The sequence below is a fragment of the Eleutherodactylus coqui genome, chromosome 9, assembly GCF_035609145.1.
Source record: "Eleutherodactylus coqui strain aEleCoq1 chromosome 9, aEleCoq1.hap1, whole genome shotgun sequence".
Taxonomy (NCBI): Eukaryota; Metazoa; Chordata; class Amphibia; order Anura; family Eleutherodactylidae; genus Eleutherodactylus; species Eleutherodactylus coqui.
In genome coordinates, this window is record NC_089845.1 from 98,954,313 (window position 1) to 99,093,272 (window position 138,960).

Below are 138,960 nucleotides of genomic sequence, written 5' to 3' on the forward strand. Positions count from 1 at the left end.
CCAGCACTTGCTGGTGGCGTGAAGATACACTAATACTGCCACTGTGACCCCCCCCCCCCCCCCCCCCACCGATCCAGGGAATGGCGGTCCCAACTTAAATTAAGTGGAGGTCAAACAAGCATGCCACTGGTTCATTCATTTCATTAAAAGTGCCAGAAACGGATGGAGCAGCACTGCACCCACTTCATTCATGCAGAGACCTTCAGTTCCCCCATTCTCTTGATTGGTGGGAATCCCAGTGGCTGGACGAACAGCGTTCATAAAGTTATGCCCTAGCCTATGAATAGGGGATAACTTAATAACTTGCCATAACCTTTAAGGAGCTCCAAGCTGTTTCTGTGTAAAAGTATGGAAGTTGAACAAAATTTTCTTTTGCCTTGCTTTATCTTTTACATATTTCGTTTCCTGCTTAAAACAATCCAAAAAATAATTACTGAATTTATATATATTTTTTTATTTTAAGGAAAGAAAAAATGTGAACGGAACAGATTTCGCTGCGACAACGGAAAATGTATTTCCGAAACCTTAAAGTGTAATCACATGGATGACTGCGGTGATGGTTCCGATGAAAAACTATGTGCCAAACTCAATCACCCGACAGAGACGGCCTTCCAGCCCTGTGCTTTCAATCTGTTTCAGTGCCTGTCGCGTTTCACTAAAGCCTACACTTGCTTGCCGAACTCCCTGAAATGTGATGGGAACATCGACTGCCTGGACTTGGGAGATGAGATTGATTGCGAACTACCTACCTGCGGGCAGTCACTAAAATACTTCTACGGCGCATTCAGCTCCCCTAACTATCCTGATTTTTACCCTCCAGGGAGCAACTGCACATGGCTTATCGACACGGGAGATCGGCGCAAAGTTATCCTTCGGTTTACAGACTTTAAGCTGGATGGAACCGGCTACGGGGATTACGTAAAAATTTACGATGGGTTGGAAGAAAACTCGCGTAAACTCTTGCGAGTTCTGACCGCTTTCGACTCCCATGCTCCCCTAACAGTAGTCTCGTCTTCTGGTCAGATCCGGGTCCACTTTTGTGCCGATAAGGTGAATGCAGCCAGAGGATTTAATGCAACATACCAAGTGGATGGCTTTTGTCTCCCATGGGAGATACCCTGCGGGGGTAACTGGGGCTGTTACACTGAGCAGCAGCGATGCGACGGCTACTGGCACTGCCCCAATGGGAGGGACGAGTTGAACTGTTCAATGTGCCAAAAAGATGAATTTCCCTGTTCCAGAAATGGGGTCTGCTATCCACGATCTGACCGCTGCAATTACCAAAATCACTGCCCCAATGGCTCAGACGAGAAAAACTGTTTCTTTTGCCAACCTGGAAATTTTCACTGCAAAAATAACCGATGCGTCTTTGAAAGTTGGGTGTGCGATTCGCAAGACGATTGTGGCGACGGGAGCGATGAGGAGAATTGTCCTGTTATTGTGCCCACACGTGTTATTACTGCAGCGGTGATCGGAAGCCTCATATGTGGGCTACTGCTGGTCATCGCATTAGGGTGTACCTGCAAGCTCTACTCTTTGCGCATGTTTGAACGCAGGTAAATGAAAATATTTAAAGATTTTTTTTTGTGTATGTATGTATGTGTGTGTATATAATTTTTTCATTTTTCTGAATGAATGTTTTTGAGATTAACCCTTTATCCCCGCAGGATATATATGGATATCTTGGGTGTGCGGGATTTGTATAAAGCGGGATCAGGAGCCAAACCCACTCCATACTTGACAGGTGTCACTCGGCTGGCATCAGTGTTCATGTTAATCACAGTTTTAACCCTTTAAGTTCCACTGTCAATTCTGACAGCGGCATTTAACTCCCTGGATTGGCATTTGGTGATCCCAAACAGCCCCCCCCCCCCCCTCGCGCACAATGAGGTGTCATGGCAAACAAAGGCCTGCAAAAATAGCATACACTGCAATAGTGAAGAATTACAACAGGTCAGGATCTCCTCAGTATTGCACGGTGATGTAATTATTAGCGCCTCAGACATTGCCGCAGGTGTTCTTACTGGAGGATATCTAGAAAACATGACCTGTTGGTGGTCCCTGAGGACTGAAGTTTGGGAAAAATCAGTATAAGTGATCAAACGATCACAAGTGCCCTATGGGATTCCACAACTGCACTTTTTTCATCTTTGATCACCCCATCTCTAATGAAAAAGAAAAGCTGTGGAATGCGAGAACCAATCACAGTTAAATGGCTCTGATTGGCTGAGCCGCCGTGCCCGATAACCAATATCATCCAGCACTTCCTGGGGAAGGGAAATTTTAACCCCTGACCAGGAAGTGCTTAGAGAAAACTTCAAAAAAGTGCCGGGGACCTGCAGAGAAGACGCGGCGGAGTGAACAGCGGCTATTAGGTGATGTTTTGTTTTTGTGGTTTTTCATGCGGCTAGGGCTTATTTTTGGGGTAGGGTGTATATTTCAAGCCCAACTTGCAAGAAAACGCAGCGTTATCGAACGATGCGATATCGCTTCACCCGTGTGAACGAGGCCTAATGGATGAGTGATGAGTTTTTAGATTGTATTTTATAATGAATGGGCAACCATTGTGGTGACTGGCACAGGGGGGAGGCATTAGTGTAGTGACTGGCAAAGGGGAGAGGCACCACTGCAGTAACTGGTACCGGGTGGAGCCTTGGAGCAGTGACTGACACAGGCTGGTGGCATCCGTATAGCGGCTGGACAATAAGTTGATCCTGGCTGCTGCGTTCAGGATGGATTAGAGGGAAGAGTTTGAGGGGAAGACCGATCAGTATCAACTTGCAATAATGAAGCCGAGAATGGATCAGGGCAACCACGCCGCCACCTTCTGTTTTCCCCTCACTGCACCAAAAAAAAGACGTTCAAAAGAAAAGAAACTCCTTTCTGCCATTTGTGTTTTTTGGGCTTCATTTCTACATCCTGCACTGTGCTGTAAGAACGACATGTTTGCTTTATTCTGCAATTACGGCAATTATCAAACTTATATAGTTTTCATTTTGCCTTCCGAATTCTTGTGTTCCTATGTACAAATCAGACTATTTGGCGTCGTGCCCCATCATGAAGATTTTAGGAGTTGGTTCCTCCGGTCTTTGTATATCTGCACAGGGCGTTACTAGAAGTAGGACTGTGTGTTCTCACAATACAAAAACTGTTGAATCCTTTTGTTTGTCTCCTTAAAGGTCCTTCGAAACCCAACTTTCACGAGTGGAAGCAGATTTGTTGAGACGGGAAGCTCCGCCCTCTTATGGGCAGTTGATTGCTCAAGGTTTAATTCCGCCAGTGGAGGACTTCCCGGTGTGTTCTCCAAACCAGGTAACCGGTCTGCTGCTTTTAAGACTTCTATACAAAGGGTTGTACACGATTAGGAAAAAAGGGCCTGTTGTCGCCCTCAAAACTGTGTTACCTTGTCTGTTGATTGGGTCTAGTGGTCAGCACAGAGCTGTTACCTTGAATGAGGCTGAACTGCAATACCAGTGTTGAACCACCTTCACGAATGGCGCTGTTTCTATGGGTGGGGGGTCCTAATATCTAGTGTGTACTAATGTATGTATTATGACATGTTTAGGGAAAGGGGGACTAATAGACCAGTGCCACACGGGCATAAACACATTTACACGCGTTGGTGCTGTGTATTTGCGCAATGGCCATTGTATATTCACGTACACATCTCCATGTTCTAGTGTATTTTTGCACGTGCAAATCATGCGCGCAAAAAAAAAACATACAACCGTGCTCCCTTTCATTTAAATGGGCAATTAGTGTAATTGGTTCAATATCTGTGGAAATGCACACAAAAGTAGAGCATGCTGCATATTTGTGTGCAAACTAAATGCGCGCACAAAATCTGTTCATGTGTACGAACCTATTGAAATCAATCGGTTCTATTCACTGCGTATTGCACGCACCAAACGCTGCACAAATACTTGCATGTGACACAGGCCTTGGGGTGCTTTTATACGGGACTCGAAGGGGCAAGTTGTCGACCATCGCTTGTTTGCCGGTATCGCTCAGTTTTCGCTCGCCTAAAAACCAAGCGACTGTTGAGTCTCTGTAAACGGGCAGCTGTTCGTCTATGACAACGGCCTATTTACTGTGAATGGTGGCGGGCGGCTGGAAGAGATCTCTGATTTACTTGTTTCCATTCACTGAGCGATCGGGACTCTGTGTGAAGACAGAGGGAGGGACGAGTGCTGAAGCGCCTAACAGTCGTTCCATGTAAAAGTACCCTTGAGGGAAAGTGTGTCAGATCATTGGTCCACACCGGAGATAAGCCGCTACTGAAGGTGTCTGGCCGGACCTGCATGGTTTTATAGACTGAATGAATAGCCGTTGGCCGAAAGCATTTTAGACAAACCTAAGCCTTACGGTTAAGCCCAATGTACACAAGCCGATAATTAGCCAAACAAGCTTTTATAAGAGCGCTCATTCCCAGTTTTATTGTGTGAACAGGACCGCATTCGGTTTGGCGACTGACATTTTTGTGCATCTGTAGAAATGCTCTTGGGCAGCACATCTGCTCTGGTGGACGGGATGTGCTGCTGGCAAGAATAGTCGTTTGCATCGGCCTGTGTGAAGCACCAATATCGGCGCTCCTTTTAAAGGGTGTGTAAAAGGATTGTAGGATTTTAAAGCAGTATGAAAGGGTCATTATTTAGAAATTATGCAAAATATCTTCAATTTCGAGAACTTTGCTTGATGCTAACCTTAAACTGGTTGTAGAGGACAAAACTGCTTGATGGACGATCTCCAGGATAGGTTATCAATAGTTGATCAGCGGGGGTTCACCCTCTGAATCCCTCAATGACAGGTTGTGGTGACTCGGTGAGTGCAATGGCCTTTTCTCAGGCATGTGATGTCACGTTCATCAGTACACATGGCCTAAAAGCGGTTCGGTCCCTTTCAGGTGAATGGGACTCTGCTGCAGTACAAGATGCAGCTGCTATACAGTGTACAGCACTGTGCCTGGTATGAACTGAACGCTATTGTCACTTTACTCAGCTGATGGTGAGGATCCCGAATGGTGGACCCCTGGTGGTCAAGTACTGATGGCCTATCCTGAAGATGGGTCATCAGTGTAGTCCCAGAAAACCCCTGTAAGCAACACTTCTCAAAGCTGAGGGTTGGTTACATTGCATGAGTCTTGACTATCTTCTGTGAGTTAAAGAGATTTTCCCACAACAGCCGATACAAGCAATGCAACCCTGATATGTCCCAAGGTATGGTGCAGCGGAGGATGCCCATGCACACCTTTGCTCCATTCACGTCAGTGCGACCCCTGGAGATGGCAGAGTCTGGTATCCTATTGAAATAAATGGAGCAAAGATGCACATCTGCGATTAAGATTAAATGTAGGCTGCTGTGCCTGGTATGGGGCAGCAGAGGATACACATGGGCACCTCTGCCATCTCTGGTGGTCCCACTGAAATGAATGAAGTAGCATGTGCTATCACATTGATATAAATGGACCATAGATGCACATGCTCATTTTACGCTGCCCCACACTTTAGGACGCGTCAGCACTGTATTCTAGGTATTGACTGCCGTGAGACCACCCATTTAAAGACCTCAGTAGCTCATATCTCTTGTCTGTGTGAGAAGGACTAGGTCAGTACTGACTGTAATGTATTTCTATCTCCTGAATATTAAAACTGATGAGAAGTGAAGATCTGTAATAACTGTTCTCATAAGTCCTCTTTATTTCTACAGGCCTCTGTCTTGGAAAATTTGAGAATTGCTGTACGCTCTCAGCTTGGATTCACATCTATTCGACTTCCAATGGCTGGCAGGTCCAGCAACATTTGGAATAGGATTTACAATTTTGTTCGATCCCGTAACTCTGGTTCTCTGTCTTTGGTATCTACCAATGGAGATGGTTCTTCAAGCCAAGGAGCTAGCCGAGATGGAGATCGGGGAAGCACACACAGGGGTCTCTTCTCTGTGGAGTCTGATGATACTGATGGGGAAGGTGATAGAAGAGATGCTCAAGGGGCTGTTGGTGGCGTTGCTGCTCCTTTGCCTCAGAAAACTCCTCCCGCTTCCGCTGTGGAAGCTGCAGTGAGCGGAAGTGGGAGCTCTACTACTCCAGCATCTAACAGTAGACCAGCAGATAACATCAGGGAAACCCCCGCTCCAGAACCTCCTGTTGTAAGTCCAGCCCGCCAGCAGCTCAGCAGCGCTCTTAGTAGAATGACTCAAGGTTTGCGTTGGGTGCGAATTACTCTTGGGAGGTCAAGCTCTGCAGGTCAGAACCAAAGCCCCTTGAGGCAACTTGACAGCAACGGCGCTGGAAGAGAAGAAGACGATGACGTAGAGATGTTGATTCCAGCCTTAGACTTTGACCTCAATGACTGCACTAGACCATTACTTGATCTTGCCTCCGATCAGGGGCAAGGACTTGCACAGCAGAGTGCAACATCTCAAGGGGCAAGGTCCTGCAGTCGCGATGGTCCTTGTGAGTGCTGTGGCATTGTCCACACCGCTCAGATCCCCGATACCTGCTTGGAAGCGGTGCTAAAGAATGAAACTAGCGACGACGAAGCGTTGCTACTCTGCTAGACCCACATTCTGCACTGGGGAATCGTGTTTGGAGCAATATCTCGTCAACGTTTTGTACTTCACAGAAACCAACGAGCGCTTGGAATATTCAGGCAGTAAAAAAACTAAAAGTTATTACAGGAACTAGTTCTGCATCTTGGCACTTTTGGTTACTACCGTGAATGTCTGTCTGCGGAGATATTGTTGGATGATTCATGAGCTTTTAACGGTACAGAATTAGTCAAGTTTACGCTGTGTGTTGATTAGTTGTTCACATGGCTCGGTGAGCAGCGGTTACTTGCACCTAAACACAACGTAGGAAGCTTTGCTTTGGGTGTAAAGTAACGACCGTCTGGTGCAACAAACCAATCACAATTGCAGAATTTGAACCCGGATCAGGTTGTGTAAGAAAGTTTGTTTTTTATTTCGTTGGAGTGTTTTTGTGTTTTTTACTTTATTGGAGTGTATAATATATCATTTTCTATGGGTTAGTCCTATCAGACTCAAGCCCCACCCCCCACCCCCCTTTTTCTTTTTTTTTAAATGTATCTTCCTTTTAATAACTGTGTATTCTTAATGTGGAACCGTCATGTAAGGACAGATGCAACGATCGTGTGTGTTAACGGAGTGTGTAGTCTACCCGTTTACTAGGAATAAGGCCACTACACTGTTAATATTTACAGGCTCCAGCATGTATTTGTGGCTTACGGTTTCCTTGTGAATGAATAGATTACACTGTTGAATACTGGCTTGGCTAACGGACTTGCCGTTTTTACTGTCGGGAGTGACAGGGTCCACTTGGGAACTGCTTACTTGAAATCGCTTATATCAGCAGGCTCTTACAGCTTACATTGAGGATCCTTCTAAATGTTTGGATGAGAAGTGTAGTACCTCCTCCAGTCCAGCGGTGTCACTATTATCAGCTATATAAAGAACTTACAGAAGACAGCCCAGTGTGAAGAAGATAATTTGAAGTTATATTAAACTTCAAATAAAGGTTAAAATATATTTTTCAGGAATTTTTAATATTAGCAAAGGCATTTTTGTTTTGTTTTAAGTGGTTACACACATACTTGCTATATTGCCATTGGAATTAATACTTAAAGGGAAAAACGTTTCGAGGGGCTCCTCTTACCTACTTTCAGTGGTAAGAAGTCCTATAGGTGGCATGACGTATTTCTCTACTTGCAGCCCCCGTTGCTAGGTAGGCTACTTTTAGTTGCTTAGCAATCACTTGCCTTGCAGAATAGGTGACCACCATTTGATACATTAAAGGGACACTGTCATCACCATTGAGCCTTTTTAATTATGGGGCTCAAAGGTGACGGAACGGGGAGTCAGGGTAGGGATGTTTGATACTCGCCTGGCACCGCATTCCAGCGCTGTGTCCCCTTAAAGTTGGCACAAGCCCGCAACTTGATTTTTTTCTGGTATTGAAACTCTGGTATTTCATGCAGAAAGCTGCAGCGGGGGGATACAACGCTGGAGCCGGGCGCCCGATGAGGAACAAACAGCCTTTCCCAGACTCCCCGTTTTCCTCACCTTTTGAGCCCCAGCACGTAGTTTACAGGGCTCAAAGGCGATGAGTGACCCCTTTTTAAAGGGGTTACCTAGGGAAGGAAGTACTTAATCCAGTTGGGGTCAAGGGGTGCCTGCACCTCCAGTTCTGACCTGGATCACAACCAGGTCACATGATATGGAGTCTTCCTTCCCCCTATCACAGGGCTTCCACTTTAGCTCAATAGCTATCAAGTAATAGAGCACCTAATAGCGCGCTACTCTGAAGCATGCTCTGAGCCGGTATGGTGACTCAATAGGGATGTCTTAAAGGGGTTGTCGATAGACTTATCTCCTGCAGGAACGCCCAACAGTAGAAGTGATTTTTTTTTTTTTTTTTTTTAAATCATTACTTTTCCCCACAGAATTGCTGCAAGGAAAAAAAATCGCTTATGCGAATAAATTCATTCAAATGAATGAATTTAATAGTTGTGTGAGTTTTGTGCGCATCACACAATGTGCACAAGTTTTTGGTTTGTGTGAATAAGCCCTTTCTGTGGACTTATTTCACCGTCTGCAGTGAGGAGGAGATTGAATGGAGCAACTGTCTTACATTTACGCCGCCACTCCATTCATTTTCACTAGAGTTTCCACAGATGGCGGAGCGCTAGTACTTTATTTCCGTTGCCCTATTGAAATGAATGGAGTGGCGCTGCACATGCGAGGCCGTTGCTCCTCTCACTTTGATGGGTGACTAAAGGCCACAGTGTCCAGGAGAGGGAGACATGGGACCCTTGTTCCAATCTGATCAAGGAGATCCCATCCAATCAGACTTTTATTGCCTAAACTATGGATAGGTGATAAAGGGGTTGTACCACAGTAGACTTAAGAGGGGATCTCCAGAATGAGCCATCATGGCAGGTAATACTTCAGGACTAGGGCTAGTGCAAGCAAAGCGGGATATTTTCATAAAATTGGAAAATATGGAAGCTTTTTTTTCTTAACTGCAACTTACAACCCTGCATTACACCACGTATTGGGGAGAGCGCACACACATCAGGGGGAATTACTAAAAAATAGCAAATGTTTCATATCACGGTGTAGAAGAACCTGTTCTGTCCATGTTGAATGTGTCGCCTTCCTACAGCACCATCAACTTGGGGTCCGTTTAGGCGAGCCAATTTCTCGTTTGTATGATCTAGCGATGTCAGAGTTTGCTCTCAGGCAGCATGTTTATATGGGCAGATGCATCGTTGGCTCGTTCATATGAGAAATCGTTAAGTCGTTCGCTGTATAAGTGATAAAGAACAAGCGGCGGTTAAACCGAACGTTTAGTGAATCGGCCAATGATGATTTTTAGTCCAGCATAAAATGAAAGGCGAACAAAAAGTGAACAATTCTTGCTTGCCCGGTCGTTGGCTCGTGGTCATTCGGTCGTTGGCTTGTGTTGAGACTGAGCGATGATTATTCACTTTTGCTCGCTTGAACGTTAATCGTTCTTTCTAAAAGGACCCTAAATGATGGTGCTGTTCGGGGCGGTATTTGTATAGTCGCCTGTTCCTACAGTCCTCCGGTAAGGTCTGCATATGATCTAAAAATCTGACTCTTTCAGACCGCTGTGCGCACGCTCTCCATATACTTCTCTTCTGAGGCGATAGGTTCACTTTAAGGTGGTTGTATCATTTTCCACAGTGATTTATGCCCATTTTGTGCGTAAAACTAGTTTGTTACCTATTCAGTAACCTCACAGGAAGCCTGAAATGTAACCCTACTGAGCGTTATCAGAGGAGATCCAATTATTGTTTCCATTATGGATGAGTGGCGGACATTTAGGAAACTTCTGGAAGCAAGGAAACATGAACAGTTGGATTAATCGGTGGGTGGGGGGTGACTTCAGCACATCATCCGTCAAGATCCTCTCTGTAGTGTTGGTCCACGGACGCTCCGGAGCCTTGTGTGGAGTATTATCAAAGACTATTGTGTTCCCTGCTTGTTTACAATCGTTTACACACGTCTGCAGTACTTTTGTATGATTGTATAGGAGATCTGTGAGCGCTCGCATCTGAATGAACTTGAATTTGTATTTAGTTGTGTTTTAAAGGGAATCTCTACCCAAAGTACTTTTTCATGCTGTTCACAAGGGTTTTACAATTCCTCAATCTGGTTTCTCTATCGTGATGTTTCACCTTCCCTCAAAAATAGCCCCAGTGTTAAAATTTTAAAGAGTACCGGCGCTTGCACTTCGGAGCGCTCCTGCTCAGTCAGCCGTTTTCAGCTCCTTCTGGCAGCTGAAGACGACCACATGTAGCTCTATGTAAGCACTGTATGCGGCCGTCTTCAGCTGCCGGAAGGAGCAGAAAACTGCCGACTGAGCAGGAGCGCTCCAAAGTGCAAGTGCCGGTACTCTTTAGGGGCCAAAGACAAAAGTGCAAGTAATAGAAGGCAGCACAAAAAGCTCTCCTAGATCTCGTTCATATTAGCGCTTTCTATGTTGTTGTTGTTTGACTCCGTCCTAGAGCCAAACAACTGCAAGAAGCTTAAGTGCCAAAATCTGGTATATGCCAGACCCAAACAGCGCTGGATGGACCCGTTAACTACAATGAGTTCCTTCTGGCTGCCCGGCATTTTTCCACGTGAAATGGTGTTGCATTTTGTCCAGAAATTTCACGGAAATCGACAACTGAGGTTCTGAAAGAAATATCCGACGCGGATGTAAACGAAGCCTTAAAGGGGTGTTCCAGTTTCCTCACCGTTTTCAAGATCTTGGCTTCCAACCATTCGCTGCGATTCTTCCTATCAACAGTATATCAATTCTTTCTCTGTTTTAAATATCAAAAGTTAACCATGAATGTTCCTAGTCAATGACAGCAAGCAGAAGTTTTTTGAAAACTAAGGAGCTAGATTTAAAAACTAATTTTTTTTTTTTTTCATTTTACACCCATCTTCTGGGTTACGTCATTGGCGCAAACACCATTTTTACTCCACACAGTGAATTTAGTTCAAAACTGGCTTCAACCAGCTTTGTCTTCATACACTGAAAACACATTTTAGATCACAATGCAAAAATAGATCCTGCTCCTCGGAACTCGTTAGTACATGTCATTATTAGCATCCCTCGCTAACGGGCCTATTGCCCGGCACCTCAAACGTAAGTGTCCATCATGCTCACGATATTTGCTTTTGGTTCGTCAGTGTTGTCCTTCCACCAACTGGGAGCCATCTGACTTGCTCACACCTTATTTGCAACACTCTTTATGCCCCTTTTACGTGGGACGAGGATCGCACGTTTTTCATTTGCACCTACCCAAGCAAATAAGCTGGTGCTGTCATCACCAGCTCGCGCCGCCTATTTAGACTGCACAGTTATCGTTGAGAATCATGCTGTTCTCGTTCACTAATCGTTCAGTGTTTCACATCCCATGTTAAACCCTCAACGATAATTGGTGTTTAAAAAGCCCAAGAAATGCAAGAGTCGGGCCTAATTTTTATTCCAACTGAGCGACGAACGAGAAACGCACGATTCTCAGCCGTTGGCTCACGTTTAAGCTGAACTATTATTCAGTTTTGCTTACTTGAATGATTTTCCAAATGATAATCATTCCATGTAATTGCAGCATAACATCTGCTTCTGTTCTTTACACAGGGGCGAGCATTGCTCAATGAAATGAGCTGGAGTTGGCTGGGGATCATTCCTGCCCGCCGGCCTCCATTCACAGTAAATAGGCAGTCATTTATAGATGAATGACTCTCTGTTTCCACTGTCCGATCCATTGTTCCGTTTTTATGTCTGCAGAAAATGTTATCGTCCGTCATTCGGTCATGCATCCATTTAGATTGAGCAATAATTGTTCAGACTCGCTAATCACAGGAATCTTAATGATTTTTTGGCCCACGTAAAAGGGCCTTAAGGATGGTTTTACATGGGGACGACTGAAAAGTTGCTCAAAATTGTTGTTAAATGACTTTCCTGGTCGCTGAACTAATTGTTAAAAGTATTTACCTGGTCTGACTTCTTATCGACTAGTTAGGGGGGCGTAGTGTTGTTTTATGGGCGTATATTTGAAATTTCAACCTTTCACGTTGCCAAATCCACTGAACGCACCTAAATATATGCAAGCGGTCTTCGAGTGAATACTCACTGCTGCGTTCTCTCGCTGGTTCGACTGAACAGTTGGTATTCAATGTTAAGTAGGAGGACAAAAAAAGTGGGAGCCAATTTAACGTTCGATAGAGGGGCACGGCAAACAAGCCAACGCCTCCCTAGTTGTTGGCTAGTTGTTAAAAAGAAGACGAAAAAAATCACCTGTTTACACCAGATGAGCTGAAACTAAGGCCTCATGTCCACGGCACGTGTGGATTTTTCATGCGGATTTCCGCAGCAGTTTTTGCCATGGACATTGGGCCTAAGAGTAGTGAATGAATTCTTGCTCATCACCTGCTTGGTGTAAACGTGACGCATCTACAGCTTACATTCGCTCTATTGAGCGACTGTTCAGACACTAGTTATCCCATGTGAAGCTTTAGTCCCATGGTTGTCTGCATGCACAGTTCTAGATCACCCCTAGAGGGAAAGCTCTTCTCTTTTGGTCTATTGATGGTTTTAGTAGAACACCGTAGGACTATGGATGTCGAATGGAGAAGCAATGCCACCTGAAATGCTCAACACTCAAAACTGGGCAACGCTATATGAAAAATTGCGCTTAGTCTCCTCATTTATAGATAACTGCAAAAAAAACAGTGTGGGAAGAACAATGGTACTTGAAAAAACATTCACATTTTTAAAAAATGGCTTAAAATCAGAAATTTTACTTGGCTGTTGAAACAAATGAGATATTGATCAGAGCAAATGTAGATCCTCAATCAGTGAGTTCTACGGACTATGACTGGGCTAGCAGAAGAATTCTCTTATCCGCTCACATTCAACCCCATGATATGGCTTGCCACCTTTTGGCCATTCCCATCTATGATTGATGTTTGCAAGTAGGACTTCCCAGTTTAATATATTCCCAGTACGAAGCCTTGGACCAGCTTGGAGGGGAAGAGATGATACTATGCATTGCCTCGTATTTAAAGTAGGTCTTAACCTTTTCTTTTGTGGGTTGTACTTTAATGTAACATTGGCCATTATTTATTAGTATATCTGTACGCTACTCCAGTCTCAAACCTTGCTTGACATTTGATCTTTTGGTACGCCGGAGCAGAACTTTAATGTTTTCACGGTCTTTCAGATCCTTCTGTGAATCCGTGTATGTATATTGCTATACATACACGCACTAACAAACACTATGCGCTTTCTTGGATATATTCAGGTGGTTTCTGCTTTTGCTACGGACAGATTTGCTTATACTAATCCCATTATTTTATCTGGGTTCTTACTGGTTCATTGCTGGTCATAAGGAATTTTTCACACTGTGTTTTTTCTATATTTTGTAATGTAAAAAATTCCCAATGTAATACGGTGAGCCTGCAGTTTACATTGGAAAAGAGAAATCTGCTGTTTTTTTAATTTATTCCTTTTTTTGCCATTTTTTTTCTTATTTCTTTCTGATCTATACTGAACATTATTAATATGGAAGTTGTGTTTTGTGTCTGTATGCTATTTATTGAATTTAAACACTTTGAACGGCATTTTACAAGCATGTTTCAAGTCCTGTGCATATGTCCTGTGTAGTCAGTGAAACTGACAAAATGTTTTATGTATAAACATTAAATTTACTTTTTTGCTACATTTGTGTGGCCTGTCTGTCTTCACCGATGAAAGCGACCAAACAGGGTTGTCCTACCAGGTCGTCCCCTTTTCTACATGCCCTATTAAAGTGCATTAACTTCGTTGGGTGGTTACTTTGCAGGCCTCACAGGCTCGCAGAAATCTCACTCGTTATTTCCAAAGGTGAAAAAATAAAAAACACACTTGCGTGTAAATGCGAGTTTCATACAAGTGCAATGCAATTTTTTTTTCTAACGATAATACCTGCGAATTTCGTGAGACCACACATCAGATTTATCACCTATTCTATGATAGTTGATTAGGCAGTTATGGATCAACCCCTTTTGAAGAGTTTGTGCCCTGATGGCATTCCCTATTCGTTTGCCCTATTCTGGCATATGAACATCATAAAGTAGGCCAATTCTATGACACAATGGAAAATCGGTCAATAAGAGCAGCTCTCGTCATGACCGACGTTCATGTGAATCCTCTCATAAATTCAGGGTGATTCAAAAAGAAGGGTGCAAAAGTAAAGCTGATTATTCATCCATGACATGAATGACATGAAATGATAGAACTGCTCTGTGGGCGCCAATAGTGACGCAGCAGATGTAAAGTTGGTAGTCCAATTCTGCCCAGACCTGTCCCAGCATACCCTCTGCTATCAATTCTACTACAGTGGAGATGGGGTGTTGTAGGTTGTCTATAAAGATGAGCGAGTATACTCGCTAAGGCTAACTACTCGAGTGAGTAGTGCCTTAGCCGAGTATCCTCCCGCTCGTCTCTAAAGATTCGGAGACAGGCGGGGAGGAACGGGGGGGGGAATATCTCTCTCCCCCCTGCTCACTGCCGCAACTCACCTGTCACCCGCGCTGGCAGCCGAATCTTTACAGGCAAGCGGGAGGATACTCGGCTAAGGCACTACTCGCTCGAGTAGTTGGCCTTAGCGAGTATACTCGCTCATCTCTAGTTGTCTAGTGTCACCAATGGTGCCCACATGGAACATCTATAAGGTGTAGTCAAAAGTTGAAGTGTTGTATCTTTCTAGGTCATTCTGGCTGTTGTAGGACAACTCATGTAGGAAGAAATCAACTTTACTTTTGCTCTTTTCTTTCTTTAATCACCCTGTACAAGATTTCATTGCACTCCCTGCAGGGAAAATGTTGGGCTGGCCACGGCTTCCCCTTGGCAGAATCCGTTGTTTTGCTCTATTTTAAGGGGATTTTTTTTTTTTTTCTTTACTGTTACTGCTGACTGGTTGATGTGCACAGACTTAGCACTGACACATTGTATTAGTCAAGTAAGTTTTAACGAGCTGTTATAACTACTGTAAGGACTTCCAGTGAGTTCTTCCTAATGTGCTCCATCCTGCCAAAGTTCAAGGACTCTAAAAGTTCATGGTAACCACTCCCCCAAGTCCCCTTCCCTACAACTGCCAACTGTTTTGTTCTAAACTCTAAAATATTTTGGTAGTCATTCTCCACTTTGCAGAGTCTTTCAGTCCATGAGGACGAATTTTGCAACAAATGTATGTTTTTGAGACGCTGTTAGCATTTACTTCAAATGTTTTGAAAAAGTGGCTAGAAAAATGTTTATATGAAATGGCTTAAGAAAAAATGCTACACACATCTAGTGCATTGTGCCAAATAGAATATTTGTGCAATTTTGATAAATTTGTGACAATTTACACCGTTGTCAAATATGTTCTAAAGTTATGCATCTTCTAGCAAACTTGAAAATCTCCCTTACTTCGCACATCCAGTGGTCACTATTTTTATAGACGGGGATTAGTAATATGACTCTTCTGAAGATGCTCAGATTGTTATATACCATATACTTTTTGTTAAACTCCCGCCCCTAGAAGTTGTAGTTTTGCTTAAAGGCTTGGCATGCAGTTACATCTCAGGCATATATACAAATAATGAGAGTTGTGGTGTGATTAGATGAGCGGTCTTGTCACCGGAGGCCCTAAAAGTAGTTCTACCCATGGCCTATAAAAGGCTCTTTTTCACTTGTTTAGAGCTTGTTAACCATTAGACGCCTCTATGACATAATTAAGCGCTGCAGAATATGTTGGCGCTATACAAATAAGGATTGAGAGTTCGCCCAGCTGAGTTTGAGAGGGCGCATTATTGGAATGCGAGCAGCTGTATGGTTGTATTGATGAAGTGCCCGCCACCTGGGCCCCTCTGACCAGACTGTTATGTGGATTTAGAGCACGCACACAAGGCAACCAGGCTCATGACGCCCTCGACAGACCACCAGTAGAGAGGATCTTCTCATTCCAACAAGCACTAGCAGCTACAGCCGTTTAGCTGTCCGCCATCCAGAGACAGGTGGTGCCATCCCTGCAGGCCCCTGTGGCAGTCGGAACCATTTCCAGATGCTTGGCTGAAGGACATTACCTGCAGCGCCTTAGATACCCACCCACCATCACCTCTGTTTGTAGTAGTGTCATGAACAATAGAGCTGGACTGCTACGGAATGGAACCGGGTTGTCTTCAGTGATGAATCCAGGTTTAGTTTGGGCACTCGCAATGGCTGTGTTCATGTCTGGAGACCTATAGGTAAGTGCCTCAATCCAGCCTTTGCTGTAAAGCGATATGTTCAGGACATCCTGCAGCCACATGTGTTCCTCTTATGGCGGCTTCCAAGAGGCTTCCAGCAGGATAATGCTCGGCCGCACACAAGGGGGTCACATGAATGTCTCCACAACATTGTCACACGTGTGGCCTACCAGATTTATTGCCCATAGAACAGAGACGCTCTTGGACGCCAACTTCAATAGCCTACGAGTTTGCATCTAGAGGCTCAGTTACAGCAGATGTGGACCCAAATGACACAGGATACCGTACAGAACCTGTATGCCTCCATGCCTGCCTGTATTGCATCTTCTAGCCAAGCTTGAGGCTGTACAGCAGGGAACTAGAGCCTCCATTCAAGGGGTCAGTTTTCTACAATAAATGCTCTGATACTGTAATCACTTACTTATGTCAACGTTACAATCACCCAGAGAAAGTTTCATTCGATTCCGTCAACTTCTAGGGGAGGGATTGGTTTTGACAATGACTGTAGTTTCCCTGCCAATGTGGATAACCTTATATTTATCAGTGTTAAACCCTTATCTGCTGCTTTTCTGCCCAAGTCTGCAGCTTATCCGGATCCATATTTTACCCGTATTGTCTTGTATTATCTTATGTTACTTACTTTTATAGTTTTGTATAATCTGCAAATATTGATATTTTACTCTACAAAAACTCTACACGGTTATTAACATGCTTGTTCTTGCTTGTCTGGTCGCTGCTCATGTCCATTTTCCATGTTGGAGCGAAGAGTGGTGTGTAGCGTGGTGAGCAGAGACAGGTAAATACTTATGGTACACTTTTTTTTTGACCCTCCCATATGGTATGCCTTAAATGTCTCAGATGGTAATACCCCCTAAAATTACTCTTTGGGATTGGTTCAGTCTGACAATGCAGCCACCCTTGGACCAGAAACGTTTTGAGCATCCCTAAATGGTGCTTGCAGAAGTCCATGTGTTTGCCATCAAAACAACACAACTGAGATGTATGGAAGTGATTTCCAAGTGCAGATATTCCTCCACCGGACACCCTCCACCCGATGAGCCAGAACAAATAGCAAGCAGTAGTTTTCACTCCGGCAGGTTCGGCCATTCACTTGACTGGCTGCATGTTAAAACCACATTTCCTGTGTAGTGTCGTTACGAAGGAAATGAACAGCCAACGGCAACTTCTTTCATGTACAACAGACCGTCCCTTTAAGGACCGGACAAGAGGAACGTGTGCAACGCTTATCTTTTAGGAGTCTGCCTGATACTGGTGTGCCGCCTCCAACTCCTACTCCCATTGAGATGAATGACCATTCCTTAAATTTATTGGCTTCTAGTTGACGGGGTCTGCGTGCACTCCATCTACTGCTGGTATTGTTTAATATCCTGAAATGGGTTTAATCTAATGTATTTGTCATATAAATTATTCATTGAAATGCACTGAGGAATGTCGTAAATAACAGGTCACAAGTTCAGCGCCTCTTGTTTTCCTCGCAGTATGTTTCTAGGTGAGGGATATTTATGGGAATACTGTATACAGCATTTATTCTAAATTTGTTCTTTGCACAGTTTTAAAATGTGTCGTCCTCCTAAGATCATTAGAAATTCTATGCAGGCATTGCTTATGGTCCTTCGGTCAGGAAAGGTACTGTTTCTCCTTTTGGAGAGCACCTGGAAGATGTAAGATTTAAAGGGCATCCAATACTCCAGTCCTTTTAAGCAGGCTTGTTATTAGACCTGAAGGTTCCTTCGAATGCTCATTTGCCCAAAACTCAGGCCGTGTGAAAGGACTAATGATCAGCTAATAAACGAATGCATATTTGTCGGCTGATCGTTTAGTTTCAGCAAGCATAAAAATGCTCACTGATCGTCTGTACAGTCATGGCCAAAAGTTTTAAGACGGACACAAATTTTGCTTTCCATTTAAACCTGTTAGATGTATCTGTTACTGAAGTACAATTATAAGCATTTCATAGATTTTTAACCTTCTTATTGACCCATTCATCAAGTTTAGGCAAAGACTCAATATTTACAGTGTTGACCCTTTTTGATCAAGATTTCTGCAGTTTGCCCTAACATGCTGGATATCCAATTCTGGGCTAAATCCTGACTGATGGCAACCCATTCTTCCTAATCACTGCGTGGAGTTCATCACAACTTCTGTAACCTAGTATATTAGGCCGAAAAAATACATATGACCATCCTGTTTAGTTCCCCCCCCCCCAATGTTGATCCAGAGGAAGACAACAAAGCCCCAATGAGGTAGGAGCCAAATTTTCCTATTTAAGGCCGCCTGCAGATGAGCGGGTCGGATCCGGCGGCGAGAATTCTCGCCGCGGGACCCGACCCGAGCGCCCTTGCAGAGACGAGCGCGTACTCACCCGCGCCTGGCGGTCCCGGCTCTTTCATGTGCCGGCTGCCCGGCAGTTGGCACATGCGCAGACCGGAGCCGGCGGCCGGGTGAGTGACGTATCTGTGCGAGGCTCTGCGAGCCCCGCACAAAAATAGGACCTGCCGCGGTTTGTTTGCCGCGCGACATTTCGCACGGCCGAACCGCGACCGTCTGCATGGGAGCGCGTATTGTAATGCACTCCTATGCAGGCTTTGAGCAGCGGAAATCCCGTGGGAAATCCCGCCGCGGGATTTCCGCCCGTATGCAGGCGGCCTAAGGGGGAAAAAAAGTATTTCCTGACTCCAATCTCGCAATCAGAATGATCCCTGGATCAACAACCCCTTTTAAATTCTTAATGATTATAACATGTAATATTGGAACACTCAAGGCGTCCAGGCCCCTCTTGTAGTCTATCGAATACACCATCACTATGTCCTCAGGCAGAGAACGTCATAGTCTCACTGCTCTTACAGTAAAGAACCCCCTTCTATGTCATTGTAGAAACCTTCTTTACTCTAGACGTAGAGGGCGCCCCGTTGTTGCAGTCCTGATTATAAATAGATGATGGGAGAGATCTCTGAATTGACTCCTGATATATTTATACATAGTTATGCCCAAAACTGTACATAATATTCCATGTGTGGTCTGACTAGTGACTTGTAAAGCAGAATAACAATGTTCTCGTTGTGCTCCTAAACCTCTCTTGATGCCCCCTATGATCTTATTTGCCTTGGCAGCAGCTGCCTGACACTGGTTGCTCCAGTTAAGTTTACAGCTAACTAAAATCCCCAAGTCCTTTTCCATGTCAGTGTTCCCCAGTGGTTTCCCATTTAGTGTGTAATGGTGACATGTCTTTCCTATGCCCATGTGCAGAACTTTGCATTTATCAGTGTTAAACCTAATTTGCCGCTTTTCTGCCCAAGTTCCCAACTTATCCAGATCCATTTACAACTGCATTCTGCCCTCTCTTGTGTTAATTTCTTTACATGATTTTGTATCATCTGCAAATATTGATATTTTACTACACATTCCTATCAGGTCATTAATAAATATATTAAAAATAACAGGGCCCAATACTGCCCCCTGTGGTACCTCATTAGTAATGGTCACCCCTCCTTCAATACTGACCCCTGTGGTACTCCACTAGTAACGGTGACCTAATTATAGTATGTACCATTAATAACCACCCTCTGCTTTCTATCACAGGACCAGTTACTTACCCTCTTACACACATTTTTGCCCAGACCAAGAACTCTCATTTTATATACCAAACTTTTATGTAGCACAGTATCAAATGCTCTAGAAAAGTCCAGATACACAAGATCCAGTGACTCTCCCCGGCCTGTAATTTACAGGTTCACTTTTGACCCCCTTTTTTCATATCGGCACCACATTGGCTATGCACCAATCCAGTGGAACAGACCTCGCCACGATAAAGTCCTTAAATATAAGAAACAAAGGTCTATCATAATACTTAATTCCCTTTGAACCTGGGGGTGTATGCAATCGGAACCCTGCAATTTATTTTAATCTTTTTTTAAAGTGGCACTGCACTTCTTCCTGGGTTAGACTGGTGACATTCAGTGCAGAGTTTATCACTCTGCATCTCATCTGACATTTCATTTTCCTCTGGAAATGGACACAGGAGAAAAAACTTTAATAGATTTGTTTTCTCCTCATCGTCCTCTACAATTTTTCCTACATTATTTATTAAAGGGCCAACACTTTCAGTATTAATCATTTTACTATTCATATAACTGAAGAACAGTTTAGGGTTCATTTTGATCTCCTTGACAAGTCTGTCTCCATGTTTGCTGCTTTTGTCTGATTTTTACTTTTTTTTTTTCCTTTTAGGTTTTAAATGCTTCTTTGCTGCCTTGCTGTTTTAGTAGTTTAAACACTTTCTTTTTGCTGTTTATTGCCTCCTTTACATCGTTATTGAGCAGCATTGTTTTTCTCCTATTGCTAACCGTTATATTCCTGCAAGGTATGAACTGCTCACAGTGAATATTTAAGATGGTTTTTAGACATTTCCCGTTCATTGTTCTTACTCTTATTTTTGAGGACTTTATCCCACTCATTAAGGTTAAGGGCATCACTAAGCTGATCGAATTTGGCCTTCCTAAAGTTTTAGTATTTTTGTAGCTCCCCTATAAAACGAAGCGGAGCGTGAGGGTCTGCCGTGTTCACTGGAAATATGGAACGTTGTCAACGTGCGGTGAAACAATTGATTGGGAATTTGTTGGCACAGGGCATGTGGACAGTTTACAAGGTGGCTTGTAAAGTGAGTGGTTTGGGGGGGTCAGTTGTCAGAGGAGGATGAGGAGATGGCGTGGTTAGGTGAGGTGGCAGTGCAGGGGTGGTCAGTGGTGAAAGTGAAACGCTACATGGCTGGGTTGGCTTTTGGTTTAAAATAGGAGCGGCGGCAGGATTTAACTAAGGCCTTTTTGGTGTGGCAGGTGTTGCAGGGGTTCCAAAGAGGTCAGGTGGTTAGGAACAGGAGACGCCCGATGAAGTATGGTTTGTTGGTTAGATTGGGTGCAGTGCTTGGTGACATTGGTAAGGACAATTTTGAGGAGAGTTTGTTCTACTGTGCTTTTGTGTTTGCTTTTTTGGGGGGCATTTAGGTTGAGTGAGCTGGTTTCCCCCAGAAAAGGGGTACAGGGCGGTTTGGATGTGGATGATGTGCTGTTGCTGGACGGAGTATTGGCGATTTAGCTGTGATGGTCAAAAATGCACCAGTTGCGGTGATTATGTGCCCGGTACGGTGTTTTGTGGAGTACAAGAAGCGGCGAGTAGGTGACGGGGGTCTGTTGTTCCTGCATGAGGACGGGTCATTTTTGTCCCAGTTTCAATTTAACAGTGTGTTGCGGAGAGTGGTGGTGGCACTAGGGTTAGCGGCTGCTGGGTATTCATTACATTCTTTTAGGTTTGGTGCTGCGACCGAGGCAGCCAGTTGGGAGTTATCGGTTGAAGTAGTACAGAGAATTGGTATGTGGTAGTCGAAGCAGTACCAGTTGTATGTTCGTCCTGAATTGGTGGAATGTTAGTGGGAGGTTGTGTGAGAGAAAAGGGAGTGTGTTCTGTTTAGTCTGGTGGGGTGAGGGCAGATCATTTATTGATTTGTGATTTTTTTAATCCTTTTTTACACGTCAGGAATATCCAGCTTTGGCGTGGCTTTTGTGCCACTCTTACGTGTATTGGGCTGCAGAGAGGACCAAGTTGCAGCCTACAGGGAGGCAGCTGGGCTTCTCTAGGGAAGAGGCGGTGGTTCAGTGGTTGGGCATCAGGGGGATGAAGTGGTGCCAGGTTCTGCGTGAGGTGGAGGGTTATGCGCGTATGGATCGGAGCCCGGATATTCTGGTGCTTCATGTCGACGGGAATGACCTGGGTAGTCGCACGGTGCGCGAGCTGCGCCGGGACATGCAGTACGATTTTTTGCGGCTCCGTAGCCTTTTTCAACGCATGGCAATAGTGTGGTCGGAAGTCATTCCCAGGAAGAGTTGACAGTACGTGTGTTCTATGGAGGGGATTAATAGGGCATGAGTGAAACTCAACTGACATGTTTCGGCATTTGTGGCTAGGAATAGGGGAGTTAACGTGAGGCAATTGGAGCTGGAAAAAAGTGTGGGGAATTACTGGACCGCGGATGGGGCTCACCTCAATGACGTAGGGATCAATATGTATGCGTTACTTATTTAGGAAGGAATAGAGAGGGCCTTAGCATTGTTGGGGGCGGCGTAGGCTTAGGCGTAAGCCGTGCTGGCTGTGGCGGATGGGGGGGTCCTTGGAGTCGGTGGAAATTGTGTGGGGGGGGAGTTGGGTGGGCACAGTCTCACCTGCTAAGACCCTCTCCTTGGTGTTACATTTATGTTATCTGGTGCAGGTGACTTGGCTGGTGAGGGGGCGGCAGTAGACTCCCTCTGGCTGTAAGTCATGGTAGTAGTAGCCACCTCGTTGGCTGCTTGTGTTGCCCTTGAGCCTGTTGGTCCGAGGGGGAGCAGGGTTCAGTTATTATATGGTTGCACCAGATTTTGTGGCTCCAAGAACACCCCCTAATATTTTGGTTAATAGTTTTATGTACTGTTTGTAAATAAATTGGCTGCTGTGGCCACATTATCCAAAAGAAGGAGTATGACTTTATTCGGTGGGGTGGTTACAGCGGAGGTTATTCTGACCTCCCCGGGTCATGCACTTTCTCCAGTCAGTCAACCGATCTGGCAAACACAAAAGGTCTACATTAGGGGCATCCTCATTGCACTAGATCCAAGCAGAAAACGCAAAAACAGAAAGCGAGAGATGACTTATTAGCCCAAATTTTCAGCTTGGAAAGGTTATCTAAGCAGAAAATAGCCCAGGCTGTACAGGGAAACTTAACCACACTGAGAAAAACTTAGACATCCTGAATAATAGCGCTACTAAATCACTTCTATATTGTAAACAAATCATCTTACATGGCAATAAGGGAGCTCGCCTTATGTCCCCTCTCATTAAAAAGACCTGGGAGAAAACGCGCATCTCTTCAATCAAGAACAAATGAGGTAGTATCCATCCAAACACAACAGGGATAGCCCAAACTTTCCAAGCATTTTTCTCAGATCTTTATAATCTAACCAAGATTAATGGCAACTCTATAGAAAGTAAAGTATGAACACTTTATTTTTCATCCTGTCATCCCTGAACCTCCCTATGTTAGACCCACAAAAATCCTCTGACTTGGTCTACATGGAGGAACTCACCTCAATAGCTCTCCACCTTTCTAAAAGCCCAGACTGATTCCCCTAGCCTACAACAAAAGATTTCAAAATATCGTCCTCCCACGCTTGGCCCTCTCGTTCAATGCTCTTCTGGAGGGAGTGAACTTCGCTCCATCAAGTGCAAGAAGCACATATCACCCTTATTCATAAAGAGAAGTAGTTATGGGTCTATATCTTTATTAAACCAAGATATTAAAATTTGAGTTAAACTTCCCACCAGAAGGATCAGTAGGATCATCCTGCAGTTAATTAATGAGGAGCAAACTAGCCATCCGCTATGCTCAGGAATAGGCACAGAGAAAGCCTTTGATAGGATAGAGTGGTCCTTCATGTGAGCTGTGCCCCGTAAATTCAACCTCCCCTCAAAAACTCATACAGGCAATCTTTTAACTGTACTCTCACCCCCATGCCAAAATCATAATTAATGACACTCTCTCCCTTCACTATATCTAAAGGCAGATGGTAAGGTTATCCACTCTCCTCAACCCTCTTCATTCACACCCTGGAAGTACTTCTCCAAATGATCTGACAAGACAAGGACATTCAGGGGCTAAAAGTGGGACATCACACCATACAATCAGGTACAATCGCTGACAGCATACTCTTCTTAATCACGAACCCAGAGCAAGGGCTTCCAAAATTAAATCATATTCTGCAGCAGTACGACACCCTCTCTAACTTCAATGTGAATATCACCAAATCCACAATCTTAAACATAACGCTCCCGCCTGCAAGAGCGCATGCCATCAGGTCATCCTCACAGTATTACTGTACTGATTCCCACAATGAATATTTAGGGGTCCATATTTCAAAAAAACTAACAAATTTGTACAACCAAAATATTCCCTACTTACTCAGATAGACTCCCTGCTGAATTCTTCCGGTCCTCTCTTGGTTTGAACCTCTTCACAGAATAGACATGAAAATAAAAACTAAGATTTCTTTAAATTATCACTAAAAGAAAACAATCTAGGGCACATGCAACACGTAGTCAGTACACTGTCACACACCGTGACTGGGTGCACAGAAATAACAAGGAGTGGACGGACAGTACAAACACACAGACAAACTAACAAAGTTAGAGTATCTTCTATACTGGATCCTACATAAATGTGCAGGAGCCGAACCTCATGTAATAGAGAGGGCATATAATAGTTTTCAACCCTTGGGGTGGGAGCCAAATTTTTGATGTATAAGGTAAAGTACTCTCCCAACTCAGTTTACTGATAGTGAAGCTGCAAGAAACCTCCCTAGGATAATTGAGCTTAATGTAGAGAAGGGGCTTAACCCTGTCAATGTGGCACCTAGGATCACAGGAAAGCCGATAAAAAGTAAAAGGCCCAAGTACATTTATCTTGGCCCTTAAAGTTGTAGGCTCAAGTAAGTACTTCAAAGGCTCTGGTGAAACAACACAATGCTAAGGTGAGTAATTCAAGGCTCAGGTAAGTACTTCGAAGCATTTTCCCGCAGTGAATGTGGTTCATCAGGAAAATAGCCGATACTAAGGGTCTGAAACTGTGAAGGAGACCACTCCTGTCTCATCTACACAGTAACCTTCATTCTGGTACAAGCAGTTCTATTTGTACAGTTGGTTCTTGGTTCAATGCATTTCCCTGCAGGCAACAGATCATCAGGGCCCCTCAGAATCCTTTCTTGGTACAGAAGAAGTCATCTGACTTGACAGCGTTTTGGCACTAAATTAATGTATAATAAATACCCAACCAGCCGTCTGAAATGCAGGGAAACGCGTTGAACCAAGAACCAACTGTACAACTATAAATGAACTTAAGAAACCATCAAATTTATAGATATTGAGCTCACATGAGCTTGGATAATCTCAACTATAGAACCAACTGACTCAACGGGGATCTAATCATCCCCATAATAGCTAGACCCCCCCCAAGTCTAGACTTTGATTGTTGTCCAACTACCAAACAAACAACTGAGTCGTAACCCTTAGTCATACACTATCTTGGGGACTTTATATTGGCAAACGTCTATGTGGGATCAGCTATACTCACCTTGGTAGTTTCTAGAGATGAGCGAACACCAAAATGTTCGGGTGTTCGTTATTCGGAACGAACTTCCCGTGATGCTCGAGGGTTCGTTTCGAACAACGAACCCCATTGAAGTCAATGGGCGACCAGAACATTTTTGTATTTCGCCGATGCTCGCTAAGGTTTTCATGTGTGAAAATCTGGGCAATTCAGGAAAGTGATGGGAATGACACAGTGACGGATAGGGCAGGCGAGGGGCTACATGTTGGGCTGCATCTCAAGATCACAGGTCCCACTATTAAGCCACAATAGCGGCAAGAGTGGGCCCCCCCCCCCCAACAACTTTTACTTCTGAAAAGCCCTCATTAGCATGGCATACCTTTGCTAAGCACCACACTACCTCCAACAAAGCACAATCACTGCCTGCATGACACACCACTGACACTTCTCCTGGGTTACATGCTGCCCAACCGCACCCCCTCCCCCCCACAGCGCACACCAAACTGTCCCTGCGCAGCCTTCAGCTGCCCTCATGCCACACCACCCTCATGTCTATTTAGAAGTGCGTCTGCCACGACGAGGGACCGCAGGCACACACTGCACAGGGTTGGCACGGCTAGGTAGCGACCCTCTTTAATAGGGGCGGGGCGATAGCCCACAATGCTGTACAGAAGCAATGAGAAATATAATCCTGTGCCACCGCCATCAGGAGCTGCACACCTGGGCATAGCAATGGGGAACCTATGTGCCACACACTATTCATTCTGTCAAGGTGTCTGCATGCCCCAGTCAGACTGGTAATATGCACCTTAACAGTAACCGCGTTGGTGGTAATGTGGTGGTGACTGCGGACCTAGTAGCACGGTTGTATTTTGTTGGTTTTCGGAATGTGGCCAGGATTAAGTAGGCCGTGGCGGGGGGATGGTGGGGGGGCTCTCTTGTAGTGTCGGTAAAGGTGAAATTCTTGGACTGCCACCAGACGAACCAATGCAAAGGCATTTGCCAACAATGTTTTCCCTGTTGGAGGAGGAGGGGGATGTTTTTGAGGCACTACGTGTCCTCTCCACGTGTCCGTGGTTATATGCACCTTAACAGTAACCGCGTTGGTGGTAATGTGGTGGTGACTGCGGACCTAGTAGCACGGTTGTATTTTGTTGGTTTTCGGAATGTGGCCAGGATTAAGTGGGCCGTGGCGGGGGGATGGTGGGGGGGGCTCTCTTGTAGTGTCGGTAAAGGTGAAATTCTTGGACTGCCACCAGACGAACCAATGCAAAGGCATTTGCCAACAATGTTTTCCCTGTTGGAGGAGGAGGGGGATGTTTTTGAGGCACTACGTGTCCTCTCCACGTGTCCGTTCCATGTCAGCAATAGTAGCACTCAAGACAGGCCCCAGTAACAATTCTGAAGCAGCAGTATAGCGGGAGCGCAGTCTTCGTTCCATGTAAGCAATAGTAGCACTCAAGACAGGCCCCAGTAACAATTCTGAAGCAGCAGTATAGCGGGAGCGCAGTCTTCGTTCCATGTAAGCAATAGTAGCACTCAAGACAGGCCCCAGTAACAATTCTGAAGCAGCAGTATAGCGGGAGCGCAGTCTTCGTTCCATGTAAGCAATAGTAGCACTCAAGACAGGCCCCAGTAACAATTCCGAAGCAGCAGTATAGCGGGAGCGCAGTCTTCGTTCCATGTAAGCAATAGTAGCACTCAAGACAGGCCCCAGTAACAATTCCGAAGCAGCAGTATAGCGGGAGCGCAGTCTTCGTTCCATGTAAGCAATAGTAGCACTCAAGACAGGCCCCAGTAACAATTCTGAAGCAGCAGTATAGCGGGAGCGCAGTCTTAGTTCCATTTCAGTAGCCTTAGTATAGCCAAGGCACAAGTGACATTTATGTAGCTAAAGTGTAGGCCAACCCCACACACCTTTCTGTACCATGAGTGCAGGCGAAGAACATAGAAATTACTATGATTACACTGTAGGTGAGGGCCCCAAAAAATTGGTGTACCAACAGTACTAATGTACCTCAGTAAAAATTGGCCATGCCCAACCAAGATGGCAGGTGAATCGCTTTGGTTAATGTGGCTTAAGTGGTAACTAGGCCTGGAGGCAGCCCAGTGTAACGAAAAATTGGTTCAAGTTAAAGTTCCAACGCTTTTAAGCTAATTGAAACTTATAAAAATTGTTCTGAAAAATTATTTGAGTGAGCCTTGTGGCCCTAAGAAAAATTGCCCGTTCAGCGTGATTACGTGAGGTTTCAGGAGGAGGAGCAGGAGGAGGAGGAGGAGGAATATTAGACACAGATTGATGAAGCAGAAATGTCCCCGTTTTGGATGGTGAGAGAGAACGTAGCTTCCATCCGTGGGTGCAGCCTACGTATTGCTTACGTATCGCTGCTGTCCGCTGGTGGAGAACAGAAGTCTGGGGAAATCCAGCCTTTGTTCATCTTGATGAGTGTTAGCCTGTCGGCACTGTCGGTTGACAAGCGGCTACGCTTATCTGTGATGATTCCCCCAGCCGCACTAAACACCCTTTCCGACAAGACGCTAGCCGCAGGACAAGCAAGCACCTCAAGGGCATACAGGGCTAGTTCAGGCCACGTGTCCAGCTTCGACACCCAGTAGTTGTAGGGGGCAGAGGCGTCACCAAGGATGGTCGTGCGATCGGCTACGTACTCCCTCACCATCCTTTTACAGTGCTCCCGCCGACTCAGCCGTGACTGGGGAGCGGTGACACAGTCTTGGTGGGGAGCCATAAAGCTGGCCAGGCCCTTAAAGACTGTTGCACTGCCTGGGATGTACATGCTGCTCGATCTACGCACATCCCCTGCTACCTTGCCCTCGGTACTGCGCCTTCTGCCACTAGCGCTGTCGGCTGGGAATTTTACCATCAGCTTGTCCGCAAGGGTCCTGTGGTATAGCAACACTCTCGAACCCCTTTCCTCTTCGGGAATCAGAGTGGGCAGGTTCTCCTTATACCGTGGATCGAGCAGTGTGTACACCCAGTAATCCGTCGTGGCCAGAATGCGTGCAACGCGAGGGTCACGAGAAAGGCATCCTAACATGAAGTCAGCCATGTGTGCCAGGGTACCAGTACGCAACACATGGCTGTCCTCACTAGGAAGATCACTTTCAGGATCCTCCTCCTCCTCCTCCTCCTCCTCAGGCCATACACGCTGAAAGGATGACAGGCAATCAGCCGGTGTACCGTCAGCAGCGGCCCAAGCTGTCTTTTCCCCCTCCTCCTCATCCTCCTCATGCTCCTCCTCCTCCTCCTGTATGCGCTGAGAAATAGACAGGAGGGTGCCCTGACTATCCAGCGGCATACTGTCTTCCCCCGCCCCCGTTTCCGAGCGCAAAGCAGCTGCCTTTATGGTTTGCAGGGAATTTCTCAAGATGCATAGCAGAGGAATGGTGACGCTAATGATTGTAGCATCGCCGCTCACCACCTGGGTAGACTCCTCAAAATTAACAAGGACATGGCAGATGTCTGCCAACCAGGCCCACTCTTCTGAAAGGAATTGAGGAGGCTGACTCCCACTGCGCCGCCCATGTTGGAGTTGGTATTCGACTATAGCTCTACGTTGTTCATAGAGCCTGGCCAACATGTGGAGCGTAGAGTTCCACCGTGTGGGCACGTCGCACAGCAGTCGGTGCACTGGCAGCTTAAAGTGATGTTGCAGGGTGCGCAGGGTGGCAGCGTCCGTGTGGGACTTGCGGAAATGTGCGCAGAGCCGGCGCGCCTTTACGAGCAGGTCTGACAAGCGTGGGTAGCTTTTCAGAAAGCGCTGAACCACCAAATTAAAGACGTGGGCCAGGCATGGCACGTGCGTGAGGCTGCCAAGCTGCAGAGCCGCCACCAGGTTACGCCCGTTGTCACACACGACCATGCCCGGTTGGAGGCTCAGCGGCGCAAGCCAGCGGTCGGTCTGCTGTGTCAGACCCTGCAGCAGTTCGTGGGCCGTGTGCCTCTTATCGCCTAAGCTGAGTAGTTTCAGCACGGCCTGCTGACGCTTGCCCACCGCTGTGCTGCCACACCGCGCGACACCGACTGCTGGCGACATGCTGCTGCTAACACATCTTGATTGCGAGACGGAGGAGGAGGAGGAGGAGGAGGGTGCTTTAGTGGAGGAAGCATACACCTCCGCAGATACCACCACCGAGCTGGGGCCCGCAATTCTGGGGGTGGGTAGGACGTGAGCGGTCCCAGGCTCTGACTCTGTCCCAGCCTCCACTAAATTCACCCAATGTGCCGTCAGGGAGATGTAGTGGCCCTGCCCGCCTGTGCTTGTCCACGTGTCCGTAGTTAAGTGGACCGTGGCAGTAACCGCGTTGGTGAGGGCGCGCACAATGTTGCGGGAGACGTGGTCGTGCAGGGCTGGGACGGCACATCGGGAAAAGTAGTGGCGACTGGGAACTGAGTAGCGCGGGGCCGCCGCCTCCATGATACTTTTGAAGGACTCAGTTTCCACAACCCTATACGGCAGCATCTCAAGGCTGATGAATTTTGCTATGCGGACGGTTAACGCTTGAGCGTGCGGGTGCGTGGCGGCGTACTTGCGCTTGCGCTCGAACACTTGCGCAAGCGACGGCTGAACGGTGCGCTGAACTACACTGCTGGATGGGGCCGAGGACAGCGGAGATGAGGGTGTGGGTGCAGGCCATGAGGCGGTAGTGCCTGTGTCCTGAGAGGGGGGTTGCATCTCAGTGGCAGGTTGGGGCACAGGGGGAGAGGCAGGGGTGCAAACCGGAGGCGGTGAACGGCCTTCGTCCCACCTTGTGGGGTGCTTGGCCATCATATGTCTGCGCATGGTGGTGGTGGTGAGGCTGTTGGTGTTGGCTCCCCGGCTGAGCTTTGCGCAACAAAGGTTGCACAGCACTGTTCGTCGGTCGTCAGGCGTCTCTGTGAAAAACTGCCAGACCTTAGAGCACCTCGGCCTCTGCAGGGTGGCATGGCGCGAGGGGGCGCTTTGGGAAACACTTGGTGGATTATTCGGTCTGGCCCTGCCTCTACCCCTGGCCCTGGCCACCGCACTGCCTCTTGCAACCTGCCCTGCTGATGCCCTTGACTCCCCCTCTGAAGACCTGTCCTCCTGAGTAAGCGTTGCACACCAGGTGGGGTCAGTCACCTCATCGTCCTGCTGCTCTTCCTCCGAATCCTCTGTGCGCTGCTCCCTTGGACTTACTGCCCTTACTACTACCTCACTGCAAGACAACTGTGTCTGATCGTCATCATCCTCCTCACCCACAGAAAGTTGTTGAGACAGTTGGCGGAAGTCCCCAGCCTCTTCCCTCGGACCCCGGGAACTTTCGAATGGTTGGGCATCAGTGACGATAAACTCCTCTGGTGGGAGAGGAACCGCTGCTGCCCAATCTAAGCAGGGGCCCGAGAACAGTTCCTGGGAGTGTTCCCGCTCCTGAGCAGGTGTCATTGTAGTGGAGTGAGGAGGCTGGGAGGAAGGAGGAGCAGCAGACAGAGGATTCGGATTTGCAGCAGTGGACGGCGCAGAACTGCGTGTTGACGATAGGTTGCTCGAAGCACTTTCTGCCATCCAGGACAGGACCTGCTCACACTGCTCATTTTCTAATAACCGTCTCCCGCGTGGACCCATTAATTGGGCGATGAATGTGGGGACGCCAGAAACGTGCCTCTCTCCTAATCGCGCAGCAGTCGGCTGCGACACACCGGGATCAGGAGCTCGGCCTGTGCCCACACCCTGACTTGGCCCTCCGCGTCCTCGGCCGCGTCCACGTCCTCTAGGCCTACCCCTACCCCTCAGCATGCTGTATTACCAGTGATTTGATTTCACAGGCAGGAAATAAATTGGCGCAAGACTGCAGGCCAAATATAATTTTTTCCCTTTTTGGAAAACGAAAGGCCCCACTGCCTCTAGTGAATGAATAATCTAAGTTTAATAACTGTGCTGTGTCCCTGCTAATGTGTCACAGAACGTGAGGGTAGCAGAGTTATTATAACTCTTGGAGAGCAGGTATTTTTTTCCCAATTAAGGAAAGCAAATGGCGAAGCCAGCAGTAAAGCGTAGCTGGGTGCGTCTGATTTAGCAATGTTGTTCAAGCAGCTCACACGTGTCCACCGCCCTTAGGACGGACAGAGGCTGGACAAATAGATTTGTTTTCAGTTTTTTTCCACCAAAAGGCAGCACTGCGTATATTCAATGAACATGAGAAGTTTAATAACTGTGCTGTGTCCCTGCTTATGTGTCACAGAACGTGAGGGTAGCAGAGTTATTATAACTCTTGGAGAGCAGGTATTTTTTTCCCAATTAAGGAAAGCAAATGGCGAAGCCAGCAGTAAAGCGTAGCTGGGTGCGTCTGATTTAGCAATGTTGTTCAAGCAGCTCACACGTGTCCACCGCCCTTAGGACGGACAGAGGCTGGACAAATAGATTTGTTTTCAGTTTTTTTCCACCAAAAGGCAGCACTGCGTATATTCAATGAACATGAGAAGTTTAATAACTGTGCTGTGTCCCTGCTTATGTGTCACAGAACGTGAGGGTAGCAGAGTTATTATAACTCTTGGAGAGCAGGTATTTTTTTCCCAATTAAGGAAAGCAAATGGCGAAGCCAGCAGTAAAGCGTAGCTGGGTGCGTCTGATTTAGCAATGTTGTTCAAGCAGCTCACACGTGTCCACCGCCCTTAGGACGGACAGAGGCTGGACAAATAGATTTGTTTTCAGTTTTTTTCCACCAAAAGGCAGCACTGCGTATATTCAATGAACATGAGATGTTTAATAACTGTGCTGTGTCCCTGCTTATGTGTCACAGAACGTGAGGGTAGCAGAGTTATTATAACTCTTGGAGAGCAGGTATTTTTTTCCCAATTAAGGAAAGCAAATGGCGAAGCCAGCAGTAAAGCGTAGCTGGGTGCGTCTGATTTAGCAATGTTGTTCAAGCAGCTCACACGTGTCCACCGCCCTTAGGACGGACAGAGGCTGGACAAATAGATTTGTTTTCAGTTTTTTTCCACCAAAAGGCAGCACTGCGTATATTCAATGAACATGAGAAGTTTAATAACTGTGCTGTGTCCCTGCTTATGTGTCACAGAACGTGAGGGTAGCAGAGTTATTATAACTCTTGGAGAGCAGGTATTTTTTTCCCAATTAAGGAAAGCAAATGGCGAAGCCAGCAGTAAGGCGTAGCTGGGTGCGTCTGATTTAGCAATGTTGTTCAAGCAGCTCACACGTGTCCACCGCCCTTAGGACGGACAGAGGCTGGACAAATAGATTTGTTTTCAGTTTTTTTCCACCAAAAGGCAGCACTGCGTATATTCTATGAATAATAACTGTGTTGTGGCCCTGCCTATACAATTCTTTCCCTGCAGTATCAATGGAGGGTGCAATGGTCTGCAGAGGCGATTTTGAGAAGCAAAAAAAAATGCAGCACAGCTAACAGCAGCCTGGACAGTACTGCACACGGATAAATATGGCCCTAGAAAGGACCGTTGAGGTTCTTGAAGGCTACACTCACTCCTAACACTCTCCCTGCCTATGCAGCACTTCTGTCCCTAATGCCAGGTGCAACGGTCTGCAGAGGCGATTTTGAGAAAAAAAATTTTTCCACTGCTAACAGCAGCCAACACACAGCTATCAGTGGCCCTAATAAGGACCTTTGGGGGGTCTTGAAGCCTACACTAACTACCAATTCTTTCCCTACAGCAGCTCCGGTACAAACAGCACTGTCCCTCATCTAACTCACACCGCATCTGAGGCGAACCGCGGGAGGGGCCGACTTTTATGTTCGGGTGACACCTGATCTCCCCAGCCACTCACAGCAGGGGGGTGGTATAGGGCTTGAACGTCACAGGGGGAAGTTGTAATGCCTTCCCTGTCTTTCAATTGGCCAGAAAAGCGCGCTAACGTCTCAGGGAAGGAAGTGAAAGTAACCAGAACACCGCATGGTGTTCGTTACGAATAACGAACATCCCGAACACCCTAATATTCGCACGAATATCAAGCTCGGACGAACGCGTTCGCTCATCTCTAGTAGTTTCCAAAAAAGATTTATGTTATATGTTTGTCCAGGTATCCACGCCTCTCCTGTATATAGTGATGGGGAGCATCCTGGTATAACCTATGTATCTGCTGTATATAATGATAAAGACCATGTTGGTATAACCTGGGTATCTCCTGTATATAATTACACATGTACAGCTGGTATAAGTTACACATCTCCCTGTATAACGTGATATGGACCATGCTGGTATAACCTGTGTATTTCCTGTATATAATGACATAGACCATGCTGGTATCACCTGGCTATCCCCTGTATATAAGTGTATATGTACAGTTGGTATAAGTTATACATTTCCCGTATATAGTGATATAGACCATGCCGGTATAACCTTGGTATATCCTGTATATAATTATATATGTACAGCTGGTATAAGTTATATATCCTGTATATAGTGATATGGCGCATGCTGGTATAACCTGGGTATCTCCTGTATATAATTATATATGCACAGCTGGTATAAGTTATATATCCTGTATATAGTGATATGGACCATGCTGGTATAACCTTGGTATCTCCTGTATATAATTATATATGAACAGCTGGTATAAGTTATACATCCTGTATATAGTGATATTGGCCATGCTGGTATAACCTTGGTATCTCCTGTATAGAATTATATATGAACAGCTGGTATAAGTTATACATCCTGTATATAGTGATATGGGCCATACTGATATACATGAGATACCAAGGTTATACAATTATATATGTACAGCTGGTATAAGTTATACATCCTGTATATAGTGATATGGGCCATGCTGGTATCTCCTGTATATTATTGCACACTTTACACACAATTAAAAAGTGCATCAAAAACTGCATTTGGTTTTTAAAAGACTGCATGTATTGTATAAATCCACATGCGGTTTTTAAGTGTGTGCAGTTTTTAAAAAAAAACGTGCAGTTTTTGTATACCACTTGCAGTTTTTTTATGTGATTTTAATTGTGGTTCGAAAATGCAACAAAAAACCTGAACACAGTCGAAGGGACTGCAAACACATTTTCACGTAGTCCAGGAAATGAATCATGTTTGAAAAGCTTATGCCCAGGGGCTAGATCATGTGCATACATGTGTTTTGCAACTGTATGCAACACGGGAGATGGTGGGTGCAAGCTGAACTTTTGCATCTGGGTCCCTGAGCCTTTAGCTACCTATCTGACCACTGTTCAATCTCTATCGGATAACATGAACATGTTTGAAGGCACCAGATAGGACGAGGAGACAGTTGCCTGCAGACTATCACTCCAGCTATTTGCTGTCAGGTCCTAAACACGAAGATCATTTGTTCCTTATTACAACATCGTTGGTGACTTTTTATTTCACTGGACGTGTAACCACCTCGCTGCAGGCTCTGAAGAGTTAAGATATATGTCCCATTTCCTTGACTGATGACATTCCTACTTCAAAAGTGATGGAAGATGAGAGCTCCGACTGCCAGCAACACATGCTACTAATATATCGCTTGTCTTCACTTTCACCAAAGCCGATTCTTTTATATAACCACCCATTATAGCCACGTATATTTCTATCTGAGTCATTTGACCGAAGATGAAGAAAAATCCAAAAATGAAAAGCTTTAAGAATTGGTATGAGCTTGATACAAGATCAGAAGAACACCCCAACATTCATCTAGGGTGAGTTTATAGATGTCTGTCATGGTAATAAAAAAAAAGTATAGCTATACACAACAGTGGCCTGATGAAGGCGCCAGTAATCTCTACGGGAAACAAAGGAACGGTAGATTAAACCCAACTGGTTGTATTTTTGTTTCTACTACTAGAAGACTGTCCGGGTGCATTTTCGCGGGCGAGTTTCACGCAGAATATCTTTCCAATTGCAATATGGTCAGATATCACGTGTGAAAAGAACACAATGCTAGCAATGTGTTCATTCACATGAATGATTTTTCTCTCGGATCGATGATCCAAAATTGAAAAACAGCTGCATGTCCTATTTTTGGGTAATTCTGCCAGTGTCTGAATGACTAACAATAATTTGTTTGCTTAATGGTAAATTTAGGCAGGCATAAAAATCAAATGTCAATTGGCCTGATCATTGAGCATAGAGGGGGGTAGCCGAAGCAATCTCTCCGGCACACTCCGCCTCCATTCACTGTTTAATCATCGCTCCTGTGTCAAAGTGGAATAATCGCTAGGACAGCATCAGGCGCTTAAACAACTGTCCTGTATAAAAGAACTCTAGCACGCCTGATTCATATTGCGCCCCATATTTACCTGCAAGACAGATTCAGAGAGCCCCCATGCACATCAGATGGTTGGCCTCTCCTACCAAAATCAGCTGGTTCACCGGACTTTCTTCTAATATATCTATAGGCAGTGTTAGGTTGTTGGCAGAATGTAGGGAAATCTGCTAGATCTGCCAGGGAAAATATAATTCTGACCTATTTACAAAGACACAGGAAATCCATATGAGCCCTTTCACATATCGATGAGGGCTCATTGTCTCATTCCTTAATATCCCAGAACTTCCTTGCAGATGGCAAAAATCTATCTTCATCTTGTGAAAGTATTGAAATGACCTATGTTACACTTTTTAGTCAGGGGTAATACAGTTAAGTTTAAAGTTCATAAAAGCGGTGTATTCTGGACTGAACTAGTCTTGGTACTGTGGGCTTGGGTGTTTCCTGGAGACCATATTTAGTCATTCTACCTGCATTCCTTAGGCCTCATATCCACGGCACACGTGGATTTTTCATGTGGATTTCCGCAGCGGATGCACTACCAGTAAACATTAAATTGATTTTTTTATTGCTTGCGGGAGATCGTAGATTGCATTATTTTGCATGCGGATGTACGCAGATGCACAGCGGATCCGCAACCCCACCTTCCAGCCTTTTCCCCACCTTCCTAACTGAATTTAACCTTCAAATCCGCAATGCATCCAAAATTGTATTTGCGGATGCACTGCAGATCGCACGCTTCCATAGAGATAAATAGAGCCCATCCGCGTGTTATCCGTGGTAAAATGGAGCATGCTGTGATTTTCTTTTCCGCACGTGACATCCACAAATCAAATAAAATAAAATCAAATTCGCTGGTGTTAAATTAAGTGCACACGCCATTCTTCTCTATGGGCTAATTGAACTGTGGATCATCCGCACGGGTCACCTGCACGGATTCTGAAATTCAATTTTGCCCGTGGTCATGAGGGTTTACTGTTATCAATGTAATTACTGTATGCACGTTATGTATTTACTAAGCTTTTGTAATGATTTGCTACTTTTCTACTGAAATAAGGTGTAACTTACAGTGCTGTCACCTGTGATTCGACCACTATTAATTTCTTTGTTCTACTTTGCACTGTTTGTAAGGTTAACACTGGGCTAGCTCCTTGTTCTTTCTCCAATGATCGTTGCTAACTAATTTAGATGGATGAGAGAACTTAGATCCCGGTAACTTCATTGCTAATTCTACATTTAAAGGAGTACTCCAACAATCTCTTCACCTGTATATGATGAGCATTTAAAGTCATGATATGAACTGTGCTTAGAGGAAGATTACCCATTAGCCCTTCAAGAAGAAATCCAAGCTCACAGGACTGTAGTTTCCTGGATCCACCTTCTTCCCTTTTTTGAAGATAGGGACAACATTTGCCCTTTTCCAATCTTTTGGGACTTCTGTTTTCTAGGAATTTATAAAGACTATGACGATTGGTACAGCAATTACCTCTGCTGCTTCCTATACTATCCTAGGATGTAATTGATCTTGACCTTGAGACTTGAATTCATTTAAGTTAGCTAAGTGTTCCCTCACCATCTCTCTGCTTATAGATAGCCTGCATTCTTTTATTCCCCAAATAGCACAGGGAAGAACAGTTGATGTTACATCTACTTTCTCAGAGAAAACAGATACAAAATAGGAACTTAAAAGTTCAGCCTTCTCAACATCATTCTTAACCAATTCACCATTTTTATCTTGTAAGCATCCAATAACATCTTTCTCTTTTCTTTTGCTTTTGACATACCCCCAAATCCTTTTTTAATGTTTTTGGCCTCCGTTGCAAGCCTCAATTCAGTATTACTTTTTCTGACACTTGCCCTACAGTTTCTGCAGACCGCATTATATTTTTCTTCAGATATTCCCCCCTCTTTCCATTTGATATACATATTTTTCTTCCTTTTTAACATGTGTGCAAGTTCTGTGTTCATGCATCCTGGTCTATCTAAATGCTTCCCATTCTTCCTTTTTCAGTAATTGTTAATGATTGTTTTTTGAGAATCTCCTTTTGCAATATTTTCCAACCACCTTGGACATTTCTGTCCTTAAGAACATCCAGCCATTGGATTCTTCCTACCCTCTTTCTCAGTTCATTGAAATCTGTCTTTCAGAAATCCAACTTTGAGGTCTGAGTTTTCTCAGGTCTTCCTCCCCTTTTTATTCAAAATTCAGGGCTGGCATGATCGCTGCCTCCCAAGGACCCAGCGACCCTTACTTCCTCAACTATTCCCTCCCTGTTGGTAAGAATTAGGTCCAAGATAGCAGATCCCCTTGTTTTCTCTTCTAACTTTTGGAAGATAAAGTTGTCAGCAAGAGCAGATAAGAATTTATTGGATCCATCACTTTTACCTGAGAGAGATTCCCAACAAATGTCTGGATAGTTAAAATCTCCCATGATCACTATGTCATACTTTTTTGAGAGCTTGGCCATTTTTTGAGAGCTTGGCCCTCATGTGGCGCAACAGAGCCTCATGTGGTGCAGAGTGTAAGCTCTCGTTCACGACCTGAAGGTTGCAAGTTCAATCCCCGCTGATTCAGGTAGCTGGCTCAAGGTCAACTCATCCTTCCAAGGTCGTTAAAATGAGTACTTAGCTTGGTGGGGGGTAATAAATAAATAAATTACCTGAAAGCGCTGCAGAATAAGTTGGCGCTATACAAACAAGATTCATTTATTTTATTTTTTTTCTTTTTATCTGATTGTAGAAAGAGTTCATCAATATCTTCTGCTTGTCCGGGCGGCATATAGTAAATGCCTACAATAGTGTCCTTTCTGTTGTTCTCTCTTTGTATTCTTACCCAAACAGTTTCTACAGAACTCCCATGCTCTGAAGCTTGAATCTGTGTGGAGATAAATGTTTTCCTAACATACAATGCAATACCTCCTCCCCTTTTAGTAGGTCTGTGTCCTTTAAATAAGTTGTATCCTTCAAGCCTTGTATTCCAATCATGCGTATCATCCCACCAAGTTTACGTGATGCCTATGACATCGTATTTCTCTTCCTGCATCAGGAGCTCCAATTCTCCTTGTTTTTTCCCATGCTCTGAGCATTTTTCTAAAAACATTTTAGTTTGTGATCGGTGTCTCTTGCTCTTCTACTTGCCGTCTGAATTTTTTGTCTGTTTTTTCTTTCCACTTCTAATAGTAAGGTTCTCAAATGTATTAATTAGCTGTATATTTTTACCTGGCCTTTCACTTCCCTTCCCATATTGTTCTAGTTTAAAGCTCTCCTAATAAGTGAAGCAAGGCACCCACCAAATATATGCTTACCTGTTTTTGTAGGGTGCAACCCATCTCTAGCAAGCTGTGAATCATATAGGTAATTCACTCCATGGTCTAGAAATCCAAATCTTTGCTGACAGCACCATCAATGTAGTTAGTTATTCCATGGCCATCCACTGGGAGGATGGATGAGAAGACCACCTGTGCTCCTAGTTCCTTCCCCTTCTTTCCGTGATCTTCAAAGTTTCTGCAGATAGTTGCAAGGAACGTTTTTGTAGTGTCATTTGTTCCTACATGTATTAGTAGGAATGGGTGGTGTTCTGTAGAACTGAAGAATCTTGACAGCTTATGAGACACATCTTTGCTTTGTGCACCTGGAAGACAGCATACCTCTTGTGAGTTTGTCAGGTCTGCAGACAGCGACTCTGTTCCTCTCAATAGGAAATCCCCCACAACCACCACTCTCCTTTTCCTCTTAACAACAGAACTTCCATTTCTCCATGCAAGAGAACCTTGTGCACTTACTACATAGTTCTTTGTGGGTAGAGTCATATCTTGCTGTACGTATTTCTTCTCTGTTCTGTTCTTTGTGGGTAGAGTCATTTCTTGCTGTACCTCTCTTCTCCTCCTATAATCAATAAAGAAAAATGAAGCTTTATTTAAGTCTCATTAAAAGATAGATGTGCACATCCTAAATACAATAGTTTACGCCTTTTTCAGGGTCCTCCCTGGCATTTTTTTGTACGCTCATACTGTGGATATATCCAGCTTTACAGGTGCAGCGTCCGTTGACCGGGCCCCAGCCTAGGAGACAGCTGGGTAGAGTTTGGGCCTTGTCACGGTGGCTCTACTGTCTCCCACCCGGAGGGTAACCAGGAACGCGTCCAAGGGGCCAGGGCAGGCTATTAAATAGGGTAACCCAACAGTGGTTTACCTTGAGTTCCTTTGTCATGTGTGATGCCACGGTTCCATCCACGGTGAATTCTAGACAATGTAATGACGTCCACACATGCAGAGTTGAATGTTAAAGGCAGAACCAGGAATGGTCGGTAAAGCCGCTTACTTGTAGCATAACTCAGAAACCGTCCCAAAGAGTTTTTACGTCCATAGGCAAGACACTGGTTCAGGAGGACACGTGGTGTGACAGGGAGGAAACACAGGAGGACAGAGGGACTTTCACAGGCCAAGTTATCTGTGGATCTCTGTTCCTGGACACCCTTCGACTAACACTTGCCAACTCTCTACCCGTACACAGAGCAGAAACATACACGTAGCGCTGCACGGTGAGGTCTCGCAATCTTTGCAGTTTCTCTCTCTCACTCCTTAATTCTCTGGTCTGAGAAGAAGAAACCAGGACACGCATATGGCATCCTCTCGGCTTCTTCAATCTTCCCTGCGCACAGACTAAAGGTGTCTGCGTGCATACAGGCTTCACATTCCATAGCAGGACTGACAAGGCCAAGAGACAGCTAAAAGCCAGGAGACTCACTCATGCACCTTGCAATCACAAATATAAAACAAGGTCACATGACATACAAAAGATACATTTCCAGACATTACCCAGATGGTAACCCATTCAGTGCACCAGCTATGCAATACACATCATATTTACTCACATGGAAGACCCGTGACAACACATAAGCACAAAACAAACATAGACCATTCAGAAACATCTAGAAACTTATGCACATCAATTCAATACCCGGTACCCCACTGACCTTAATTGTAGAACAGATTTGATGAATTGTTAATAATGTTGTTTTTGTTCTTCTTGTGGGGCTTACATCATTGAAGGGCCAGGCTCTTTCAAGTGAACAACTATGTCAATTACTATACTGGCATTTGTCTACCACTTTGTTTCTATACTATGCTATGAATTAAGCCTCTCTTTTTCAGCTAAAATACGTAAACAATTGTTTTGATATATGTGTACATCTATTTTAATGGGTCTTTAATAAAGCGTCATTTTTCTTGGTGCTAGAGTATTTTGCACTATTTTCTGCTGCTTTTTCCTGGGATACGGCTTAGCATGTGCTCCTTTGCACCTCTTCATTATATAGCAAGGACTTCTATTGTTGGATTTGAGGGAAGTAAGCTGTATCACACACACTTTTTGGGGGTTAGGTCATGGGCTTGTCTAGGCAGCAATTGGGCAAATGACTGGACACACTGCACTCCAGTAGGCTCACCCCAGCTGAATTAGGGTTGATGCAAGATGGAGAGCTTGCTACAGACCCTGCTCTCCTGCTGACTCAGAGGGCCAAGGAAGCAGTTGCAGGCTGGCTGCGGTGGGAGACCTTTTATTGTAGAAGGCAGTATGGTTGTGTAGCATGGAGGTGGTGGTGGCCTTTGTGTCATTATCAGGCCATTGCGGAGTCTCTTCTAATTTAAAAAGGTTGTCCCGCGCCGAAACGGGTTTTTGTTTTTTTTCAAACCCCCCCCATTCGGCGCGAGACAACCCCGATGCAGGGGTTAAAAAAGAACACCGCGCAGCGCTTACCTGAATCCCCGCGCTCCGGTGACTTCTTACTTACCGGCTGAAGATGGCCGCCGGGATCTTCTCCCTCGGTGGACCGCAGGGCTTCTGTGCGGTCCATTGCCGATTCCAGCCTCCTGATTGGCTGGAATCGGCACGTGACGGGGCGGAGCTACACGGAGCCGGCATCCTGCACGAGTGGCCCCATTGAGAAAAGAAGAAGACCCGGACTGCGCAAGCGCGTCTAATTTGGCCATTAGACGCCGAAAATTAGACGGGCTCCATGGAAACGAGGACGCTAGCAACGGAGCAGGTAAGTGAAAAACTTCTTATAACTTCTGTATGGCTCATAATTAATGCACAATGTACATTACAAAGTGCATTAATATGGCCATACAGAAGTGTATAGACCCACTTGCTGCCGCGGGACAACCCCTTTAAACATCCCCCTCTGCTTCCTTTTTGATACCATAAAAATGCTGAGCTGATGCAATTTGTATTGCACTGGGGTAATTCGGGCCCAGAGAGCCATGAATGGATGACATCTCAATGAGACTCAACAGACCCAGCATAAGGTAATAAATGTGTTGACCCACTTACAATATGAGGCCACTTTTAGATTTTTTTTTCATGACTATTTTAAACGTTTAGTAAAAGGCCTATTTTTTGCTTTAAGGACCAAATGATTGCCATTGTCACATTGCAAGAGGCATAACTTGTTGACTTGGGGGGGGGGGGGGGGCAAGTTGCATTTTATAATGGCTCCACTCCTGGGTTCCCTATAATATGTTGTATAACTTTTATTACATTTCTGGGTGGGAGGGAGATAGAACCCCCCAGAAATTCCACCATTGCTTTTGGGTTTTATTTTTATAGTGTTCACCATTTGGTAAAACTAAGAAAACTGTGATACCAAGTTTATAGAAATTTTCTTTTCTTTTTTGTTTTTAACGAAAAACAATTGAACCTGCCTCACCGCATGCTAAGATCAATAGCATTTATATTTTTCCTGCAGCAAAGCTCTGTGAGGGCTAGTTGTTTGCGGGAAGAGTTGTAATTTGGACCTTTCAGTTTGTTTTTTTCAGAGGCGAACAAAGAAAAATAGCAATTCTGGGGTTAGACTTTAAAATTATCGTTATAGTGTTCACCCTGCGCGATAAATAACAAAATATTTTCATTGTCTGGGTCGTTATGAGTGCGGTAATTATGTGTTGCTTTTCTAAAATTTTGTTTAGTATTCCATTTGTTGGGAAAAATAAAAAAAATTTTAACTGGATTTTTTTTTTTTTAAATTCATCTTTGTTGACCTCATTTAGATGCTATTTTTTAGACCCTCAAGGGGACTTGAAGATGTGATAGTTGGATTGCTAGGATAGTACAATGCATTACTTATGTAGTGCCATCTACTATACCTATGACAGCAGCCTATTGGCCTCTACCAAAGGGTGGTTTAACCCCTTCACAACCAAGGACGTACCGGTACGTCCTGTGGCCACGGGGTATGTATAAAAAGAGGTTGCGATGCAACCTCTCTTCATACAGTGCGGGCGTCAGCTGTTTATTACAGCTGACACCCGCGGGCAATAGCCGCGAGCGGCCGCGCGGCCGATCGCAGCTATTAACCATTTAAATGCCGCTGTCAATTCTGACAGCGGCATTTAAATCCGCACGACCCCCCCCCCCCCGCGGTGAGATCGGGGGGCATGTTTGTAGTTTCCACTTAGGTTAAGCAGCGCTGCTGATTAGAGCCACCTGATTGGCTCTTCGGCACCACGCGACTACACAGCGTGCACGCGCATTGCCTTCAGCAGCCGTGCACTACACACTACAGTTAAGCAGACGTGCGCTACACACTACACTTAAGCAGCACGGGGTTAGGTTTAGGGTTACGGTTAGGTTTAGGGTTAGGATTACCTAAACCTAACCCTAAACCTAACCCTAAACACTAACCGTAAACACTAAAACTAACCCTACACCTAACCCTACACCTAACCCTACACCTAACCCTACACCTAACCCTACACCCAACCCTACACCCAACCCTACACCCAACCCTACACCCTAACCCTACACCCTAACCCTACACCCTAACCCTACACCCTAACCCTACACCCTAACCCTACACCCTAACCCTACACCCTAACCCTACACCCTAACCCTACACCCTAACCCTACACCCTAACCCTACACCCTAACCCTAAACCCTAAACCTAACCCCGTGCTGCTTAAGTGTAGTGTGTAGCGCACAGCTGCTTAACTGTAGTGTGTAGTGCATGGCTGCTGAAGGCAATGCGCGTGCACGCTGTGTAGTCACGTGCAAGTGGGGTTATACACTTCTGTATGGCCATATTAATGCACTTTGTAATATACATCGTGCATTAAATATGAGCCATACAGAAGTTATTCACTTACCTGCTCCGTTGCTAGCGTACCTGTTGCCATGGATCCGTCTAAATTCACTGTCTTCTGGCGTTTTTAGACACGCTTGCGCAGTCCGTGCTTCTGCCTGGTGAATAGGGCCGCTCGTGCCGGAGAGCTGGTCACAGCGTAGTCATCGTAGCTCCGCCCCATCACATGTGCCGATTCCAGCCAATCAGGAGGCTGGAATCGGCAATGGACCGCACAAAGCCCATGGTGCACCATGGGAGAAAACCGCAGTGCATCCCTGGGAAAGGACCGGCGGCCATCTTAGGGAGAAGATTTTTATAACTTCATATTTCGGCAGATCGGTGAGTAGCAAGCGGTTTAAAAACCGATTTAAATTGCTATTTTATGCCAGGGGGGTGACAGGGGGAATGGGCTAATGTAAAATTTTGATGTTTGCCGTGAGACAACCCCTTTAAGTTCCCAATCCGCTCCTGACCATGTTTGACTTAAAAGTAAAGCTGCATGTCCAGTCATTCTTCTTAGGTTTCCCATAAAGAAATAAGTAGGAAGTTTGGATGCTGGAATGTGAATTAGACTGCAGCTGTCGGTGGTCGCCATCAAACTCAGCAAGTTGTCTGAAAATAGTAACAGCAGCTGGAGTGAGGAAGAAAAATAGCAGGGAAAACAGATGAAATAGAAGTCATTCTTATGGGAAGACTTACCTCCCCTACTGTTATTTCAGGGCTGAGTGTCTTGTAACCAAGAGTTAAAGGTGGTTTTTAAAACCAGATTGCAGTGGGAAAGTGACCTGTAACTGATGCAACACACATGTAGCATGATTACAGTTCGTGAGATGCCCACTTCTACTCCAATTCATGTCCTCCTGTCTCAGTCAAATCACATCTCTTCCTAAGCCAGCGAGTCTCATTTCCTAGTAGACTTTGACTGTAGTGGTTCAGGGTAGGCAGTCTCCACCTAGAAACAGTTATGGAGGATTTATGCCAATCCTGGGTTAAGATGAAAAGAATTGGTGCATAAATCTGAAAGAGTACCAAAGGCTAGGTTCATATACACGTTGGACGCATTGGAGCCTGTGACGCAGATTCTGTAAATTTTTTTTAAACAGTAGCACAGCATGCAACGCAATTTTTTCCGCTAAATTGACGGCCACCAGGATAGAACCCGATGGACGAAATTATAAGGATACCCATCACATTCGATAAGCACCATAAGCTAAGTTCTGGAGCTTACAGGACAGGGGACATGGAGTCCGGAGGTGAACTTTCCCAGCTTCTTGTTCCCTCGTTGTTACCCCTGGAAGTCAGCATTGGTCTGTAAGTGTAGAAAATAGTGTCCATGTACTGTGCAATGCAAGATGCGCCTCAGAATTTCTGTCTCAACTCTCTATCGGCCATGTAAATACAACCATGGGATTCCTCTTTGGATAATGAAAGACAAATCAAAGAGCAAATCTTCTCCAAACATGATCTGGAAGGACCCTAAGTAATATAGAAACGATAAGAGCTATCGTTATTTGTATGTTGCTGATCGGCAAATGGAGTACCAGTCATACTGCGGCGTCTGAGCAGAGGCTGGCCGTAGTGGGGAAGAGCACAGGTAAAAAGATGTATGTCACGGGTGGCTCTGCGGTCTCTCCCGACAATGGCGAAAAGTGGCATAGCCCAGTCACGCGCAGTGGAAGAGGCCAGAATAATAGTAATAGCGATACTTAGCGGTTCTGTCAAGTGACGCCAGTACCTTTTGGGGGTGTACGTGGGTGGTTGGTAGCAAAGCAACTGTGACGAGTCCACGTAGCTTTTGTTGTAAACTGAAGGTACACAGTTTACTGAGCAGTAATTTACAGTTCACAGATTTGCAGACTTGTTTTGCAGTTGAATTTAACGTTGTTCCAAACACAGAATATAACAAAATGATTTTCTTCAATGCTGTTTCTCTCTATTTAAAGTTATCCAGAAAGAATCTTCTCAGTCCTAGTTATCAGAGGGTTGTTTTTTGTTGTGTAGATGGTTCTCAGATCTTTGTACTCCACTCTGCACTTGTTCTGGAAGCTTGTGTATTCCCAATATGGGCTACGGTAACTGCGGCTGCAGTACATCACACTTCCTCTCTCATCCACCTCCCAACAACGACTCTCATCCACTGCTCCTTCACTTCTTGCTACTTTCCCGCACTTTTCTCAACACTCCCCTTAACATCCTGCCTTGCCCTGCACACTTTCCCGGGCTAGTCTCAACTCCTCCCCCACTACCAATTAGGGAATTAGGTGCCAAACAACCAATGAAGAGCAAGCTGTTGCCAGGTAAAATAGCTTTGGGCCGTGAAGTAGGAAAAAGACAGGGTGTCTCCTCTGTACAATACCTTCTATGTCTCCGCAAAAGCACATAGCCAGGTATTTCAGGACTTATGAATGTGTGGCTATCCTGTAGGACCCTCCGGGCCACTTCAGAATACGCAGAATGTTCCTTGTTTTGCTAGTGTTAATGGCCACAATTGTAGCATTAACATCACTATTGACAATATGGGAGAATGCAATTTCTATTGCTGGGAAAATTCCATGGTGAAGTTATAAGAGATATAGAGACAACAGTAGTACCCTAATGCCCTTCTGCCATTAAAAATGGCACGTTAGATGGGGAACCCTGTTACTTTTTGTGGAATAGTATAAAATCTGTAATTGGAGAACTGACCAAGAATCAAAAGTTGTATTTATTTCCATATGTTAATACTTAGTGGGGTTCCTTTGGCCCTAATAACATTGGATACTCTCTGTGGCATACTTTCTACTAACGTCTGATACGCTTTAGTCGGTATTTCCTTCCATTCATCCTGTAAACGTCTGTTGAGTTCTCTCAAAGAAGATGGACGCTGTTCATATTTTCTGACCGACATTTCAGTTCGTCCAAAAAGTGTTTAGTAGAGAGTATCCACTGTCATTAGGGCCAAAGGAGCCCTACTAAGTATTAACAATTGAAAATAAATACTACTTTTGATTCTTGCTCAGGTGTCCAATTATATTTAGTAGGATAGTGTACATTGGGGTCCAGGAACTTCAGGCTGCACCACTGGAATACCCTTTAGTGTATGAGCTACATATCAGAAAGCTGGACGGATCACTACAAAGTTGTTCCACGTGTGGCCAGTTTTACAGGGCTAGTCCACCAACTTTTAAATTGGTGACGTTCAGCCAATAGTTGCCAGTACAGACCAGCACTAGTTTTCTTCCTCTCCATAATAATCATGTAGACTAGTGGTATCCAACCTAAAGCTCTCCTGCTCTTGCAAATTTACAACCTCCAGTGTGCCCGCATAATGGGAGTTGTAGTTCCACAACAGCCTGAGAGCCAGGTTGGGGAGCATGCATGTAGACATTCTTATGCTCACGTGTTGTTACTGGATACACATTTAGATAACTGTTCCATTTCCACAGTTGTTTCGCCTTTTGATCATTGTAGATCTCACTTGTTACAGGAATAGCCTCGATGCCCCATCGTCACTGGACAGTTTCCTGTATCATGTTCCTTAAATCCTTTCAGCATACTCATATAACCTGGTAATGGGGTCAGAAAGAAAAATCGGTGGAACAAAAATGGCTTCTTTAATATATTCATAAGACCGAGATTTCCAAAAAGCATCCAAATCAATTTAGTTATATATATCTTTATAAACCGTTCCAAATAATAAAGGGAATTTGTCACCAACTTTTAGCCCCATGAGCTAAGCTTACGGGCTGAAAGTAGGAGACCCACTGAGTCCGGGGATGTAAGTGTTATACTTACCTTCCCTGTCGTCCCTGTTGCAGCGGGAGGCCGGTTATGGTTAACAGCCAGCTCAAGCTATGGGATGGCGGGGGCTCAGATTCTGATCTCATGCCGTCCACAGGACGTACGTTTACGTCCTGTTGCGTTAAGTACCTCGCAGCCAGTGTGTAAACTTATAAAAATACATGATGTTACAGCAAACTTTCAAACCACTGCAGGGTTCTTCAGGCTTAAATTAAATAGATAATAGGGAAAATAGAGTAATATGGAAGGTTTAACAATAATAATTTATTAACATTAAGTGATAATTGAGCGTTGTTCTGGTTAGCCCTTTTAGTCGTTCACGCCCCTCGGCGAGCTTAGAGGTAAATAATTTTCCTACTTTTGTGAATTATTTATATGCAAATGATAAAGGTTGTAATTAAAGTCACTTAATTATCTATATACAAAGTGTAAAGATTACATCACATCATTAGCCAAGTATAAGGGTTACATCTTAGATCACATTATTAACTAAGCGGTTACAGCTTACATGTTACCAGGAACATCACTGGGAAGTTGACTCATCTGAATCAGCAGCTGGGGAAGCTAAGCAGTGTTAAGATTATTAAGAGTATCTTCTCCAGTAGACCGACATGTATGACACCTCCTCATCCCATCACCAAAGGTTCCCACCACTTCCAGGGGTTCGACAGATGTGACACTTCCTTACTCTGTCTCCAAAGCTTCCAATGTGACTCAATTGTGGAACTTTTCTACTATTGTAATACAGATGACTTCATGTCTGAGTTCCAAAGTCCCATCACAGCATATCTCATCAGAAGTAGAAAGTAAACCTACATTGTATGCTCTCACGGTAAGCAAGCTGATATATTGTATACACGTTTAATTTAAGATATACACTGCTATATTCTGTCAACCATAAATACCATTCCCATTGTATCAAGAATCACTTTGTTTCTCTACCCAAGATGAGATATATCTCAAAATACACACTCAACATGTTGGTTCTTCTTTTGTGTGCATACACCAATAAATACCTCTTCCTAGACATGACTACTTACCTTAGCTCTTTGTTCAGAACAATGAAGGTTCAAAAGTCATGATTGAGAGAAACGTGGGGTCTGAAATAATGACATACTCAGTATATTCCTGACTGAAGGAATCAAAATGAAATTGAATCTAAATGATCATACATTTAGTATTTTCCTGTCAACTACCCACTTAACAAAGGAGTTGAATCTAAGAGCAACCCCTACAGGGAGAATATGAACATAAGTGTAGTCTCTTACCAGTGCGGGATTCGAGCCGAGGGTGTAGCACCTGTGCAGGTCACCAAAGAGTAGTTAAGATAGCCAGGAGTCGTTAACAGGAAGTCTCAGTTTGCAGTACAGAGGGATGAGGCAGGTAGCATAGTCAGATGGAAAGCCAGGAGTCAGTATCAAGAGGTCTTGTCACAATAGCAGAGGAGCAGGCAGAAATGGAGCTGATCAATGATGGGAGCACAATAATCACGCAATGCATGAAGGTACAAGGCCAGGTTTATATAGAGGGCTTAATCAGGAGCAGAGCAGAGCTAGGACAGGGGAGGTAGGAACTAGGTAAACAGAATCATGAAGCAAGGCTAGTTTCAGCAAGCTGGATAGCTCAATGGGGAGAGAGACCATTCAGAGCAAATGAGGTCCCAGGTTCAAATCGACAAAAAGAAGCAATTTGTTGGAGTTGGTGGGCCCTGATAAAGCTTCCAATACATGCCTGAGCACAATATTGGGCTGTAAATCTCAACCCATACTGCAATGCACCGGCACATGCAAGTCATTTTTGTATCACTTCGGTACAGTTGCGATCCTCTGGCACATCTTTCAGCCGCGTCGGAGGATCAGCAAGTGTTTCCCATTTTTTTCAATGTGAAACCTCGCATTGCACTCGCGTACACATTGCATGGCGTGCAATGTGTTTTCATGGCCAATTGAAAACAATGGGCAATGTGTTCTAAGGGAGCGCCCAAAGATATGACATGCCATTATTTTTTTACACACCCCAGTGCGGAAAAAAATTGCTTATGTATATGACCCCATTCAAAAGAATAAGAGTTCATATTTGTGCAAGATTTGTGTGTCTTGCAATGCACAAATCTCATGCGATTTTTCACAGCCGTGTTGAAGCAGCTTAAAGGGGTGGTCTCGCGAAACAAAGTGAGGGTATACACTTCCGTATGGCCATATTAATGCACTTTGTAATATACATCGTGCATTAAATATGAGCCATACAGAAGTTATTCCACTTACCTGCTCCGTTGCTGGCGTCCTCGTCTCCATGGTTCCGTCTAAATTCGCCGGCAGCTTGCTTTTTTAGACGCGCTTGCGCAGTCCGGTCTTCTCCATTCAGCACGAGCCGCTTCAGTGTGCTCCCCGCTACAGCTCTTCTGCGCATGCGCAGACGAGCTGTCACTGCTCGGGAGCGCGCTAGAGCGGCCATTCTGTACCTTCCTCTGTTAGAGGAAGGTGCAGAGCTGCCGAGCTGTCCGGAGAAGCCGCCCAGCTGTCCCGCCGTCCAGCTGTCCTGGTAAGTGATGGGCCGGGGGGGCTGCCGCTGCGCCGGGCTGCGCCGGGCTGCGCCGGGGGGGGGGCTGCCGCTGTGATGGGGGGGCTGCCGCTGTGATGGGGGGGGCTGTCGCTAGGCCGGGGGGGCTGCCGCTGTGATGGGGGGGGCTGTCGCTAGGCCGGGGGGGCTGCCGCTGCGATGGGGGAACTAGCGCTGGGCCGGGGGGGGGGCTGTCGCTGGGCCGGGGGGGCTGTGATGGGGGGGGCTGCGCCGGTTACCTTCTGCCTGGCGGTGGGTGACAGGTCGGCGGTGTTCACTCCAGGGGTCCGGTCGGCGGCTGCGGGGCGTCTGGTTGCCATGGAGACACAGCTGGTAGCGTCTCGGGAGCGCGCACGTCGGGCTACAGCAAGCAATGCGAAAAGAGCTGGCGGCCATCTTGGGAAAAAGTTTTATAAGTTGCTGAAACGCTGGAACGGTAAGTAGAAACCAGCTAGGAAAGTAATTTACAGGGGTAATTAGTAATGTATGTTTAATTAGGGGGACTGGGCAAAAAAAAAATTTCACTGCTTCCTCGAGACATCTCCTTTAAATCATGGAATTGTCTGTAATGTTCACACAATAAGATATATGGTTTTCTGGCAATAGAAGGGTAAACAAAATTGTCTTATACAAAGGAATCGCTCAACTCCAGAGACAAACACTGGCTAACAACTACCCCCAAACAAGAGCGATCAGTAATGAGCTCTGTAAGGTCAAGGTATGTGTGTATGGGATGTTCCTGCACCCCCCCTCACCCCCCTCCTTTATTTATATAGCGCCAACATATTCTGTAGCGATTACAAGACAGGGGGAACAGAAACAGAACCACAGTTACATGAAGTAATCAATTGATGGGAACAGTAGGGGTGAAGGTCCTGCTCCAACGAGCTTACATACTACAAGTAATGGGGTGATACAGAAGGTAAAGGGGCTGGAGATGTGCACTGTATGGGGAGGTGGAGAGTGAGGGATGCTATACACATAGACAATGGTCAGACTTAAGCCCTATGATGGCCAAATCAGTATGACTGCAGGGGGAGGTTGATGGGGGCTAGCAGGGATTGCAGTCAGGTAGGACAGATTGCGAAAAACAGATAGTAAAGGTACCAGATCGTAGATTATAAAACTAAATAGTGATAAGGAAATCTCACTAGCAGGCATGTTAAAGGTTTATCTTGGATTGTAAAAACTTGATGAACGGTTCCCTTCAATGCTTGATCAATAATTGCTTTTCTTATGCAACATAGTCAGATGATGTATTTTATATAATATTGTTATGTAATTTGATTTGCAGTTTGCAGTAACAGCTTATTAAATATTTTGGTTAGAGAAAGTAAGATGTAAACACTGATTATCACTAAGGCCGGACTCACGCAAACCGTATCTTGGAGCATGCTGGCTGCGAGAGAGACGCGCGCGGCTTGCAGTCAGTACACAATGACATTGCGTATTGGTTGTGTGCCGCCCATCGCTATGTACTATCTTGGTGTGTATGCGAGTGTAATGCGCACCAAGATAGAATATGATACGATTTTTCTTGCTCACATATTTGGCACACTTCATGTGAACGGTAACAAGGGCACCTATGGGAGATTGGTACAGCATATTCTGCAAGTAAAAGAGGCCGGCGGAATACGCTATACTGACACACTTTTTACTGATTGTAAAAACTTGATGAACGGTTCCCTTCAATGCTAGATCAATAATTGCATTTCTTATGCAACGTAGTCAGAGGATGTATTTTATATAATGTTGTTGTTATGTAATTTGATTTGCAGTTTGCAGTAACATCTTATTAAATATTTTGGTTAGAGAAAGTAAGATGTAAACACTGATTTTTCACTAAGGCCGGACTCACGCAAACCGTATCTTGGAGCGTGCTGGCTGCGGCTTGTGTGAGCCCGGCCTTAAACTGAGGGAATTAGAAAGAGAACCTAACAGGTCTCAAGTCATTTCTTTTTAGTGTATTAGACTATGTATTTTATTGAGCATGTGTGGAACATATCTGAGGTCAGGATCAGGGGTGGACTGACCATTTAGCCCACTGGGAAAAATCCTGGTGGGCTAGTCAGGTCCTGGGGCGGGGGTAGGAGCAGGCTTTATTTCTTTAAATTTAACTAGGAAGTACACTTAAAAAAAGTGTACTCACCTGTAGAGCTGCTCCGGCTCCTGGCCTCTTCAATCCATGCCATGCTGCTCCTCCGAGGACTGGTAAAGGGATCACCTGACAAGCATACATTCAAGTGATCGCTAAGGCCAGTCCTTGATCTCAGAGTTAGCGAGGCCTGGGACGGGCCGTAGCGATCAGGTCAATGCTCTTCCAGGAAGTCCTCGGGTGAGCAGCACATTACGGACTGAAGAGACCAGGAGCGGGAAGAGAGCTACAGGTGAGTATAGCTGTTTTTTATTTTAATGTATAATGAGCATTATTACAAACTGGAGACCATGAGTGGCATTCATAGGAGGACACAGAGGGCATTATTACTGATAGGAGGCCTTCAGGTTCATTATTAAATTTAGGTCATCAGAGACATTACTGCTTGGAGGCAATGAGGGGCATTATTAATTTAGGCCATATTTACTTAATGTAAGTAATGAGGAGCATTATTACCGTACTTTATTTAGGCCATGAGGGCCATTAGCACTTAATGTAGGTCATGAGCAGCATTATTACTGAGTGCACAACTATGAATGGGAGGATTAAGGTTAAGGCTGGAACAAGGAGACCGTGGAGCCCCTTTGAGGCTTCTTTCACATGAGCGCATATCGGACGGCCGTTTTGACGGACGGCCAATATGTGTTGTGATCTGATGCATTGGATTCCAATGCAACAGATCACATGGGCGTATTTCTGAGACGTAAAAACGCCCGGCCAGGCCAATATAGCAGCAGGTGTTTTTACGTCGGGCCCAAAAGATAGTCCAGGAACTATCTTTTAAGCCGGGAATACGTTGGCCGCTGCATGGGAGCCAATGGCAGCGACCGTAGGTGGGAAGGAGTTTAGCAGCGTGGCTGCTAAACTCCCTCCCTCTCTTCTCTTCCCCCCGTGCAGGCTCACCTGTCGTTCCTCTCCCCGCCCCTTGTTCATAGCCATCAATGGGAGGAGGCGGGGCGGATCGGCACTTAGCTCCACCCTCTCCCGCCTCATCCCATTGCACAGAACAAGCGGGGAGCCTGCGATGGGGAGAGAGGGGAAATGGGCGATGGCCTGGTGAGCTCTGCGTATTTGCGCCTGCCTCACCAGGCCATATGAACGGGCGCACAAACGTTTGATTTGTGCGTCCGTTCACCAGATTTTCTTCTCTCAACATAGCGTATATCGGCTGGCCGTGAAAACGGCTGGCCGATATGCACTCATGTGAAAGAAGCCTAAGAGAGAGCCTGGCATGATGCAGGGGGGCAGAGAACTGGGTGGAGGAGTTAGAATTTGGCTTTCACATCTGCGTTCGTGCTGCACCGACCAGAGGGTATGAAGCAGTTATTTCTGGAGGTCGATGCTTCCTCTTCGGGTGCGCAGGCAGTCTTACTGCAAAAAGGTGCATCTGGCAAGAAGGTGACATACGTTTTTTCTCCAAGTCATTTTCCATGGCAGAGCGGAATTACTCTATTGGGGATCGCGAGTTACTGGCTATCAAGATAACCCTGGAACTGGGTGGAGGAGTTAGGAAGGGGTTAATTTGGTAGAGAAGGGGAGAAGATACTGGAAGCTTGGAAGGGTAGGAAAGGAGGAGGTGGGGAGTTATTTAAGGCAGGGAAATCTTTTGTTAGAATAGCAGAGAGTAGAAAGAGTGAGAGTCAGCAGTGGGACAGGCAGTTACTAGCTTGTTGGAGATGGACGGTGTGGAGAGGATCTGTTAGGTGCACTGTTCAGACACAATCCTCTGCTTGTGTATCTGGCAGGTGAGGGCGTCATCCTGCTCTCTCTGTTCACTGAACTTACATTTATTCTCTTCCAGCACTCCTAGAGTTAATTGCTTCTGGGCCTTATGCTCAGCTGATGCAACTTTTTTAATCATCTCCTTATAAAGCTGCCGTGGGTCTTTTAGTCACTGCTGTAGTGTTCTTGTGTGATCCATGTCCATAACTCCATAACTTGGCAGTTTCCTTGCTACCTTTCTTTCTGCTTGTGTTCTGTGTCCTCTGTTTATGTATCCAGCTGTCCTGTCAAGGTCAGTCAGTGCCTAGAGGAAGACCGTGGGGGTCATCCTTATTGGGACGAGTGCTCCGCTTATAGGCAGGGGTTTCTCTTTCCTGGTTATTAGTTCAGGGCAAGATACTTTCCCTAGTTTCCATCTGCATACAGGGTTAGTACATTCAGTATCTTACCTCCCACGCTGGGGTCGGCTGTCAACCGCACTGGACTAGATCATCACCTACCCGGTAGGTTGACACACTGGTTCCACATCCAGTCATCACAGGATCCTGCAGGAGCTGACGGCAGCAGCGAGTCGGTACGGCCTGGGGTGGCTGGAACGCTGAGCGGGAGGAGCAGCAGCAGTAGGACTACAGGTGCTGGAGCTCAGGTTGCGGCGGGCCAGGCCACCGTCAAGGCTGATAGAGGACAGTACTCCGAAGGCTCACCGGCAGCTCCGGAGTCCCTCAGGGGACCCTTGTGGCAGTGCCTCTCTCCCTAAGCCTCAGGGCAGGGAGGCGCGTTCTCAGAGGAGCCAGGCACAGTGGCCGGCAGGCACGGCAAGCAGGGGCCCCTGCTCCGGTCAAGGGCAGGGCCTGCGGTGACCAGCACTGAGGAGCAATTCCCTGGAATGGACGTGTCCCCTGGTGATGTACCGGCTGAGGGAGCATCTCCGATGCAGATGCAACAGGGCAAGCTGGAAGAGCTGGTGGTAGCAGTGACAGCAGTGTGGTGAGGAGCAGTGGTATGATGCCCCCTTCAAGTGATGTGCAGTCCAGGGGGCGAACTGAGACCTGGAGTGGCAGCGTCTGAGGTTCTGGATGGAGGGAGTCGTGTCCAGTTGCCAAAGGATTCGCCTGGAGTGGCGCTGCCATGTTGCGGTCGGCGGTGGCTGCTCCGTGGCAGGAAGGCATAGATGAAGATGGTCGGATGTCGGCAGAAGAGGCGGAGTCGACGGCCTAGCGTGTGGAGCATGAAGATTCGGATGGGTGCGGGAGCGACGCAGAGGTTCGGGAGTCCGGAGGTCCAGCTGGTGGTGACATAGCTTCCACGCAGCCTGGTGAGCATGGCTCCATGTTTTGTTTGTCTAATAATTTACTTGGAGGGCAGTTTAGGGGAAGTGGTGTAGATGGGGGAGAGGGCAGTTCAGTGTGAGGGTTATTTGGGGGTGAGTTAAGGGAGGTGATAGTAAATGTGCGGGAATTATTGCAGCGGTGTGAAGGGGGGCTGGGGTCGGGGCACGTGGTTCTGTCGCTGTGGACGCCACAGGCGATCAGGAGGAGAGTGGGGGTTGGTTGTAGCTCTGGGGGGGTAGTGTGGGTTTAGGGGCCGTGCGGCCTGCTGGTGGTGTTACGGTGGTGGTGCAGACGGCGAAGGATGAGGAGGTGATCCGCCTGGATGACAAAGCAAAGGGGGAGGTATATGTTTGTTTTGAGGGTTCCTTGGGGACGCACCTGAAGAAAGAAATGAGGGGAAAACTTTGGAAGGACGAGTTGCTGCCGTTAGAGAAGTTTAACTTGGAGAAAGGGAAGCGGACAGAGTCCAAAAAGGAAGAAGAGGAGAAAAAGCAGTGGAGGCTTATACCACAAACTTTCGCGACTTGGCTTCAAGCATTTGCCATTTTGGCAGGGGTGATTGGGTAAAAGGCACCTGAGAATTGTTCAGCCCTCTTTTGTTATTTTGATTTGATTGGGGAGGCGCACAGGACGTATGGCGGTCAGGTGTGGTTGAGGTATGACGAACAATTTCGTCAGTGCAAAGCGGTGCGGTCGAATATCCAAGTGGGATCACAAGGATATTGGTTTGTGGTTGAAGGTTATGGCACTGATGCGTTATGGATAGTCCTTTCCAGGTGTTGTGCCTTCCAGCGCGAATAGTGGAGGAAGTTCTTCCACAGGTGGAGGGGCATCGCTGGGGATCTGCTGGCAATTCAATGTAAGGCAGTGCAAGTTCGGGCCAAGTTGTCGTTATAAACACAATCGCTCCATTTGCAGCGGACTGTCCCATAGGGCGTCCAAGTGTTTCTGATGAGGAAAAAGGGAAGACGCTGGTGAAACTTCACGAGATGGCCCACTTTCTAAGTAAGTACCCAGATGGAAAGAAGGGGCCGTTATTGTTTTCAGGGTTTTCAGAAGGCTTCACAATTCCAGCACCGGGGCGTTTGTTTTTAGGGGGCAATGGTGTGCAGGGCCTTGGCCGGAGGAGTGGTGGGTGGCATTGTGGAGCGGTAAAAAATGTAGTATTGTTGGAGTTCCCGATTTGTAGTGGTGGTCTCAATTTGGGGGGATTGGTTTAGAAGTAAAAAGGTGCGCTTCCATTGTGATAATATGGGAGTGGTGCAGGCAATTAATGGGGTGACTGCTTGTTCGCCGCCAGTGGTGAAGTTGTTGCGGCATTTGGCTTTGGCCTGCTTGTCTCTGCATGAGTGGTGCATGCATGAGTGGTGGCGGTACATGTTCCTGGTGTGGACAATGTTGTAGCGGATGCTCTTTCTTGTTTCCAGTGGGATCGAAAATATATTATTTATATATATATATATATATATATATATATATATATATATATATAAAATTCTGTTGATCGTGATTCACACTCTTATGTGTTCTGGGCCTCAGAGAGGGTGAAAGTTCGGCCAAACGGGAGACAACTGGGTTTTGGTTGGAAAGTAGCGGTAGTTCATTGGTTGGGCTTTAGGGGGATCAAGTGGTGTCAGATGTTACGGGAGGTGGAGAGATTTGCGCGAATGAATACGTCCCCTGACATTCTTGTATTGCATGTTGGAGGTAATGATTTGGGGAGTTGGCTGGCACGGAAGTTAAGGCAGGACATCCAGTATGATTTCTTGTGGTTGCATAGTCTCTTCCCAAGAATGGTTATTGTATGGTCTGAGGTTATCACGCGTAAGCGTTAGCGGTTATCTAGGTCTCTGGAGGGGATTAATAGGGCTAGGGTGAAGCTCAGTAGACATGTTTCGGCATTTGTGTCGCGGAATGGAGGGATTAGTGTGCATTACGTGAATTTGGAAAAAAGGGTAGGGGATTTTTGGTCTGAAGATGGAGGGCATTTGAACGCTCTTGGTATTGACATGTGGACCTTGGCAGTTCAAGACGTTATAGAGAGGGTGTTGTGTCTGTTAGGGGCAGCGCAGGCTTAGGTATAAGCCGTGCTGGTTTGGAGGGTGGTGGGTACTTGGAGTCTTTGGAAATTGTGTGGATGGGCTCAGTCTCACCTGTTAAGACTCCCTTCTTTATGTTAATTGGTATATTGGTGCAGTGACTTGGCTGGTGGGAGGGGGGGGGGAGCAGTAGACCCTCCTTCAGCTATAAGTTACGATAGTGGTAGCCACCCATGGGCGACTTGTGGTGCCCCTGAGCCTATCGATCTGGCGGGGGCAGTGTTTGTGTTTTGATGTGTTGCACCAGATTTTGTGGCTCCAAGCACTTCCCCCTTGTATCTTTGTAAATGATGTTTATGTTCAGTTTGTTAATAAAACTGGCTGCTGTGGCCACTTTATCCAAAGCAGAAGTTGTCTGTCTTTATTTGGGTGGGGTGGCTACAGTTAAGGGGCATTCTGGCTGCCCTGGGTCAAGGTTAGGGCTGAAATGATCTGACCACAGGGCACCCTTAAGAGACAGCCCAGCATGACGTGGGGGGGGGGGGCAGAGAACCAAGTGGAGGAGTTGGGAAGGGGTTAATTTGGTAAGAGAAGGGGAGAAGGTACTGGAAGCTAGGAGGGGTAGGATAGGGATCGTTGGAGAGAGGAGGTGGCGGGGGGGGGGCGCTGAAGCATCATCTTTTCGGAAGAATAGCAGAGAGTCCAGCCCGCCCAATTAGTGGGTTCAGGGAGTGAGAGATGTTATTGTCATGGCACCTGTGGTGGGTGGGAGGTCCTTGCAGTCATTGGGAATTGGGGGGGGGGGAGTTGGGTAGGCTCAGTCTCACGTGTTAAGACTCCCTCCTTTAAGTTGGTGTCTGGTGCAGGGACTTGGCTGGTGGTGGAGAGGGGGGTAGGGGCAGTAGACCCTCCTCCGACTGTAAGTTACGGAAGTAGGAGCCAATAGCCACCCATGGCTGGCTTGTGGTGCCCCTGAGCCTGTCGATCCGGTGGAGTCAGTGTTTGTGTTTTTGATCTGTTGCACGAGATTTTGTGGCTCCAGGGACTGCCCCCTCATATCTTTAGAAATGATGTTTATGTTCAATTTTTGTTAATTAAATTGGCTGCTTTGGCCACTTTATCCAAAGGAGTCTGTCTTTATTTGGGTGAGGTGGCTACAGTTAAGGGGCATTCTGGCCTCCCCGGGTAATGTAGAGGTTTGGAAAACAAAGCCAGGTGGCTGAATATTTTAGGAGTCAAAGATGTCTGTGTGTCAAATTCTGCAGACAAGTTGTGACTGGGAGAAGATGTCATGCCATCTAGAAGAAAAAGGGAAGTCAATGGCTCCAGTCAGTGAAGTTGTCATCTGTGATCACTTGATATAATGGTACTGTAATCAGTTAGGCCCCCTCTCCACGGGCGTTGCGTTATCCCACGGCGAATCTCAACTGGGGGAGCCGCCGCCCAGGAGCAGGAGCCATCAGATGGTTCTCCACAGGTCAGCCTATCTGACAGATAGGCTGACCGCGGAGAATCAGGGCAATTCGCAGCATGCTACGAATTGCCAACCGCGAGCGGAGAATCACAATGACTCTCTGCTCGTGGACATGGGGCCGGCGCTTTCCATAGTAACGCTATGGAAAGCTTCAGCCGGCGTGATTCGCCGGTGATTTATCGCCGATGAAATGACTGCCGTGGACAGGGGGCCTTATAGGATCTTCAGAGCGCCGATGTAGAGCTAGCATGTACTGGTAAATAGTCACTTTATAGGGATAATATTGGTCTTTGGAATGTCTTTTTTTTCTTTCAGAAAAACACTGTGGTGGTATTATGTGGTCACGGTCTGGGAGTATTGTATGGCCCGCATATAATGTTATTATCGGTAATATTGATTTTGTAGTGTTTTTTATTCAGTGACAGTATGTTGGTATTAATCTCTGTGTGATGGCTATATGTGATCATGGTGTGGTGGTAATACTTGGCTCATTTATGTTATTATTGGTAATGTTGGTCTTGGTATAGTGGATTTTGTACAATGGCAGTATGAAGGTAATTATACAGGGTCATGAGGACTGCAGTGAAACAGTGTGTGGGTTTTTTTGTTTAACCCATTAAGGACAAGGCCCTTTTTTCCCTTTTTTGGCTTTTCCTCTCCCCTTTTAAAAAATCATAACTCTTTTTATTTATCCATCAGCATAGCTGTCTGATGGCTTGTTTTTCTTGCTGGATGAGTTGTATTTTTCAATGACACTATTTAATGTAACATATAATGTACTAAAAACTTTCAAAAAAATTCTAAGTGCAGTGAAATGGGAAAAAAAAGAAATTCTACCATCTTTGGGTGCATCTTGTTTCTACAGCATATACATTGCAATAAAAATGACCTGATAACTTTAATCTATGGGTCAGTACGTTTACTCCGATACCAAATTTATATAGGTTTTTTTTTTTTTGTTTTTTTTTTGCTGTACTACTTTTATTTATTTTCAAAGATATTTAATTTTTAAAATTATTTTCACCAGGGAAGTGACAATGTGATTGTTGAATCACAAAGGGTTAACAGCTGCAATCAGCGTGAACACTGATGGCGGCTGTTGCAGTCGATCAGTTTCAAAGGCAGCCGGCACCTGCCGTGTATGCAAAATCGGCTCCATACAAACCCCGAACCACCATGATGTAACTGTATATCCTGTGGTGTTAAAGGGGTTGTCCCGCGCCGAAACGTTTTTTTTTTTTTTTTCAACCCCCACCCCCCCGTTCGGCGCGAGACAACCCCGATGCAGGGGTTAAAAAAGAACACCGGACAGCGCTTACCTGAATCCCCGCACTCCGGTGACTTCTTACTTACCCGGTGAAGATGGCCGCCGGCATCTTCTCCCTCGGTGGACCGCAGGGCTTCTGTGCGGTCCATTGCCGATTCCAGCCTCCTGATTGGCTGGAATCGGCACGTGACGGGGCGGAGCTACGAGGAGCAGCTCTCCAGCACGAGCAGCCCCATTCAACACGGAGAAGACCGGACTGCGCAAGCGCGTCTAATCGGGCGATTAGACGCTGAAAATTAGACGGCACCATGGAGACGAGGACGCCAGCAACGGAACAGGTAAGTGAATAACTTTTGATAACTTCTGTATGGCTCATAATTAATGCACAATGTACATTACAAAGTGCATTAATATGGCCATACAGAAGTGTATAGACCCACTTGCTGCCGCGGGACAACCCCTTTAAGGAGTTAACTTTTGGATACATTTTTACAGTATTAACTTTAATAACTTTATCAGTTGCTGGGGGATTCAATACTTCTCAACTGGTTGACTTTCCTGTGCAAGCCCTTACAAAATGATCTTGCTTCTGCGCTACCCTTACACACTGACTAATCATTAGACAGTATTAGTACATCTGCACCATTGTCTTTATATCTCTGCTGTATAAAGGTTCCCATTAAGCTCAGTGTTGTTAATCATAGACTTTACTGTGTAAGAATGGAGGAATGGTTAATCATCATACATAGCTGTAAAAGGCGGACGAGTGCTCTGTGAATTCCATCCATAGTATTTAGAGCCAGCTCTGGTATCTGCCATATCACATAACATTGTATACTGGAGTAGGGACAGAGTCCGGCAACAACCAGAGTTGTGGGAAGCAGCAGATCTTCTCTGTACATCTCCAATAGGATTACATAAGGGAATTGCCATTGTTGGAACCTATTTGACGATCTTCTGGACAAAAGCCAAAAACTCAAGCTCATCCTATGGCATCGAAGCGGATTTTGATCAAAGGCGGTAAAATAGTGAACAGTGACTCTTCCCAAATATCTGACGTTTACATTGAAGATGGGATCATCCAAGATGTTGGACAAAATCTGCAACCTGATAACATTGCCGATGTCAAGGTCATAGATGCCAGGAGTAAAATGGTCATTCCAGGAGGCATCGATACCCACACACATATGGAGTTTCCATTCATGGGCATGTGTACTGTGGATGACTTCTACACTGGGACACAGGTAATGACGTATTCAAAACTGGTTTTAAGCAAGTAAAGCTTATTACTGCAGAATTAAAGCGACCCTCTGGTTTTGGGACAAAATTCTGTCCCACTACAGGAGGAGTATATGACCTGCAAGTGTTCTTCTCTGCCACCCCTCCAATCCACCAGGCTCTATTTTCAGATGTCTAAGATAGCTGCAGCGATTTTTTTAATAGTCTAACACTACCAGTGCACTGTGGGGCATTAGGTAGTCTGAAGACTGCTTCAAATATTTTGGATGGCCAAAAACAGGAACTACACCAGAGAAGTACAACTGCAGGCAATATGCTCCCCAACTTCTGGTCCTGGGATGGAATTCTGTCCCTAAAATTGAGTCCTTTTAAAGGCTCTCCACTTTTTTTTACTGTATATGTTGCAGATTTATAGACACCAGTTTATGGTATAAGTGCCTAATGCTACGTTCTGGGTGAAACTTCAGAGTAGTGCTGAACCTAACTCATTTAATGGGGTTTCCCAACTCCATAAGATTTTTGTCACATCCACAGTGGGACACGCTAGATTCGTAATCCAAAATCTTCACAGAACTACACACATACTAAGCACCAAAAGAAAAAGTGAGCTAGACAACTCCAAATGGGACTTGCGGACAGACATAAACCAATGACTCACAAACATCCAAAACACTTACCTAGCATACCTGCACGCATAAACAGATGGAATTGCTATAGAATGTACAAGGTATTGGTTCATATTTTAGCCAATATACTTAAGCCCACAAGCTTGTGACAAGGGCCCTTGTTGTCTCATGGATCCCTACTCTCACAGGACAACTTACCCCATGAATCTTGCCCGCAAGCGGAGTGATTGTTTCTATAGGGACAGCCCCACGCTGAAACCTAAGGACCTGCATACATAATTATATGATAAGGAGGGGGAGGAGTAACATCGGGGTCATTGGTTGGTTGAGAACACATGTATTTTATTATTTAAGGTGGTTGATTTGATTGCAGTACATGCTTTATAAAGACCATTTGATGGTCGAAACGTCGCTGCTTGTACCATTTTTAAGGATGCAATAAAGACCTGTTTTTATGCATCTAAGCTATTCTGCTGCCATTCAAACTTTATTTGGAAACCTAAGGACTTGGCTCGCCCTAGGTGGAAAACGATCCAAACAGATCAGGACACAGTTCACACCAACACACAATGGGATGCATAGCACACGGAATAAGACAGTTCACACCTCATGTCCGGCCACCTGCACAGACCCACAGAACACATCACTATACAAACACCAACATGCATGAATGCAAACACAAGGGAGAATGAGGAAACCTGCATCCTCTAGCCATAGGAGCTGGTATTTATATGCAGCAGACCAGTGGTGATTGGCTGTCTGGACAACTCCACACCCAGCCAGCTCAATTATCCCACACCTGTGGCAGCGGGCTCCTGGAAATCCAAAGAACTACAGGTCCCAGGAGCACAATCTGACATTTTTTTCCACCTGACCAATCCCCTGCCGTTACTTTCCAGGTCCTACCAGCAGTTTATGTTTACTGGGGTCTGGGAATGATTTGGCAGGTTGATGTTTGACCACTGTGTACGGGGTGTTTGATGGCTTCTACACAAGTGTATATTGAATGTGTCCCCTCATGTCTTGGTGCACACAAGGTATGAGTGTGACATGTGCATTTGGGAAGGGCCAGAGATAGAAAGCCTGTGTTCTAAGGGGGCCGGGTCTGGAGCTGTACATTGTGTAGCTGTAAGATATGGCCTCAAAAAAGAAAGCGGGTGCACACATGTGTGACTGAGATAACAATAGGTCTGTTAAAGGAGTATTCCCAAGGTTGACTTATCACCTATTCATAGTGAAAAAAGTCTGATCGGTGGGAGTCACATCATTGAGACCTCCACAAATCCAGAAAATAAGAGTCCCATTTCTCTCTCTCTCTCTTACTGTGGGCTCACTGCAACCCCAGCAGTGAGAAGGGGTCTGTTGCAAGGGACTGTCACTAGTCAGCTGTTCTCTGGGCTTCTGCCCTCCTGCACTGAGATGATTTCTGCAGAAAGCAGACATTTCTGTTCCCACTGCAGTGGCCAGACTTGGTGTTGCACAAATTTCCATGGGAACTTGGCCTGCAGTTTCAGGCCTGATCACTGTAAGAACGGAGCTTAGTTCTGCATTTCTGCTGTAATGAGCTCTGCTATGGTTACTATAGTTACTATAGCAATCTGTGTGGTGACCTCTAATGGCCATCATACATTACTATTAGAGTTAAGGGAACGTACTCTGCCGAGCTTGATGCTCGTTCGAATATTAGCATACTTGATGGTGCTCGTTACGAGAGAGAGAGAGAGAAAAGAAGAAAAAAAAAGCTCGGAACCCGGCGTCCCACATACAAAAATGCTCGAGTCTCCCATTGTAGTCAATGGGGTTTATTACTCGAGTAGAGCTCTCGAATTTTACGAAAAACTCGACTTGAATAACGCGGACCCGAGCATTTGGGTGCTCGCTCATCTCTAATTACTGCAGTTTGTGTATTTCTCTATAGTGTGTTGTATGTGACTTTCCATTGACTGCAGAGGTCAGGTGGGAGATAAGGAAGACTTGAGATCATAGAGACCTGCAAGCTGGAGAGCAGTCCTAGTGGTACTGAGCCTTAATAGAGACTGTATTGCTGTGAGAGTGCTGCTAAAAGAGAGAGGAGTCGGCTTGTGGAGCCGAATGAGATGTGTTATGAAGAATCTGTGCCTGTTAGAGTGGGACACCTGCAAAAGAAAGGTGGCAGCCGCTGTTTGACAAGCACAGCAACATAATGATCCAGAACCAGTGTTGCGAAGATTTACATCATCCTGCAGCTCTGAGAATTGGGGTATCCCTAACTGATGTCCAAAGGTGCGTCACCTACATTATGATACTGAACATGCTGGAGATATGTAAGTGAGGTGGGTCCTCAGTAAAAGGCCCAGCGTGTGCACACAAGTAGTGACTTAAAAGCAGGTCTGCCGGTTAAAATATGTAAGCTTGAGTCGACACCAGAGGAACACATATTCATCTGCCAGTTGCAGACAAATTATTGGACAATACTGGTGTTACTTTCAGACTGTGTGCGTGCGACTCCTGGACGACTGACCCCCACCAATCTACTATCGATGGACTATCCTTTGGATAGTTCATCAATAGTTTACAACCAGAGACCCCTTTAAGTGCAATATTTTGGTCTTATTTGACGACTGCTCAGAGACCATCTCTGTGATAGAAGGGGGTTCTAAAACATGAGATATTTTACTGATTGTTGTTGTCAGAGGGGTATCTTACTGTCTGTGGCCTGTTTTCTAGTATTTAGGATTTACTTATCTCTACAGGAAGGATGATGCGGCCTGTTCTCAATCAGCAAGGCGGAGGATAAGTTAAGTGAGGTTGCAGGAGGATGAGAGCTAAAATGAAAACATTTTTCTGCCAAGATAAATAGCGGTCACCGCTTAATTCAAGTGTAAACCAGCAGAGGTACAAGGCCACCGGCCTCTCCAACAGCAGAGGGAAAAGACGATTTACCGTATTTGACAGATTTTTCTGTAATTTATTTCCCTCCATGAAGCAGTTTCTTAAGGGATTATTTCTCCCATTAAAAGGAACGTATTAGAAAAAGACAAGATTATTATATTAGTCTGCAGGAATAAGATACAGCAATGTATGGAACAACTCCATATTAACAGTATACAAGCCATAACTCCCAACTATCAGCTTTTCTTGGTATTGTCCTATGAAATGGACCTAAGAGGGGACAGATTTATGCATATGTGCTCCAAAATGGACTCTTCTGGGATTTTTGTGAGTGTTTCTGGTCAGCACAGGGGAGAGGCTTAGAATACATAAGTTGAAAATGCATGAAACTATCAATCTCCTGGTGATATGCTTCACATTTGGTGGTCCTGTTACTTCGTAACAGGCTGTAATATACGGAAAAACCCACGGAAAGGAGTAAAATAAGCGAATTGCAGATATTTCTTCAGATACTCCTTTTTTTCTAGCTACCAAACAAGTCATTGCCTAATCATGGCAAAGGGCATATTTGAACTTTTTGGAGGTAAAAAAAAACGCCTGAATTGGTACTTGATTAATGAAAAGTTAACATCTATTATAGCTGATAGGCAGGATAGATTTCTGAGAGTCTGGACCCCATAATTAGACTACATTTGCCCCTCCCAAAATAGCAGGCTTCTAATTTCTTTGTAGTGGAGCCCCCAGATCTCGGAGTCATGGCTTTGCATTACTTGTCCTTCTTAGGTCCTTGAGAGAAGATTCCCTTTTCCCCATTCACTTTTTTTCCCCTTGTCTTTTTTCTCCTTAAGTTTGGCTGTAGCCAGGCCACTGCTTCACATGTAACCCTTCTTAAAGGGATTGTTGGGTTGTAAAGTATTGATGGCCTATCCTTAGGACAGCTTATTAATAGTAGATCAGTTGGGGTCCTTTGCCAAGGACCCCCACCAAACAAAGCAGTAAAGCATTAAAACAAAGCATTTGACAAAGTATCTCATACTATACTTATTGAAAAAATGACAAAATATGGGATTGACAAGGCAACTGTTAGGTGGATTCACAACTGGCTGAGTGATCGTACTCAAAGAGTGGTTATAAATGGCTGCACATCTAAGTGGAAGAATGTATCAAGTGGGGTACCACAAGGCTCTGTCCTTGGCCCAGTGTGTTGTTCAACATTTTTATAAATGATCTGGAGGAGGGATTTGATGGGAAACTGATCAAATTTGCCAACGACACAAAGCTAGGAGGGATGGCTAACACTAGAGAAGAGAGATATTTCAAAAAGATCTAGAAAAGCTTGAACAGTGGGCAGCGACTAACAGAATGGTATTTAACAAGGAGAAATGCAAAGTCCTACATCTTGGCAAGAAAAATGAAAAAGGCACATACAGAATGGGAGGAATTGGGCTAAGCAGCAGCACATGTGAAAAAGACTTGGGTATACTAATAGATCATCGACTGAACATGAGTCAACAATGTGATGCAGCAGCCAAAAAGGTAAACACAATTCTTGGATGTATTAAGAGAAGCATAGAGTCTAGATTACTGGAGGTAATTATCCCACTCTAATCTTTCTTATGGTGCATTCACATGAACGTATATCGGCTCGGTTTTCACGCCGAGCCGATATACGTCGTCCTCATGTGCAGGGGGGAGAGGATGGAAGAGCCAGGAGCAGGAACTGAGCTCCCGCCCCCTCTCTGCCCCTCTGCACTATTTGCAATGGGGAGAGGCGGGGCGGGGCTAATTCCGGAACTTAGCCCCGCCCTCACCCCGCCTCCTTTCATTGCAAATAGTGCAGAGGGGCGGAGAGGGGGCAAGAGCTCAGTTCCTGCTCCTGGCTCTTCCATCCCCCCCCCCCCCCCCTGAACATGAGGACAATGTATATCGGCTCGGCGTGAAAACCGAGCCGATATACGTTCGTCTGAATGCAGCCTCAGTCGGACCTTATCTGGAATACTGTGTCCAGTTCTGGCCACCCCACTTTAATAAAAACATTGACAAACTGGAGCAAGTTCAGAGAAGAGTTACCAAGATGGTGAGCGGTCTGCAAATCATGTCCTATGAGGAACGGTTAAAGGATCTGGGAATGTTTAGCTTGCAAAAAAGAAGGCTGAGAGGAGACTTAATAGCGATCTACAAATATCTGAAGGGCTGTCACAGTGCAGAGGGATCAGCCATATTCTCATTTGCGCAAGGCAAGACTAGAAGCAATGGAATGAAACTGAAAGGGAGCAGACAAATTAGATATTAAAAATACTTTCTGACAGTGAGGGTGATCAATGAGTGGAACAGGTTACCACAGGAGGTGGTGAGTTCTCTTTCAATGGAAGTGTTTAAATAAAGGCTGGACAAATATCTGTCTGGGATGATTTAGTGAATTCTACACTGAGCAGGGGGGTGGACCAGATGACCCTGGAGGTCCCTTCCAAGTATGATAATATGAATTATCTGAAATCTAAACTTAACAAGAGACGGACATGACTAAATGGATAGATTGATTGGTCTGAAATTACATACAGCAACCTCTGTATTCCAACATTATCAGCCTATGGCAAAATGCTTACCAAATTGCATGTTCTATAATGGCTTTAACATAAAAGTTATTGCAGAACAGGTTCCTTATTATGTAAAGGGTATACTGTGATACAGGAGCTGGTTCTTGTTCTTAGTACTGTGTTTCCCCGGAAATAAGACTTTATATTATTTTTTGCCCCCAAAGAGTCAATAGGTCTTATTTTTAGGGGATGTCTTATTACACTTACCTAGCAGGCTCGGTCTGGGCCCTCCTGCTGGTCTCCATAGCTCCAGCACGTTGCTACCGCCCTCGGCCGCCCACAGAAGATCGCTGCCTGATTAAGAGATTCATAAATACCGCCTCCAGGAAATGATGGCTATGAATGGTTCTCGAGCACTGCTCAGCTAATCAATGCAGTGCTCAGTGAACCAATGACAGCCATCGCATTGGTTACAGAAGCGAACAGCACTGGACAGACCCCATTGACTATAATGGGGTCTGCCCAATTTCCGCCCAGCTGCTCGACCTTTAGATGGAAGAAAAAGAGCTATATGCAATACTTTCTTCTGGTGTTTTCAGTCATATCTGCGACAGAACTTCCAACTGGAGGTTTCGATGCAGATGTGAAACCAGCCTTATTTGCCATTAGTGACTGGACCCTTGTATATATACTTGGATTGGAAGGACTTTTTTATTCTTATCAGTAAAGATTTTTATTGGTAATTTTCAAAATGATCAGAATAAGCATTTTATATAAAAATGAAAATTTGAAAACTTCTGAAAATTTTTGCAGAACCTTACTCTGTAGAAAAGTAGAGTAAAAGTGGGGAAGAGAGGAAGAGGAGGGGAGAAAGCAATATAGGAAAGAGGTGAGGGTGAATATGAGGGAAGGCGAGGATAGAATCACACATGGGTAAACAAAAAAAGACATCATTGTGGTACCATTTTAAACCAAGGGTTCAGGATTTTTTTTTTCTGTGTCTCTTTTAAATGATGGTGTGGTTGTTTTTTTAACCCCTTATGGCCCTTTTACACGGAACGATTATCGTTCAAAAAATTGTTCGAATAAGTGAAAATGAACAAATAATCGTTCAGTGTCAACGCAGTCAACAATCGAAGGATAAACGATAAATCCTTCACTTTTCGTTCATCGTTCATTCTATGCAGCATAAAAGTTATTGTTGGCTCATTCACTTATTGTTCGGTTTAAACAGCAGTAGTTCTCAATGAATGTGAACGAATGAACAATTTCTCATTTGAACGAGCCAACGATGTATCTGCCTGTATAAACAGGCGGCACAAGAGAACTCAGACATCATTCTTACATTCCAACGATAACTACTTTGATGTAAACAAACCCTTAGTGATCGACCTAATTTGTACCTACGGGCACCTTGACACGTGAATTTGGTCAAGAGCGCTTCAGCGCTATGAATTTGCACTATGAACAAGTTGATCTGCGCGCGCGCCTGCACCTTGTACTGTAGTTTTTTGTGCACTCAAAGCCTGTTCATATGCGCACACAACGTACACCTGCCCTGATTTAAAGGGCTATTTAGCCCAACGAGGTCCAGATATGGTCTTTTCCCCATTGTTTTGCAAAGTTTTTTGCGCATCCTCCTGTGTATTGCGCACCCACCATAGACTTCTTTGGGCTCTTTGGTGCATAAATGCACACAAAATAGAGCATGTTCTATTGTTTTGCGCATCCAAGAAAAGGAAATGTGCATGAACCCACTGAAATGAATGGGTTCTATTCTCTGCATATTGTGCATGTGCCAATATGTGTGCAAATATGCCTGTCTGAAGGAGCCCTCAAGGAACAAGTTTTTTCCATCACTACACTGCAAGAGCCATAACTAGTTGACATAGCCATATGAGGGCTTGTTTTTGTAGGACAAGTTGTATATTTTAATGTCCAGAAATTCTTGTTTTGCCATTGTTTTGGGGGTTTTTACAACGCTCACCATTCGAAAAAAAAATAACACGATAACAGCGCGATTACTACAATAACAAGTTCATAGAGATGTGGGGTTTTTTTACTACTTTTGCACAATAAAAACACATATTTAAAGGAAAACAATTGACTCAATCGCCACATTCTAAGGGCTTATTTACACGAGATGAGTGAGCGTGCTCGTTTAAGGCTGCTACCCGAGCGAGTAGCAGTCCTATCGAGTAACTGTGTACTCGCCTGAGCAGCATGCCGGGGGGCAGCGGGATGGGGAGGGGGGTGGAGAGAGAGATCTCTCTCACTCTCCCCCCGCTGCCCCCCCCCCCCCCCCGCATGCTGCTCTAGTGAGTACACAGTTACTCGATAGGACTGCTACTCGCTCGGGTAGCAGCCTTAAACGAGCACGCTCGCTCATCTCTAGTCGTCACTAAGGGGTTAAGAAAGATTTAGAGTGATTTTTGGAGATAAACTGCCATGTGTTATTGATTTGGTTATGACGGTTGGTTAGAATTTGTAGGTGTGACACTAAAACTATGTGAACCTCACCTCCCTGATTCTTCAATCATTCTCTTGTTATTGGGCTTTAGTTGCAGAACAAATGAGATAAAAAAAGCTTTTTATCTAAACCTGCACTTGTGACACATCTTGGCAGAACATCATGAAATAGAAACTGGGTCACAGGAGAGACAATCTTCTACAGTAAGGCCAGAGATACACAAGCGTATTCTGGCAGCATGCAGGCTACAAGATATACACGCGTGGCAATCAGCCATACGCAATGATATTGCACACTGTCTGCGTTCCGCCCATAGCCATGTACTAGCTTGTGCCTGTAATATGCACCAAGATAGAACATGCTGTGATTTATCTTGTGTGCGTCTTTTGCGCGAGTCGTGTGAGCAGCAACATGGCCGGCTATAGCAGATTGGTACAGTGTATTATATGCGCAAGACCCACGCGTGGAATATGCTGTCCCGATACACTCGTGAGCCTGGCCTAATACAGTAATGCACCTCCATTGGCTCCAGGATCACACTAAGGGATCCCGCACCCTAGACTGTGACACAATAATGGCATCATTGGGTTAGCCGATTGCTTTTGGATGGATTACCAAGAGGTTTGACTATAGTTATCCTACTTTTCCAGAGCAAGATTAACACTTAGTAGTTACTACTCTGAGTCACTATAGTCATACACCCTGGTAAGACCACGCACAGCAGCAAGACACAAGGTAGTTATACTGCATCTTTAAAGTCTTCCAAGGCAAAGACTTCAAAAACAGACTGGGGTGTCAAGATGTGCTTTTGAAACTCTTTTTAAGAAGCACAAAGAAATGGCCAATGTTGAGGACCGTAGACTCAGTGGTCAGCCAACGAAACCTAGTGGAGTAGTTGACAGACACATCATGCTTATTTCCTTTAGAAGGGGAACCCAGGTACCCCCAGCTACAGTTCAAAGAAATATGCCCAGAAGTGGTCTTCATAGAAGATTCAAGGAGAAAAAGCCATACCCTCAACATAGAGACAAGACTGAGTGACTCAACCATGCACGAAAACATATGAAGCGGGAGCCAAAATAATGTCACCAGGTGCTCCTGGACTGATGAGTCAAAATGTGAAATATTTGGCTTTAACAGAAGGCAGTTTGTTCTCCAAAGGGCTGGAGAGCAGTACAATGAGTGTCTGCAGGCAGCAGTGAAACATGATGGGGTGTGGTACATTAATGAGTGTCTGCAGGCAGCAGTGAAGCATGAAGGAGAGCAGTACAATAATGAGTGTCTGCAGGCAGCAGTGAAACATGGTGGGGTGTGGTACATTAATGAGTGTCTATAGGCAGCAGTGAAGCATGAAGGAGAGCAGTACAATAATGAGTGTCTGCAGGCAGCAATGAAGCGTGATGGAAGTTCCTTGCACGTTTATGGGCTGCATCTTAGCAAATGGAGTTCGGCATTTGGTTAGGAATAATGGTGTCCTCAATGCCTGTGAAATACAGGCAGATATTTATCCATCATGCAATGCCATGAGGGAGGCATCTGATTGGCTCCAAATTTATTTAGCAGCAAGACAACAACCCAAAGTGTAGCGAGGCACTGGGCACAACACTGAGGAGATGGTGGTGGTAGAGATGGCACTTGTCACGAAGGCTCTACCAACTCCTCCCCTGAGGGACGCGTGTGACCCTTTGCCAAGGCACTGTCCGGCCTCTTCAGGCAAACGCTGATGGTGTGGTTTACCTGTATAGGAGGATGCCATGGGTGATGCCACCGTTCCTTACTCCGCAGTGAAATCCAAACAAGAGAAATAAAGTCCAGACACACACATAAATTGTAGAACACACAGTCGCTGGGAACAGGCAGCAACCGAAACTTTACTTGAGTTTTCGAACAGGAGAATTTACAGGCAGCTTATTGGTAAATTATACGCCAGTGCAGGCAACAATTGAGGTCAGGGAGAACACAGGATGAAATCGGGCCCACAGTCCAAGTTATCTGTACAGCTCCGCTCCTGGAAAACAGCACACTCCAGAGGAGGGAAAGAAGAGAAACACTCCACTGCACACTCGCACCCTTTCTAACAGACACTGCACGGCAGGCTTCACTTCCTTATGTCTTAGTGAGATGAGGTCTTGGGCAGAAACCTCAGATACCTCTCTTCCTCTTCCATTCTTCACCACATGCAGATTGAAGGTACCTACATATGGCTGACACTCTCTCTCGGAAAAAGAACCAAAACAAACTCCCAGAAGAACTAACTTCTTGCACACACCTTGCAATCACATATATCATCCAACGTCACATGACAAGATAAAATTCGTAGATTTCCAGACATAACCCAGACATTCGTAGACATTAACCTCTTGCGCGCTGCATCTGTGCAATACACGTAACTAGTGACAGGACAATTTGCACAGTGCATCCACAGTGAGAACATGACATGTGAGACAAATACAAGACCGTTATGGAGGGGCCAGATGCATAGACTTCGGGCCACTACATACGTACAGAACCAATTGAATGCTGGACATACTATACTTGCATGGGACGGCTTCTCCATGCTGGATGCTGTAGTTTTTAATGTTTATATTGAAGAGTTGTTAATTCAGTGGATATGAACAGTGTTTCCTGCTGTAAGGCACGGTGGTATCACAAGTGGGGCCGAGTCCTGTAGATTTGTGGGATGGTACAGCCCAGTTGTCATGGTTGGGAAAATTAGGGACACCATAATGCCATGACAGTGTGAGTATGCAGGATCATCACAAGCCTCACATGTGCTGGGGAGTGATACATAAGGAGGTACTGTTCCCACCCTTTCTGGCAGGCCTTCATATGCCAGATCTGAGACAGCTATCCCCCAGGAGGAGCTGCGGAAGAAAAACTCAGAGCAAGGAGAAGAAAAGACATGGGATTGCATAGGTTGCCAGAGTCAGAGTTACATAACTCAGTTGTTGTCATCTACCAGGAGAGATTCCACCAGTGTACTGTTAGTGTATATTCACATGGGTCAGAAATACTGATTTTCTGTGCTGGAATTAACTGTGGAAAATCCGCAGCATTTACAATTCAAGCATTGCGGATGAGATTTTAACCCTTTCCAAATCACTGTCTGACGTCTAAAGACATTCTGATTGAAGGCTGTACATCTCAGATGTCGGAAGACGTCCGTCAGGGTATTCTTACTGTATATTACTGGCCGCTCTGTTGTTGGGGGGCCTCTCTGGCATGTCACATACTGCAGTACTGGCTCTAGCCAGCAGATGGCACCATTGTATAATGGCAGAAAGAGAGCCTCATAGGAAACCCTGAATCCAAAATTGGATTGCAAAGTGTTAAGAAATCCCATCCATGCACCGCAGAGAAAACTCATTGCATAAGCTAACGTGTGCTGTGCAAGTGGCATCACCTGACCAGCGGAGCTTATTACAGGTGCCAGGAGAAAGGCTGCACTGAAGAATTGGGAGGTGAAGGGAGTGCTATTTTTGCTGAAATCAGCTGCAGATATGCAGCTGATTTAGGGTTAAAATCTGCACCAATGGTGTTGGCTTGACTCTGTTTTGGATTCGGAAATACTGCAGAATTTCTGCCCCGTGTGGATATACCCTTAGGGTACATACACATGTAGCGAATTTGGTGTGGATTTTCCGCAGTAGACAAATCTGCACCAAAATCCACATGGAAATCCACAGCATCTGGTGCAGATCTGCAGTAGATTTCACCCATTCAACTGAAGGGTGAAGAAATCACACTTACAATCTCAGCCCAATACTAGTTGCGATGAGCTTATAGCAGGGTCAACAACTTTGTCTGCAGTTTGAAGACCTGACATGTCCTTTGTTACTTTCAATATTTAACAGAAAAGTAAAGAAGGAACCTATTACAGTACAGCAGTGTTTATTTGCCAGTCTATCCTCCCCAGACCTTGGATCCCTTGGCATCACATAAATCATTTTACTTGTCTGGGGGCACTTGTATAAATAGCTCCATTCTCCTCCTCTTCCAGATTCATTATTCATATATTCAAGCCATGGGAAAAATAAATACATAGATGTCATTCATCTCATGGCATATGCATGGTTAAATATCACAATTATTCAGTGAAAGTCGATCATAGCCATCCATAGCTACATAAGACAGTTCACTGGCCACTAATAGGAGGGGCACCAGGTGAATGTAGGCTGGGGAAGACCACCCTCCTGAGTTTCACCCAGACATATGATCATCTTCTGTGTGGCAGAGTTTTGTGGAGCTAAATGAATTATCCCTCTCATGTTTCTGTCTCCTTCTTTCTAATGTCTCGCGATGCTACTGTCAGCCCATTATGGCTGCTGAGACAAAATCATTAGTTCTGATGTTATACATTCAGTTTCAAGGCTGTATTTATGTCATAAGCTTGGCTCTGGTATTGTATCTATGTATTAAGTTGGTTTGTGCTGTTTGTCTTTTATGACCTTGGTTCTGGTGCTGTATTTATAAGTTTGGTTCTGGTGTTGTAATTATGTACTGAACTTGGTTCCGATACAGTATTTATTAACTGAGCTGTTCTGGTATGAGTACGTTGCTATCTTGCTTCTCTCTGCACCAGCAGAATACAGGCAAACTGCCTATAAGACTGCTTTCACACAGCTGAGAAATTGCACAGTATATGTGCATTGCGAGGCGCACAAATCTTGCACGAACATGAACCCCATTCTAAAAAATCGCGCCATGTCCTATCTATGGGCGTTCCCTTGGAACACCTTGGCCATTGTTTTCAATGGGGCTGGCAAAACATCGCATACAAGTGCGATGCGATGGAAGGTTTCCCATTGAAAACAATGGGAAAGACTTGCCGTTTCCCGGCGTGGCTGACAGTCGCACCAGAGGATCGCTACTTTTCTGATGCTGATGCTCGCCTGTGTGAAATTAGCCTTAGGGCTCCTTTCCACTGGTGAGGTAATCGCACGGTTCCAGTGCCATGCGAGAGTGCGAGCTCTCACAAGAAAGTCCCACACATGTTGTTCTATGACAACCTTTCCACTAGCGATGTTTAAGGGAGAGCTGCGATGTGAGGATTAAAAATCGCAGCAGGAGGATTGTTTCAGCATTTTGCATTTTTCTGTCGCCCATAGAGAGCAATGGCAAAAGAGATTCTCGCATAGCAACGCAAAAGCTTGTGATTTCGCAGCGTTGCGACCACTTTTAACATTGCGATTTTCTCGCAGCGATCTTGCTATCGCCAGTGGAAAGGAGCCCTTAATGTAATATATATAGTTTTTTTTCTGTACAGTGTTATCTAACCTACGGCTAGTGTAGTGGCCCAGTTTATGCTTTCCTGGCACCCTCCATAATGTCATACATGTCTGTGTTATGTTGATGCACTGAGCAAAAATGCCTTGTCACTCTGTTTTGTGTATTGCACAGCTGCAGCCTGTGATGGGTTAGGCCCCCTGTCCACGGGCGATGCGAAGTCCCACGGCAGATCTCCGCCGCAGGAGCCGCCGCCGATTCTCCGCTCATGGACAGGTGCCGCTGCCGATTCTCCGCTCATGGACAGGTGCCAGCGCTTTCCATAGCATTGCTATGGGAAGCCTCGGCCGTCGTGATTCGCCGGCAGTTTACCGCCGGCGAAATCACGCCCGTGGACAGGCACCCTTAATGTCTGCAAAGCATGGAGACTGTCTGGTAAATGTAACAATTCTGTCCTGTCACGTGGGGTAAGAGAAGGTATAAATGGGGGAGTGCATGAGAGCGGGAAGAGGGTCCATGTCTTCTGGGTTCCTGTCAAAGAGTTCCAGCTACATGGGGGCACCTTCAGCCCTCATGTAGCGAAGAATGGAGGAGGAACAGAGATATCCTGCACACCACCAGAAGCTGCTAGAGGAGTGAGCGTGAGTTGAGCGTGTGTACACTTGTGGCAAGGCCTAGTGCAGAGGTACTCTTATCTGATCAATTCACACCTGCGAATCAGACAGTCTGAGACCGCCAGGTGGAGGTAGTTCAGTTTCATTGGTCACACTCAAGCATCTTAAAGTCTGAGTCCTGCTAAGTGGATGCATTTGTCTTTATCTAATCACACACTGGCGACCTAAAGTCTGGATCTGCCGTGTGGAAGTATTTTGCTTCATCTCATTCCTGCACATTCTAAACTTGTCATTTGTGCCTTGTACTACTAAAAGTTTCCAGTAAAGCTATTTCCAGGCCCTGACCATTCACGGGGACCTGAGGAACTACACAACCATCTGTGGCTCGTTTATTTCCTCGCCGTTGTTCATGCCGATGGGAACCGGAACGATGGCATCACCCGTGACAACCCTTTCACCTGTCCTAATGTTTATTGGGCATCCCCATGCTGGGGGTGTCCGGAAGAGGCCCAGCACTGCCCTGGCCTTAGCTGCATGCGTGCCTCCAGGAGGGAGCATGATAAGTGCCGCCATGACAAGCCAGCATCTTGCCCTCCCAGCTCCTCAGCGTATGCCATGTGTCTGGGGTCACCATACGGGAAGGTGCACTGGCACTCAACCTCCTATTCAGAAACTTGTAATGTTCATTAGTGGGATAGGGGTTGGTACCCAGGTTTCCCATACTCCTGAATGGAGTGATGTAGTGATACGTCCTTCTCCCAGCCACATCACTGCAAAATTAAACTAGATTTGCCATTTTATTGCCTGAGAAATTTGGGTGGCAACAGACTTGTGATCACAGAGGCAACAAAGCCAACTGGGATGGGGCCTTTGGAGAGAGAACGACAAGCATGTTTTGCTACTGGGTGGAAGATGCTGTACCTGACCAAACTGAGGGGGTGTCCATTTTAATATTTGCTATGAACCCCCTTTTCCTTGCAGGTGACTACTGTAAAGTCATTCACCCTCACCAGCTTGAGGCAAAATAAAAAATTATTATAGTATTAAAAATCTAAATTGGCTAATCTTTTAAGCAAACCATCATTAAAGTGGCTTTAGTTTTATCGTCTTCTTTGCACAGTGTAATAGAAGGGAACTCCATCTAATATCTGGATGAACTGGAAAAACAGACTCAAGTGTTTGCCCCAAAGGATTCTGCTTTAAATCTTCTGCATGCTTCACATTTCTGACCTGATTTGACGTCTCTCAGTGGAAGCAAATATTTTCTATCTCTTCCCCCAAATCCACCAAGTCTGTTACTAATGGATAAAGGCGGTTTATGTAACTGAACAAGTTTCCACTGTTTTCAATAAAGTTCTGATTGTTGGCCCCATGATAACTTTTCCTTCTGGCACTAATCTGGGGCGCTTTACCGTGCCAAAAAAAGAGGATGGCCACTCCCTGCCCATGCTAATCTTGCATCAGCCCCTCCATATAAAACTCGCTGATCCTAATACACTGGGTGACATAAAATTTGGAGGTCTGTTGTAAAAGCCGCAGCTGATCATTGACACAATGGCATCAAATAATAGGATCCTGATCCGAGGGGCCAAAATAGTGAATGATGATGGCTCATTTGTCGGGGATGTCTACATTGAAGATGGGCTGATAAAGGACGTTGGAACAAATCTACACATTGCAAGATCTGAAGGGTTAAAAGTTATAAATGCCGCAGGCAAATTGGTACTTCCTGGGGGCATCGATACACACACACACTTGCAGTTTCCATTCATGGGAACACAGACGATCGATGACTTCTACAAAGGAACCCGGGTAAGAGCTCCAAGTTCTGTATCTACTAGACTTATCGATCAGTTGTCTATTGAGATTTACCGTACGTTGATAGTTTTGTTGGAGAGTGACGGTCAGGTGAAAGGATGGTAAATTGCAAACGTTGTGGTGGCTGTTGTGCTACAGACCGGTTGTGTGGAATATCATTGTGTTGCTGGGAACATATGCATTGTCCCCTTAGGCTATGATCAGATCTCCAGGGTCTGTCCTTTAATAAGGCTCCTTCACCTTAAAAAGTAACTGCACTTTTCAGACAAGTCAAAAGTTTTGATCAGTGGGGGTCTGGGTGCTGGCACCCCTGTTGCTCACTGAAATGAATAGGCTGTGCACTCACCCCATTTCTGTGCTCCTTCGACTGTCTTTGTTGCCTCTTGACAGTTGAAGACAGACACACAAAAGTCTATAGAATTCTATGGACATCCACCTTTAGTTGCCGAGAGACGCTGACCAGCAACAAAGACAGTCGAAGGGACACAGCACTTGGATGAGTACGCAGCCCCTTCAGTTCAGCAGTCAGCGGGGGTCTCAGCAGCCAGACCCTACTAATCAAAACTTTTGATATCCAATTACCACATTTGTCAGCTGCTCTTTCTGCAATTGCTTAATGGAATTACACCGCAGGACACAGCCAAATCCGTAGCTGAGGAATTCCACACCAAAATCCGCAGGTCAAACTGTGAACTTTCATGTGGAATCACAGCCATTTTGGATTCTGCATCTATTTCATCAGGTAGCCTGCGGATTTTGGTGTGGAATTCACTGCGGTATGTGGTGCGTTGTGCGGCCTATTCCATGTGAAAGGTCCTTAAGGCTTCTTTCATCATACAATTTTTGATCCGCCCCGCTCCCCGTTAACAGCATTGAGAAGGAAACCTGGATGGAACTATTGCCTATAATGTGTGAAGCAGAAACTCTTTTAGTCTCCATTTCACCAAGTTGCCATCCTTGTCAGTCCTTTTAGCTGTTGTAGCACTAATAGAAGATCCTGAAACCCTGGCGTGCGCTGACTAATGTAGAGATGTCAGAAAGTCTGGGTGCACACCAGTCATAATACGAGAGACTTGGGTACAACATGCATCGGACAGCGAACACTTGTCCATGTACTGTTCGATAAGCACAGACTCTGCACGCTGACATGTATTTGCCCAAGTACCATCGGTCATTGTGTAAAAACATATCTAAGTCTATAGCTTCATGACTAGAGATGAGCGAGTATACTCGCTAAGGCACTACTCGCTCGAGTAATGTGCCTTAGCCGAGTATCTCTCCGCTCGTCCCTAAAGATTCGGGGGCCGACAGGGGGTGGGGAGTGGCGGGGGAGAGCGGGGAGATCTCTCTCTCCCTCTCCCCCCCCCCCCCCCCCCCGCTCTCTGTCGCAACTCACCTGTCAGCAGCGGCGGCCCCCGAATCTTTAGGGGCGAGCGGGGAGATACTCGGCTAAGGCACATTACTCGAGCGAGTAGTGCCTTAGCGAGTATACTTGCTCATCTCTATTCATGACCTATAATGGAGCCGTGTGTTGTCTGTGGATTAACACGGACAGCACATGGCCCCAAATACATTAGCGTGCTGGAGGCCATATAGTAAGTATGCCTTTATTTCAATGCAGCCAACCACAGACAACACATTTCATGCCTGGATGGGGCACTTTCTCAGGTCACTAAATTATTAAAGGGATTGTCCTGCTGTAGACTATTGATAGCCTTTCTTCAAGTTAGGTCATCAATTGTAGATCGTCTGGGGTTCATCACCTGGGACCCTTGCAGATCAGCTATTCGCTGGGCTAGTGTGCTTGTGCACTGAGTTGATTTCTGCAGGACGCAGACAGCTCAGTTCTCACTGCAGTGGCACCACTTGCTAATGCATGCAAAATTCCCATTAATTTCAATGGAAACTTTGTCTGTAATACGAAGTGGGAATGGAGCCATAGGCTTCATGCAGAAATTAGTTCAATGCACAAGCGCATCAACACAGCAAACAGCTGATCAGCGAGGGTTCTGGGCAATGGACCACCACAGATCTACCATTGATGACCTATCCTGAAGAAAGCCTTTCAATAGTTAACAGAAGGGAAAACAGAGTCATGGAAAGGATGTGGGAGGAAAAACAAACACCAACACTTCTGCTCTAGGTGGCAAACCCTGGCATCATTATGGTGGGGTGCATTTTGACCTTTAGTATGAACTCCCTTTTCTATTGCTTGGGTCTGTGATTCCATTTACAGTCACCTAAATAAAATATCTAATTTTTTATGACATTTTAACTAAAAAAGTAACACAGGAACATTGAGGGACATTTTGCTCCCTCTGATTAGAATCCTACTATTTGATGCTATTGTGTCAATGATCAGCTGTGGCTCTTACAACGGACCTCCAAATGCAATGTCACCCAGTGTAATAGCAGCGGAGACACTTATCTAGAGGAATCTGTAAAAGTTTAGCTGGGCAGGGAGTGGCTATCAAGTTTTTTGGCACAACTATGGCTACAAAAGTACTGCTAGAGTACTTTAGGATGATTAACAGCTCTCCCATTGACTATCATATGCCTGTACTTTCACACTGGAACGATATTCATTCAGTGAATGGAGCATGTTGGAGATCTTTCAGCTGCCCACCTCCATTCACAGTGAACACGCAGTTCATAGATGAATGACTGCCTGTTTACACGAAGCGAGAAGTTGCTCATTAGTCGCTTTGTTTGAATGAGCTAAAAGAAAGTGACTAGCGACTATCAGCGCTTCCTCGCTCAGTACCCTGTAGGGTCCCTCTTTTACATGGAACGACAATTGGTCAAAATCACTTGTCTGAGCGATTTTTCGGCTGATACTTGGCCCGTGTAAAAGTACCATAAAGGAATGCTCCAACTTTTTAGGAAATCTAATAGTTGCATGAACTGCAAATACACATGCTGGGAGGATTCTCCTGTAAATCTTCTGCATGCTTCACATTTCTGACCTGATTTGACGTCTCTCAGTGGAAGCAAATATTTTCTATATCTTCCCCAAAATCCACCAAGTCTGTTAGTAAAGGATAAAAGCAGTTTATGTAACTGAACAAGTCTCCACTAGTTTTGATAAAGGTCTGCTTGTTGGCCTCGTCATACTCTTCCCTCTAGCAGTACTTTTGTACCCATAGTTGTGCCAAAAAACTTGATAGCCACTCCCTGCCCAGCTAAACTTTTACAGATTCCTCCAGATAAATCTCCGCTGCTATTACACTGGGTGACATTGCATTGGCAGGTCCGTTGTAAGAGCCGCAGCTGATCATTGACACAATGGCATCAAATAGTAGGATCCTAATCCGAGGGGGCAAAATAGTGAATGATGATGTCTCATTTGTCGGGGATGTCCACATTGAAGATGGGCTGATAAAGGACGTTGGAACAAATCTACACATTGCAAGATCTGAAGGGTTAAAAGTTATAGATGCCAGAGGCAAACTAGTACTTCCTGGGGGCATTGATACACACACACACTTGCAGTTTCCATTCATGGGATCTCAGTCTATTGATGACTTCTACAAAGGAACCCGGGTAAGAGCTCCGAGAAGTGTTCTGCGTCGGCTACATTTATTGCTGGATTATCTGGTGCAATTTACGTTGATGGTGTTTGTTGGAGAGTGATGATTGGGTGAAAGGATAGTGAACTGCAAACGTTGTGGTGCTTGTGTTACAGAGCCGTTGTATCGCATGTCATTGTGTTGCTGGGATCTATAGATAACAGGAACATATCCATTTTCTCCATTGGCTATTATCAGTAGATCTCAGGGCTCTATCTTCATTTATTTAATCAGTAGAGTAGTCACAGGGTGAATAAAATGGGAATGCTGTGTGGAGTAGAAGGGCATAGGCACATAGGAAATTACTTCACCAGCGGGACCAAGCAATCCAAAGGTCGCCTCATTCCAGGTGAGGTCCCCCTGGTGAAGTAAGTTTCTATGTGCCTATGCCATTCTACTCCACGCAGCATTTAGTAGCGCTGGAGTTTTTTTTTCTCACCTTGTGAATTTCATTCCCACTTTATTCACCCTGTGACTACTCTACTGCTCAAGACCGAAGCTATCCACCCCGGGTGTCTCCACTGACGCTATCCCTGCCACTGCTTTGGATGGGATTATATGTCTGTGCTGGCTCTGTGACTGTGCAGCATCCCGTAGGGTGACTCTGGACACAGGGCATACGTTGAGGAGCTGGGAGGGTAGAGTGGCCATTGTCACGGTGGCACTTACCAGGCTCCCTCCCGGAAGGACACACGTAGCCTCGGCCAGAGCAGTGCTGGGCTTCTTCCGGACACCGCTATGTGAGGGATGGCCAATAAACATAGGAACAGGAGATAACGTTGTCACTGGTGACACCACCGTTCCTTCACCCACCGGAATGACCCTCAGAGGTAAATAAATAAAGGAGCTGCAGACAGTATTAAAGTACCTCAGGTCACTGGGAACGGTCAGGGCCTGGCAAACCTTTACTTGTAGAAAACTTGGTACAAGGCACAAATTGCAAAAGACATCCGTGCAGGCAAAACAGCAGATTTTAACATGCAAACATTAACCTCTCACTTGCTGTAGCTGTGCAATACACATAACAAAATGACTAGACAAGTTTGCACAGCGCATCTACAAAAGACATGACATGTATGACATTCATGGAGGGGCCAGGAATATACATTCTGGGCCACTACTACTGCATACCTGGACCATAGGTGTAGTGTCCTGTCTCCTGACAGGCCCCACCCCAGGTGAGTCCATTTCTAGATATTTTCTATATATTTTGCATATTAAGCCCCTTTCCTCCTTGGAATGCAAATACAATTCTAATATACTTTCATTTACTTCAGTGTATGTGTGGTGACCTCATGAACTTGTGATTTTACTTGGCAGCAAAAATTGTGAGCAAGCAGAGCTGACGTCTAAAGCACGAGAGAGAAGCGGAGCAGTAGTTTGAGTATGTGATGAGACAGGATTTGAGACTACCCCAGACTTACCGGTAGGAGTTGTACCAGGATCACAAATTATCCTCTATGCACAGGATAGGGGATAACTTGCTGATCAATGGAGGTCTTACTACTAAGTTCCCCATTGATTTCAAAGATGGGCTCCCATGTCCCCTTATGCCTGTCACTGTGGTTTGCTTCTCCCCCCACAGTGATATCAGAATGAATGGAGCACTGGCTGAGCTTGCTCCGTCAGCGCTCCATTCATTTCAACAGGGCTGATGGAAACAGCCGAGCGAATGCTGCTCGGGTTTCTCCACAGTTCCATTGAAAGTAAATAGTGCTTTAGTGCGCTTGCATGACCAGTGCTCCATTTAGCCTCCTCGCTGCAGTGCGGGCAGTAAGCCCGCAGCGAGGAAGCCAGGGGACATGGGACCTCCATTCTCAGGGTCGGTAGGAGATGCGGTGGTGAGACCGCCACTGATGAGTAAGTTATCCCCTGCCCTGTACATAGGGAATAATTTGTATTTCTGGTACATTTATATCTGTAAGATATAACTAAACGTTTTAAAAGCTTCTGAGATCTCCTAGTAACATTTCAGTAATTTTGTGTACTGAGACCCCCACAATTGCCAAATTCAGTGGGCAGAAGTGCCCATCTAATTGCTGTTCACCTGTTTCCATCACAACTTGGAGCTGTGTATGGGCTCTATAGAACATCTATGGAGTCTGAACACCGCTTGCAATGACAGTCTAATGGGAACAGTGCTCAGATAAGCAAATTTGCCAACTGTGCCATGGTAGATGGGTGGTCTGTTTGGCTGCTGACTGTTAAAATCCTCTGCAATGAATTAGGTACTGCAGTCCCCGGAGATCGTTACAATCTCTCTCCTCGCTGCTTGTCTTAATCACTCAGCCATATCTGTGTTTACAACCAAGAGAAAACTGTTACTAACTTTGGCAGGAGTAAAACATACATCACATTTAAGCACAGATTTGGATTCCTCATCAAGTTCTCTATCAGATACATATGTTGCATGCACCCCTTCCCATTTGAAAATATCAATTTGGTTCCAAGATGGCAGCTTTCAAAATGACTACTGTGTTGGACACGGCCCCTTGCAGATTTGCCCCCTTCCCCTTAGTAACATGCCACACACAGAATTGTGGTCCCAACCACCGTTTTTGATTTATTTAGGTATCTCCATAGCTTTGGAGCACCTTGTAGATACTGCAGACTGAGTCTCAGTAGGAGATCCGTCAGTGTGCTGGACTGATGGGTTATTGTTTTTGCCCTTATCTCTCATGTTGTGCACTTTTTGTCTGCTAATTTATAACCACAAGAATACATTTGACCAAGTGACAAATAAAATGGAAATATTGTGGTACAATGAGACAAATTCACCAAGCTGACACATTTGTGACCCCTCCGGAATGATCTGGCTGTCTGCATTAATTAGTAAATAAATGTCATCTGATTGCGATCCAAGTCATAATGATCGAAAACACAAAGTAACTAATAGCACACAGACAGTTGTGCCCTTTATGTCGGTTATATATCACATTGAGTAATCATCCACATTGGTAAAAAAGTAAGTGAACCCACAAATATTCCTCATTCCCTTGTTAACCATCTCCTCGTTGTTTCAGGCTGCGGTGGCTGGAGGTACAACCATGATCATTGACTTTGCCATTCCACAGAAAGGTTGCTCACTGATAGAAGCGTATGACACATGGCGGAACTGGGCCGACCCTAAAGTGTGCTGCGATTACGCTCTTCATGTGGCTGTGACTTGGTGGAGCGAAAAGGTAATTAGTAAATCAGTGGATCTTGTATAATATAACCAGATTGTTCATTCTAAATATATTAGAAGTTCATGTCTGCCGTGGCCTGTGATCACTATGAGAAGCAATAATACATTGCAACACAGAAGTACTGCAATGTATTATCAGTGTGATCATAGTATCGCAGGTTTAAGACCCCTCCAGAGGTCTAAAAAATTAAAATACAAAAAACAACTAAAAAATTGTTTTTAAAAAACCCTTTGTGTACTTTCCTATCATTGTTTATTTTTTTATTTCAAAAACCTACCGTGAAAACGGCGTCCGATATACGCTCGTGTGGATAAGTCCTAAGGATGACCCATCGTAAATGTACAGCAGGCAGTCACAGGTGGTGCAGGCAACAGGTGCTGAACATACTCCATACCCATAAGTATTGGTTGTTTCTGAGACTAGTTTGCAATGGTCGCAATCCAAGCTAACTCGGATCACAGCTGTTAACTGTTTAGATGCTGCTGTCAAAATCGATAGCACGTCCAAGCAGAAACGCTGGAGGGAGGCCCCTCTGATGCCCAATCACCTCTCCACCCTTCCCAAATACAATTGTGAGCTGCCTATCAGTTCTCATGGCAGCCTAGAGCCTAGTGAGGGCTTCCAGGCTGCTATGCATTGCAGCCTATTAACGCGTGCCGTTGGCAGGGCTTAAAAGAATCTCATTGAAATGCACAATATACTGCTATATTAAAGTTAATGTTGTACAAACGATCAAGTGATCACAAGTTCAAGTCCCCTATGAGGACTAAATAAAGACATTAAAATAAGATTGTTAAAAAAAACTTGATAAATCCGTCCTTTTATTGTGGTAAATCAACCGCAAACCTAACACAATCTTCACACTGTTGTTCATTCATCACAGTGTACAGGAATACATACAGGTCGCCGGCCGTCTGACCGCTAAATAACAGACTTTACCCCATCTAGCCTACAGGCCCAGTACATTAAGGCTGGATTCACACGAACGTATATTGGCTCAGTTTTCACGCCGAGCCGATATACGTCGTCTCTCTCTGCAGGGGGGGAGCCTGGAAGAGCCAGGAGCAGTGCTCTGAGCTCCCGCCCCCTTTATGCCTCCTCTCCGCCCCTCTGCACTATTTGCAATAGAGAGAGGCGAGACGGGGGCAGGGCTAATTCGCGGAACTTAGCCCCGTCCCTGTCCCGCCTCCTTTCATTGCAAGAAGTGCAGAGGGGCGGAGAGGAGGCAGAGAGGGGGCGGGAGCTCAGAGCACTGCTCCTGGCTCTTCCATCCTCCCCCCCCCCCTGCAGATGAGGACACCGTATATCGGCTCGGCGTGAAAACCGAGCCGATATATGGTCATCTAAATCCACCCTAACATATAGTGTGAGAGTCCATAACATCATACCTATCCAGAGTGCTCATTTTGTCTCCCAAAGGTGCAATAAAAGTTATCAAAAAGGCCGTATGTACCTCAAAATAGTATCAATAATAGCTACAGCTCATCACACAAAAGCAAAGGAAAATAAAAAAAAGTTCTGGGAATTTGAATGCAGCGATGTAAAAATTTTTTTTCCAAAAAAGCATTTTTATTGCACAAAAGTGGAAAAACCTAAAAAAAAAGTTATAATTTTGGTATAGTCATAATCGTACCATCCCGCATGTCATTTATGCTGCATGATGAACTCTGTAAAAAAAAGACAATGGCAGAATTGATATGTTTTCTCTCCCTGCTCTCCAAGAAAATGCATAAGGCCACGCTCACACACAATGCTTTTTACAGCGTTTACCATGGTGATTGAAACGCTGTAAACCGCCTCCATTAAATTCAATGACACTTCGCAAACTAGCGTTCAAACGCTGTCTGCTCTATTGTAGTGCGCTTTAGCACTTTTTAACGCATCTCATTACCCACTGTAATGATGGGGTGCATTAGGAAATGCTTTTGGAAAATGCAGCTTTTAACAGATACTCGTGTGAGAGCAGCCTAAAAGTTATACGTTATATTTACCCGAAAATGGTACCAATAAATACTACAGGTTGACACACAAAAAACAAGCCCTCATACAGCCATGTGGACGGAAAAATAAAAAGGTTATGGCTTTTGAACAATAGAGATAAAAATCCCCCCAAAATTGTTGCGTCCTTATGGCCAACACAGGCCATATCTTTAATAGGTTAAATTAAAGAATACGATTTGTCCCACAAAAAACAAGCCCCCATACGACCATAGCTATAGAAAAATAAAAAAAACGTTCAGCTCTTGAAAAGCGGAGATGAAAAACCGAAAAGGAAAGTTTGACAGATTGATGGTCTAAAGGGTTAAGTCAGGATGGGACATAGTTTTGTCACTTTGTAGGCGGCGTGTCATGTGGAGGAGTTATATATTTATAGTTTTTACATAAATCCCGAAAATTGCACATCATTAACTGAAATACCTGTCCACAGGTAAAAGAGGAGATGGCCGTCCTTGTGAGAGACAAAGGAGTCAATTCCTTCAAGCTGTTTATGGCCTACAAGGGCCTCTACATGGTGAATGACATGGAGATGTACCAGGCCTGTAGCGCCTGTAAGGAGTTTGGCGCGATCGCTCAGGTACATGCAGAGAATGGAGATCTGATTGCAGAGGTGAGTGTCAGATCTCCTGGATAACGGTGACATCTAGTGGCAATTTTGTAATATTGCAGATCTGTTTGTAAATACAAAAAAAAAGCAACATTCTTTTAATCTGTGTTTATAGCGGCAACATATTTCACAACACTGTAAGCAAATTGTAGTCTTCCATGTTTGCTCCCGTCAATACTGGGGTTCACAATCACAGGCCCTATCCTAGGCATACACACATATGGCTGTACTATGCACATATCAGCAGGAGCTCCAGTGTTTGTATTTGTTTTGATGCTCCATATTACTGGCTCTGGTGTCTATTTAGACCATCTTAGTATATTTTAAGGGACTTTTTATCTGATAACATTTATTAACAATATGACCCGCATGTGCAATGATGGTAGTGAGGGTTAAAGCCTATAAACATCTTAGGGAAGGAGCGGGGGGGGGGGGGGGGGCACATTTTTGTCACTGACATGCTTATATTTTGCGCTGACAATCAGTTTTTCAATAGGGTTTCATCAAAAATTGAAACCTTTTTACTGACCCCCACATCTAAAAAAATCATTGTTAGTCCAAATCAATTTAATTGAAAAAAAAGGGCCATCCCCCCTTCCCTTAAGATGTTAATAGGCATTTAAATTAATTGAGAAGTGAACATGTACTAATCCTGTGTAGCTACAGAATAGTCCCCTGAATAATTTCCTCTGGTTATGCCAAGTCCAAGTCAGATAAAAGTTAAATTGCTTATTTAATAAAAGTTGCAGGAGGGTGTTCACAAACTATGCAAATTCTTTCCATATTTCGTATTGTGTTGCCTCAATGCACAACGCTACCAGAAATTATTTAATGCAGCATAATTAAATACTTATGCTGTATTAAATAAGTTGTTGTGGCACTTTATATTAAGGGCTTCATATAGGCTGGCAAAGTGCAGCAACTTGATGTGGTATTGATTCTCTAAGTGAACGGAAGACATCTGGAGGGATGTGGAGCCATGCTGTCTAGATAGCCACCCACAGTCCCGTTGTATTTGTAGGTGTAGGATCTCAGGTATGAATGGACCTCTCCACCACATCCCACAAATGCTCAATTGGGCTCATGTCAGGCTATTTCTAGGAACTCTCTAGAGTGCTCACTGAACCAATTCTGGAAAGATTTGGCCCAATAGCACTGTGCATTATCCTACTAGAATATCCAATCACTGTGGTGGTGCATGAAGTACTGTAATTTGTCATCGAACAGTGAAACATTGCGGGCATTGGTCAATGTTGTGTTTAGGCGAACCAGTGGACCCAACCTATGCCATGAGAACACACCACATACCAATATTGTAACACCACCAGCCTGCACAGTGCCTTGTTGACAACTAGGGTCCATGGCTTCATGGGATCTGTGGTATGAACCCTACCATCAGCCCAAAACAATTACTGTGACTCATCGGACTACGTCACATGCTGCCCGTCCTCTAGGGTCCACTTAAGAGCCCAGGTTAGGTGATGTTTCTGGTGTAGTGGTAACTTCTGCTCCCATATCCCATGGAAGCTAAGGAATGCTGCACTGACTTGCGGGATGTGTGTGTGAGGTCTACTGCACTAAATGAGGGTGTGATTTCTGCCGGAGTCGCTTGTGATGTTTGTATGGGCAATTCTGGTCAAATGCCTCCAGTCATGATCACTAAGCACCCATTGACGTCCACTGTGTGTGTGTGTGTGTGGGGGGGGGGGTAATGCCTTCTATGATGTATTTTCGGTACGCACGTGACACTGTGGATTGAGGAATGTTAAATACGCACAGCTTCAGAAATGGAATGTTCCATCCGTCTGGTCCCTACTATTAGATCTTCTTCACACTCCGATAATTCATGTCACCTTAAGCCACTTTCATATGGGTGACAAAATTTTGCGATTTTCTCGCAATGGGACAGTGCTGTAAGTCGCATGTATGTGAAGCCCAATGCGGGGGCTGTGATTGGCTGAGTGGAGTTTGAAGAACCAATCACATTGTGGAGGTGGGCTTTATAAATTGGCCAATCAATGCCATGGCTCAGGCAATTCATAAATCCCACCCCCATAATGTTATTGGTTCTTCAAACTCTGCTCAGCCAATCAATGCAGAGCTGGACGAACTAATCACATCTCTTGCATTGGTTCATCAAGTACTGCATTGAATGGCTGAGTAGCGCCAGATGAACCAATCAGAGCCATTACTTTCTGGAGATGGGATTTATGAATCCCACAACCAGGAAGTGATATTCTGTGAGCGAGTGAGGACTGCAGGACACACAGTGGAGCTCCGTAGAGCAGCGGGAGGACATGGACCGTTCCTTTTAGATAAGTTTCCCTTTTTTTTTCAGGAAATTCATCTAGGGCTTATTGTAGGGGTAGTGCTTAACCTCTTTATGATAAACTTGCACAATCTTATTACTGGCAGCAGCAAAGTGATTTGCGATTTTTCACAAAATCGCTGAACCACAGCTGCGATATCACCCCGATTTTGTAGCGTCGATAACACTGCCGCCCATGTGCCTGAGTCAGAGCAGCAAGATAAGGGTAGCTGCTTCTGCGGTGGACCTGACCATTATGTAATACCACATTTTCCCTGTAGCTTTCTTCTTGTTATTTTTTATGTTGTTATTGTTGTTTTGGTATTATTAAGTTACAATAAGTTGTCGCCTCTCTGATTGCAACGGGCAGCCCCTTTTATATGTGCTACTTTTATGCAATGTGTCTGTCCGGTGACATGGACTGCAGATCTATTGCCTATTTTATTGGTATTTTGAAGGGTGCTAAGAAAATGCTGTCCCTGGGAATCACAGGACCGGAAGGACATGAGTTGTGTCGACCGGAGGAAGTAGAGGCAGAAGCCACACAGAGGGCCATTACTATCGCCAACTCTGTCAACTGCCCTCTATTTGTGGTTCATGTGATGAGCAAGTCTGCAGCCAAAGTCGTTGCCAACGCACGGAGAGAAGGTAATGTCTAAGCGATTACAATGCTCGTAATGTAATATCACTCGTTGTACAGTCCAGTCCTTGCAAACCATAGAGGCAAACTATGCTGCGGCGATTGGGCCATTGGAGAGATTATGGTTAGTCTCATGCTTTGTGCTTTTAGCTGGGGCAACCTATTATGTAGTACTCCACTTTCCAAGCGGCTGTATTATTAGCTAATGAGGAGCAGGGAATTGTCCTAATGGTCATAGAAAGTACGTGGAAGTCCTTGTGTCCTGGGTGGCAAAACTTGGTACCATAATGAGAGGTAGACTGGAAGGGACATATTTTGTTCCTTCTGTATGGTACTCACTGGTCCAGCCTGCCAATAAGGAAACTACTCTTCATCAACAGATTAATTTGAAAAGCCTTTAAACTACCTAGAGGATTTCTCAGAAGACTTTGCATCTAACTGGAACACATACTGAACAAGCTGATATACCCGGCTTCTCCCGAGTTAATTTGGAAAATTTTATGAAAGTCGTGGTTACTTCAGAGGAACTGAGGAATAAAATATGTATACACATAAAGGAGTGTTAGATTCTCCTCAGACTGCATGTACCGATGTCCCTCTGCAGAATGTTCCCTCTCACTCTCCTCACTTTTTACCCTTCAAGGTAATGCGCCCTTTTATTCAAATTTACCCCCCAAACTGGAGTTTAAAAAGCGATATTTTTTCTTGTGATGCGAGAGCAATGATTATGAAACCAATGATTTTCAATGGTTTCATACTCATTTACTTTTTCTCGCAGCGCAGAGAAAAAAATCTGTGATATTGCTCAGTGTTTTCAGTGCCAGCCCCATTGACAACATAGGGAGTGCATCGCGGACTTCTGCCACAGCTGCCACAACTGTCACAGCTGTGGCGGAAATCCGTGATGCTATCCTATGTCTTTCTATGGGGCCGGCACTGCTGCACAACGCTGATTTTTCAGGAAAGGGCTTGAAATGTAAGCCCTTCCCTTAAAATCATGGCTAGCTGTAAAAAAAAAAGGAAAAAAAAATTATGCTCACCTAGAAGAGCCATCCGGCACTGCTCTCCTGCCCCGGTAGTTGTCTTCTGTGTTTTGGAGACCAGGGGTTGAAAAATCATCGCCTCCAGAAAGCACTGGTTCCATTGAATGACCGCTAAGCGCTGCCTGTGATTGGTCACAGCGCTCAGCCAATCACAGGCAGTCCTCAGCCGTTCATCAATGAATGGCTCAGCGCTGCCCTTGATTGGCTTAGCACTCAGCTAATGACACCAGTGCTTTCTTGCGGCCGGGATTTTTCCAGAACACAGAAGAAAACTGCCAGAGATGGAGAGCAGAGACAAACGGCTCTTCTAGGTGCATATGTATGTATATATATATATATATATATATATATAACTTTTTTTTTACAGCTAGCCATGATTTTTAGGGAAGGGCTTATATTTCAAGCACTCCCTGGAAATCATCGCTGCAGGGGTTGCCTGCAACCCATTGCTTTCAATGGGGCGCAGCAGTGCCAGTGCCATTGAAAGAAATGGGACAGCATCACGGACTTGTGCCACAGCCGTGCCAGCTGTGGCAGAGGGTTCCTTAATCCCCAGTCCCCGCAGGGATGAAGGAATCCTCTGCCCTAGCTGCCACAGCTGTGGCAGAAGTCCGCAATGTATTCCCTATGTTTTCAATGGGGCTGGCGCTGCTGCCGCCGACCCCATTGAATACAATGAGCGATATTGCAGCATTTTCACTGAATCTCGCATCGCTAGAAAACAAAAACGCTAGTGGGTAGGCACCCTTAAAGGCATGCTCCATCCCTGCAGTCCATGACCGCCTCCTTATATAATTTACAGCCTTTCAGTATATGCACACAGAGGTCAGTTAGATTGTTCTCAGCGTATACACATAGAGGTGAGGTAGATTCTCCTCAGTATATACACAGAGGTCAGTTATATTCTCCTCAGTATATATGCATAGAGGTGAGGTAGATTCTCCTCAGTATATACACATAGAGTTGAGGTAGATTTTTCTTAGTATATACACATAGAGGTGATGTAGATTCTCCTCAGTATATACACACAGAGGTCAGTTATAGTGTCCTCAGTATATACACATAGAGGTGAGGTAGATTCTTCTTAGTATATACACAGAGGTCAGTCAAATTCTCCTCAGTATATACACATAGAGGTGAGATGGATTCTCCTGAGTATATTCACATAGAGGTGAGGTAGATTCTGCTCAGTATATACACATGGAAGTGAGCTAGATTCCTCTTAGTATATACACATAGAGGTCGGTTAAATTTTCCTCAGTATATACACAGAGGTGAGATAGATTCTCCTCAGTATATACTCATAGGGGTGAGGCAGATTCTCCTCAGTATATACGCATAGAGGTGAGGTAGATTCTCCTTAGTATATACACATAGAGGTGAGGTAGATTCTCTTCAGCTTATACGCATAGAGGTGAGGTAGATTCTCTTCAGCTTATACGCATAGAGGTCACTTATAGTCTCCTCAATATATACACATAGAGGTCAGTTAGATTGTTCTCAGTATATACACAGAGGTGAGGTAGATTCTCCTCAGTTTATACACATAGAGGTGAGGTAGATTCTCCTCAGTATATACACAGAGAGGTGAGGTAGATTCTGCTCAGTATATACACACAGAGGTCACTTATAGTCTCCTCGGTATATACACATAGAGGTGAGGTAGATTCTCCTCAGCTTATACACATAGAGGTGAGGTAGATTCTCCTCAGTATATACACACACAGAGGTGAGATAGATTCTCCTCAGTATATACACACATAGAGGTGAGATAGATTCTCTTGAGTATATTCACATAGAGGTGAGGTAGATTCTCCTCAGTATATACACAGAGGTGAGGTAGATTTTTCTTAGTATATACACATAGAGGTCAGTTAAATTCTCCTCAGTATATAGACACAGAGATCAGTTAGATTCTCTCCAGTATATACACAGAGGTGAGATAGATTCTCCTCAGTATATGCACATAGAGGTGAGGTAGATTCTTCTTGGTATATACACATCGAAGTCAGTTAAATTCTCTTCAGTATATACACATAGAGGTGAGGTAGATTCTCCTCAGTATATACACATGGAGGTGAGGTAGATTCTCCTCAGTATATACACATAGAGGTGAGGTAGATTCTCCTCAGTATATACACATGGAGGTGAGGTAGATTCTCCTCAGTATATACATATGGAGGTGAGGTAGATTCTCCTCAGTATATACACATAGAGGTGAGGTAGATTCTCCTCAGTATATACACATAGAGGTGAGGTAGATTCTCCTCAGTATATACACATAGAGGTGAGGTAGATTCTCCTCAGTATATACACATAGAGGTGAGGTAGATTCTCCTCAGTATACAAATAATTTTCCTAGACTTTATGGTATCTGTGAAAAGAAGTGTCTCATTTATTGTGGATTTTCACAGTTTTTCAAGCTTACAATTGAATATTGAAGTTGTGACCCCTTTACTTTTCCTATTTATGACCTAAAGAATAGTAAGTCAGTGAGTGAGTCAGTCAGATGCTTCTTGCAGTGCATTGGACCTCCTTTGGCCTTCAGAACTGCAGCAATTTATAGTGTTATCCATCCACAAATATCAGAGGACACAGGGTACCTAGAAAACATCCCTTGCACCATTACTCTTCCTCCACCTTTCATAATTATGCGTTTTCGCCCGCATCGCAAGAAAACCTATTGCTAGTGGAGAGGGTTACAGTGTGGCCCAAAAATGTTCTTGAGCTTTTACATTTCCTGCAGTTTCATTTTCCTGTCATTCATAATTTCTGTTCTGCGAACTGATAAAATGTGGGAGGTTTGAACAGAACACCCTGTATAATGGGAAAAATCTAGGTGGCAACCCTTGTGGGACTGCAATGTCTGCTATACTGTCACCCAACTCTTCAGAAACCGCTAAAGAGGATACGGCTAGAAGAGGTCGTCCCAAGGACATCTATATTCCTGGTGATCTCTCAGACAAGCAGTGTCATAACAAAATTGTGATGCCTAAGGTTGGCTTCACACAGGTGAGATTCTCATATTGCAAGATGCACAAATCTCAAATGAATGTGAACCCTATTCTTTTGAATGGGGTTGAACACATGAGTGATTTTTTTTTTTTTTCCCCTGCATCACACCGTGATGCGATGCAGGAAAATAATCACAGCATGTCCTATCTTTGGGTGTGCCCTCACATCGCCAATTGTTGTCAATGGGGATGGCGGCAGCATCACACCGCGTGCTAGGTGCTCACGAGTGCAATGCGAGGTTTCCCATGGAAAACAATAGGAAACACTCCGCGACCCTCCACTGTGGCTGACAGCTGTGGCAGAGGATCGCTGCTTCCCGAAGTGATGCAAGGCGGTTTTGATACAAAAACACCCCGCATCTGCGGGACAAATCGGGTATTGGGCAGCCTGATATTGCACTCGGTCGTGTGAAGCTAGCCTAAGGCAGGGCTCACATGACCGTATCGTAATATATGGCATAAAAACGCAGCATTTTACTGGTGTATGAAACTGTATATCCCTGTTATATTTTTGCTCGCATACGCTCGCTGTCTGGGACCGGGTTCCTGGTGTTTTGTTTTTTTTAACCTTTCTTCTTGTGTCTCCTGGCAGCATGCGTGAATAACGGCGCACATATGCAATGTAATTTGTGCGTTTCAGACGCACCCGTTGTGAACAATAGGGCTCTTCCGCACTTAATACTTGCTAAAATAGATCATGCTTCGTCCTTTTTTATGCACGTAATATACATAATACATATGCGCAAGCGAGAGTGGAGCAATGAAAATCAATGTACTTTCATTGACGCCATTTACTGCGTACATTGGGTGTGTAATACGCAGGGCAGATACTCTTGTATGAGCCTGAACTGAACCTGAGATGTTGTTATTAATGACTTCCATTATTAACACCGTTTTCTTATAACGTTTGTGTGAATTTGGCACAATGTTGTCAAATATTACTGCAAGTCAACAGTGGGGGGCGGAGGGCACCATCTTTAAAAGGCGATGACTGTGTATAAACTGCATTCCTATTATTGCTCAGTAATCATCTTTTTATTGAGATGCGCTCTGTGTTCGAGACGCTCGTACTTTCCATATTTTATGCAGCCTCATGGCCTCGCTCTCTCGTGTTTCGAGAGCCTTTATTAACTGTAGGAGCCTCACTCTATGGGGAAACATGTCAGATGAAGATTTATAGTCTGCTGGTAACAAAGCTGCATTTTCAGCATTAAGGAGTCGGCATTATTAGGGTTTTTTCTACTTTTGTCACCAGGGAAGTTGCTGCTGACATTTCTTTTCAAATGTAATTTTTTATATTAGAAAAGGTGAGGAGAGACGCTGACCAATCCTGGATCTGTCGTTCCTTAACTGTTTTCTTTGATTTCCTGCAGGTAAAGTGGTATTTGGGGAACCCATAGCTGCTGGCCTTGCCATTGATGGCACTAATTATTGGCACAAGGATTGGAGTCATGCTGCTGCCCATGTGATGGGACCCCCACTTCGCCCTGATCCAAGCACTCCACAATATCTAATGCATTTGCTTGCAAAGTAAGTACACTTCTAGCACTGGTAGAGTACAGCATTTTCTAATGATCGTTAATATCATCAGCTAGACCACTGTTTCCAAAATTTTGCAGTCTTGGGGATCCCGTGGGAAAAATAATTTACTTTGAGGAACCCCTAGTAAACAAATTTTAACAAAATGCAAAAAACAGCTAAAAAACCCTGTCTACCATACTATAATTGCATCCAGAACTTCCCCATCCCTCCTCATTACAATATAGTCACATCCAGAACTTACACCATCCCTTTCCACCACAATATAATCACAGCCAGAGTTCCACAATCCCTCCCACCCACAATATAACCACATTCAGAGCTTTACCATCCCTCCCCACTACAATATAGTTACATGCAGAACCACACTACCCTCTGCACCACAATATAATCACATCCAGATCTTCATCATCCCTCCCCACTACAATATAGTCACATCCAGACCTTCACCATCCCTCCCCACTAAAATAGTCACATCCAGAACTTCACCATCCCTCCCACCGACAATATAATCACATCCAGACCTTCACCTTCCCTCCCCACTACAATATAGTCACATCCAGAGCTTCACCATCCCTCATCATTACAATATAGTCACATCCAGAGCTTCACCATCCCTCCATACTACAATATGGTCACATCCAGAACTACACCATCCCTCTCCACCACAATATTATCATATTACAAATACAGAATACAATTTAAACTCATTACCCTCATCCACAAAATGCTCCACAGCACCTCTCCGCCTTACGTTGGTTCCCTCATCTCAATTCACCAAACAGCCCGTGCCCTCCACTCTGCTAACAAATTCAGATTACGTGCCCCTTTAATTCGAACCTCTCATTCCCGCCTCTAAGACTTCTCCAGAGCAGCACCAGCCCTCTGGAATGCGCTACCGAAAAATATCCGGGCAATCACTGACACACTAAACTTCGGGCGTGCTCTAAAAACGCACCTCTTCAGGGAGACATACTATATCCCCTAAACCAAACCCGATGATACTTCCAAAAATGACAAAATGCTGCTTATGTGTGAAGATTGGCTGTTATTACTTTAGTGTCGATACATCGGAGTTGTGTTAAAACGACGCGTTTCTGTCCGTTCTGGACCTTGATCACCTAAACCTTGCTGACCAAGGTACAGCACAGACCGGAACGCGTCTTTTTAACACAACTCCGATGTATCGACACTAAAGTAATAACAGCCAATCTTCAGACAGAAGCGGCATTTTGTCATTTTTGGAAGTATCTCATATGGATTACCGTCAAGGACTGTGCGGTGAAGCTGTCTCTGGACAAGTAAACTTGGCTTGAGCTGAAGCGGGTGTAGTACGGAGCGTGGTGGGGAGTATATTTTTCTTTTTTCCTTTTCACCTAAACCAAACCCCTCTGTACTCCGCCTGATAACATGCTCCCTGTCCTACCGAATGCAGTTTCTGCTAGCCGCAATCAACCGGCAGCTGCAGTCATACTGATTCCGCCACTATATGGCTTGACCATTGTCTGTGCATATAGCATCCCCCACACTCCACCTCGCCGTACCGTGCACATCTCCAGCCACTTTACCTTCTGTATGACCCCACTATCTGTAGTATGTAAGTTTGTTGGAGCAGGACCCTCACCCCTACTGTTTCCATCAATTGATTACTACATGTAACTGTGGTCTTGTTTTATTTCCCCTGTCTTGTAAGCGCTGCAGAATATGTTTGTGCTATATAAATAAAGATGATTATTATCTAGAGCTTCACCATCCCACTCCACACTTGATGAAGGTTCTTATTGAATGACAACAAGCAATATCTTGCAAACATGAGTAAATGAAGCAAAATATATTATCCAACTACACACCTTTTATTATTCAAAGAAATAACCTTTATTGGCTGGAACCGTAATGCCTCTTAAAGTGTAGTCCTGTTCACACAATGGAACTTGCTGTGAATTTGTAGTGGGATCAGCTCTGATTCTGTGTGGATTTCACATTAAATTCGCTTGCTTTAAGTGCCCTAGTCCCTTGAATGGGAATCCGTTGTAGTCTATATAAAATCCATGTAAGACACAAAAAAGAAGTGGCATGTTTTTTTCTTGGTGTCAGGCTATTTGCGCACAGATTAGCCCCAATCAATAGGGTTATTCTGTGTGCAGATTCGTGGCATCTTCAGATGCATATTGGGGTAGAAAATTCAAGGATTTCTGCTGTAGATTTTGATGTAAATTCACATTGGATTTTTCCGACATTTAGTGGCCATCACTTTTAAAGAGCATTGAGAACCCCAGTAATAAAGGGTTTGCTTGAAATTAATGAGATTATTAGAAAGTTTGATATAGCAAATACTTAGTTAATGATCCTGCTGGTGCCATCTCTCATAACCCACCAGTAAAGGGGAAGTACGATTGAGGAAAAACCTCCTGCATAGTCTTAAAGTCTATGTACACTTTTGCACTCTTTATTTTCTTTCTTTTAATCAATGTTTTTGGAAATGAAAACTTTTTGAAATTGTTTTTCATTAAAACATCAGATTTTTTAAAAATTCTATGATCCTCTGTCGTGAACATGCATTCACTGCCTTACTAATGAGCTATTGTAGAGGGCTGTATGAAAGTGCAAAGAGATGATAGAGGAGATCAGGAGCAGATAACGCTATTATTACAGAGGGCTGTAATTCACTCCAGGTGAATTTTCTGCTGTTTTCAGTAGCGAGAGGGAACAGGACCAGCAGTCAGGGCTCTTGCACACTTGTGTTTTTCTTGGGCATTTTTTTCACGCGAATGTCAATGGAACTTTCTAATGTTAAAAATGCATCGCAAGTTTGTGCTTTACGATTTTTGTGCAATGTGTTTTTAACATTAGAAAGTCCTATTGACATCGGCGGTAAAAAAAATGTAGAGATATCACATGAAAAAAACTAGCAAGAAAAATGCAAGTGTGCAAGAGCCCTGACAGAGAGAACATGAGAGATACCTGTGTAGTACTGAGTGGGTGGGGTTATGCTACACAGCTCCTGAAAGAGGAGAAGGAGCTGGGCTTGTGGACCTTCATGAGAGAACAGCTGATCAGTGCTGGAAACCTCCTAGCACTGTAGGAGAGCCTGTAGTACAAAGCTGTCTAAATGCATGAGAAGGAAAACAAACAGATTAGTGCATCAGTATGCATGCTAGTCAAGAACAGGCATGTGCCTGGCGCTTTTCTGCAAAATCGGACTCTCTTCAGCTCCTTGTAAAACAGTGTAGAAAAACTTTAAAAGCAAATTGTAAAGGTACGGTGGCGTGAATTACAAAATTAAATAGCCATAAGGAGATTTCATTAGCAGCGCTGTTAAAGGTTTATCACAGATTGGATTGTAAAAACTTGACAGGTTCCCTTTATTGCCAGAAGCTTCTGGATGGTGGAGGCCCTAGATATTTTATCCTTTTGTTTCTATTCACCACTAGCAAACAGAGAAATTGAATATGGTGGAAACACAAAGCATAGTAGAAAGTTCCAAAACTTTTTGACTAATTATTAAGGTTTAGGTAAAGCAAACCAGCATGAAAAATGGAAAGTTATCATGCAATGGAAAGTGTAATGTTATAATGTAGATATTGGAAGAGTACAGAACAGTGAAGAGCTACTCTCTCCTCCCTGAGAACCCTAACAAGGACATACAAAGCTCCTGTGAAGGTACAGAGGCCACATTCCAGGTTGTAGATGACTGGTGCTGGTTGGGGCATAGCTAGGAAGGCTGGCACTGGCAAGCCATGTTTCCTAGTGCTGGTGACCATGCGTGAAGGAAAACACGGATTCCCTCATCATAAAGGAAAGCCTTGCTAGCGTACTGCGTGCTGGACAGTAATAATCTGGTAGGAAGCAATGGTTGGCAGTGGGGTTAGTGGGTAGAGAATAGCAGACAGCTGTAGCAAATGGCAAAACAGTAAAAAGTCCCCGCGCTCAATGTGACTTGGAGATAAACAATTTTCACATATGGGAAGCTCACATAGGTTTAATCCATAGGTATTTATTTGCTACGCGTTTCGGCACATAACTGGGCCTTTTTTAAGCATATAAAACAATGTACATACAAACCATATAAATATACTAAAATACACTCACAATGAGGCATCCGTCGCCGGCACTCCGTGATGCCATCTGACGTAATTTGGGAGGAAGACCAATTCCCCTGTGATGTTGTCTTAGTCACATGACCTGATTTGGAACACTACGTGCGTTCCAATTTCACAAGAAAACTTCATCAATTCATTTAACACTCACAATGACGATGGGTAAAACAACAGTGCCTGTCTACTTTGGAAGATGGAGCTTTAAAATATGAATTCCATAAGGTTCTATTATTAAACAACTCCAAGCAATAAAATAAGAGAATTAATATAGAATATTATTATGAAGTCTATCAAACTATAAAGCTGTAGCAGGCACTTCAGAACAACACTTACTGGTTTATACTTAGGTGTAGCTTAATGCTCCTAGGTTAGGCTCCAATGCAAAGTATGTCCTTCTCTTATCTACCATGTGCCATTTGGTGTCTTCTTTGGCCCCTCGGGCACTGGTGCCAAGATGCGATTGCTACTTCTGCACCACCTTTAGCCATGTCCCTGGATTTCCTCATTATATATTTATGGTAAACTTGCTTTAGGATTTGAGCTGCATCTGATAACCCCTTCTGACTTTCTTCCATGTTGCAGTGATGACCTGAGTGTTACAGGAACAGATAACTGCACATTTAGCACCTGCCAGAAGGCATTGGGGAAAGATGACTTCACTAAGATTCCTAATGGACTGAATGGCGTTGAGGACCGAATGTCTGTCGTCTGGGAGAAAGGCGTGGTAAGAAACCAAATGTTCTACTGAAAGACACAGAGAGACGTTTCTAGTAACAAATCCATTGGTTTCATCTAGTGGGAAAATTGGCCTCTATCTTTTAAATTTTGTGAATTTCATGCAGCAAGAAGAGTGTAGTCTGCTATGCTGTGCTAAGTGGCAGTGATGTACACAGTAACCATAGGGACCCACAGCAAAACCTATAATCAACCTAGGGTTGGCACCTTTGTCACCAAAACATACTAGCCAAGGTATAAGCGCACATGGTTTAGCTTATCAGAAAGTATATTTTTACCTCTGTTATTCCAGTGGCCCCAGTAGCAATAGTGCCCCCTCTCAATGGCCCCAGTAGTAATAGTGCCCCCTCTAAGTGGCCCCAAAAGTAATAGTGTCCCTTCTCAGTGAACCGAATAGTAATAGTGCCCCTTCTCAGTGTACCCAATAGTAACCCTTCTCAGTGTACCCAATAGTAATAGTGCCCCTTCTCAGTGTACCGAATAGTAATAGTGCCCCTTCTCAGTGTACCGAATAGTAATAGTATCCCTTCTCAGTGTACCCAATAGTAATAGTGCCCCTTCTCAGTGTACCCAATATTAATAGTGCCCCTTCTCAGTGGCCCCAATAGTAATAGGGCCCTTTTCCAGAAAACACAATAGTACTCCTTCTGGGTGGCCCCAATAGTAATAGTCCCCTTCTCAGTGTACCCAATAGTAATAGTGCCCTCTTTAGTGGTTCCAGTAGTGTAAAGGGCCCCCTTTAGTGGCCCTAGTAGTATTGATGCACCCTTTAGTGGCCCTAGTAGTATTAGGGTCTCCTTTAGTTGCCCCTCTAGTAAAATGGCTCCCTCTATGTGCCTTTCCCATCCCTGAACATCCTGCCACATAGAGACTGTATCATCAAGTGCTATAACTCACTCTCAAGTTCTGGTCAGGACGCCAATACAGTGCTTGCAGAAGATCCTCAGTCCTCCCCCTGCCATCTGCACTGTGTACAGTATGTGGAGGAACACAGATGTTGGGGGGAGAAGTGAGGATCATCTACGAGCGCTGCAGCGGCCTCCTGACCAGACCTTGAGAGTGAGTTATAGGGCTTGATGACAGGGTTGTTGCCCAACTCTGGGTGCTCATGCCAGATAATTGTTTACCAGTCAATAATATATCCAGTAAAAAGAAATACCAACACCGGCCTCTCGAGCAAATTACCGGCCATGTGGCAATTCTAAATGGACGCCATTGAGAGCTCTGCAACTGTGGATACAGCCAGGTAGCTGCCTTACTAGTAGTACAGCAAGCAGGTCAATCATTCCAGTTTAAGTTCCTTCTCTCCCATGGGTTGCATTGCAATCATGTGTCTTGCCTATTGTTCTTGAAGAGTGTATGACTTATTACCCAGCGCCTCTATGGCAGTGACAGAGGGAGTTGCTTTTCAGATCACGTTAAAATCCACTTCACATATAAATTACTCAGTGGTGCAACAAGAGTCTTCATGAAGCCCAAAACATTTTCTGCAGTGCTGATCACAGAATGTATTCTCAGGCTATATGCACTACATGGCTTAATGGATCTGCCAAATTCAACAGAGCATGCTCAGAAAGGGAGATCATGTGACGGATCTGCTAAAACAGAAATAAGTGGATGCCGAACAGAAAAAGCTGACAGTAATTTATTTTTTTGTACAGAATTGCTGGGTGTTTCTGACAACAGAATAGAAACTTTACGGTTCAACTTTCGTTAGTGTATTCCGCTCTATTAATTGAAACAGATCAGTTAGTAGCAGAATATTAATGCAGATGTGAATGGGCCCTAAATATTGTTTTTAACCGTGTCTTCTATAATTAAATCTATTGTTTTTCCTCTTGAACATATTAAATATATAGTTATACATATAATATCATCATTGGTTTCCTCTAGCGCAGTTTGTAGTCTTATCCAGTAGATGTCACTGCTGCTATTGAGGTCTATGGAGTGCAGCTTTCAGAGCAATCGGACTTGTATCTACTACAATTTATTGTCAAACTGGGCATAGGGGAAATGTGAAGCTGCTGGATCCCCATACAAAATTTGTAACGGAGCCCCCACCTACATTTATAATACTGATGACTTCTGAGATAAAGGGATATCAGGTTCCCTCAGGCACTATAACCCTGATGTGACTGCTTCTTCTTCGCCCCCTATAGCTACATCTCTAAGGGGTTAAACAGATGGGCATGTACTTATCCCGTTATGCGGCCATGATAATCACGGCCGCATAACGGGACAAAACAAAGCCATTGATTTCAGTGGTTTCGTTTTTACTAGCGGGATTCTCGCCCATTAATAGTACGGGCAAGAAAAGACCTTGCCCTATCTTTCCCATACATAGTTAATACTACATGCAGGAAAGATAGGGCAGGACCTATTTTCCCACAGTTTTTTTTCAAACTCCTGTGCTATGGCGCGGAGTTTGAATGGCCCGAGGCGGGGGATAAGAAACATGCGCAACTACGCTCCATAGTGTCGAGTGTAGTTGCGCATACAGTTGTGACAAACCACCCTATGTGAGTAACGATATTACATACTTTTCTTCTTCACCCTTCAGCACAGCGGGATTATGGATGAGAACAGGTTTGTCGCCGTCACGAGTTCCATTGCAGCAAAGATTTTTAACATGTATCCGAGAAAGGGGAAAATAGCAAAAGGTTCTGATGCCGATGTCGTTATCTGGGATCCAGAAGCTACAAGGTATAACTCTTCAGACACTCTTTATTGACTGAATTGCACTAAATCACGAGGTGTGTCTTATGACGAGTTGATATGAAAGATAGTTATAGTATGAAGTTACAGGACATGAGGATTTAGAGCATCAGGAATACATAGCAGAGACCCAAACTGAACAGAGTTCATGTTAGCCCTTGCAAGTGTTAAATAGGGTAAGTGACACCTGTATTCTGCAGATAGCACTGGGTAGATCACCCACAGCTAGTTTGGTCTTCTCGGTTATCCCAGGCTCATACAAATGTGTTACAGATAGCGAAAGTGAACCCACTGTGCTAACCAACCAGCCTGGCTTTTGGTGTGGCTGAGTTTACCTTGCAACTGGGGTCAGCTTCCAGATGGGGAATTCTGCCCTTAGCTAATCAGGAAGATGGTAAGACCCCTGCCTAAAAGCAGGGTAGGCGTTCTGATAAGAACGGCCCCCACACTGGAACCTCGGGGCTAACTATCCATGAGAGGATACAGGGACAATGTATTAAACACAGAACACACAGCACTGACTTACCAAAGAGATGGGAACAATGCACAGACTGGAGGGAAATGGACAAATGTACACAGGCTAAAGCACAGAATAAACAGATACAGGATCGGATATACAAAACAGTCCTGAGACAGGCAAACTAGATTTGCTGAGTGTCTGAGACAAACACACAACAATACTGAGGCAAATATGGAGGATTCACAGCTCAGCTAAATAGGAGGGTGATTACCAATTAAGCTGCAGCTGGGCTATGTGCACTGAACAGGGTTAACTAGTGCATTGCTGCTAGAAAATAGAAACCACAAGTACATTCATACAGAAGGAGCAGACCAACGCCCAGGTCTGCCTAGAATAGCAAGAGGGCGGCAGACAAAGGTAGCAGACCTAACAAAATGTAACAGGTGTGGAGTATGAGGTCAGGGATGGAGAGACTTTACACCAGTTCAGCTGAACAAACAATACTTTACTGAATGTACCATAATGAATAATATAGTGATAACATGCAACAATATTAATGCAAACAGTTTACTAATGTTCGATTAATGCTATGACTCAGTCTGTATCCTACGAATAGGGTGTCCTTTATATTCTGCACACAATATACAAGGGTGATTCAAAAATTATTCACACTCCAGATATTTTAAAACTTCTGTTCACTGCACTGTTTTATCAACACTTTTCGTTGTAGGTCGCTGTCTCCCCACTCAGCGCTGTGCAGGTTTGAATGTGTTATGTCAGTTAATTATTAGTGATTGCAGTGCAACAAAAAATAGCTGTCACAATTGTAATTTGCATGAAAGAAAAGATTCGACAATCAACAGTACTCATTACAGTGAGATGCTCACGAAAGAGCTGAAGCCTAAAATGCAAACAAAATGCATAGGACTGCTATCCAAGCGTGTTGTGTTGTTGCATGATAATGCACATCTCACACCCATACTGTTAACACTTTCCAAAAACTTTGTTTTGAGTTGTTAAAGCATCCTCCATTTAGTCGTGGTCTTGCCCCATCGGACTATCACCTGTTTAGTACCCTGAAAGAAACTCCTCAGAAGTAACTTAGTCTTGTAGGAACCTTGGTTAACCAAATGACTGAATTCGCTAAATGAAATATGCAGTCACTGTCCCGTGAACAAATAATTAGCACAGGACCTTTGGGGAAGTTATACAGTGATAAAGTCAAAACAATCCCTCTTACTGGTGAAGAGCCTGGATGATGGTACTCATGAGTACACACCACCAAAACTTGAATGCCAAGATACTGGCTGTCAGTCTATCTGCTCTCACTGGTGGTCTCTCTCCTAGTAACAGCTTGGCACTTGTAGTCAGTAATTGCAGCTGATGTTTTATTGGACGATCAGCAGACCACCTTCTGGCACTCATATTGTAGCAGCTGGGTAGCACCACTCTACGAATCTGAGTTGCACACTCTCTCGCACTGGTGCAGGAAAACCCAGCTCTCCAGTAGCACTGAGGCAGCTCACTCCTCACAAGACTCTGTGCAAAAATGCTGAGTTACCACCAGAGCCTGGGAACAAGACCTGTCCTTTATACCTAGACCATCAGCCAATCAACGGACTGCTCACCCCCCCCCGTTAATCAACAGCAGCAATGTTAGCGTAAAACACAGTCATATGACCTCTCTGAAGGTTCTAGAAGGAATATATATATATATAAAGTCCAGAAATAATTTGCAGAGATATACTGTATATGCATGGGTATTTAACCCTTTACATAAGTAACATTTCAAGTAGCGGGCACATTTTGTGGAGTTGATGTAAACTGGGTTTACTTACCTGGCAGACTGCAGTCTGAATCCAGACTGGGAATACCATCAAACGGCATGCGAGGTGCACACGAGTGCAATGCATTGAGATATTTCCTCATTGAAAACAATGGGAAACATTTCACTATCCTCCGCCACGGCTCACATAAACATAACATAGCACTGCATCTGCGTGGACATCACACGTTGGCGATCGCAATATCGGGCTGTGTTCCACGGTCCAATATCGCACTCGCCTATGTGAAATTATCCTAAAGCTGAATAAAAAAGAACAAACAGATGCAAACTATTCCTACCCATGGTGGCCATCAGTTGCACAATTTTGTCAGGACTTTGTGCAGCCATTGACCACAGTGAGTGAGCATGGTTTGCTGCATGTGACCATATGCATCACGTGTTTAAAACCATTTGGGCAGGCCTCTGCTTATGGGCCAGTACTGTGTACTCACCCCAGGCTGAAATTTGTCAGCTAGTCCTGGCACTGTAGCCTTTTTTCCGGCATGTGAGGTTCGTTTTAAAATCACATGGCCTGAGAACAACTCAGTCCATATTCAAGTGAATGGGACTGAGCTGCTATATCAGGCATAGCTGCTATGAAATGTATGATGCTGTGCCCTGGTATACAGTAGAGTGATAGCAGCAATCACCCAAGGACTGCAGCAACTTCAATCAGCTAATTGAAAGGGATCCCGTGTGGCAGACCCCCAACGATCTCATATCGATGGCCTATCCTACGGATCTTTTGTGCTGGAAAACCCCTTTCATTTTCAGGTTTCGTCTAGTTTTACCTTTAACAAATAATAACAAATAGAGATGAGCGAGCGTACTCGGTAAGGACAGATACTAGAGCGAGTATTGTCCTTACCGAGTACCTGCCTGCTCGCCCGCAAAGATTCGGGTGCCGGCGGGGGAAAACGGGGAGGAGATCTCTCCCACCCCACCCCCGCTCCCTCCTGCTCACTCCCGCAACACAGCACTTACCCCCGCCTGCACCCAAATCTTTGCGGGCGAGCAGGCAGGTACTCGGTAAGGATGATACTCGCTCGAGTATCTGTCCTTACCGAGTACGCTCGCTCATCTCTAATAACAACTCTTGACGTAAATAGTTATACAAAGTTTACAAAATGTTAACAAGGCAACATCTTTATTGTTCCTGTTTAGCTTGGACCTTCACCTGACCGCAGAGCCAGATAAGCGGTTCTTTACTAGTTGAGTACCCCTGATGTAAGCCTTCACTTTTATATGTCACTACTTAATATAATTAATATATCGGCTACTGATAGCCAGCTATAGGTTCTATTCACACCTGCAGTGTGGTTTCCCTATAGCAGTATAACAATAACCACGGCCAGCAGCCAGATTAATCATACAATGGATAACAACAGGTCCGGACAAACCCCATTGACTTATAATGGAGTCCAATGAATTCTATCAAGGTGTCCACCATTTTGACAGGTAAAAATTGCTTTGTACACTATTAAAAGGTTTGTCTCATGAAAACAAGTTCTCTGCTCTCCAAAGGAGAGGGAATGACTGATTGATTGGTGGGAGTCCAATCGCTGGGTCCCCTGCTGATCCATCCTGAGAATTGTGGTCGAGTGTGTCCTGCAATGAAGGTAGCAGCTCCATTAATTTCGGTGGCACTGCCGTAAATGGCCAAGTGCTTGATTTCGGCAATCTCCAGCGGTCCTATGAAATGAATGGAGCACTGGTGTGCATGTAAGACTGCCTTCATTCCAGGTTGCTCCAGACCTCATTCTTGGGATCATTGGGTATCCCAGCAGTTGGACTGCCATCAATCAGCAAGTCAAGTTGTCTTTGTGAACAACCCTTTAGCCCCTTGAGTGGCGGGTTTCCTACCACCCTGTCAGACCCACCAGGGCAGGTTTTTTTAAATGGTATAATCATTGAATTTCAACTAATTTTGCAGTTGCGTTCCAAGAGCCATAACTTTTTCATTTTTTCATTGACACAGCCATATGAGGGCTTGTTTTTTGCGGAACAAGTTGTAATTTTTGTTGCCATCATTTTTGGGTATATATAATGTATTGCATAACTTTTGTAAAAACATTTGTAGGAAGATTGGGGGGAAAAAAAGGAATTCTGCCATTTGTTTTTTGGATTTCATTTTTATGGCGTTCAACATGCAGAATAAATAATGTGATGATATTACGATTCCAGTGATACCGAGTTTATACAGTTTTTATGTTTCGGGGAGGAAAAAAAGAAATGGGGAGAAAAGAAAAAAAGGGGTCATGTCATTAAGGGGTTAAATAATGTACCAACTTCCTTCTCTGGGTCATTACGATGCAGGGATACCACATGTGTGATTTTATTTTACATTTTTTACAAAGTAAAGGGAGACAAGTGTTTTTATTTTTTTTATAATTTTTTTACTTTTTTTTTAACTTTTTTTATTTTTGTCCCTTTAAGGGACTTCCACAGGGACCCATCAGGACCCCCTGATCACTTTTCGGGGGTATGATGGTGATAGCCCTTTACATGCTGCAGTCACATAGACTGCAGTATGTAAAGGGTTAACACAGCAGAGATCAGAGGTTTTCTCTGATCTCTGCTGTAAGAGCTGGTGCCTGCTTGTCCTCTGACAGCCAAGCAGCAGCTCTTCCTGCCACAGAGATCATCGGCTTGCTTCTGACAAGCCGATGGTCTCTATGGCAACCTATAAACAAAGCAGGAGACTGAGAAGCAGAAGATATTGCCGATATGCCGGCAATCTCCTGCTTCTAAATGTCCTGCTTTGTTCTCTCTAGGACTGTGTAGGCAGAGCACACTGTCACAGCTTGTGGCATTGTGCTCTGTAGCTCCCATAGTGATACATAGCCCGGAAATCTTCCGGGCTATATCACTATCGGCAGTGGAGCTCGTCCCGGAAAATTTGCGGGCGTGCCACTCAAGGGGTTAATCAGAGCTAAGTCCAGGTGCACATTATGTATTCCCTTGGACACTGGTCACTGTGGGCCCCTTTTACACCTTATTCTCATCAAATGGTTAGAAAGTGTAGAGGATGTTTAACCTGCTGCCCATGAGCTCCCAAGCCCAGTGGGGTCTGCCAATTGCAGACAGTTCTGTTGTGACTGCAGTGGCCAGGCTTGAAATTGCAGGTAAAGTTCCCACTAAAATGAATGGCAACTTGGCCTGCAATGCCGAGCCTGGCCACTGCAGTGGGAATGGAGCTGTTTACTTCCTTCAGAAATCAGCGCATTGCATGAGCAAACAGCTGATCAGTGTTGGTTCCAGGTGGCAGACCCCTGGTGATGTGTTAGTGATTGCTTATCCTGCAGATAGACCATCAATATTTACAACTAGATAACCTCTTTAATGCCAGTGACTTTTTTTTTAAACTTTCCAATCACCTGTACATGAATTATATCACATTTTACAGTTCCGATAAATAAAAGGTATACATTAATAGTTTCCAATTCTGCATCAAAGTGAAGAAACAGTCTAGTTGACCTTTTTTTCCCCAAAATGTAAAGTGGGCCATAAAATTCAGAATGAAACAGCATTTGTACCATTACTTACTTCTGCTCGGCAAGCCCCGGGAATCTGATTCACGCCAGGATCTAATCCACTTAAACAAAGTACCGTGTTAAGTCAACAAAATGTCAGCAAAGCATAAATTCAACATGATTAAATTGAAGAATATTCTGGAGTTGAAATGACTCCACTAGTGGAGCATCAATTAGACAATTTGAAGGAAGTGTAAGTCAGCAAAGAATTGAGGACAGTCTCTGTGTAGCCATGCCAGAAGCCTGCTGTCAGCAACTCAAGTCCACCAGTCCCAACATAAATCTTATTTAGTGCTCGGTAGATAATTACCTGCATCCTAAGGTTGAGGAACATAAGACGTGATATATCACACTCCAACCGCACTGCTAAGTCATTGTAATCAGGAGGGGCAAAAGGGGCTGATGCCTGGGGCCACCGCCATCTAAGGGCTTTCACCTCTGGACAATTAGGTGCTTGCTAACTGCTTTTTCCATCTTTTTGGGCAGCGCAGGACCACTCTTTTGCACTGTGTATATTAATACAGGGTGTAATCAAGAAGAATGCGGAGGCGCTATATCTCAGTAGTGGTGTCCTGTATTGAAATAACAGTATTGTACTTGTATAGGGAGGCATGGATGCGCTACATGATGGTATGGTGCCCGGGTTCCCGGGGGTCCCAGGAACATGGATTTCATTCTTGTGTTGTGGCCTTTGTAATAGATAGAGAGTAAAACCCAATTGCAAAGTGGGAGAGGAGCATGTGAGAAGCAGAAATCCGCGTCCCGTGGGACCGCTGCTACGACTGAAGTAAGAAAAGCGTACTCTAAGTGACCTCCTTCTGATACCATAGGGGCAGATCACCCAGGAAGTCATCCACAGCCATCTGCAGATTCAGATACCGATCTGAGTTGAGAGCTTCTGGAAGAACACAGGTCCAACGACGGCTCCTTGCATGCATCGTAGTAGAAGGAGCCCACTTAGAGTACACTTTTCTTACTTCAGTCGTCGCAGCAGTCCCACGGGACTTAAAGAGACGCAGAAAGCCGATTTCTACTTCTCACATGCTGCGCTTCAACTTTGCAACTGGATTTCACTCGCTCTTACAGGTGCCACAACACAACATTGAAATCCATATTCTGGGGCCCCCAGGGGCCCGTGTGACATGCCATTGTGTAGCGCATCCATGCCTGCCTATACAAGTGTACTATTGTTTTTTTAATCTAGGACACCAGTATTGAGATCCAGCGCTGCATCAGTCTTTTTGACGTCACCCTTTATTACTGTGGCACTGTGCAGTGGTATTATTGGGGTGCTGCATGTCACTTCTATTTTTTATGGTGCTTTTATTTAGGTACTGGATAGTAGTGTAATTAGTATTTTTTAGCACCATAGAGTGCTGCAGGGCAGCATTACAGTGTTTGGACACTGCATACTACTGTTAGTTATGCACTGTATGGTAGTATTTGGACATTTTGCAGTCATGGCCGGCCTAAGCTATGTGCGACCGCCGTGGTCACACAGGGCACTAGCCACCAGCTTGTAGGGAGCAGAAGCCTGGGGGCGATTATCACCTCCTAGGTCCGCCTGGCTAGATGATCTTCTTCCACCATGTGGCAGCATTTTGTGACGCTACATGAATCCTCCTCCTCCTGGTTCTGTCTCCTCCCCTTTGATGTTCTAAAGTGACACTGTCAGCCCAAAATTGCTTAGTTCTGCTACTGTATTTATGTTTATTATGCTTCGTGCTAGTATTGTATCTATGTACTGGGGTTGGTTAGTGCTCTAGGTTGTGAGCTTGGTTCTGGGGGATATATTTATGTACTGAGGCTAGGTTGTGCTGTATTTATGTTATGACTGTGGTTCTGGTGCCGTATTTATGTCATGACTTTAGTTCTGGTGCCGTATTTATGTCATGACTTTAGTTCTGGTGCCGTATTTATGTCATGACTTTAGTTCTGGTGCTGTATCGGTTATGATGTTGGTTCTGATGCAGTATTTTACTCGTATGTTATGAGCTTGGTTTTGGTGTGGTAGTTTTTATGCTACGAGCTTGGTTCTGGTGCTGCATTTATGTATTGAGGTTGTTTTGGTACAGTATTTATTCATTGAGTTTTTCCGGTGTGGGTATGCTGCTATCTTGCGGCTTCCTGTACAAGCAGAATACAAGCAGACCGCATATCAGTGCAATATAATTTTTTTCTTATAGTGGTGGGTTGACAAAAAGACTTTTGCACCGGGTGCCATCTTACCTAGGCCTGGGACTTTATGTAGTTCTTTGATTTAAAATATAAATACATGAGAGTAATCCTCCTGGTCTTTGAAAGAACATTCACTGCTATGGTCTATTGCTGCTTTGGCCTTTGACCTTTCACAGCTGCACGTGTTTACCCGATACCGCTTGTACATATTTATATGCATTTGGTGAACTCGGGGACCAATGAGAGTCTATTGGGGAGGAGTCGAAATCTTAACTATACACCCACCAGAGAACCTCCCACTCCCTAACTAGTCAATGAACAATATTTTGGTCCATGCTCCCAACAGTTCGTTCAGCGATCAAAAGCAGACAACAGTTGTCCGTACGCTTTAGCAACTATTTTGAGCGACTATTCAAGGCAATAGTTGTTTAATGTAAAGCCACCTTTACTCAGCTACATCAAAAACTGAATAAAATTGGTTGGTGGTAGTGAAAAAGTCATACTCAAGACCCCAGGGGGGGTACAAAGCAGTCCATGGGTTTAATCTGATATTGCAACTCCAGTCCATTGGAATGAATGGAAATGGGCTACAATACCAGAGACCGCCTACGGACAAGTGTGGTGCTGTTTTTGGAAGAAAACAGCCATTTTTTTTAATCCTATACAAATCCATCTTTAATTGCAGTATTTTCTTGGTTGTTCCCTCCTAGAAATAGTCTTTCCTTGTCACATTCTGCCTGGGAATAGAGTTGCGCTGGTGCTCTGCTCTCTTTTCCTTCACACGGTTAAATAATTAAAGCAGCATCTTGATTGACAGTGTGATATAATGAGCATTATTGTCATGTAAAAACATCTACCCCAGTCCTGCACAATTACCGACACTGCCAGGGAGAGGAATTAAATGTCACTTTATTGTCAATAGACGTATTATTAGCCCAATATTCGCAACTCTGGATGTGTAAAGTAATAATAGATGGGTGTGATTGGGAATCCAGAAGCTGGAGCCTTCCATGTGACTGCGCCGATGACACACGGGGTCTGCATATTAAATTGACCAAGGTTGTTGTGGGTTTGTTTCTAGCTGGTTGTGATGGATTCGGCACGACTGCTAAACAAGCAGAAATGTATTGGATTTGACAGGTGGTACGGAGGTTATTTTTGATCTTGGCTGTTGTGCGGTGCAGGTACGAGGGATGTTGTACACGTCTAATGGTCTGTTTTGTCATGTACAGAGGATCTGTCTGTTTGGACATCAGGGCTCATTGTGATAAGTTATTTTCCACTGCACCGTGGGTTGTGGATTTGTTCTGTTTTTGTTTTGCTAGTCATTTTTAAAGGGCAAGTACACTGTATGGACAAAAGTATTTGGACACTGCAGAAAATCAGCAAATATGCAAATACTAGTTTGCCAAATGGTATGCTGGGAAGGGCATGGGTGAAATAAAAAGCTGCTCATTTTGTAATAACTCTTCAATCATCCGACTGAGCACTTGTGGGACGAACTAGGTCAGTGATGGCAAACCTTTTAGAGACCGAGTGCCCAAACTGCAACCCAAAACCCACTTATTTACCGCAAAGTGCCAACACATCAGGGGGCATGGCTTATCACGACGTTTGATTTTACCCCCATTGTTCTAAAAAGGTCAGGGCCGCTTCAAAATAGACAGTGTGTAGATTTTAACTGCTTTTTGGATGCAGAAATACTGCAGAATGATCTCGGCGGAAACCTATGTGAAAAATTCTGCAGCATTTCTGCATCCAAAAAGCAGTCAAAATCTGCACGCTGTCTATTTTGAAAGAGCCCTGCCCACATGTAAACATACCCCGGAGATAATAGCAACACCCCACAGTGGTAATAGTGACAACCCCCAAGCGATAATAGTGACCCCTCAGCAATAATAGTGACATCCCACAGCGGCCCCCAGTATAATAGTGGCCCCCCAGCAGTGATAACAGTGACACCCCCCAGCAGTAATAATAGTGACACCACCTAGAGTGGCCCCCCAGCAATAAGATTAGTGACACCCCCCAGCAGTAATAATAGTGACACCCCCCCCCCATTGGTCCCCCAGCAGTAATAATGCCCCCCCTTTCCTCAGCGGTTCACTTGAAGACCGCTCACACGTATTTATGTGCTTAGTGGACTCGGCAACTAATGAAAGTGCGTTAGGAGGCTTCAAAATTTCAAATACACACCCGCTAAAGAACCTCATGCCCCCTAACTGGTCGACAAATAATATTTTGGCTTGTGCAGATACTCCCAACAATTCATTCAGCGATCATGAAATAGAGCAAGTGAACAATTGCTCTTTGTAAAAATACACAGTCATTAATACTCTTTAACGACTACTCAGAAGATAGCTGTCCTGTGTAAAGCCACCCTTAGATTAGGTAGAAAAGCAGCAAAGGATTTGCACGCGTATCTGCGCATGGAACTGTACATTTTTGCGCACACAGGGCATGTTGCTATGTGCGTGCAACACACCCTCTACCTTCATTCAAAAAGCTTTTTAGCTTAATGAAGAACAGATGTAGAACATTGTCATGAAATTGCACAGCATACTGCAGATTTGCGCATCTCCCATAGACTTCTATGGGACCTTTCTGTGTGCAAATATGCATGAAAAGGAGCAGGTCCTATTTTTTGGCACACGAAATGCATGCAAAAAAATTGGTAATAAGAATAAACCCATGACACCAATGGGTTCTATTCTCTGCGTATTGCATACGCTAATTCCGTCCACAATTAAGGCACAAATACGCTCATCGGATGAACCCTTAGAAGAAATAATGAAAAAGGGTTTGCTTTTATATGTTCTCTATCTGTACATAACAACCAGAGTGCCCTCATATGAACCAAAATGCCCAAATAAGGCTGTGCTCACACAAGCGGAAACAAACTGTGTAGAGTCGTGTATGCATACGGTTTTCCATGCTGATGTACGCATATGGACAGCGTATCATCCATAAGCAGGAAATGACATTAGAAAGTAGCCCAACATCACCCTGGCATCTATCCCCTCCATCCCCTCTCTCCCCCCTCTCTCCCCCCTCTCTTGCCCAGAAAATAGGACACAGTCTTTTCTGCACACACTTATCTGAAGTCTACATGGTGGCCTCCTCTTCCCTTCTTCTGGATCAACACAGCATGAAAATAGGTTGGACTTGATGGACTTTTGTTGACTGTATTAAGTATGTCTGGACTAATAGGACTCGTCACAAGTATTTGATCACTATCCATGAAATGTTTTGAGGTGCGCAGACAATTGGACGCTGTTGAGTTTGCTTAGCAGAGTGTTACAGAAAACATCTCTTTAATCTAGTAGAGCTGCTCGCTGTGTTTCCTGCCTCGTTTCATCAGCCAGCTTTCTCCTGAAGTGACAAAGTGCACACAGGAACATCCCGCTGGCATCTTTATCCAGCTCCTACACCATGGCTTATAAATTAGAGAGTTTAACACCATTAAATGTGTCTGAAGTGGCAATAATCCCTTCAAACTGTTTGTGCAATCAGAAAAGGTTAAAGGCAAAATACGAACATTTCAGAGGAGCAGGTAAAGCGGCAAAAGCTCACTGACCTAGATTTATCAAGGCTGGACAAAACGGGTTTATTTCTGTCTGGCTCCATTCTGGACATTTATCAGTGTCTGGAATAGAGTTGGGTTCAAAAAGTTGGCTTTGGGGGAGTAAATGAGATAGCGTAGGGCATAATTTATGTTCGTATGGAATGTTTATCATCGTGCACAAACTTTATTGTTGTCTATATGGAGCCCCAATCAAGTATGGCAAAAACTTGTACAATGCATGCTGATAGAGGAACCGGAATTTTGCTTCTTGCGGCTGTGTAGATGGATTTATGCACCTGTGAACACCTGTCAGGGGGCATCATGTAGGTACCGTACTATTAAAAAGACAGCTTGCTGACAGGTACCATTTAACCAGTGTGGGAAGCCTGCGTAGATTTTGTGAATTTCGTTGTCCTTAAAAGGACCATGTATTCAAGGTTCTGACTTTCTGTCTGTGTGTGAACTATACTACACTGATAACTAAAACTCTAAGTGTGGGACATCACTATGGGATGTCCATGCAATTAGCAACATGTTTTCTTTCAGGTTTGGTGAGCTTTATGATTGTCGTACAGTAGCTAGAAGTTTATCTGCAAAGCTTAAAGGCTGTGGATCGTTTTGGGGTCAGTTTTGTTTTCACTTAAATACATGTTTTATGAGCTGCCAATTAAAAATGTTGCAGCGTTTGCCTTCTGCAGCTTCTATGTATCATTGACATGTAAGTCTCAGTAGGAGATCCATCAGTGGACTGAAGGCTTAGGGTCCATTTACACGGGACGAATGTCGGGCACACGATGGCCAACACTAGTCCCCGCATATACTTGCTCCCGTGCTGTTGCACGGGAGCTAGTATCACTGGCTCACTAACAGAGCAGGCAGCAGGTGGGCGGTGAGGCTGCAGGAGATTTCTCTACTTGCACTCCCTCGCCTCTCTCCATTGACTTAAAATAGCGGCCGTTCAATACTGAACGGCTGCTATTAACACTGAACGATCAGCATTCATCCCATCTAAATGGACCTTTAGTTTTCAGCCCTTATCTCTTCTCTCACGCATGTTCATATTAGCCAAGTTATGACCATAACAAATGTTTAGTTTAGCTGATAAAAAGTGCAGCAGAGAAGAGATACTGTAAGGGCTCCATCAGTCCAGAACACTGACAGATATTCCTACAGAGTCTTAGCCTGCAGTTTCTAAGTCTCAGTTGGCGATCCATCAGTGTGCTGGAGTGTCAGCTTGGTTTCCCTCTACTCTCTCCTCTCCTACACCTTCTTATCAGATATTTTATGACCACAACAAAGTTTACCTTTTGTTTCGGTTATAAATTAGCTGATAAAATGTGCAGAAGGGGAGAGAGAGGAGGGAAACCAATCTGACAGTCCAGCACACTACTGGATCTCCTATTGAGACTCAGACTGCAGTGTCTATATACAACGATATAGAAGCAGCAGAAAACAAATGGAAACATTTTTAATTAAACCCTATTGCAAAAATGATTGTCAGACCAAAATACATGCATCTAGGTGAAAAATATTTCAACCCCGCCCTCCCTCGAAAGGTGTCCACAGCCTTTAAGTACCGTATGCTCTATTTGTTCTTAAATTGTGGTTTCGACTCAAGTGGCAGCAGAGGTTGTTAGAGCGAGGGTTTTTTAATGTGTCTACAACAGAAAAGTGACATAAATGCAAGCAAAATCCTACTGAAGAGTATACAAAACTGCATGACGGAGATAGTGGAACGGAAATTCCCCGATGCACAGGCTGGTTTTTGCAAAGAAGAGAAACCAGAGACCAACTTGCAAATCTTCAATGGATCATGAAAAAGCCCCCGGAGTAGCAGAAAGAGGTGTATATATGCTTTATCGATTACAGCAATGTCTTCAATTACATTAAACACTACAAGCTGTGGCCATGCCTAAGACAAATGGGAGTCCTAGGACATCTGGGGCAACTCATACAGTCATTATATGTGAACCAAGAGGTTACTACGGTCAGAACCTCTAATGGTAACACGGAATGGTTCAGAATTGGGAAGGCATACGCCAAGGCTGCATCTTATGCCCTGCATTGTTCAACCTGTATGCAGAGGCGATCTTGAGGCAATGCAATTTAGACGAATCCGACATCAAAGTCAAGATCAGTGGAAGAAACAACAACCTCAGGTATTAAGATGATACAATGAAGAAATCAAAGCTGTTCAAGACTTCAACTTCCTTGGATCAAAAATTGACAGCAATGGAGAATCAGGACCCGAAATAAAGCAATCACTTGCACTAAGCTGCAGCGCAATGCTAAGTATGGATAAGATCTGGAAAAACAAAGCCATAAGCATTGCAACGAAATGCTAGATGGCCAGTGCAATAATCTTCCCAATCACAACTTAAGGCTCTGAACGTTGGATACTGAAGACGATGGACCAGAGGAAGATTGATGCCTTAGAACTTTGGTGCTGGAGGAAACTGCTACGACTTCCTTGGACTGCCAAGATCATGAACAAAACAGTCCTAGACTGCATCAAACCAAAGTTTTCATTGGAGGACAAAATTACCAACCAGAGACTCTCATACTTCAGCCACATAATGCGAGATCATTCATTGGAAACATCAGTGATGCTTGGAGTTGTCAGCGGCAAAAAAAAACGTGGCCGCCAAAGAAGGCGCTGGCTTGAAACTAGCAAAGCCAACACCAACATGCAAATGATGATCCGCAAAGTGTTCAAGAGTCGGCCATGACTAAAGATAAAGCTAAGGTATGTAGTCTTTAACTGTATATAGATTTGGTATGATCCTGACTGTTTAGGATTACTTCTGTAGATGGGTGTTCTTATGGAGAAGATTCTGGTTTGGCTTATAGCTTTGTTGCAAGGCCTGTTGAAGTGTTGAGCGTTTGCTTATAGGGAAGCTACCTTCCAAAAAGTGGCACTGCAAAGAGATTGCCTTTCTTGAAGGAGATCTCCCGATAAAGCATACGTTATTGCAGTCATAGACCTGGAGGATCCGGTAGTTAAGAGATGGGACTGCAGTACATCAATACAGATATACATGCCATTGTCTGTGGTACTTTGGTGACCATCCTTAAGGGCACTCCACTATGTAGGAGATCGAAATGTCTCAGAGAAAATGGATAGGTACATCTGTAGGCCAGCTTCACACGTGGGTAAGTGCAATTGCGCATGTCTTAACGCAACTTTTTTGTGCTATGGCTGAGGCTTTTTTGCTCGTGTATTGGCGTATTTCACTGTGCTGTTTCTGCCCAGACATGGCATGTTCATCTGTGTGCGGCAAACAAAAGCACCGATTTGAAATGGCTAATTAGTTCCAAATGTGTTATTTTTCCCACAGAATTCCAAAGTGTTTCACGCAGCGCCATGCGTATTTAGCGCGCATTTGTGCAAATTGACTTCTATGGGGACCTTTGGTGTGCAAATTGCGCAGAAAGAGAAGGTTTTATTTTTTTGCGCGCCCTAAAATGCACACATGAATGAACCCATTGAGAACAATGACTTCTGTTCACTACGTACTGCGTGCACAAATAGGTCCTTTGGAAGATGGCTTTAACCTCCTGTACCCTCATGCAAGATATGGAACCGGGGCCCCAAATAATGTATCATTTACATATAAGGCCATACGGATAAGGCTCATTTACATGGATGTATTTTAAGTCCGTATTACATGCATATATATTTTGATCGCATAATACGGACATCATAAACTCCATTGATTTGTAATGGGGTATTCAGACGTACATTTTTAACGCATGTGAAAATAAAATTGCAACATGTCCTATTTTGGTCCATTGCCCATTAAAGTCAATGGATTGTGTAAAAACACAGCAAACATGCAGCTGCATTCGCATACGCTGCATATTTACGTATGTTGGCAGAACCAAGTAGGAAAAAAAATTGTGATATTATTTGGGCCTTTTTACATTTTTTTTCACCCCACAGAGAACATACATGCAACACATGTGGAAAAAAAATGCTTACGCACCAAATACGCATGTATATATCCATTCATACATACACACACAGTAAAGTGCTACATATTTCACAAACTGAATACACATGTGCCCGTGTGAATAAGTCCTAATACTGGTGTCAGCATATCCTTCGGCCCCATGAGGCACCAGGGCCCAAGTGCAAACTCTGTATTCCCAATTCTTCACCATTGACCACATGGAAAAACTCTTCTTGCAGCAATAAGTATTAATGATGATATTTTGATTACAGCAATATAGAAACGCTATTTCTAGTATGTAGGACATTGTACATACAGTATTTGATCTTATCTTTCTGCAGGACTATTTCAGTTAAAACTCATCATCAAGCAGTGAATTTCAATGTGTTTGAGGGAATGGTTTGCCACGGAGTTCCTCTAGTCACAATCGCTGGTGGGAGAGTTGTGTATGAGAATGGCACCCTGCACACCGTACCTGGCCATGGCAAATACATACCAAGAAAGCCATTTGCTGACTATGTCTATAGCAGGATCTTACAGAGGGATGAGGTAAGTCTTTGGAGTGTGGTTTAGACAGTTTATCAATGTCATGAGGGAGATTCAAGGGTCTTATGTCCTTAAAGGGGTTTTAATGGGCATGTACTATTGATGTCCTATCCTCAGGATAGGACATTAATCGGCAGGGGTCTGCCATTTGGGATCCTTGTCAGTCATCTGCCCTCCAGTCTGCTGTCTGTGCACCCGAGCTGGACATCCGCATTGGCGTCCGAGCCAAATTTGTCATAGAAGGTATCACTCCTATTGAAATCAATGGGAGTGAAGCCTTCTATGATACTTCCAGCTCCGACCCCAATGCAGATATTTGGTTCAGCTGCACAGAAAGCGGCCTAAGGATCAGCTGATCGACGGGGATTCCGAGTGACAGATCCTCAGCGATCAACTAGTTTTGTAACAGACACAAAAAAGTCTGTAAAACAAAATACCAATTTTGTAATGTAATTTTGTAGAAAGTCAGAATTTTGTGACTTATTTTGGCATTTTTTACTGTACTATACAGTTTATAAATGACGTCCCATATCGCGAAGCTAACAGTGACTGATCCGTTATTGTCACATACAGTATGTTGCAATCAGCTTTGATGTGGTACTTGATTATCATTACTTCTCAATCACTGTGTGTGGTCTTCTATTTCAGGTATGTCAACCAGTACCAGTGCAGAGAGAACCATATAAAGGAGAGGTTGTCCAGTTAAAGTAAATGACATACCATTGTCAGCAGGTAATGTTTACTATTACTTTTATTTATGATGTTTATCTGACCACACCTCTGAAAATTTGAACAACATGGCATTTTTAAAAAACATTAAACCATGCCCATTTTATGCTAAACCGTGGCATTATCTTCTCACAATAGTAGTGCCCCATCAGTGACCCCCCTAACAATACAAGTATACTTCTAAACAATAGTCACATACTAGCACTACAAGATGATAGTGATTACAGTGCAGTTAGTTACCTCCAATGATCACAAGTGACATCCTGACAGGGGATGCCCATTTTTGTTTTCTTCTCTCTGGACTCCGGCCACCATTAAGACTTCTTCCTAGCAGGACTCCTCTCTTTATATGCTCCCCAAACTGCCACTATCCCATTGCCACTTTCAGTACCCCCCATGGTAATAGTGTCTTCTCTGTGAGCCCACAAAGTAATAGTGCCCCCACTTAGTTATGATGAACCCTCCGTGGCCCCTCTTAATTACAGTGTCACCTCTGTGACCCCTCTTAGTTACAGTGACTGCTTCTGATCCTTGATTATAGTGGTAACATATGCTTGTCTGATACAATACACACAACTAAGATGATAGGTATTAGGTTGTTTTATAGAGTATTTCTAAGGTTTAGATGGTGGAAGATAGCCAAGTTTCTTGAAATAGTCCCTACAGGATTGCATGTATATAAGATGCCTATTTACTATCAAATTGTGTTTTCTCACGTTTTTGTTGCCCATTTAAAACACTTGCTTTTGTCTTTTTTCTACTTAAGGACAATGAATCCACGATAGCGACCAACGCTGGAAAACCAAACCAAAACGGATGCCCTATAGGGCACATACTGTCTTTCCACGACTCTGCATCTCCTGCGCCTCTCTATCCAAATAATCAATGATCAATTAATATAATCATTCTTGAATGTTTATTTCTGCTTGTATTTTAGCTTGGTAGTTCATGCTCCAGAGTCGCAGTCATTGTCAGTCCCTTTTTAACCCACAGGTAATTCTCTGACAATGCAATATAATATAGATTTCTGCCTTGGAGCTTGTGTTTACTATAATATCCACTTACTGTATGTATCAATCATAATTAATTTGTTCTGCTTGTTTTTTTAAATGGCAAATTATAATGAAGTAGTGTAGCAAAACTGAATTTCTCATTTGTAGCAACTTACTCTACCTGCAGTTTTTCATAAGACATATTTAAGTCATTGTGGTATATAGAAACAGTGAGGGCTCCCTCATACAGGCGTATGCAGAAATGCAGCATTTTTCAATGCTGCGTTTACTGTAGTTTCAGCAGCGCTGGCATGCGTTTTGCAGCCAAAGAAGCTGAAAAAAACAAAACAATACTCACCTAGGAGGCACTGTCTGGATGACAAGTGCCCGGAAACCTGCCCGCAGCTCTGGAGAGCAGTGGGAGGGACCTGGACGCCGTTGGCTAGGTGAGTATGAGATACCGCCGAAAATAAGACCCTGTGCCTCTTTTGGGGCAAAAATGAATATAACAGTGTCTTATTTTTGGGGAAACACCATCATCATGCTGGTGGATAATTCTAGTGGCCCTGATGATGCTGCAGCTCAGCTCCTGTTAATCACACTCATTAGGCTCCTGATGCTGCCCCACCGTTTGGACCGGAATAGCTCAGGTGGACCCCTCCAACCTCTACATAAATCAAAAACACCAGCTCACCGCACGGACACAACAACCATCAGGTGCATGGATAGGTGCAAGCACACCTCACAGCAATAGCAAACAGAACATCCGGCACTTCCATGAATACCAGAACAAAAACGGTATTTTATTTAGACATCATGGATAAAAAATAAAAAAAAACTTAAAAAAAAAAAATTTTTTTTTGCGCTTACATGTTTCAGAGTTCTTATTTATAGCATATTTTCTCACAAAATGACTACTCTTTGAATACACAGAAGAACCAATAAGAGAGCAAGAAATCACAGCCAATGACATTCATCATGCAACGGTGAACAGCAAGGCATATAAAACCCAACAACACAATCACACCTGTTATTCTGTGCCTACAAAAAGCATTACATTTAAATTTAAACCCTTCAATCCCTATAGCTATACCACTGGTGCCACCCTTAGGTTAGATGACACCCCGTGCTGAGTAAAAGAAAAGAAAAAAAGCAACATACTGTATACTGCACTGTAGCAAAACAAAGATAATATAAATTCAGCACCAGAACCATGTACATAAATATAGCATAAACCAACCTCAGTACATGAAAACCGCACCAGAAGCAAGCTCACAACATGAAAACCGCACCAGAAGCAAGCTCACAACATGAAAACCGCACCAGAAGCAAGCTCACAACATGAAAACAGCACCAGAAGCAAGCTCACAACATGAAAACAGCACCAGAATCAAGTTCAGTGCATAAATACAGAACCAGAATCAAGTTCAGTGCATAAATACAGAACCAGAAGCAAGCTCACAACATAAATACAGCACCAGAGGCAAACTCAACATGGAAATACGTATAACAGTCCAGCCTCACTACATAAATGCAGCACCAAAACCAGCCTCGGGACATAGACACAATACAGAAATCAAGCTAAGAACATAAATACAGTAGCAGAACTGTGTTGCAGGGGTGCTTACAGGCTGACAGCGGCACCTTAGAATATCATGAGGGAACATATAGAGCCAGGAGGAGGAGGATTCATGTAGCTCCACCAACAAATGACCTTTACATATAAATACAACATATTAACAATAGGAATATAGTATACATGAATGTTAGCAAAGACTCTCAAATAAGCCCAGGCCCACACAAGTGTTTTACCGCTGTATGAGGCGATGTATAGCAGCAATTTAAAAAGTTGTTTGGTACTTGTTTGTGTTAGCCTGTAGAGCAAAGTGTGATTGTTCTCAGTAAGAAAAAACAAGTAATCTTGTAGATGTGATACCTTTTAATGGCTAACAAAAATACATTATGTTATAGTGAGCTTTCAGATCTCACAGGGTCCTTCCTCAGGCTTATAATGTAAGAAATTTAACAACGTATTTAATAAATACACATGATCACTTGGGAGGGCAGGAATATGGTGAACTTAATTTGCACTAGATAAATACCAGAGACAGAGGGTAAGAGGGCACAGACATGTTGGTATCAATAGCATTTAGATAAATAGCAAGGAGGGATGACTATAACAGTAAATATCAGTCCAGTGACAAGGAATGTGAAATCTCTCCTTCAGAGCTACAATCAAGGAAGGTTGGTAAGGAGGGGTGTCCTTAAGGAGAGCAAATGGAGGGTATGTGGAGGCACCTGGGGGTGAGTGGATTGGGTGATGGCATTATCTCTCCCCAAGGAAAGCACCCAATTATTGTTTTACAAACTTGGTAAAAACTCATACTTTGATTTGAAGGAATACTGTCATCCAATAGCTGGCGCTGCAGAGGTATTGTTCCATCTTCCTTTTTGGGGGGTTCTGAGGAGAGATTTCACATTCCTTATCACTGGACTGATTATTTACTGTTATGGTCATCCCTCCTTGCTATTTATCTATATGCTATTGATCCGAACAAGTTTTTGCCTTCCTCTGGATCAACAACATAGGAGGATAAACAGGCTGAACTAGATGGACATTGTCTACTTTCGGCCTTAAATACTATGTTACTATGCACAGTCTTCCTGGTTTAATTTTTAAAAATTTCCTGCTCTGTCACTTAGCGATGTTGCGTATAAACACTGCACATATGCAATGTTATTGCATATGTACAGTGTTTATTACGCACCCATAGAGAACAATAGGTCTCCATCTCGTGGTAAAAGACAACATACGGTGTTTTTTAACGCGCGTATCATACGCAATGATTATATGCAAGTATAAGTGGGTCAATGAAAATCAATGTACTTTCATTGTAACCATTCACCGTGTATTATGCACCCATATATTGCGCACCTAATACTCAATGAAATTACGCTTGTGTGAGTTAGGCCTAAAGCAACATGAATACAGTAAAATACAGGATCCTGAGACCTAACATAACCATATCCAGCCTGTAAGGTGGTATAAAAGAAAGAATATACCAGAGGATAAATCAGGGCATGTGTAACGTAAGGCTATACAAGTTAACCTCTCACATACCGTCACAAATCGGTGGCTTCATCAGGGGTAACAAACAACTGGAGTGCATGGATATTTATGCAAGGGGGTTCACCTTGGGTACATCAACAACAGGTCAGCGGCACATACCGGAAGTGGAGTGTATAGAAAAGCACGGCCCATGCACCATCGCTGGCCATGATGGAGAGGCCAGAACACACGAATGTTGGCATTTTTGTGCAATGGTCATTGGCATATAGTATGTGTATTTATCTTTTGGGGTAAGGTGCTAATGGGTCCTCTTTCTTTTGGGCTTACGACTCTAGACATTTGCTATTTCAATATTTGAGATTTTTAATGCTTTAAACTTGTTTTTGTCTGGTCTGTGCAAGTTTTAATAATGTTTTTGCATTTGGATATATGTATTATCGTAGTGTGCCACATTATTCACATACACTTTTTGGTTTCCTTTGAGTATGTCATTTTGTGTGTGTAACATGGAGCACCAAATGGACTATTTGGCGGTGCCCCCCTTTTACATTTTGATGTAGCTCCATTAGATACTGACGCACAAAGGAAGATGATCATCTGGCCAGGTGGACCTAGGAGCAGTGATTGCCCCCAGCCTACATTTACCCGCTGCCTCCCCAAAAGCTGGTGGCCAGCACCCTATGTGACTGCACACATTGCAGTTAGCTAAAGGCCCATTTAGACCCAACGATTCTCACTTAAAATTCGCTGAGAGACGTCTTTTGAGCGATAAACGTTGCGTCTAAATGCACGGACATCGTGCAGTTTTCGTGCACGAGTTGTTCCTCGCTCACTTCTAGTTTTCTTGAATTGAGCAATGAACTCTTGTCAGCGGTGCAGGCTGTTATCACAGTGGGCAGCGCTGCTAAGATTTTTTCAGCTCTTGTCACGCTGGTAGTTCACAGCAGAACGTGAGCTGTAATTGGAGAACAATACAGCTATTTGCTTATGCAAAACAGCTGTATTGTTCGCCAAGCGATATCGGCAGTGTCCCACTCCACCTGCATAGCTCTTAAGTAGCTACTTAGCTACTATAGACTATGCAAAGATGATCACTCAAAACTGTCACTCAAATGTCGTTTGAGCGATCATCTGTCAGTGTAAATAGGGTCTTAGGTTGACCATGCTGGCCAATCATATCTGCAAGGGGTATACTTTGTGTATGAGGCAGTGGGGTGCTCAATACTTATGGCCTGTCTTATGCTGCTTCCATAACTCCCAACCTAATACAGCAGGGCGGGGGACCAGGGAGAACAGAACTCAAGATAGATGCAGGTTTGACTTCTGGGAACCATACCATACGTGCTTATATGTCTTAGCTACATATCAAAAACTCATATGTAGATTGCGATCAAAATTTGTAGCGCATTTAGTAACTCAGTTAAGATGTTTGAAATCTGAACTGGGAGGGAAATGGAGTGGGGGGTTGGTGGGAGGGCTTTAGAGCCTAGCTTCAACCCCATACTATATTATAGTGTAGAAGTCCGAAATTCCGTGGAGGAATTTAATTCTGGCCATAGATGTAACTACCAGTGTACAAAATTAGCAGCGAGAACCAGCTCACCCCACTTCACAAAGCCCCTGATGCTCGGATCATACTGGGACTTAAAGCAATGGAATCAAGCAGGAAAAGAAACTTGATCGAGTGCAATCAGATATGCTGAAATGCATTGAATGCTTTTATGGGACACGACATGCAACTTTAGATACTTTTTAAATAAAGTAACAGATAAGAACATACATGACGTGGGGAGACTGAGTACCCTCTGCCGTAACCACCTTCTACCCCCAAGGAAGACACATACAACGTCTTGGCTAAAAGTGGCCACAGAAGCCAATTTATTAAAACAAACTAACATTAAATATCACATATACGAGGGGGAGTCCTTGGAGCCACAAAAATCTGGTGCAAAACATACCGTTCCAACCGAACACTGCCCCTGCCGACTCAACTGGCTCAGAGATACCACAAGCCACCCTGAGGTGGCTACTACCACTGTAACTTAACGGCTGGAGGGAGTGTACTGCTCCCCCCCCCCAAAACCAATTTAAAATGACTCCAAGGACCCCGCCTCAGCTGCCATGACAATAAAACATTTCCCTCATCCCCTGAACCACAATGGGCGGGACACTTCCAAATTGTCTTTTCCCTCAGGACTGCCTAAACTCCCCCCCCCACCCCACTAGCCAAGTTACACTGCACCAGACACCATACAATTAAACCAGGGAGGGAGTCTTGGCAGGTGAGACTGTGCCCACCCAACTCCCCCCCCCCCCCCCAAACAAATTTAAAATGACTCCAAGGACCCCGCCTCAGCTGCCATGACAATAAAACATTTCCCTCATCCCCTGAACCACAATGGGCGGGACACTTCCAAATTGTCTTTTCCCTCAGGACTACCTAAACTACCCCCCACCCCCTAGCCAAGTTACACTGCACCAGACACCATACAATTAAACCAGGGAGGGAGTCTTGGCAGGTGAGACTGTGCCCACCCAACTCCCCCCCCTAACCAATTTAAAATGACTCCAAGGACCCCACCACAGCTGCCATGACAATAAAACATTTCCCTCATCCCCTGAACCACAATGGGCGGGACACTTCCAAATTGTCTTTTCCCTCAGGACTACCTAAACTACCCCCCACCCCCCTAGCCAAGTTACACTGCTAGAGACACCATACAATTAAACCAGGGAGGGAGTCCTGGCAGGTGAGACTGTGCCCACCCAACTCCCCCCCTAACCAATTTAAAATGACTCCAAGGACCCCGCCACAGCTGCCATGACAATAAAACATTTCCCTCATCCCCTGAACCACAATGGGTGGGACACTTCCAAATTGTCTTTTCCCTCAGGACTGCCTAAACACCCCCCCCCCCCCCCACTAGCCAAGTTACACTGCACCAGACACCATACAATTAAACCAGGGAGGGAGTCCTGGCAGGTGAGACTGTGCCCACCCAACTCCCCCCCCCCTAACCAATTTAAAATGACTCCAAGGACCCCGCAACAGCTGCCATGACAATAAAACATTTCCCTCATCCCCTGAACCACAATGGGCGGGACACTTCCAAATTGTCTTTTCCCTCAGGACTGCCTAAACTACCCCCCACCCCACTAGCCAAGTTACACTGCACCAGACACCATACAATTAAACCAGGGAGGGAGTCTTGGCAGGTGAGACTGTGCCCACCCAACTCCCCCCCCCCCCCCTAACCAATTTAAAATGACTCCAAGGACCCCGCCTCAGCTGCCATGACAATAAAACATTTCCCTCATCCCCTGAACCACAATGGGTGGGACACTTCCAAATTGTCTTTTCCCTCAGGACTGCCTAAACTCCCCCCCCCACCCCCACTAGCCAAGTTACACTGCCCACTTGGCCCCACTTGGCACGCTGGGCCAAGTGGGGCCACGACAAAGTAGGCACGCTGGGCCAAGTGGGGCCACGACAAAGTAGGCACGCTGGGCCAAGTGGGGCCACGACAAAGTAGGCACGCTGGGCCAAGTGGGGCCACGTCAAAGTAGGCACGCTGGGCCAAGTGGGGCCACGACAAAGTAGGCACGCTGGGCCAAGTGGGGCCACGACAAAGTAGGCACGCTGGGCCAAGTGGGGCCACGACAAAGTAGGCACGCTGGGCCAAGTGGGGCCACGACAAAGTAGGCACGCTGGGCCAAGTGGGGCCACGACAAAGTAGGCACGCTGGGCCAAGTGGGGCCACGACAAAGTAGGCACGCTGGCCCAAAGTGAGGCAAAGACAAAGGTAGCTCGCTGGGCCAAAGTGGGACCATGACAGAAGAAGCACGCAGGGCTAAAGTGAGACCCTAACAGAATGGGCGTGCTGAGCAAAAGCAGGGCCTCAACAGAGAAGGCAGACAATATAATACTTCATTTCCACTATGGTGGTGCTGCAGAGAAATGAAATACTGCTGGCTTCCTCCACAAATTATAGCCGATTGCTGGGAATTCCAGTAGCAGGATGGCCAGTTATCATCTTATGGCTGGGTGACCCAAAACTAAAATGGCCCATAGCAGACAACACCCTTAGGGCGCCCACCCACTGGCGTTTTTTTTCCCTGCGAAATTCGCAGCATTTTTTTCTCTGCAGGGGTCTATGGGACTTGTAATGTTAAAATCGCGATCGCGCAAAATCGCAATTTACCGCGAAACCGCGATTTTGCGCGATCGCGATTTTAACATTACAAGTCCCATACACCCTTGCAGAGAAAAAAATGCTGCGAATTTCGCAGGGAAAAAAAACGCCAGTGGGTGGGCGCCCTTATTCTTCTACATATTCGTACATGTAGTAAATGATAGGTCACAGTTACATCAGCATAATACGCAATATTTCCCAATGAACTTGTACCAGTTCTGCATTTAGTCAACATTGTAGCCTGCCTCCTTGTACCGGGAGGCTCCAAAATGAAAAATTCATGTTGTAGATTCTAAAACACAAATGTATTTTTGGAACCAGGATTGGCTTAAAAAAAAAGTACCTTTACTTCCGTCAACTCATGCAGCTTAATTTATCACGGTTCCTTTTTCCACAAGCCAACAGGAAGTGAGATGGATGTGTCAGTCCGAGCATAGAAATGTAGTTCTGTTATTGAAGCAACCACATTTCCAGTAAGTCACATACAAATATTCATGATGAAATAAACAAGGCTCTACAGACATGAAGAGGTACAATAACAGGGTACTATATGGACATCACTGCAAACTTCCTTTGGTTAAATAGGAGCATACAACCTGTGACCCTCCAGCTGTTTGTAAATGCATGCCCTGATAGCTCGCATTTGTAGTTTTCATAGAGCTGGAGGGTCACAGGTTAAAGACCACATGGAGAAAAGTAACCCCTTAAAGGACATTTGTCAGATGTGTCAGCGTTCCTGCCGCTACTAAACCAGTAGCATGGTGGGGACACTCACATGGGAGACAAGCTACACATACATCCCCCGTCAGTAACAGAAGCACACGCCTCAGCACGCATACACATTTAATATCTGAATTAAATTTCATAACTCTTGTTTACAGCAACTACATAAAAAAGATTCGTAGCACATATTTTTAACAAAGCATGTGGGCCCATCTGCCACGTTCAGGAAAACCTAATTGCACTGATACCTAGCTCTAAAAACACCTCTCCTTGGGCAAAAAGCCTCCAAATGAATGGGAAAGCTGGATACCTGCCTATATACTTTAATTAAGCCACCCTTTAAACAAACAGTTGGGCAATTTTATTCAGATATTAAGTGTGTACGAGTGCTGAGTCGTGTGCTTCTGTTACTGTAACTGTTGCAGCCATGGCTTACGTGTACCTTCACGTTTAATTCATTTGTTGGAGGTGCTCACGTTTGTTTTTTGCATGCATTTAATTGGTGGGGGAGTACCTGCCCTCACTGTTGTCATCTGCTCTATTCACCCATCTGCCCCAGGTGGTTCAGTGATAGTACCACCAGGCATCATCTTTTTTATCCATTTGGAGACTTTTTGCCCAAAGAGAAGTATCTTTTAGAGTTAGGTACCTGTCCAAAAAAGGTTTGCCTGGATGTGGCAGATCAGCCCACATGCTATGATCAAAAAATGGGCTACAAATCTTGTATTTTTATGTGGTTAGTATAAACAACCAATGTGAAATTTTTTGCAGATATTAAATGTGTATGAGTGCCGAGGCATGTGTTTGTGTATTTGTTGCAGTCGTGGCTTATGTGCAACTTCACTTTTAATTTTTTTGTTGGAAGTGCAGACTTGTTTTTTGTATCCCTGACTACTCAATCTGCATCAAGTACTATGATATCCACATTTGTCACCACCACGGGCTGTATGTAAATAGGACTAGAGTGGTCCACTGGGTGGTCTATTGTTAGACAGTGATCCTGGGCTTTCTGCATTATGTGATCCTCAACCCCTATACATGCCTCTTGATTGACAGCTCAAGTATGATGCTAGTGGTCAATTAAGAGGCAAGGGAAGGGGTCATCATTACCTACTGTAAAAAGCCCCGGACCACTTCCTAGCAATGAACCACCCATCGGACTACTCAATCGTACATACAGAACTGTCCCACATATCAGCGTCCTCACTGTGCTACTGATTTAGCAGCTGCAGGAACACTGACTGAAGTCTTTTAAAGGGGTTGGCTGAGACTACTATTCATAAACTACCATCCACAGTATAAGTCATCAATAGTTGATTAACGCTCAAGATCCCTGCTCACCAGCTGATATTGACCCAGCTGCCATTGTGGACAGTGCCGTAAGCAGACAGCTCTGTCCATAGTGCAGCAGTCTGAGTTGGTATTGCATTGAATTCAATGGCAGTTGGGCCTGCAATACCAACCACTGCACTACAGACAGAGCCATCTGCTTCCGGCTCTGTCCACAATGACAGTAGTCCTGGCTGATTCTTTCCAAATCAACTATTAATAACCTACAGTATACTGAGAATAAGTCATCAATCGTAAAGTCCCTGTTAAGAAATGTTGGGCCAACAGTTATAATCGCTGTCCATCAAAGGAAACGTTCTATAAAACCGGCCCAGAGATCAGTTGATGTTACTGGTGGAATCTGGGGCTTTCCACTGCAACGCCCACCACAGGAGAAATGCAGTATAATATTACAATTATTCAAATGGATGGCTGATCATGTAATATACACATCCTGAACCCCCAGAGGACCTCTACCTATAAAATTGGGCTGTCTTTCCTTCACATTAAGCTGCACCGTGGAATACATTCAAGCACTATACATAAAATACAATAACAATTTTCCTATTAATTTCCAAATTTTGTCATTCAAAAACGGTTTGATCCAAATCTTGGGAAATTCACTCTTCATGATTTTCAGCATTGCATGAATTGTCTTATCAATGTCCAACAAAATAGAGAGACGTCCTCCAGCAACTAAAGAAAAGACATCCAAGTTACCGCTTTCTGATCAAATGTTTTCTTGTGATTATTGGAAACCAGAAATCCACCTGTAGAAGACAATGCAATGCTTGCAATCAATGTATGGCCATAGGTTTCTCTCAAACATGGGGTAATATACTGTATATGCAGGTCGCACCAGATGTGTCCTTGCATACCTTTTCGCCTGTTTGAAGATATCCTGAGATACTGTAAGTGACGTGAGAAAACCAGCCTTGGAAAAAAAATAGTGCTATTCTGTCAGGTGTTGTAAGTATCACAGGATATGGTTTCAAAGTTGGTCGTCTCACGCCACTTATCTCAGGTAATCTCAAACAGGAAGGTAAATAGGGACACATCTGTATAAATGACTTTGGTTTAAAGGGGTTGTACCACAATTACAAGCTATCCCATATCTACAGGGGAAATAACGTGTTGATCAGTGGGGTCTAACCACTGAGACCCTCATTAATCTTGAGAATGGGTTCCCATGACCCCATCTACCTGACACTATGGGATCGCTTCTCCTCCCACAGTGACCTCAGAATTAAATAGAGTGCTGGCCGCATATGCATGGCTGCTGCTCCATTCATTGCATTGGGGCTGATGGAAATACCTGAGGCCTACAAAGCCCCATTGAAAGTGAATGGAGGGTTAGCGCGCCTGTGCGTCTAAATGTGCTGCCATCGTACACTATTCATTCATCGCTGATTTTTAGCAAGCTAAAAGTCAGCGATGACTCTTATCAGCGCCGCATTCTGAGTTCTCAGCGGGATACCGCTGATAGCATTATATCAGCTGGTATCCCACTCAGACTTCTCAGCGGAATACCAGCTAAAAGCTCTGATAACAAAGCAGCTGCTGTTCTTGGAGCTGTCAGCGGTGTCCTGCTCTGCCTTCATTTAACTCTTGAGTAGCTAATTAGCTACTTAAGAGTTTCTGCAAAGTTGATCTCTCAAAAGTGTCACTCAAACTGTGGTTTGAACGATCATCTTTCAGAGATAAGGCGTGAGGGCAAAAACGGGAAATCAGTATGCATGCCAGTCAAGAACATGGGTGTGCCTGCGCGGCGATGATGAAAAATCTGACTCTACAACTCATTCTATGTGATCATGTGTATTTACAAAATACGTCTGTAGATTTGTTGCATTATAAGCCTGAGGAAGGACCCTGTGCAGGTCCGAAAGCTTGCTATAACATATATTTTTGTTAGCTATTAAAAGGTATATCTACAAGATAACTTAACTTCTCTCACATTTTTCCCACCTGCAGTGACATGGAGACTGAATGTAGCAGCAGTCACACATGTGCAGCGCTGCTCCACTCATTTCAATGGGATCGACAGGAAAAACTTGAGTACAAGGGCTTGGCTATCTCCGGCAGTCCCACTGAAGGTGAATGGAGCGGCACCACCAATGCTTGATCGCCAGTCCATTCAATCTCCTGCTCACTGCAGGGAGCCCACAGAAGTGAGGAGGAGAGGAAGATGTAGTCACCCGAAACACCTATTTACTATCCCCTCCATAATTGTCATACATGTCATGTCTTCAGTGTGGATGCACTGTGCAAAGTGTCTTGTCTGCTGTTATGTGTATTGCACAGCTACAGCATGTGAGAGGTTAATGTCTGAAAGGGACCGGGATATGTCTGAAAAAGTATCAATATCTGTCTAGTCACGTGATGTCTGTGCCCTATAAATGTGAGTGACTGGGGTGTGGTTGGGGAGTTAGTCCTTATCTTCAACGGTTGAGAGAGGAGTGGAGTGCTGGCCACTGGGGGTACCTTCAACCCTCATGTGGTAAAGTGATGAAAGAAGAGGAAAGGTATCTTGAATAGAGATGAGCGAGCATACTCGTTAAGGACAAATACTCGAGCGAGTATCGTCCTTTTCGGTAATCTTCCTGCTCGTCCGCAAAGATTCAGGTGCCGGTGGGGGTGAGCGATGTGTTGCGGGAGTGAGCAGGGGGATAGAGAGATCTCCCCCTCGTTACCCCCCCCCCCCCCCCGCTCTCCCCGGCAGATACTCGAAAAGGATGATACTCGCTCGAGTATTTGTCCTTAACAAGTATGCTCGCTCATCTCTAATCTTGAAGTTTTCCATGCCAGGAACCGCCTCTGAAAAGTGAGTGAAGTGAGGAGTCCGCTATGCAGAGCAGTCTTCAAATACTGAGTGAGTGTCTGTGGAGTGATCCTACCCCCATCCTCCTCCGGAGTGTTCCCCTTCCAGGAGTGGTACCTCACAGATAACTTGGCCTGCAGGACCGGTGTCATCCTGCGTCTCCTTCCTGAACTCACATTCTCTGTCTTGCCTTGTGTGTAAAGCTGTGCTCTGCAAAGCTTCAAGTAAAGTTCACCGGTCATTGCCCGTTCCCAGTGACCGAGTTATCAAGTTTCAATTGTGTATGTGGACTCTCTTCATTTAACCGCCGGGGACAAGCTACAGTGAAAAGGAACAGTGGCGTTACACGTGACAAATCTAAAGTCTACCACTCTTATACAGGTAACCGCTGTCCCAGCATTGCCTGGAAGAAGGCTAGCGGTGACTTGGCCAAGGTTCCGTGCATCCCTCCGGGGAGGAGTCTGGTAGAGCCACTGTGACAAGTGCCAACTCTACCCTGCCAGCTCCTCATTGTCGACCTCATCTCTAGGTGGCCGCTGGGATGCTGCAGAGACACGGGACCCTAGTTCTCAGGAGTATCTAAGTGGCGAGACCTCACTGATCAGACCTTTAGGACCTATCCTATGGGTAGGCGATATGAGTTGATTTTACAAATACAAAGAACAAAGTGAACACTATCTCACCTGGGAAATAATTTTGCGGACTTCTCCAGTGTAAGAGGGGGGTGACAGTAATGCCCTTTCTTCCTGTATTTTGTTATGGAGGTAGGTGGCTCGCTCTAAGTCTTTGTCAGGGTAGAATGCCGTTATCACCAACAACTTGATTTGTATGAGGAAAGCAGAGATTAAACCAAGAAAGAGTAGAACACTGATTAAAATGGCCAAAGGGATCCAGGTGGCAGAAAGGGAGAGCTCCGGCACAGGGGTGCACTGAGGCTCAAACAGGTTGATGTGCAGCTGGTTGCGGTAAATGTCATCGTTTCGTCTCGGAGTAAGGATATCTATCTGCAAATGCTGTACAAAGGGGAAAAATATATAGTTTATTACATTAGTTAATAAAACAAATTGTTAGTCTGTTCCATTATATTACGTCAATATCATAGTTATTACATTTTGTGGAAGCTGCAATCCTGTGTTTGTCATTTGACACAAGTTCATATGGTACAGGGTGGATATGGAGAAGTAGCATGACACCCCGCTCTTAGGGCTCATTCACATGAGCGTATGCGTTTTTACTTCCGCCGGCATGCAACATAAAATCGTATTAATGAAGAATAGCTGCGATCGAGTACAGAACTTAATTAGTATTGTCTCATCCATTCATACGAGTGTATCATGGGGAAAATACGCTGCAGCGTGGAATTCCATCGGTCGGCAGAAATCCTCGCAATGACTTCTAATAGCTTCAATAGCTTAAGGAAAGACAGATGTTTCCTTTTCCAAGCACAGGTAACGCTCCCCCGTTCCTTTTTTAGCTCCTATAGAAGTCTATGGGAGCTTCCAGAGTTTTTCGGCAAAAGATAGGTCAAGACCTATCTTTTACGGCTGAGTGAAAAATTGGTAACCGAAAACAGTCACCGATCTCTTGTTTTCTTGGAGCAATTTATTTTACACAACCGAAAATCGCTCAGGTGAAGGATGCATTGGAATCCAATGCTTTACATGGTCACGACTTTCGGCCGACGTATTTATACGGCTAAATAGCCACGTAAAAGCGCTTGTGTGAATGCCGCCTTAGGCTCATTCTCACTAGCGTGATTTCACCGCGTATTACGCATGCAATGTACACGCGTAATAGACGGTGAATGGAATTAATGAAAGTACATTGGTTTTCATTTATCTGTTCACATTAGTGTATATGTATTGCGGGTAATATGAGGTGTGAAAAAGAAGGCAGCGTGTTCTGTTTTATGCGGATGCCCGTGGGAGTGAGCTCTATGAGAGCTGTCTTAGGCCTCCTGCACACGGGCCGATTTGCATTACCAAATCCGGAGTGGGATTCCGCCTCTGGATTTCACAGCAAATCCAGCCCAAAGCATGCTGTGGAAAAACGCGATTTCCTGCACATGAGCGGAAATCTATTGCGGCCACAGGAGCCGCGACATCGCTATAGTGACGGTACAACATCCTCTCAACTGTGCATGTGCCGGCTGGCACATTCACAGCCATAGCAACTACGCGGCATCCCCCGTACTGCGCATGTGCCGGCAGCACAGGAGAAAACACAGAAGACGCCAGACAGGTAAGCAGGCCTGGCACCGGGTCGCATGCGGGGTCTGACCCGACCATGTACAGGCGGTCACGCAGGGGTCACTGGGTCGAACTCCACTGCGGGAATCCCACATGTGGGGTCCGACCCGCCTGTGTGTAGTAGGCCTAAAAGAAAATCTGTCTTTGTTGCCCATAGCAGCCAATCACAGCACAGCTTTCATTTCTTATTCTGCTGAGTTAAAATGAAAGCTGTGCTGTGATTGGCTGCTATGGGCAACAAAGCTTTTTGTTACACAGCTATGGGTGTTGCATACTTGCACGTGCAACTGCTTTTTTTTACTGTACTTCTTGCACACGTAAAAAATATGCAACAATGCCTTCAGCCAATGAAATGGCCAATTAGAGCTTGCCCGATCTTTCGTGGTGTTATGCAGCGAGCTTCCATCGACTTCTATGGTAGCTGGAAAAAAGGGGGAGGGAGTTTAGCTGCGTACAACACTGGGCAAGCAGACAGCTCACCGTAATTAGTGTCATTCTAATCCACGGGAATGGCGTTACACGCAGCAGGTGAACGGGCATTTTGATTGCCAATATAAAGCGATCGATCGACATATCAGCCTGCTTCTTGCTTTCTTCTCCCTTAATTTTATGTGAATATCTTTACGGACGAACGTATTACACATAAGGCTTTAAATACGCAATGCTGGAGAGTTGAGCGTGGCAAATATTCATCCATGCGATTATACGGTGCGTACGGGCGAATGTGTAAACACTACGCTCGTGTTAAGGAGGCCCTAATTACTGCACAGGAAATTAGAATATGCTGCAATTTTTTTGCGCGACTAAAATTCGCATGTTAAAAACAAAAAAAAAAAAAACATGCATGGGAATGAAGCCATTGGAATCAAATGGTTCTATTTTCTGCATGTAACATGTGCAAATACGCTCATGTAAATCCAGCCCTAGGCCTCATTTCCACGGGGACACGCGGATTCTGTGCAGGAAAACCCGCATGGAATCCATCACTGCCTGCGGCCTGTCAGCCCTACTTACCTCCACTTCCAGGTTCGCTGTACTATTCATGGCACCGTCGGACATGAGCAGTGCAGGTTTTTTTTTTACATCGGCCCCCCCCCCCAGCAGTACCTGCCGCCCCCCAGCAGTACCTGCCCCCCTTACAGCGCCCCCCCCCCAGCAGTACCTGCCCCTCCCCCCAGCATCACCTGCCCCCCCCTTACAGCGCCCCTCCCCCCAGCAGTACCTGCCCCCCCTTACAGCGCCCCTCCCCCCAGCAGTACCTGCCCCCCTTACAGCGCCCCTTCCCCCAGCATCACCTGCCCCCCCCTTACAGCACCCCTCCCCCCAGCATCACCTGCCCCCCCTTACAGCGCCCCTCCCCCCAGCATCACCTGCCCCCCCTTACAGCGCCCCTCCCCCCAGCATCACCTGCCCCCCCTTACAGCGCCCCTCCCCCCAGCATCACCTGCCCCCCCTTACAGCGCCCCTCCCCCCAGCATCACCTGCCCCCCCTTACAGCGCCCCTCCCCCCAGCATCACCTGCCCCCCCTTACAGCGCCCCTCCCCCCAGCATCACCTGCCCCCCCTTACAGCGCCCCTCCCCCCAGCATCACCTGCCCCCCCCCTTACAGCGCCCCTCCCCCCAGCATCACCTGCCCCCCCCCTTACAGCGCCCCTCCCCCCAGCATCACCTGCCCCCCCCCCTTACAGCGCCCCTCCCCCCAGCATCACCTGCCCCCCCCTTACAGCGCCCCTCCCCCCAGCATCACCTGCCCCCCCTTACAGCGCCCATCCCCCCAGCATCACCTGCCCCCCCCCTTACAGCGCCCCTCCCCCCAGCATCACCTGCCCCCCCCCTTACAGCGCCCCTCCCCCCAGCATCACCTGCTCCCCCCAGCATCACCTGCCCCTCCCCCCAGCATCACCTGCCCCTCCCCCCAGCATCACCTGCCCCCCCCTTTACAGCGCCCCTCCCCCCAGCATCACCTGCCCCCCCCTTTACAGCGCCCCTCCCCCCAGCATCACCTGCCCCCCCCTTACAGCGCCCCTCCCCCCAGCATCACCTGCCCCCCCCTTACAGCGCCCCTCCCCCCAGCATCACCTGCCCCCCCCCTTACAGCGCCCCTCCCCCCAGCATCACCTGCCCCCCCTTACAGCGCCCCTCCCCCCAGCATCACCTGCCCCCCCTTACAGCGCCCCTCCCCCCAGCATCACCTGCCCCCCCTTACAGCGCCCCTCCCCCCAGGATCACCTGCCCCCCCCTTACAGCGCCCCTCCCCCCAGCATCACCTGCCCCCCCTTACAGCGCCCCTCCCCCCAGCATCACCTGCCCCCCCTTACAGCGCCCCTCCCCCCAGCATCACCTGCCCCCCCCCTTACAGCGCCCCTCCCCCCAGCATCACCTGCCCCCCCTTTACAGCGCCCCTCCCCCCAGCATCACCTGCCCCCCCCTTTACAGCGCCCCTCCCCCCAGCATCACCTGCCCCCCCCTTTACAGCGCCCCTCCCCCCAGCATCACCTGCCCCCCCCTTTACAGCGCCCCTCCCCCCAGCATCACCTGCCCCCCCTTACAGCGCCCCTCCCCCCAGCATCACCTGCCCCCCCTTACAGCGCCCCTCCCCCCAGGATCACCTGCCCCCCCCTACAGCGCCCCTCCCCCCAGCATCACCTGCCCCCCCTTACAGCGCCCCTCCCCCCAGCATCACCTGCCCCCCCTTACAGCGCCCCTCCCCCCAGCATCACCTGCCCCCCCCCTTACAGCGCCCCTCCCCCCAGCATCACCTGCCCCCCCTTTACAGCGCCCCTCCCCCCAGCATCACCTGCCCCCCCCTTTACAGCGCCCCTCCCCCCAGCATCACCTGCCCCCCCCTTTACAGCGCCCCTCCCCCCAGCATCACCTGCCCCCCCCTTTACAGCGCCCCTCCCCCCAGCATCACCTGCCCCCCCCTTACAGCGCCCCTCCCCCCAGCATTACCTGCCCCCCCCTTTACAGCGCCCCTCCCCCCAGCATCACCTGCCCCCCCCTTACAGCGCCCCTCCCCCCAGCATTACCTGCCCCCCCCTTTACAGCGCCCCTCCCCCCAGCATCACCTGCCCCCCCCCCCAGCATCACCTGCCCCCCCCTTACAGCGCCCCCCCCCCCCCCTTATAGCGGGTCCGACCCAGCGGTGACTGCCCCCCACGAGACCCACGTACTTACCTCGTGGATGCTCCGCTCCTCCTGTGCCCGGCGCCCTCCAGCAGCGATGATCTCCCGCGCACGCAGTGACGTCAGTGTGTTGCAGGACGCCCCTTCCCCTGGACGCTCCCGCGGAACCAACAGGTAAGAGACGTCGGGGGACGGGGGAAGAAGGATCCTGGCTGACATCACAGTGTGCGCCGGGATCAGCGCTGTTAGTAGTGCTGGTTAATGAATACCGGCAGGGGAGTCACGGCCCCTGCCGGTATTCATTAACGGGAGAGCGGCCGCGTGTCAGATTCGCCATCACGGCTTTAACCCATCATTTGTCCTCATTCATACGAGCCATTACTTATTACACCCGGAGTCACTGTCTTTTATAGTCCTTCATCCCTTTTTTAATGTAATCTACAGGACAAGAGCTCAGGGTGAATGAGGGTGATACAATCACCAACCGCAACCACATGTCATTATACAGGGTGGGCCACAGAAAAGTAGCCTGGCACCACTCTCATGAAAGCCATCTAAAAGAAAATCTGCCTCTGTTGCCCAGAGCAACCAATCACAGCACAGCTTTCATCTCTTCTACTGCTGAGGTAAAATGAACGCTGCGCTGTGATTGGTTGCTGTGGGCACCACACTCTTATGAAACCTCTA

The 138,960-nt window shown here is 45.1% G+C and overlaps 3 protein-coding genes across 6 annotated transcripts in view; 2 read left to right on the forward strand and 1 right to left on the reverse strand.

Moving 5' to 3' along the window:
• Positions 1-10,344, forward strand: part of LRP12 (LDL receptor related protein 12) — a 56,685-nt gene extending 46,341 nt beyond the window's left edge. Inside the window, exons 6-8 of the mRNA XM_066578090.1 lie at positions 464-1,556; positions 3,180-3,312; positions 5,707-10,344. Coding sequence (XP_066434187.1) covers positions 464-1,556; positions 3,180-3,312; positions 5,707-6,555 — 2,075 coding nt within the window. The 3' untranslated portion in view covers positions 6,556-10,344. The remainder of the gene's footprint in view (positions 1-463; positions 1,557-3,179; positions 3,313-5,706) is intronic.
• A 24,684-nt stretch (positions 10,345-35,028) lies between these two features.
• On the forward strand, positions 35,029-121,115 carry DPYS (dihydropyrimidinase). Of its 4 annotated transcripts, none has more exons than XM_066578094.1 (10): positions 35,029-35,113; positions 84,123-84,281; positions 86,716-86,895; positions 89,659-89,848; positions 95,271-95,427; positions 100,116-100,257; positions 102,829-102,971; positions 118,839-119,046; positions 119,692-119,775; positions 120,539-121,115. In XM_066578094.1, exons 2-9 carry the CDS (start codon positions 84,147-84,149, stop codon positions 119,752-119,754), a joined length of 1,218 nt encoding a protein of 405 aa, XP_066434191.1. In that variant the 5' UTR covers positions 35,029-35,113; positions 84,123-84,146; the 3' UTR covers positions 119,755-119,775; positions 120,539-121,115. The 4 variants fall into 4 exon arrangements, with proteins under 4 accessions (XP_066434191.1, XP_066434190.1, XP_066434189.1 ...); XM_066578093.1 differs by lacking the exon at positions 35,029-35,113 and adding an exon at positions 60,994-61,373; XM_066578092.1 differs by lacking the exon at positions 35,029-35,113 and adding an exon at positions 77,210-77,524.
• A 9,657-nt stretch (positions 121,116-130,772) lies between these two features.
• DCSTAMP (dendrocyte expressed seven transmembrane protein) overlaps positions 130,773-138,960 on the reverse strand; it is a 13,849-nt gene continuing 5,661 nt past the window's right edge. The window contains exons 2-3 of the mRNA XM_066578095.1: positions 133,581-133,910; positions 130,773-130,849 (exon numbers count right to left, since the gene is read on the reverse strand). Coding sequence (XP_066434192.1) covers positions 130,796-130,849; positions 133,581-133,910 — 384 coding nt within the window. The 3' untranslated portion in view covers positions 130,773-130,795. The remainder of the gene's footprint in view (positions 130,850-133,580; positions 133,911-138,960) is intronic.

Excerpts from the sequence above, each read along its gene's own strand:
- DPYS (XM_066578092.1), top strand. The coding sequence starts at position 77,267 with ATGGCATCAAATAATAGGATCCTGATCCGAGGGGCCAAAATAGTGAAT. Across the intron at positions 84,282-86,715 it reads TGACTTGGTGGAGCGAAAAG|GTAAAAGAGGAGATGGCCGT; the intron begins GTAATTAGTAAA and ends ACCTGTCCACAG. Across the intron at positions 86,896-89,658 it reads ATGGAGATCTGATTGCAGAG|GGTGCTAAGAAAATGCTGTC; the intron begins GTGAGTGTCAGA and ends GGTATTTTGAAG.